At 38.0% G+C, this 120,618-nt stretch overlaps 2 protein-coding genes and 1 non-coding gene across 7 annotated transcripts; 2 read left to right on the forward strand and 1 right to left on the reverse strand.

Annotated features, from left to right (window-relative positions):
• Window positions 1–3,536: 3,536 nt before the first annotated feature.
• LOC121736549 (endothelin-converting enzyme homolog) lies at window positions 3,537–53,776 on the reverse strand. 3 transcript variants are annotated; one of them, XM_042127825.1, is made up of 15 exons: window positions 53,606–53,776; window positions 39,475–39,585; window positions 22,597–22,762; window positions 20,359–20,571; window positions 13,686–13,899; window positions 13,117–13,189; window positions 11,708–12,028; window positions 10,825–10,922; window positions 9,419–9,582; window positions 8,703–8,885; window positions 8,187–8,348; window positions 7,509–7,698; window positions 6,860–6,990; window positions 4,501–4,640; window positions 3,537–3,984 (listed from the first exon to the last, which is right to left on the reverse strand). In XM_042127825.1, the coding sequence occupies exons 1-15, from the start codon at window positions 53,636–53,638 to the stop codon at window positions 3,808–3,810; spliced, it is 2,376 nt and encodes a 791-aa protein (XP_041983759.1). In that variant the 5' UTR covers window positions 53,639–53,776; the 3' UTR covers window positions 3,537–3,807. The 3 variants fall into 3 exon arrangements, with proteins under 3 accessions (XP_041983759.1, XP_041983758.1, XP_041983760.1); XM_042127824.1 differs by lacking the exons at window positions 39,475–39,585; window positions 53,606–53,776 and adding an exon at window positions 31,882–32,331; XM_042127826.1 differs by lacking the exons at window positions 39,475–39,585; window positions 53,606–53,776 and adding an exon at window positions 26,233–26,300 and having other exon boundaries at window positions 3,538–3,984.
• A 350-nt stretch (window positions 53,777–54,126) lies between these two features.
• On the forward strand, window positions 54,127–120,376 carry LOC121736502 (dihydropyrimidinase). Of its 3 annotated transcripts, none has more exons than XM_042127729.1 (14): window positions 54,127–54,384; window positions 90,207–90,301; window positions 107,913–108,097; window positions 108,703–108,779; window positions 109,705–109,902; window positions 110,390–110,536; window positions 111,192–111,318; window positions 112,179–112,287; window positions 113,226–113,374; window positions 115,302–115,489; window positions 116,128–116,212; window positions 116,811–116,966; window positions 117,977–118,102; window positions 118,606–120,376. In XM_042127729.1, the coding sequence occupies exons 1-14, from the start codon at window positions 54,343–54,345 to the stop codon at window positions 118,683–118,685; spliced, it is 1,764 nt and encodes a 587-aa protein (XP_041983663.1). In that variant the 5' UTR covers window positions 54,127–54,342; the 3' UTR covers window positions 118,686–120,376. The 3 variants fall into 3 exon arrangements, with proteins under 3 accessions (XP_041983663.1, XP_041983665.1, XP_041983664.1); XM_042127731.1 differs by having other exon boundaries at window positions 116,811–116,954; XM_042127730.1 differs by lacking the exon at window positions 54,127–54,384 and adding an exon at window positions 87,670–87,739.
• On the forward strand, window positions 111,524–111,716 carry LOC121736891. Its single transcript, XR_006037079.1, has one exon. It is a non-coding gene; the product is annotated as a U2 spliceosomal RNA (small nuclear RNA).
• Window positions 120,377–120,618: the final 242 nt, after the last annotated feature.

Here is a 120,618-nt window from a genome sequence, read left to right on the forward strand (position 1 = left end):
GAACCCATTCAGATGAAATTTGACATGAAGACACTTCGAGTCCTGTGAAAGGACTTAGTAAGTATCGTGAGTCGGGACAAAATGTAAAATATGATTTCTAAGCGTTTAACAAATTTTATTATGTTTTTGCCAACATCTAGTAAGAATATAAAAATAAAATAACAACTATATTACAATAATAATTAACTTTGCAACACAAAAATAACCGGGCTACCAGCGCCATGTTAATAATTTTATATAAAAAACATATTTAAATCTTTGTAGGAAGAGCTCTACGACTTTTGGTACTGTTTTATTGGAATTTTCTACATAATGGGTATTTCAAGTTATCTTTCTGAAATGTCCATTCCTTGAAATGGTCCTTCGAGCTCTATAAAAATATATAAATAAATAAGCTAAATATTTATGAAACATTCATTTAAGTAATGATTATTATTTTTAGTAAAAAATGATGGGTATTTAAGCTAGTTGTGACTATTATTTATCACATTTAATAGGTATTTCATGATTTGATATTTTTAATACATCCTTACATAATATATTTTGAATGAGAATGGCAAAGGAGCTATTTTATTTATTAATACATTTTATATTTCTGGTAATAAAATCTGTTATAGGTACACTATTCTCTAATTTTCGTAGGAGCTGCTCGCGTCAGAGTATTGTCTCATATTGCAGTTGACAAAAAAGTTTACAAATGTAGGTCCAATTAAAAAAAAAATCGGTCGCAAAGAAATGTGTTTCGCCATGGCTTATTATCTATATTAAATAATTATCAGTACAGCATGACCAAAGTTTATATTTAAAATGAGTATATTTAGTAATTTAAAAATCCTACAAAATTCGACATAAGTATATGGAAGTGATCAAGTGACTTAGGAAAAATTTCCCATTTTTTATTGTTTCAATCACAGATTTTAGAAGGAAGTCCTTATTTTCTTGTTCTGAGGTTTCAATAAACGCTAATTTGTCCTGAGTCGATTTTGTTAAACTTGAGACGAGCAGTAACTACATATAGGTATAAAAAGGCAAAGCTTATATTTGATATTTCAAATTCCTATGGATACATGAGTGGTACAATACAAGACATGATTTTATCCTCCATCACTCGAGTGTAGTATTACAAATACTTTATGAATATAAATATTGTGTTTTGCGGAGAAAAATTAGGTTTATTGTCCATCTACCACGTGTGACTAAAGCCTAATAAATACAATAATTTTATTTATTACACAAAAATCACTTGTACTTTTTATTATGACTATCGAAATGTACCTGATGTTACAGAGTTTAACTTATAAACTAAGTACCTACCCCCTTACTAATAAAAAGATACGCACTGTGTGTATACAGAGCTTAACAAAACTAATTAGTGATTATACTTTAGGGTGTGTATGTGTCCTTTGTATAGAGTTCAGTTCAGTTTGTGATTTGTAGCGCGCCAGCAGCGTCATGTCTTTTCTATACAAAACCAAAAACAAAAGTTGCTCTTCCAACACTGCTACTTTTACAGCAAACTCTATATATGGGATAAATATACACCCTAAAGTATCATCACTTAGTTTCATTATGCCCTGTATAGACGATACTGTTATAAATTTTTTTTGTCGCTTAACTGACAACGACAAAGTATATAAGTGTGACGTCTCACGTCTGAATAATACAATGTGTGTATTTTTTTACTAGTCAGAAGGCTAATAAATATGATATACTTTTATCAAGGAAGAAGACAGTGATTATGCAATATACATTAATTCTTCAAATCAGAATTTTTGAGAGTTTTAGAACTTAACATACATAGTTTCTGCACAGGACGTGCAAGAATAAAAACAATGATAACATATCTGGACTAATACTGACACAACAACGAAAGCTAACATATACCTTCTTAACTTATTGGTTTTCCCAGGGTACTATACAACCAGCGGGGCTAAAATGGTAACATTTAGCAATTCCTCTCAATCAAATCAGCAAATGAATTGTCAAAACTGTCAAACTGACAAATGTCAAATTAGTACAAATTACTAGACATGAATTGCAAGCAGAATTGCATTTTGCGATTTAAAAAAATTAATCATTCTATGATTTATAATGTGATTCTCCAAAGCGACCATTTTAGCCCCGCAGGTCTACCCTGATGGTTTAAGGAACCGGCCTTCTACTAAAAATCGGGGACAATCCGACAGATTAAAGTCCTTACCTGGGATTGGGGCCCCAAGTTCTCATCCTTGTCCGGAGCCCCGTTAGACTGATGGCAAAGGGAAGCTAACATAATATATCTAACCTATAATCTAACACATGTCGCTGAAATACTAAATATAAATTGTACAAATATATTATCACACATACAACTAGGTTACAAACATTATTCTATTAAGTATTTTACCTACTACACCTAAAAGTGTGGCCCTAAATTAGGAATAAATAATGCCAAATATGATGAACATTTGTACCCCAGTTCCGTTAATTTTTATCCAACATTTATATTAAGATTCCAAACTTGAAGTCCCATGAAGCTACAAAATTGAATTCTCATTTCTCACACAAGTCAAATTAATGATTATTTGGTGCGAAACCCATGCAGGTGATTCACGTTGGCTTAAAATTTTATGAGTATCATTTTTGTAGTTTTTAATTTTTATTTACCGAGACTGCATCATGAAATTACATCAAAGTTGTCAAAAAATCGAGGTATAAGTGATGTTCTATTAATTTGTTTTTCATTCCAAAATATTTACATTATTTATTTCCTTAAATTATTGACCAGACAAATTACAGAGTCAGTTGTGTTAAAACAATGAGTTTGGTCCATAACAATTATTATTTTAGTAACATTTTGATATTACATCATTCGGTATAAGTTTTTACAATATTACAGAATCATTTAAATAAAACTGACTAGTGGTAATTGATAAAATACAAAAAAAGTCCGTCGTCTGGAGATTTTACTTTACCTACCACCACGCAATAAATAAATATTAAAAATTGATTTGATCATTATATTTTTGTCTTACAAACTATTTAATATTTCTCTTAAGTCTAACAAATAAAATATTAAGATACCCGTGTTGACGTCGCCAAGCTGCGGTGAAGCGATGCTCTTACTTTCGTCATAATAATATTTAATTAGGTACTTCACTATACCACATCTTTATAAATTCCATTTTTATTTGATCATTGTGATTTGTCAATTCGTGCATTCTTATTCATTCTTCGCTCTCAACATTGGACCATGATGAACCAATAAGGTTACGAACGTATCAGGCGCGGTCGCAGCCTAACATTTTGGAGGGGGTCAGACAGCAGCGTGGGGGGGGGGGGGGGGGGGTCAAAAATTTTCTATAGAAACCGCGATTGACAATGAAGTGTCAGATGTTCCTAGTGTAAGGGCGATATGGTATTTTGCATACTCGATGTGAACTGAATATGAAGCAATGCTACCGCCTCGTTTCGCCGAGTACAGTTTAGTCACTACACTAAAAAAATATATTTGTCGCTGCTATGGGGTAGCTAGAAATTTCCTTTTATTATTTAGCAAGATTTTGAGATTTATCCATTCGGACCAGATTTTGGGTGGGGTCATGTCCCCCGTGACTCCCCCCTTCGGACCGCGCCTGGAACGTATGGAGTTGTATCTTTGTTTATAAATGGCAATCATCGTTATCCATCACAGTCCTTAGAGAGGGCTCTTATGCCCGCTCATGATTATAGAGTTATAGTCTATAGACCTTAGTTTTCATGGCCTAACGTGGAAAAATGGCCTTTTAAGGCAAGTATTGTTTGGAAAATCAAGGATTTCGGGCTCCCTTACCATACCACACACTTATGTTTGGGATTCATGTTTGAGCCGAGCGGGCAGTTGAACTCCTCGGAGAACTCGGGCAGGTTGGAGATGGGGCCGATGACACGGTACTTGGCGACCGTGTGGTCGTCCTTCTCGATTTGCATCTTCGTGGACTCCTTGGTCATCGCGGAACACCACACCTAGAATATAAAATTTTCAGTTAGTAATATTTGAAAGAGATATTTCAATATTTCAATGAGAGAGGCCTATTTCCAGCAGTGGACGACTATAGGCTGATAATATGATGATGATGATGAATATTTCAAATGTTAGGAAGTGTGAAACAAACTTCAATTTTTTGTTTTTTATACACTCGAACTAAACTTCCGAGTTACGACACTTACCTGGCGACTGGCTCTAACGATTGATTTGACGTTGTAATTACGAAAATGCCTCATAGATGGCGCTATTTATGTGACAACTATATTATGCAAAAGAATACATGAGTAATACTGAAAGCAAAAAGATGTTAAACGGCTATCTCTGGCGTTATACATCATGGCTACGTTAGTTCTAGTTTCGGTCTCGCGCTAGAAAACCTGTGAGTAAGTTGAAGAGGACTGGACTATGAATACCGCATTATAACGTCAAAAAAACTTTGACACTTTTTTATGTCACCTGTCAAAAATACTTTGACATTCATTTTTTTATTTTACCTGGGCAAACGATATGAAGAAGAGCTGACGGTGGTTGTACCGCAGGCCGGGCAGCGTGGTGTTGACGGGCGCGGTCTTGCTGTAGTCGACGTACGCGTGGAAGGACGCCTTCAGCCCGCCGTTGTCAGCTATGTTCTCGCCTGGAATTGGCCTATATTTATAATCGATCCACGGTAACATAGCCCTAGAGTTCAACGTTGCGCTATTTCGCATTTGGCCAGGTTGTGTTGTGCGTTTTAATACACCAAAATAGTAGATAAAGCGACGTTTACATTCAGTGAAATTAAATTCAGAGAATACTTCTGCAGCAGTAACGACGTGAGTGAGCGTTTACACTCAGCCCCGGATTTATAAACAGGCTGATGCCAATTTTTATGCTAGTAGACAGTAGTGTCGCTCAGTAGTCCTACTGAGTAGCAAGAATAATGGAGGACACACTTGTAGCAAACACTTTATAAGAACTCCTGTGTAGCTAGTCTCGTTTCAATAACGTTTATCCTCAACACGAGCTATTCAAATTGGACTCAACTATATTAGAAGTGGGGGCCTACCATTATCTCATATACCTAAGCATCATTGATTTAATATTGTTTTAAATTTCTTACAAACAAACATTATCAGATAATGTTTGTTTGTACGAAATTCAAAACAATAATAAATCAATGACGCCCAAACAAAAACAAGGTTTAGTTTATATAAATAGAGATTCGCTATTTATTTAAGTAAACTAAACTATGTTTTTGTTTGGGCGAAATCTTTTTTTTTTTTTGTTTTTTTTTTATTAAATAAGGGGGCAAACGAGCAAACGGGTCACCTGATGGTAAGCAACTACCGTCGCCCATGGACACTCGCAACATCAGAAGAGCTGCAGGTGCGTTGCCGGCCTTTTAAGAGGGAATACGCTCTTTTCTTGAAGGTTTGCAGGTCGTATCGGTCCGGAAATACTGCTGGTGACAGTTCATTCCAGACTTTTACAGTGCGCGGCAGAAAGTTACGCGAAAAACGCACTGTGGAAGACTGCCACTCATCAAGGTGATGAGGATGGTATGTTTTTCGCGTGGGACGATAGCGAAAAGTTGCAGGTGGTATGATTCCGAACAATTCCTCAGAGCACTCCCCGTGATACAACCGATAGAGGATGCAGAGTGAAGCTACATCTCGGCGTAATTCCAGGGGGTTCAAGCTGTTTGAAACACTATGGCAGTCAACAATTCGAGCAGCCCTTCGTTAGATACGATCCAGAGGGAGCAGTTGGTATTTTGGCGCCCCTGCCCAGAGATGAGAACAATATTCCATATGAGGCCGAACCTGCACCTTGTAGAGTTGTAGGCGTTGGTCCGGGCTGAAGTACTGTCTCGCTCTGTTAAGAACACCAAGCTTCTTCGAGGCTAATTTGGCCTTACCCTCTAGATGATATCGGAACTGGACTTCGCTCGATATGTTGACGCCAAGTATCTCAATGCTAGGGGAGATGGTTAAAGATGTGCCCTCGAAACGAGGATAAACGACCATTGGTGACTTTTTAGTGGTGAAGCCGCAGACTTGTGTCTTGGTGGGGTTGAATTGGACTAAGTTACGTCTACCCCATTCAGAGACCTTCTCCAATGAATTCTCCACCTTAGACACAAGTTCGTTTCGACTCTCAGTGACATTTTGCCGAGAAATATTAGGGGAGCCGGTATATACAGCATCACCTGTACTATCATCCGCATAGCAATGAATGCCGTTGGTTTCTAACATGTCATTGATATGCAGTATAAATAGAGTAGGCGATAGCACACAGCCCTGAGGGACACCAGCATTAACAGACTGAGTTTCCGAGCATTCGCCGTCACCTACGACCTTTATGCTTCTGTCTGCTAAGAAACTAGTGACCCACTTACATAATTTCTCGGGCAGCCCGTATGATGGAAGCTTTGATAGCAGCGCTTTATGCCAAACCCGATCAAAGGCCTTCGCAATGTCCAAACTAACAGCCAATGCCTCTCCCTTCGACTCAATTGCCTGAGCCCAACGATGAGTCAGGTATGCCAAGAGATCACCAGCCGAGCGACCCTTACGGAACCCGTATTGTTTGTCGCTTTGCAATCCCTGGCCGTCCAAGTATCGAAGAAGCTGGCTATTGATAATGGATTCCATTATCTTCGAGAAGAGAGAGGTTATAGCGATTGGTCTGTAGTTGGAAGGATTTGAGCGGTCACCTTTTTTGGGGATCGGGTGCACCAAGGCTGCCTTCCAGGAAGCCTAATCTAAAAGTAATATTGTAATACTGCTATATTAAGACATTGTGGCTGCTAGCCTAACTCTTACTTGTCCAGCTTAACTTGTGCTAAGTACTTTAGGATTCTTTATTTCTCACCTAAAGTCTGTTTGCCGTTGAGGTTCTGTCCCTCCATGGAGTACCCGGCGTACTGCTGCTGGATGCAGTCCGCGCGCTTCTTGAACCGAGCTATGGTCGCGTTGTTCCACCACTGGTTGAGGTTGCCGAATCTGTGAAGAATGGTATTCATCGTCAAAATTAAAGTTTACTGCTACGAATAAAATAGTTTTTATTATATGTAGGTTAGGTGTTGTCTACATACTGAGTTTACTATGAAATGGACAAGAGAGAATGCTTGAATCCTGGAGGCTGGATTATATTAACTTGATATCTAATAATCAATAAGGTCTTAAATTGCACAGATAAAAAAATATTCTATGATTTTTTTAACAAAAATAGTACGCAATGTAGCGGTCTTATATGCGCTTCAGCGATCATCGAAAAGCAGACAAATGGATGGAATTTTGAGCAATCAACAAAAATGATAGAATTTACAAAAATCTTCAACGGAATAACCGGGTCCATTTTTGGAGGTCGCTGGTAAATGATTGGGCACAGATTACTAAATAGTTAAGTTACGTTTGGGTGTCGTCAAATTGACCACATTCCAGGTTTTGACCACATTCCAGAAACATTGCTTATCGTTTAGGTAGCACTGTGAATGGGTTTTCCCTTATCATCAACCTACCTGTCATACTCCCTGCCCTGGTCATCAAAGGCGTGTGTGAGCTCATGTCCCATCACCACCCCCATGGCTCCGTAGTTGACGCTCTTGGGGTTATCCCCGTCGTAGAAGGGCAGCTGAAGGATCCCCGCCGGGAACACGATCTGGTTCTTGGTGGGGGTGTAGTACGCGTTTACGGTACTGGGTGTCATGCCTGGAGAGAGACAGATGGAAGGTTCATTTACTTGTTTTGATGGAAAAAAAAATCCTTGTTTAAAGTTTAAACCATGAGCGTTTTCCATAATCCATAGTGATAGACTTGAGGCTTGTCGCTGACTTGGTGGTTTTTTGTGTAAAAGAGAACTTTCGGCATTTTCCACCACTTGACTGAGCTCTGTATATCAGTCGAATCAGATGTTACGAATTTTAAAACCAGCATTCTGAAGCGGAAGAGCAGGAACACCGTTGGGGTTTTAGTGGATATGCCAAGGCGCGGCCTTCACCGCCCCGGGCAATCCCACATACCCCGGGGGCCATACCCAGAGCGCTGGGGAACATAAACGCATTTCCCAATGAGACTAAAAACTTAGGTCTTTAGCTTTAAGCATAAGCATCCCCTTTGATACGTGATATGTCACTGTAATCGTACTCGTATTAATTGTTACCATTCGCATATCCTTTTCCTTGACTAGTACTACTTACCCCATTTAGTCTTATTGACGGGCTGGTCCAACTTCTTGAGGTCATTCTTGAGGCTATACAGGTTGAAGTTGATGTTGTTCTGGAAGTACTCGTTGGGGGTCACCTCCAGCTCCTCGTACTGCCGATCCAGCTCCTCCTTGTTGAGGATGTAGTCCGGAAAACCTGGGGATTATTGTAGCCAATGCCTAAAATAATTCCCTAAAATCTATAGAAATCTTGCTTCGATTATTGTATTGCGATATAACAAAGCTTGGAAGAAAAGATCAAGAAGATCGTCCAATCTGACTTCTAGCATGTTACAGAAGATTCGCAATGGAAGTACGACAGGAACAAAGGGTAGCGCAATGTGATGAAGAGAGTTCAGTAAAAGTTACGTAGAAGTTAAGGATTGCTAGGCAAAATTGTACGCCTTATTATTAGACTACACATGCAGCTATTTTCCCCTGCAGTTTGACATGCCAATCTTAAAGTTACGCGCGTCCTATTCGAAATTGCTCCGTGCTTCCACGCACTCACCAATCATATCAGTGATGGCATCAGCCTTGGTCTCGGCCGCCTGGCGCGTCTCGGCGTCCATCCAATCCAGGTTCTTGAGGTTCTGCTTGAACGCCGTCCGGATGTTGTCTATCATGATCTCGCCCTGCGTCTTCGCTTCCCCCTGGAATACCTCGCGGACGAACATGGCGCCTACCGCGAAGCCTGAAGGGGGAATTTGGCTACCATGAATTCTAGTTGTACCAAATTATAGTACATTTTACCCTTGAGAAAAGCTAAGAGAGCTGATCGCACATTTGTCATTATACGTACGCGTCGTACGCGTCGCATAGAACACGAAATGCGGCGCGTACGGTGCGAACGAATGTGGGAGGTTTCACATTATTTCATACAACAAATTAAATCGGTACGTGTGTGCTGATAAATGTGCGATTACCTATATCCGCCAAACGAATCTCAAACGACAAAGTTTTTGAGTTTTGGAAAATAAGAACGCGTTAAACGTTGCAGAGTGTTTGTTGTGGCCATCATACTTCAAGTTCCAACTATAGAAATTTACCTATAGCAGCCCCGGATTTATAAATAGGACGCCCCAGATTTTTTCCGCTGCCGCGTCCTAGGTGCGACTATATAGGCTATATAATAGGGGGCAAGACTCGGAAAGGTCGGGGGTACAAAGTACATGGTGTGGCGGAAATAAAATGGCCTACACTCAAAAGTATAGATTCGGCACTCACCTATAGCATTATTAGTGTCCGTAACGCAATATCGCCAGGACTCCTCCGTGCCCTCCGACCCGAACAGCGCCTTGCGCAGGATCTTCGTCGCGTCACGGAACTGCTTGGACAGGTACGTGGACAGGGAGCGGGACACCTGCCACATCATGTAGCTCGTCAGGGTCCTGAAAAATAGCACGTGAGAGCTGATGAAGGATGGAAAGACTAAAGAGACAAGAATAGACTTTAGATAGTACAATTCATAATTCTTAAGTCACCTGCCACATCATGTAGCTGGTAAGCGTCCTGAAAGAGATAGCACATATGCTATGAAGAGCAACAAGAGCTGATGAAGGATGGAGAGAGATAGATAGACTTTATAACTTATAATTCATAGTTATATTTAGGAATTAAGTCAAGGAGACGCCTTCATGGTGCAAAACGCGATTGTCTGATTGGTTAGGACAACTAAATAATTGATTCCAACAGCTGATTTTTCAGGAAGTTAACTATACTCCACTCGGGCTAACTTATCGCTAGCGGTCATTGACTCCCTGTCAAAAACTTGTCATTTTCCATATAAACCGCGATTGACAATGAAGTGTCAGATATTGTCAATCGTGGTTTTATATGGAAAATGACAAGTTTTTGACAGGGAGTCAATGACCGCTAGCGACAAGTTAGCCCGAGTGGAGTATAGCTTTGAGAAGAATCTCTCTGGAAGCAAATACCATTTGAAGAGGCGAGTTGAAGAATACGATAACTAACATTTTGTAACATACTGACCACTGACATTTACTGATTTTTTCCCTTATAATTCGAACAAACCTTGTAACTTAATACTTTATTACCTGGCTAATTGATCTAGCTACACATAAAATGCACAGTTTTTTTTATTAGTTCAAATATTTTTTTCGGCCCTAAAAGCCACCTTTTGTGCAAAAATAACGGCATTTTTTTACTGTTTGTTACTGTGTTCTGCCACTCACGTCTTACTTTATTTCTGTCAAAGACTTCTATTTAAAGTGATGCCTCAGTTTAAATAGAATTCCTTGATTTCTGTATGCAGGTCTAATTGTGAAGGTAACACTCTGGTGGCTCCTCCTTCCTCCTTACTCCAGAAGGTAAGGTTGGGTTGCACCAGAGGCGTGGTTAAAGTTAAAGTTATGGTTATAGTTAATTATGGCGTCCTTTAACTTTAACCGGAGAAATTCACAGATGTCTGTTGCGTTTACTTTTTTATATAACACTGTAAAACATAGTAAAATTTTCAGATATACGCATGAGCGGAGGATATGGCGTCCTTGGACGCCATATTTAACTTTAACCAAAGATTTGACATTTTGCACTGTAGTTATAGTTAAAGTTACAGTTTTAGTTAAAGTTAGTTGGTGCAACCCAACCTAAGTTATCTTTACACAACTTACCTTTGATCGTCTTCAGTTTTGCTATATCTTCTAACGACTTTCGTCAAGTTCTTAAAGTAGTCGGGGGCGTATACGACTATTCGTTCAGTGTCTGATATCTGAAATTATAAAAGAACACTTTTCAACTCAGTTTATTGAAATGTCTAGGATTGTTGTTGTTAAAAGTTTGCCTTACATGGCGCTGTTTTATTAGCCTTTGGAACTGGCAAGTGGCAACCTTGGCAACTGATGTCATTTTCTATAAGCACCTCTAATGAGAAGAGGCACTTTGTAACCATAACACATCTATAACATTTATACTTTGTGTCCACAAAGTATAAATCTATATCTATATCTATCTATGGACGCTTCACACCACGTCAGTCTGGCCCTGTGCTAAGTACCTAAAGGACTTGTGTTACAGGTACCAGACAACGGAAATATATTTAATATTTTTATACTATACATATATTTAAGATTTTTATTATATCATACACATATTTAATACACATCCAGACCCGGGAACATTGAAAACTTTTTGTTCCGTCGGCGGAATTCGAACCCGCGACCCCCGGCTTGAGCTACCAACACGCTCACCACTGAGCCACAGAGGTCGTCAATATATTGAATTAAATGTTATAGATATGTACTAGATTAAGTTGATTCATAGACAGATGGCGGACCTATGCAATTTGGTCGCGTTATTTTAAACCCAGCCGACAGAATCACGAATTACATTGTATTAAATTGACATAATCCGACCAAACGTCGTAGGTCCGTCAACTGCCTATGAATCAATATCTTCGATCGTACAATCTTCTGTCCTTGTCTGTCAAACGACTTTTCTAACATATAGAACAAGGACAAAACACTGTGGTGGTGTTATAATATGGGATACACATACCGTTCTATTCACGAGTTTAAATGCATCATTGAAGAACAGCGTCCAGTTCATAAAAGGCACTTCATTCTGCCACTGTCTAATTGTATACGGATTATACAGTCCCTCTTCATCTCTTCTGTTCTCTGAAGGTATAGTTATGTTCGCTAGCTCTGTCTCAAACTGTATAACTTTACTCATCTGCGCCTTGGCTTCTGTCTTATTGGCACCTAGGAGAACGCATATTCTAGTCATGTATTCTAAGTAGGCGTCCAAAACTTTCTTGTGTGCTGTCTTGTTGAGGTAGTTGTCTCTTGTCGGTAGATTCAGTCCTCCTTGGTCGAGCTGTAAGACAAAATATTTAAAGCTGTAATAATACTCCCCACACCGGTTTCGGTGACGGTGGCCGGTTTCATTGAAACCACACCAGGTACGCAGAAGTAATTTTATAGTGCCCAAGTGTGTGCGCAGTACACAAGAGCACTCTCTATTCCTTTACTCTCATAACCCAGTGGGACGGAAGACCGACACGACTGGCGAGAGATCAGGCGCAGGACCGACTTTTTACATGCCCATCCGACGCATGGATCATCTTACTTGTCAGACAATCAGGTGATCAGCCTGCATTGTCCTAACCAAACTTGGAAATAACATGTTTCCAACGCGGGATTCGAACCCACGACCTCCGGAGTCGAGTGCGACGCTCTAACCACTAGACCACGGAGGCGTTAAAGCTGTAGAGTAGAGTTGTACAAACTACAAGGTAACAAGCTACAGGGCTATAGTTATGCTATGAGCGTGTCGCAGCGGTGGTTCTTTATTGTATAGTGTAGGTACAGTATAGTACAAAATACTATAGCATGATGCGTCGTCTTATATTGACGAATGGAAGGCGGGCAGGGGATGATGATGATGGTAATTAGTGACTGCACTATCAGTTAGCACGGTCTTGTATTGTACTGTCGTACGTCGACGCAACGCTGTTATGGCATACAAATAGGGTTGCCATCCGTCCGGATTTCCCCAGATTTGTCCTAGTTTGAAGGGCGTCCGGGGACCGTCCGGCCGGGTTTTTGAAAAGTGTCCGGGTGAAATCCGGACACTTTTGTTGAGAGAAATCCAACTTTTTAGCCAGGCAGCAATAAACGCAAGATAAAAACTCGCTAAGCATACACACTTTCTTTCTTCTTTGATCAAAATCAAGTAAGATTTCAAGGACTTAAGTTAATCAAATTTTTACCAATTTTTGTTGGAAAAGAAAGATGTTTTAGCAAAAATTGGTAACACGTAATCACAAATACTTTTAATGGGTGTCCGGGGAAATAGCCATATTTCGGCCAAATGTCCGGGATTTTTGTCGTGCTAGACCGGCGACGGCAATAAGGGTGATGGCAACCCTACATATTACAAAGTAAATTTTAATTCTTTCTTACCACTATGACATGCTTAGAGGAGTTCCGATCGTCTTCAGTCACAGCCCAGTTGAAGAGACCGCCTAAGTTGTACCTGAAATTAAAAATTACACTTAAACCTGTTTCTGGTAAAGTTTCTAACTTTAATTAAATTAGATAATATTTGGCTACTAAATCGCAGAAAATCATTTGTCTTCGCGTAAGGCAAAGTTGAAAATTCCTGGCTAGGAAGGATTGGCGCGTTATGCCGTACGCGTCGCCAAAATGAAAAGCACTGCAGTATTTGATGTGGCAACTTTGCTCGGAGAGAACCTGTACAATGTACCATCGAGGAAATTGATTCCTAGGCAGTTGACAGACCAACGTCAATTGGTGGGATCATGTCAATTTGGTAATTGTGATCTGTTTGACGTAATGCGACCAAATTACGTAGATCCCCCATCTGCCTAGGAATCAACTTCTCTGATAGTACATCCTTTACAGACGCAATGGCTTTTATCTATTCGCCGCAGCTTCACTCTGAAGTCTGAACGCACTGTATAATAAGGCTTTGCGTCTGATGAGGCTATAGCTATACAGTGCGTACTCACTCGTTCTGCACATCCTGCAGCAGTCTCTGCAGGTCCCACTTCCTCTGCGAGATGAGTGTGTTGGGGAGGATGTGCCATCCACCGAGCTTCTTGATGATGCTGACTAGCGGTTTCTCGCCCTGCTTCTCTATGGTCTCGTTGGTGTCTATGCAGGCGTCGTAGTAAATACGGGCCTTCGCTTCCGCGCCTGATGGGTCGCTGATGTTCACTTTCTCTGGAAAATATAGATAACTTCCTTATATTTGTCTTATAGTTAACGTGGTGTGGTGACTGTAGCACAGAGTATTCCTGAGTTAATGGTTGCGATTTCGATTCATATGTTGGAAAAAATGTTTCCTTATTTAGGACAAGAAAAACTAATCACCTGCTCATGGGCGTACAAAGGGGGGGAAGGGGGGGGAGCTGCCCCCCCCTGGATCATGTTGACGTCCCTACTAAGTATATTATCTAGTACTTTCATGTATAAAAATAAAAATAATAAAACGATTTTTTGTTATTTGTTTGCAATTCAATATTTTGATAACTAAAAATTATTAATTTTTTATTCTTTATAAGCACCTAGCTTATAAAAAGTCTGATTTGCCCCCCCCCCCCCCCTGGCCCAGAACCTGCGTAATTTGCCCCCCCCTCCTGGCCCAGAACCTGGGTAATTTGCCCCCCCCCCCCCCCCCCCCTCCCCCCCCCCCCCCTGGCCCAGAACCTGGGTACGCCCATGCACCTGCTTATTTGGCAACTAAGTAGATCCATGAGTCAGATGTGCATAAGTCAATCCGGCGCCTGATCCATTCCTAGGACCTGGGGTGTCATTTTGGCCGTTTTACTGGGTTATAAGAGCAGATGCCATCAACCGTGTTTATTATAAAACTCAATACCTTTGTCACCTTTTGTTTTAAACTTTAACCCAAATCTGCAACCCAATTTGGTCTGAACCTAAGTGTCGATGTGCATATTATCTTAGGGTGGGTTGCATCGAAGGTTGCATGCACCAGAGGCGTAGTTATAGATAAGGTTAAAGTTATCGTCAAATATGTGCTATGGCGTCCATTATGGACTTTTACTAGGGATTTGACAGTTCATTTGACATTTTGTTATGGTTAAAGTTAAAGTAAGTACTATTTAGGTTATACTTTAGTTGAAACATTTAAACGATACTTGGGTTTAATTTGTATTTCAAGTTGTAGTGCAAGTGTTTTCACTAGTGCTTTCAAGTTGTACTAAAATACTCTTCTAAATACTAATATAATGTAAAATCGGGTGTCCGTTTTGTCAGTAATAAATATTATTATCACAAAGGATGATGATGAAGAGGATTACGTGAACTGAAAATATTGTATGGGCATGAGGAAATGAAGTCTCATAAAGAGACCGTACACGTCGTGGCAGTGTTATTACCAGTAATAACTATAACTTTTATTCCTATGAACTCTCAATTATTATGATTAGAACTTCCATTGTTGGCTTTATTATATGATGCTAACCATAGGTCTTAATATGAGGAACAGTTTAAGCGATAATGCACTTTATTATTGTTACTGAAGGTGGATATTAGGTTTATAATGTGCGATTCAGATGGATGTTTTTGTTGGTACAAACAATAAGCACCAAATAGCGCCTAAAATGATGATAGAATTGCTTGTATACACAATAACACGCTAAACGATACAGTATACTCTATTTGTCAGAAATCAACTGCCGTGATCTTTGCAAAAGTCATTTAGTGCACAAGTTTGCAAAATATACTTGAACTTGAAGAAAAACGTAGAAAAACAGCCAGTATACGTGGGAGAGCCATGCTTCGGCACGAATGGGCCGGCTCGACCGGAGAAATACCACGTTCTCACAGAAAACCGGCGTGAAACAGCGCTTGCGCTGTGTTTCGCTGTGTGAGTGAGTTTACCGGAGGCCCGATTCCCGTCCCTATCCTCCCCTATTCCCTTCCCTTCCAATCCCTACCCTCCCCTATTACCCTATTCCCTCTAAAAGGCCGGCAACGCACCTGCAGCTCTTCTGATGCTGCGAGTGTCCATAGGCGACGGAAGTTGCTTTCCATCAGGTGACCCGTTTGCTCGTTTGCCCCCTTATTTCATAAAAAAAAAAAGTAGAGTACGAAAAATCTTTGGAGTATCTTTCCAGGGGGGTGAGCCAAAATCTTTTCGTTTTCGCTTCGTTATAGAATCGCCGATGAAAATGTATGGAATTGACATAAGCGTTCGTTAATATGACGTTGACGTTCAAATCGTCTTATGTCAATTCCATACATTTTGATCGGCGATTCTTTTACGAAGCCAAAACGAAAAAGTTTCGGCTAAATGGCCTGTAGTCTATTTAATATCATCAAAATCGATTTAGCAGTTTCGATACTTACTATGAAACTGCTAAATCGATGAGAGTGTTAGAAAGAATTAATAAAACTTTCTTCTTTAGAATATTAGTCTTATATTACACAATAGTTCAAATAAAATCTGTATGTGTCTTCTAAGGGCCCCGATCTTCGCTGCGACGGCCTGCAATCGAAGTGACGTTCAAAGTTCGAGAATCGGGCCCTTATTACACTTGTTCAGTATGTAGCACAAATGTATACTATTTAATATTGGCCATCTGCGTCGATTTAGGTTAGAAGTGCCTCATGCCATGCTAAAATAGATCAAGAATAATTCGCGAACGATAAGCAGAGTTCATTTGTAAACTATTTGAATAACAAAACCTATGTTCAGGTACTATAGTACCTGAACATAGGTTTTTATAACATATCATTTATATTATAATATAAATTATACTATACAATTTAGGCAATAGGCAAAACTGAATAAATATATCGAAAGACGAAATATCAATCATAATTACAATCACATAAGTAATATTTTTCCGTCCCAAGTTCCAACTGTTCATAGACCCATCAAAAACGTAAAATACATTAAGTTTAATTTGGTCAGATATCTTAATTAACTACAACATAATTTTTATACAAATTATACAAATAATATCTTGGAACGAAACACCATAATATATTATTATAATTGACTACAATTAAAATGATTCCTACATTGATGATCTTTGATCATGCCTTAGAGATGAAAAGCAAAGTTCGTTTGTTTAAATAGTATAAAATGAGACCATAAGCAATAGTTATACGTATATGAATATCATTAAATGTATCAGTTAATAAGACACTATGAGTATAACTAATTTGCACAATAATAAAATACGAAGGTACTTTAATGTTACTTTTTTATAGTTGCGATCTTTCGATACCTTGCTAATAGCTTGGCAATATCATTTTCGATGACTATTAGCAGAAAAAAAGTCATAATAATATTATAGTATAAGTTGCTCATTCGCACGCCCAGGCACTGTGGCCAGCCTGCCTAGCATACGCCAACGAGATATCACACTCTCGAGATAATTAAAAACTATTCGTCTCATGGTGGCAAACGGGTCACCTGATGGAAAGCAACTTCCGTCGCCCATGGACACTCGCAGCATCAGAAGAGCTACAGATGCGTTGCCGGCCTTTTAGAGGGAATAGGCTAATATATATAATAGGGGAGGGTAGGGATGGGTAGGAAAGGGAATAGGGTAGGGGATTGGGCCTCCGGTAAACTCACTCACTCGGCGAAACACAGCGCAAGCGCAAATGTCGACATTATCTCGACAAAACTCTATAATAATATGTTATTTCGATGACAGATCTACGCGAGAAAAAATGTTGATTATGCTAGGGTCAATAGAGATGAAGAGACAAACCATCAAACATCGAGAAGACATGTAGAGTGAGATATCTCGTTGGCGTATGCTTGGCAGGCAGGCCATGCATTGTGGTTGTCGTTGCGTCAAAACAACGCGTCCGACGGGCGACGACACAACGCTACAATGTGTCATACAAGTAGCATTATATCATAAATTATGTATGTAAAAATCTCGACGCTTTGACAACGCACCTCAATGCAACAATGGCAACGTGTTACGTGGCCTTGCTCATAGGCGTTACCCGTACCTAAGATGATGATCTAATTATGACGTATTTTATTGTATCTACTTATTTGGTACTTTTGCGTTCCGTGTACGTCATATTATGATATACCACATATATATTCAGAGAGAATTAACTCCTTATTAGGTAAGAGAGGAATATTATAAGACGTAATCTCAATTTACCTATTATTTAGGCTTTGAGAAATAAAAAATAAGATATTTATTGTCTTCACCGCGCATCTTAATGGCCATAATATGTGTATAGCACGTGAATTCGTGAATTTCTGTATGTATTTTGAATGTGAACTCAACTTTGTATTTCCTGAGTAATTTTATTAACCTCTCCATTAAGGCCAATTAAAAATAAACAATTCCAGCAATATAGAATTTAGGGATATGTTATATTATTGTGTCGTCAATTAGGGATTAAGTATGTAATTAATTTGTCGTTCCATTCGCCAATTTAGAGCGAGGACGCATTGCTCCGTTGTGACTGGCGTTAAGACAAGGTTTATCATATTACGTCCATAATGTAAACACACTAAGGATCTGCTTACTAGTGACGCCGGAGATAATATTTTTTAATAATGGTGATTATAAAGCGATATTTTGAAAACTATGTTTTTTTTTTTTCAATTTCGCACGCTATTGTCATAGCAAAACATGCAGCACTGTAACAATAATTGTAACAACCCATGTAACTATGTTTTTGAGCAAATTAATATCATAAATGATAAATGAAGCTTTCTTTCCTTTGTGTCGTCTTTCCATGTCAATTGTTTTAAAATAAGTTTCTTGTGTACAATAAATGTTAAATAAATAAATGATAGACAAAAGATGGACAGGAGATGAAGTATGAGAGTTAAGAGAATACATCAGGGGCTAGGGAAATAGAAAAAATACGTGTAATATCTATAGCTGTCTCCCTTACATCAAGCCTATACCGCAGAACGCGATAGAGACAACTGCAGAAAATCAACGATTCGTTGTCCCCTGATTCCTTCTCCAAAACTTAACCGATTTAAGTATTTTTTTTCATTAATAAAGATTAAAGAAAGGCTTGAGCTGTGTTCCTATGTTTTTTTTGTATAATCTAGCCAAATCTGTTTTCTGGATGTTTGAACACAGCGGAAAATCTGGTCATTTTTTGGGTTTTTGAACGTTCATATCTTATTTAATAATTAAATTATGAAAAAAAAGAAAACATAGGGACATTGTATTAGTGGCCGTAGATATTCAGGAAAAAAATGATAACTCTACTAGCATTATCCAGGGAGGAAACAGGGGACAACGTTTTTATGGAAAAAAGGGCGGTGTGGACTCCTCTTAACGCGCTTTGCTGAAACTGTCAAGTGCGTTGTGTTGTCGCGCGTCGACGCAATGCAAGGGAGCAATGTGGCTTTCTTATGTAGCGTATGACATTTATATATAAAAACTCTATGACGCTTGCAACTCCGTTGTGCTAGAATTCGCTAATATATCGCGCGGGAACCATGCTTTTTTCGGAAAAAAGCATGCAATATCCTTTCTCAGGACTCAAAGTCCCGAGAAAGGACATCTCCATATCTTTCAGCAAAATCGGTTCAGCGGTTTGGGAGTGGAGAGGAGATAGAGACGAAAGACAGACAGACACACTTTCGCATTTATAATATTAAGAAAGTATATGGATACTTATACTCATAATTTATAACATAGTATGCACAGATCGACAAGATATTAGCGACCGACTATGTGTATTGTATATCGTGTAGTGATATTATGTAAACACTCTCAGAGAGCACGGCGTGCTACGTCAAATGTAAATATTGTCTGAAATAGAAAATATCCTTCACTTGACTAGAGTTTGTTCGGTTGGCGGTTGCTATCACGATTGGCTGGAATTTGCCACTACAAGTAGCTCAGGGCTACTGGCTCAGGACTGATACAAAATGTGTATATCTGTGATCTATTAGTGGATGGCTAGGATATGTTGATTCTCGTGTAGTGTAAAAAATAAATGCGATTTTACAGTTTGCCTAAGACAAGGCTGCAGTCGCTGCAGATCAGTGATAAGGTCTAGGTGGCTCCTCGGATAAGGAGGATGGTCGGTTTATCCGTCCCACTGCTTTATGAAGGATTTGGTAATAAGAAGCATTAATGGGCATTGTCCAAAAAAAATCACATGTACTTTTTAATTTTTTTTTTCGTTAAAATAGGGTATTTTAAGAATATAAATTAAATAGTTTTGAAATTCATTGGCTAGTTTTTTCTCAATAAATTTTTAAAGTTTCGCTCTGACGTCATCATCGGCGGCCAATAGATCTCTGCAGTGTTTTAAATTTCCTTTCAATCTTATTTTTAATGGCTGGTTCGTCAAATATAAGTTCTCATTATGTAAAAGCTGATACGAGAAGCTTACCAAAAGTTCGAAACGTAATGTTGGTCGAATTTATTGCTAATTTAACGCCATTGAAGGTCAAACTAAGGTTAAACATATTTGTTCAAAAATATACCTAAGTAACTAATGGGTATTTTTTTCGTTTATATACAGAAAAACGATCACTGACCTTATTCCTCGAAATGTTTTTGTAATGAGCAATATTAAAAAAAAATGGACAATCCCCATTGCGAAAATACTCTACTAATATTAAAATTATACTTGCATAGCCAGCTGGTTTCCGTTAACTTTGAATTGAACTCTTTATTCCACACCGAAACTCACCCAAAGCATATCTAATGATGAGCTGGTTCTGCAGCTCAATCTTGCTGAAGATCCCCCAGTTGGACTTCCCCTCTGGTATGGGGTTGTTCTTGATCCAGCCCCCGCAGGCGAACTCGTAGAAGTCGTTGCAGGGGTCCTGGCTCTCGTCCAGCGCTCTGATCACCTCGCTCGCCGTGTAGATACAGGACCCGGTCAGGCAAACGTCGGAATGTTCTAGAACGAACAAGAATGTACGGGTAGAATTATTGTGTGCTTAGGAGCAGACCAGCCATGACTAGAAGACCCCATGGTGTCAAAATAGTAATTACACACTATGCAAATAGTAGCTACACGCCATTGCGCGCCACGCCTGGACATCGTCCGCCATCATACACCATAACCCGTCTACTCAATGGCGATGGTTTGTAGTAGACCAACATGGTCCATTGTAAAGAGGCACCTTTACGATTACGTTGTTGTCTACTCCTTACTTATCTTTGGATCTTCTAACTATCCAACATAGTGAGTAATAGCCTTCAAAGACTGTCCCTAAAGGTAGAAACCTTACTAAAAAAAAAATGAAAGTTTTTTTGGCCTAGGCCCTAGGGCCTAAAAGGGCCTAAACACAAAATCTAGAGTCAGTCGCTGGAATGAAAGTCGTAACCCAAATTTGGTCTAATTCGAGCTGATGTTAAATAGATAATCAGTTCGCCAAACTGAGAATTCGCTGGCGATCATTTTAAATTCATAGACAGAAAGGGAGAGGAATAGTTTTATCATGAGGTTAGCCAATTCGCCACAGACGCCAGGCAGAAATTATCGATTACGAAACGAACAATTTATTTTTATTTGACCGTAAAATGTTGCGGCGCTTAGTTTAACTTCTCTTTATTTTGTATGTGTATAGTAGACGTCTCATGAAATACAACTACAATTTTAAGAGCAAAACTTAGTTGCGCCACAGAATGGATAATAATAGTACAAGTGTAGCGCTTAATCCGCTTAGATTTTTGCATCAACTCATAAATATAGATAAAGCGTGCATTTGTTCTTAATATTGACATTTATTATGGACCATCGATTTGCCGTTGGGCATTAGGAGTTAGGACTAAGAGAATTCACAAATTTTCCACGGTTAATTCGTAGGGCAATTGAAAAACTCTGGAATGAATTTTCACCAGCAGTATATTGGTCGGACAAATACGACCTGCTAACCTTCAAGAAGAGAGCGTATTCCGTTTTAAAACGCCGGCAACGCACCTGCAGCTCTAATCTTACTACTGTCCATGAGCGACGGCAGTTGCTTTTCAACAGATGACCCGTTTGCTCTTTTGCCCCCTTATTTTATTAAAAAAATCCTCAATTTTTCCCAGGTCAACTGTTTACTCCATCAGGGGCACGGCAGTGCCCCCTCCAAGTCGAGCAAAAAAGCGGCACGGCCGTACCATACTTTTCTCGAACCAATTCAGGCTCATTTTGTCCCCCTATAACTTCGTTGTGGATAAACCAACAAGCCTGAATTTTCAGTTGTTAAGCAAGCATTGTATAAACACGGTATATTTAAAATTTTATTCAATTTGAAAGAGTAGTTTAAGAGCTGTAACTTGTTAAAGTTTCTTAATTTTGTCACTGACTGACTGACTGACTGACTGACTGACCGATCACCAAAAGTCTAAGGCACTTCTAGCAGACATAGAACCTTCCAATTTAGAATATAATTAGTGTTTAGGGTCTAAATCAAGGAAAAATTCAAATATTTTAAAATTTCTGTCCAGTTTTCTAGATACACTAACTTCGTAAATAACTTTGTAATCCCATATAAATGTATAGGATTACAAAGTTACATTTGCGGTTTATTAATAATTGTACCTGTACCATCAATATCTCCGGTTTATCGTCGGTAGAGAGATATCTAGCTAGTGTTTAGTGTCTTATTTAGCGCAATATACTAAACAATCTAATAATATAATAATAATGTATAAATTGTAAGATACATTGTGTTTTCAATTTTCATGCGATGTCCAAGTCAATCTATTTATTTAAAATGTAAAAGATTTTTAATATTGATATGATAATAACTTACGTACTAACTTGAGACAGAAGGTCCCCTAGGTAGGGACTGAATAAATTAACCGACTTGGTATTGCATGGATCTCATAAATTTTTACGGTATAAAAACTGAGTTGCGACTTGCGAGACTTGGTTTTTTTACAGAATGTTTTTGATGGGATAACATTAGACCGTTTAAAGCCCATATACCTTTGGGTTCAGGCTGGTAGCACGGTGGCACTGGGATGTAGGGCGGGGCGCGCACGGTGAGCAGCACGGCCACCGTCACGGTGACCGCGACCACCAGGCACGCGGTCGTCACCAGCAGCGCCCGCTCCAGCCGCGTGCGCGAGTGCCAGCCGATGAACGACACGCCCTGGTAATGGCAACATGTACGGTTATCAAATAAAATCAAATAATTTTATTCAGAGGAATTAAAAAAATCCTTTCTCAACGTCGAGACTCGAGACTATGGTGCTTTTAATACATGGGAAATGCTTTACGCATCACCAGCGAATTGGAGTCTATGGTACCTACCACCGGTTCGAGTAGATACTAGCCAGGCAAGAAGAACGAGAGGTTATGTATTTTATGCAGATTCTACCGCCCCTACAACGATGACGATTTAGACGTGGGAGAGCCAAGCTTCGGCACGAGCCGGCCCGCTCGACCGGAGAAATACCACGTTCTCACAGAAAACCGACGTGAAACAGCGCTTGCGCTATGTTTCGTCGAGTGAGTGAGTTTACCGAAGGCCCAATCCCATACCCTCCCCTATTCCCTTCCCTTCCCATCCCTACCCTCCCCTATTACCCTATACTCTAAGGCCGGCAACGCACCTGCAGCTCTTCTGATGCTGCGAGTGTCTATCTTTCCATCAGGTGACCCGTTTGCTCGTTTGCCTCCTTATTTCATTTAAAAAAAAAAAGATGCCGCCTGCGCCCTCTCTAGGACGCTGCCGCCCCTTGGCCACGGCCTATACGGCCTGTACAGTGTATATGAAGTAAATGTAAAGCGCTATTTATCTGTTGAAACAGTTTTCTCTTCTTCGCCTTAAACTTGACCGTGAATTTTATGGCGCCGTAAACATTGAACAGTCAATTGCAGCACCGTCGTCAGACGCGATAAGACGGCTCTTTGCCAAGCGAGTGTAAAAGTGAAACATGTTTTTTTTATTATCATCATTAAAAATGCCATTGCTATTGATGCCAGCTGCCAGCTCCAGCTTCCAGACTTCCACCAGCAGCTCTTCTGATGCTGCGAGTGTCTATGGGCGACGGAAGTTGTTTCCTCATCAGGTGACACGTTTGCTCGTTTGCACGCCCTTATTTTATAAAAAAAAACTTTCTGGTGACAAAAATGTGAAGCTTTATTATAATTTTGGTCCCTGATCTCAAGCTGGATCACGAACAGGCGGTTAGTTACAATTTTAGAGTTCCCATTCAAAACAAACTATATCTTATGATGAGCTCTTACGCTCATAATAACAATATTATTATCATCTTAAGATATACTTATTTTTACTGTTGCTAGCTATAACTTAAAAACAACACTATCTAACCCTATCAATATTATAAATAGAGATATAAAGAGAGATAAAGAGAGATATTTTTTGTTGAAGTATATTTATTAAAACTACAATACCGAATGTACCGAATTTTATCGTAAGACATAGGCATAATATACAACTAAAACTTAACTTTTCGCCGTACTACAAATTACAATATTGTAAATAAGAAATTATTATAATAAGTTGTAAATATAATAAGTTGTTAATATTAGGGAAATGTGAGGTAAAACGATCCCTACGGGTCAAATGATCCCTCCCCTTAAATCAGATTAAACCAGAGGCATCTTTCCAAATGCACGTGAAACGGGTTGTCCATAACCCTGCCAGTTGCCACTTATAGTATCATGGCGATCAGAGCGCTTGGCGAAATTTTATTTAATTTTTTTTAAAGTGTCGCTCTGATCTAAATTAAGCCTGTTTTTAGACTTTCATAACTTTTTACGAATTCGTGTTTATTTAAATGTTAAAATGTTATAGGGTATTATTAGCAGTTACCTAATATTTAAACAATTTAAGATCACCCCACGTGGTATTTGATGGTTGTGTTTTGATCGATTTCTTGGAATTTGGTATATGGGGTGAAATGATCCCTATTTGTGTGTATAAAATGATCCCTGGATATAAAGTAGAAATTGGCGAATATTTTTCTTTTGATGAAATTGTTATTTTATTTTAATTTTATTATTAAAGAACAAATATATTATCAAATATATCGATTTCAGAAGTCACAACTATCGTGTTTTGCCTTGAGACGGACCGATAAACCGACAGACAGCAAGATCTTAATAAATTTGCTCCCCTTTTTATCCTTTGGCTACCGAAGCCTAAAAAACTTGCTAATAAACTAAAAGATGCGCGTTTCTAACTTATATGCTTAAATTGGTTATCAATAATAAATATTATCTCTGGGATTATTTTACCCCAACTCAAGGGATCATTTTATACATAGGGGTGTATAAAATGATCCTTTAGTTAAACTTTTACAAAAACCTCTAGTACAAAAAAAGTACGTACATATGATAAAAAATAAGTATGCTATCACGAAGTTTGATAAATTCACTACATCCAGCCATATAAATATTGCAATTTTTCCTTCAACTATAGCCATACTTAAGATTTTTCCCTTAAGGGGATCATTTTACCTCACCTTCCCCTATACTTATTGTAGCAGTCTATAAACAAAGCGGTTGCAAATGCTGCACCATGTTACATATAATATAGTTAACGCGATACAGATGTCTGTTTGTAATTGTATGTCCCAGATGGCCTGATGACGACAGTACAACTCTTTGTTTAGCCTTATCAAAACGTAGGATGGGAACGGAACTAGTACGTTATCTTCCCATGTAGAGGCATATCGCTGCCAAGAAAAAAACTTATTTTATTAATATTAAGTTTTGAAAGTATAAATAACTAGATGACGCCTGCAACTCCGTTGCACCAAAATTCGTCTATCGCCTAAACCCGCTAAACCGTACACTTTTCCGGGATAAAAAGAGGGACTCAAAGAGTCTCTATACCAAACTTCAGCATAATCGATTCAGCGGTTTGGGCGTGAAGACCGACAGACAGATTGATATTTGACTATATTTTAAACAAAATCACGTATATTTTTAGCTCTTACAACCAGCCCGACTAGCACGGCCACCAGTAGAAATTCGAAAGTATAGACAAGCTGTGGAGATAGGTTCCGATCTTTTTTCGTTCGGAAAGATTCAATTAAAATGCCACTTTATGACAAACTATAGTCCTAAAAATTCAAATAATATCCTACTCTATGACATATATTATAGTCTGTTATAAATTGGCATTTTAATTGCATTTTTGTCGGTCGCGATTAGCCGCGGTAAAGATCGGAACGGCACCTTAAGTTTATGTCCACATGGTGGCCGTACTAGCCCGGCAGATGTTGCTCGCAATTTCCAGGCATTGAAATTCGCTTTTTGCACAGTAACCGCAACTTTTTGCCGCAACAGAAACTTTTTTATGGCCCTTCTTGAGACTAAGGACTCCTACGCACTAATCGGTTAACCGGCCTCTTAGTAATTCACACAAAATTTGACGAAAATCCATGCAGTGCTTTTTGGTTTAGCCCGGCCATACATACAGACAAACAAACAAAAATTCTAAAAACTGTAATTTTGGCTTTGATATCGATTGTAGATCCAAGTGTTATTTTAAAAAAAATATTAAACAATTAGTTTTGACTTTCCTACGATTTTATTATGTACGGTACTGATAATAATATGACTTATAATAATAATAATAGCACTCACGAGGACCATCGCCGATTTTAGCTGACGGCTGGCTGCGGATGGGTTCGATCACAGAATACCACTTATCCCATTGTCAACCAATGACCACATTAATATGGAACGGATCACTACCATAACTATCCCACAGACCAAATACATCAGTAAGTTAACTAAAAAAAAAAGACAAAAAAAAAATACTTAGTTGTAGCATTTGTAGATGTAAACAAAGGCACCACTAAAATGTGAAATTAAAAAACATTGTAGCTGTATGAACTTGTAACTCAAAACATCAAAATAATAAGCGTACCGCGTAAGGACAGGACTCACACAGGCCTAATAGCGAAAACATTATAATAAATAGCATATTTTTATGTTTTCTCACATAATAAAGTATCAGGAAGTAAATAATTATCCTTAATAATATTATAAGTGCGAAAATGTGCCTGTCTGTCTGATGGAGCCGAATTTTTTGAAATTTGTTATGGAAATACTTTGAGTCCCCGGAAACGATATAGGATACTTTTTTCCCAGATAAAATATGTACGGTTCCCACGCGATAAACAAATTTTGGCGCAACGAATACGTCATCTAGATTCTAATTTGATAACATTTGGAAGTTGAGCGTAGCAACATTTTATACATCTAGCCAAAAAAACGTATATTCATATTATTCATATAGTCACCATGATTAGTCAATAGGAGTTGCTCAAATTATAAGCTATCGAACAATTACAGTCCCAATGTTGGAAATAGCAAAAAATTGAACAAAAACTACCATACTGTTTTTCTTGCTCTATGTCCGATAGCTAAAGGTTTGAATGGTCAATCATATTTATTTTATAGTCACTTTGAATAGTTCTATTATAATATTATGTCCTGACTCCTGACTGCTCAGTCATAGTTAGTTACGTTTTAATCTACTGATTCGCGTCAAGCAGTGAATCATGTGTGAAAAATTGTATTATTTAATTGTTGCAAGTAAAATATTTATTTTTTACCGACTTCTAAAAAGGTCGAAGGTTATGTACGTTATAAAAAAGAAGACAATCTTTTAAAGAATTGTGCATATGGAGGAATGTGAAATTCAGCACAGTTAGAGTTAATGTATGGAAGCGCTGAAATAAGCTACTTATCTCAGAAAAGAACACTTATAATGTTCAGAAGTTGAAAATTATCCTTACTAATAAAATATGCGAAGGTTTTGTTTTGCGAATGCGAAATACCTGTTTATCAGTCTGTTAATTCTCTATACCACTAGACGCCTCCGTGGTCTAGTGGTATAGAGCGCGGCTCTTGACTACCATACTGTTTTTCGTCGTGGTCGTGGGTTCGATTCCCGCGTTGGAAAAATGTTATTTCCAAGTTTGGTTAGGACAATGCAGGCTGATCACCTGATTGTCTGACAAGTGAGATGATCCATGCGTCGGATGGGCATGTAAAAAGTCGGTCCTGCGCCTGACCTCTCGCCAGTCGTGTCGGTCTTCCATCCCACTGGGTTATGAGATTTAAAGGAATAGAGAGTGCTCTTGTGTACTGCGCACACACTTGGGCACTATAAAATTACTCCTGCCTGGTTTCAATTGAAACCGGCCACCGTCACCGAAACCGGTGTGGAAGCTATCATTAATTCTTCGCGCTTAAACGGCTGAACTGATGTAGAGGGATTTTGGTGTCATAGACATAATTTGGAAGACGGGAGAGGACAGGCGATACTTTTCATCACCACCGTCATCGGAAAATCCCACGCGATAAATGAATTTTGGCGCAACGGAGTTTTGGATGTCATCTAAATATACAGGGTGTAACAAAAATAAGTGATAATACTTTAGGGTGTGTACGTGTTCCTTGTAGAGAGTTCACTGTGAAAGTACCAGCTCTGAAAGACGATTTTTTTTCACTTTTGTATGGGCAGGGGCCACGAGTTTCCCCATACAAAAGTGAAAAAAATTTGGTCTTTTAGCGCTGCTACTTTCACAGTGAACTCTCTAGAAGGAACACGTACACACCCTAATGTATTATCACTTTTAGTTTTCTGTACCCAAAGGGTAAAAACGGGAGCCTATTACTGAGACTTCGATATCTGTCCGTCTGTCTGTCTGTCTGCAGGCTGTAAAGAACCGCTATAGCTAGACTTCTGAAATAAGTTCCATAATGGCAACATATAGACACTTAAAATTTTCACAAAATATTCAATATTGTGTACTTTAATATTAAATAATAAAATTAGAATAAAATTAATAATTAAGGGGGGGCTGCCATACAAGAAACACATTTTTTTCTTATTTTCGCTCTATAACGGTACGGAACCCTTCGTGCGCGAGTCCGACTCGCACTTGGCCGATTTTATAATTATTTTTGTTACAACCTGTATATATAACTCAAAAGTGACTGACTGACTGACATAGTGATCTATCAACGCACATCCCAAACCAGTGGACGGATCGGGCTGGGAATGCAGGTAGATGTAAAGACGTAGGCATCTGCTTAGAAAGGATTTTGATCAATTCTATCCCGAAGGGGACAAAATAGGGGATGAAATGTTCGTATGAAACTTTGTCAATTTTAAACCGATCGGGGTGAGACTTTTGATACCTAATTGATAATAATACTTCTTAACGTGTGCGAAGCCGCGGGCAAATCTGGTATGAAAATACGTGTCACAAGACCATTCCTTACTGCCCTAGTAGACAAGTGGCAAGCGATTATCGTAAACGCTCAAAATGTATGCGATTTGACATATTAAGTCATCGCTTCCCTAGCGAATACAGAATACTAATGTCAGAGTAGACAGAATGATAGAGTATGCCGACTTAGAACTGATGTTGAAAATTTTAAATTTGACGTATTATGACGAAAATCGTCGCTAGGGTTGTTAACTTGTTACCTACGAATTTAAAAAAATGACATATTCGATGGACGTGTTCCTCTTTGGTCGTATTGTTGTTTGTGTTTTGATACATGCGATTAAAATTGTCAAAATCCAATTTTGAAATCTTTATTTTAAATATTTAAAAATAAATTATATCAGCCAGCGCGAGGCATATTCCGTTCATAATCCTAGTGAAACCCGACGAATTTGACAGATATTGAAACCTGTCCGTTTCTTTGCAGTCGAACTACTGGTAGTTATGTCTATTGTGCATTTTGTGGCGTTGGCGTTTACGATAATCGCTTGCCGCTTGTCTAGGCCCTCTGTCTAGTACAAAAACTAAAAACTGACTCGGTTACTATAATAACAACACGCAATTATCAATAATGGCCGTTAAAATTATTTCTAGCTTGTAATATTAATATTTTATGGACACTAAAACGTTATTGGTTCATAAAATCGCTATTATTTATTGTCGTTCAGTTGCCAGCAAATATGCCGTCTATGTCGTATACTATATTACTAAGTATATAATCTATATTAATATGTTACTTACTATTTTTAATATTGATGTGAAAATATTTGTCGCCTATACAAGGTGAAACAAATCAGAACTAGATCTTTAATTAAACATAATACTTGGTTTTTAAATTTTATGTTACTTGAATATCGTACTTTTCTGTACTAAAATGTACATTAAATATTATGCGGTCCACAGCCCAAACTACAGCTGCCAACTCATACCAAAGCTAAGTGAGTAAAAATGCGTTAAGTAGTTTTTGTATGAATAAGTAACAAACTGACAGACTGAATATCATGAAGAAATCGAACATAATATTCCTATTATCCTTGGGAATCGGAGTTAAAAACTAAAGTTTTCGTTCTACGAGAATTTTGTAGGCTTTCGTAGCGCGTAGCCACCCCGTAGCCACCCCGTAGGCGTCTACGGGGTGGCGTAGACCGTAGACCACGTGGTATCCGTATACAACTGAAGACTCTTACGTATTTTAGTTACGACTTTAGTTTGGTTTTTTTTTAATGAAGTAAAGGGGCAAACGAGCAAACGGGTCACCTGATGGTAAGCAACTTCCGTCGCCCATGGACACTCGCAGCATCAGAAGAGCTGCAAGTGCGTTGCCGGCCTTTTAAGAGGGAATAGGGAAATAGGGGAGGGTAGGGAAGGGAAGGGAATAGGGGAAGGTAGGGAAGGGAATAGGGTAGGGGATTGGGCCTCCGGTAAACTCACTCACTCAGCGAAACACAGCGCAAGCGCTGTTTCACGCCGGCTTTCTGCGAGCCCGTGGTATTTCACCGGTCGAGCCGGCCTATTCGTGCCGAAGCATGGCTCTACCACGTATTACCTCTATCTACCACATTGGTATTCTGGTATTATATTATAACAACTATAATATAGGTTCAGTTTCAAGGTTGCAGTATTTTTATTTAGAATTTTTGATTTGAATTATTACTATAAAAAAATTATAACTTTTAAACAAACGTAAATCTGTTAGAACGATTTAGCTAATATTTGATTTTATACAATGACAAATTTTAGAAACATTGAGGAAAAAACACTACTTCAATTTAAATGTGGTACAGTCTTAACGCGCAAACCATTGAACGGATTATTACGAAAGTGCAGACATAGTTTTATTTCTGGACAAATTCATTAGATTGTTCTCATGCTATAAAAGTGTACGGTTCCCGTAGCGAACGAAGCAGTGGGAAGCGTCTAGTTCAGAATAAGATTTTGAGATAGAGTAAAAACACCTCTGAACTTTATAGTAACAACTAGTTTGTGACAATTATAATAAATAACAATATTATAATCAGTTCACTACATGATTATAATAACACCTAACAACAGTCACAAACATGTAGGTATACAGTAAATAGTAATCATTTTATTATTGGTTTGAGTTAGAAAAACAAACGTCTACAAATATATTATAATCAAATGTAATGTTTAAATCATTAAGTTAATATACCTAGCGGAATAGAGCAACAATCTCGAGCTGTTAAACGAAACCGAAATTGGTTTCATCTCTGTGTAAAAATATGTGTACGTATACACTTACACAAGCATGATTGAATTTAAATAGTCAACAAGCCGATAAGTGCCAACTGGACGTCAAAAAAAGAGTGCTGCTGTCATGTATCACACGTCTCTTTTTACCACGCAGTGTTACTGATAGTGACATCTCCCTTGCTCAGGCTTTTGTTTCTCTATTCCGCTAGGTATATTAACTTTATGGTTTAAATACCCTAGTTTGCCACCTAATGTTTTAATACATCAACAATAGAACTACTTGAGAAACCATTAAACGCGCTCACCACTGAGCCACTGAGGTCGTCAAAAAAGTCATGCATTGTATTAAGCCTCAGACGACCTCTGTGGCTCAGTGGTGAGCGCGTTGGTAGTTCTAGCCGGGGGTAGCGGGTTCGAATCCCGCCGACGGAACAAAAAGTTTGAATGTTCCCGGGTCTGGATGTGTATTAAATATGTGTATAATATAATAAAAATCTTAAATATATGTATAGTATAAAAGTATTAAATATATGTCCGTTGTCTGGTACCTGTAACACAAGTCCTTTAGGTACTTAGCACGGGGCCAGACTGTCGTGGTGTGAAGCGTCCATAAACCACAAAAAATTGTTGACTTATGAATCCAGTCTTGTTCTAAATGATCTAAAGAACATATGAACTGCATTCATAAATCATAACTCAATGCGTTATTTTGCACAAATGCTTATCAGAGTCCAATTATATTCCATAAATTTTCTATATAAAGCCCATTTACCTTAGAAAAGCCCGCTGTTTCGGGTTTCGGTGATGTCTCGAAAAGATTCAATCTGGAATTCGCCTGAAAGAAGTCCGCGCTCGAATTCTCCCGCGAAAACAATTCCGAAGTTGAACTCTCTCTGGTCAAAGATGGCCGCGCTTTCACGAAGGGGTTATTTCTGGAATTCCTCGCGTTCTGCGCGTGCTTCATCCAGTTGAATTTGTTCACTGGCTCCGACGAAGGAGATGGAGTATCCGAAGATGGAGTATCGGGCGACGAAGACATTTTGAATTCCGAACACTTTTGAATTTCGAACACTTTATTTTTTTAAATTCGATTTACGCTTAGGCAAAGATTATTTGCTATACATCCTCCACACTGACACTTGAAAATCCACAGCCGAACATAAAACCTATTTGGAAGTCGGATTTAATATGGCGGACGATCAGCTGGCACGCACGCTTTCGGGTGCCGCTCTTAACTAACTGCGATATATTACAGGCGCGTGCGCAGCTGAAGTTGTATTTCATATGCGTGAAATTAAGGGTCAGGTCACACTGAAACGAGGCGCGGCGATTGTAGTAACACGTAGGTAATTGAAATGTCAAAAGCGTAGCGGCGGTTGACGTTTCAATTTTTTTTTGACGCATGAAAGACATTTTAAAATGGAATCATGAAAAATAATTGATATTTAAGTGACATACTTATGGGTCTACCAGGATCTGAGGGCAAAAAGTGAGAACAGAAATTGACTCTAGCAATACCGGGGTGATTGGAATAAAATATTTTGATTCTTTCTTTTCCTTATAACGGCTGATTCTGTGTGTGAAACATGCAAAGATATTTTTTGATATTCTATTTTCTCCTTTGTAGACCTTTACATTACAAGATGGCGATGTTAGTTCTTGTAGGGATTGTACTTTGCACTACGGATGTAACTATGTACCTACATAATAATTATATTATTTATTTATCGGGATAAATAAGCGTGTAAGTTATAATTACTATAAATAATTAGATGTTATAATTAATAGAAATGTTAATTTATACCTTATTATTTATTAATCATAATTATTCACAATTAATGAATATTTCTCATACTTTATACAGTAAGTATATTTATGTCCAACTACATAGTTGCTACCAACGCGCCAAAATCATATTTTATCTCGCGTGAACCGTACATTTTTTCAGGATAAAATTATCCTATGTCCTTTCCTATATTATATCCTATATACTCATAGAGCAAAATAGCTTGACACATTTTCGCATTAATAATATTGGTATGGATATTAAGTCTACAGACTAGAGTCATCTTAAAGCGTAAATGACAAAATTGATTGAAGCATCAGCGGCGTTCACTGCATTCACTGATTGAGTCTGGCCACATACATACGTTTTCCGTTTGTGACTTCTGAATTCGTTTTCCGTATTCGGAAATACATTCGTTTTTCTCCGTACGGAACGAATACCGCACGTACGTTTTAAGTGCAAGCCGCGTCCGCGCGTAAAAAAACGAAAGTTTGCCTTAGTCTCACGGAATTCCGAATACGGAAAACGAATTCAAAAATCGAATACTGAAAACGTCGTGCGGCCAGTCATAAGTAACTATTTTGACATCACGAATGTATCATTGACATTATTTTAAGGTGCTCCCTCACCGGGAGCATTCGCTTGTAATGTAACGTTACAGAGTCAAGCATTACATCAGGGAGGGAGGAGAACCGAGCATTACAATGCGCACCCTGTAATCATACAATGTGTAATATGTTGATAGTTGATACAACTTGTAACATCAATGCTACGTGACAGTAAAGTCAACTTGCTATGTAATGCTCAAGCATTACATTATACATTGCAACTGTAGCATTATAGATTCGACTTTGAAGTCGAATCTATAATGCTACATTACAGCGAATGCTCCTGATGAGGAAGCATCTTTAATGCTTATTTACAACATTTTATTGACATGCTGACACTCCGAGATATTATCTTGTTTTCAATTAAAATTATAATTAAAAAACAAGATAAAAATGATGTTACAACTTTATGAGCTGATAACGTTTTTACGCGAATAGCACTCGTGGTCTCGACACAAGGTCATGGTTTTGAATCATCGTAGCACTTGGCTCATATTATATTATAGTGATTAATGGCATATGTTTTAGAGATAATCCCATCCGATCCATACTAATATTGTAATACGAAAGTGTGTCTGTCTGTTAGTCTGTCTACCTGTCTGTATGTTACGATTAAGCCGCTGAACCGATTTCGATAAAAGTAATGCTACTTTGAGTACCGGAAAAGGACAAAGGTTAGTTCTTATCCCGGAAAAATGTACGGTTCTTACGCGGTACACGACATTCAGCGCAACTGAGCAGGCTTCAACTATAAGGTAGTTTTAAAGTTAATTTACACAGCTAATAAATATATACAATGGGGTTTGGCATGGCGAAAACATGGCAGACAAAAACAGAGGACATTGGATACGATGCGACAAATGTCTTTATTAGCCTTGCTCATAAATTAGTATATTTACGGCCATAAAAGCTTTTAAATATCTTTCCTAGAACTTAAAGTAACTTTAAGTCCCTACAAAAAACATCAAGGTTCGCGGAGTATGGACAGAGTATGGACTTACAACGCGGAACGAACTACATAATATAGTCAATGGTCAGAAAGAAAGCTGATCATGTTTTTGATATGGCAAGACTGTGGTGCTAGTTGTACCGCCAAAGACAACAGAACAAGTCACAAGTAACATCTCAAGTTAAGTGCATATTCGCATTTTATAATACTTATAGTTATGTCAAAGATATAGCTAGGATTCGCTTAACCTAAAGGCGCCTCTTCACAAATCACAATTGGACCATGCTGGCCCACTACAAGCTAATGCATCATCATCAGCATCGGTGTATGATGGCGGACGGAGGTCATGTCAGTATCGTGTATCTACGACACAGGTGACACCGGACGGGGAAAGCCGCGAAGCGCGAACGCGAAGGCGCGAAACCCTCCACACACGCGGTTCGCGGCCTTCGCGGGCTTTTGCACCGCAAATGTGGAGCCCGCTATACAATATGATTTAAATATAGTTTTATTTTATTTTTTATTTCCATAGCGATAAAAATACATTGTTGCATGTTGTTCGTCCCTTGGGCTGTTGTAAATGATTCAAATACGGAAATGACGCAGATATAGCGATATAGTGGACATATTAAATTATTATCTACTCTACTACAGGCCTACTTTAGCATACTATTATAATGCTAACGTGTGTATTTGCATAATATATTACTGTCTTAGCACGAGCAACTGACATTGTATTCCTAAACGTCATAGAATTGACAATAAAATAGGCGTTGTTGCTGACATACTTTTCTTCTTATGGCAAAATCACGTTTTCCGTTTTCGATTTCCGAATTTTCGTATTCTGAATTCCGTGAGACTAACCAAACGTTAAGGCTGGCCTCACACAGCCGGAATTTCATAATCGGACATTCATATTATTAATTCAGAAAGACTGGAATACCATACAATGTCAGTACGCTCCACACACATTCTGATTTTTTCAGATTATGAATTTCATAGATCGATCTGTAAGAATATGAATTTACGATTATGAAATTCCGGCTGTGTGAGGCCAGCCTAAAACGTATGTGCGGAATTTGTTCCGTACGTAGAAAAACGAACGTGTCCGGTAGTTATTGTATATTGTACTGATTCCATGCATTCGGATTTCCGCATCCGAAATCGCATACGGAAAACGTGTGTGAAACGTGTGTATGCGGTCGGCCTAATTCTCATTCAATAATAATTTTACTACAGTGTTGACTATCATATCTAATATCATCTTTAGGTCTACCCGCACTAGTCTGAATTAAAGTAGTTCTTAATTCTTATGCCTTTTTCATAAGCGCGAGAGAAACAACGAAATAAACCTAATGTTAACTTTTACTTACAAGTTTGGGTTAAAATTAACCCTGGTAACCCTAGTCATAGCTCAAGGTTTAACCTATATATATATATATGTATATATATATATATATATATATATATATATATATATATATATATATATATATATATATATATATATATATATATATATATATATATATATATATATATATTAGTCCCACACGCCTACCATTTATGACATGACCATCTTAAAAATCACTTGCAAAATAAAAGGACAATGTAATGAAGGCAAATCATGAAAATATGCTTTCAGTGCGAAATTTTCACGAGGGCCAAGGTCTCTGGGGGAAGTGGTGAGGGAGGAGGGGGGTGGAGGGGGGATAAATCGATAGCGGCCGGCGACACTGTCGCCACGTGCCTCGGATTGTCTATACAGTAGAGTAACTTAGCTGTGATGTTAAGAAACTTGTTCAACAAAGAAATTACTACTATGTAACGTTAGTTACTTATCTATCGAAGGTCTCCTGTGATGACAGATTTAAGTTGTATTTAAAAAATAAACAAAAAAATAAAGAAACGTACAATAAAAGTTTGAAACACGTGAACTCTACAGTTTACACTAATAAAAGAGCGGGCTATTTCTCGCGTAGTGTAGATTTTACACGCGTGACGTTGAACTGCATTGTTCGGCCATCTAAAGATGGCACTTTGGCAATGGATCGATTCAAGTAGTCACAAAAAATCAGATATGAACCAGGTTCCTGTGGCAGTTTCTTATATATTTTCCTTTCTAAGAAACCAGTTCATATCAGATGTAATGGCCTGAAAATGGCTTAATTGCAATGGATTTGTTTATATCATGGGACAGAGTCAGGCTTACAAGTGTCTGCGTGTGATTTGGGTTTTGTATAAAGATGGCTTACTGTATATTATTCATAATGTGTCTGTTTTCTGATTTGTTATTATGTTATAAAGATTATATAACTTAATTTAGCCGACCTTGTTTTTTGTATATTTACGAAAGAGGAGCCACGATGTTTTGCCAAATAATGGAAGCTTAAGAAAGATAGAGGTAAGGGGATCCATCTCTTACGAGGGTGTAAAGTGCAAACTGTCCAGCAAACTTAATTAAATAATAATTCAAGAACCGACCGCCGCCAAGAAGTGGCGCTACAGTAGGGAGAGAGTTTGATAATGAAGATAAGCAGTCAGCAACATAAGACGGAGTTAAGTTAGTTGATAAAAGATTTCTACTGATCACGTCTTTGCTTTCTTTAACACCACTACTACAGCCTACGAGTATCACTCTTAATGAGGAACAAATGACGCTATGGAGCCGTAGGGTCTATCGCAGCCATTTCCAAAGAGGGCGAGCTGAAGATCTAAAGGGGGCGGTGTGGGACCCAGAAAAAAATGGGAGTGTTGTGTAGAGGCTTGGGGGGCGATTTGTAATTTCATTTCATCTGGACGCATTTTAAATTGAAACAATGGGGAGCGCTAAAAATGATTTGTTGTCAAAGTGGGCAGTAGACATAGTAAGTGGCAAATGTATAATATCGACAACCCTCATTGATGATCTTTATTGGCCACTTTTCTGTCCTCGAGATGGAATTATCTCTTCACTCTATAGTCTATACCCAGGCTGGCTAGTGGGCCTCAAAACTCGATGGCGCTAATATGTTTGCGGATTAATATAGTATGTTTGTCGTGAGCGGTGCGGAACACGCTCGCCTCGTTAGCGCCAGCTGTTTGTCCGAACGTTTAGTACCATTGTTCTTTAGTATATTTCCACGGTGACGTCATACTACCTTATATATTTCAGTCCTAGGATCAGACCAGGGAGACCATGTAGCAACGTGACGAGGCAATTATGCAATGCGATGCATTTTTATATGAGCCAATCAGAACTGAACTTTATTTACCTACTACATTTAGGCCGGTATAAATAGTCAGTACTTAAGATGCGACCCGGTCTCAAGACGCGGTTCGGCTCTGTGATTGGTCCAAATTTTGACAGCCAACCAATCACAGAGCCTGAACCGTGTCTTGAGACCGAGATGCATCTTGAGTACCTACTGACTATTTATACAGGCCTAAGTGTCTAAACACACTAGGCCGAAGTTACGCGGCGTAAATTCCGCATGATTACGCCCGCAATGTATTTTTAATTTTAGATTACCGATGACACACTATTCCGTCGCGTTCCGTCCGTATTTTGTATGCGGACATTGCGAACGTAATCATGCGGAATTTACGCCGCGTAACTTCGGCCTAGTGTGCTTAGACACTTAGATGCATCTCGACGGCTCTCGATCGTGTTGACCATTCTAATCGCATCTTGCAGTCGGTGTTGACGGTTGCGGCACGGTGACCTGCAGTTTCCACCGCGTGCGGTCGAACAACAAAGGTATTAGGTAATGTCGAAAGGTCGACTGCATGATGCGGTCGTGTTGGTGTTGCAGTCGTGTGCGACTTCAACGCGACGGCTCTAGAGCAACAGTCGGTCCCCACTGCAACTTGCGGTAAGTCTATGGCTAGTCAATCCAGAGTCTAGATACTATGGTCAGTCTATCCAAAGTTTAAAGAATACTGAATATCTTTTTTTGCTTTGGTATTTGTATCCCATAACGGGATAATATTTATTCATCTTCGTTCTTTACAAAATCTTCAAATCAGCAAAATCATTAACAAACTAACCATTGCTAGTAGCTTTATGCAAGGCGTATATTATTTTAGCGCAAAGTTGGAGGAATCAGGATTCATAGCTTTCTTTTTTTAAATCAAAACTAGCTGTCCCGGCAACGTTGTTTTGCCATATAAAGTATTTCGCCCATATTATTTTATTAAAGTGATGAAATAAGTATAATATTATGGCACCATGGCAACCGTTGCACAAACATTAATGGTATTTTTTTTTATGAAATAAGGGGGCAAACGAGCAAACGGGTCACCTGATGGAAAGGGACTTCCGTCGCCCATGGACACTCGCAGCATCAGAAGAGCTGCAAGTGCGTTGCCGGCCTTTTAAGAGGGAATAGGGGAGGATAGGGGAAGGGAGGGAAGGGAATAGGGTAGGGTAGGGAAGGGAATAGGGTAGGGGATTGGGCCTCCGGTAAACCCACTCACTCGGCGAAACACAGCGCAAGCGCTGTTTCACGCCGGTTTTCTGTGAGTGGTATTTCTCCGGTCGAGCCGGCCCATTCGTGCCGAAGCATAGCTCCCCCACGTATAAAATTTACTATTATTTATTCAACAAATGCGCTTATCAATATAAAAAGTACCCAGTAGCCGATTCTCAGACCTAGTGAATATGCATAAAATTTGGTAAAAATTAGTCAAGCCGTTTAGGAGGTGTACGGTAAGTGGTAACTAACATTGTGACACGAGAATTTTATACATATACATAAGATATTATGCAGCAATAGTAATTCACTCACTACTTCATAATTAAATAAAGAAAAGATAAAATGTTTAAATATTACTGTGTTATTTTTACCTGTACCTGGTTTGGTAGGTTAAACAAACACATCACACATTACACTTAAATCTTTTGTACAAATCCGCATCCGCGCCTGCGGATGTGAGCCTCTTAAAATCAGCATCCGTATCCGAATTAATTTGAAAAAAAAACGCATTCGCAACTTCCCTGACACCAATATAATATAATAATATATAATCTAATCCGCTCACCATGTGGTACCGTATGTGCGTGCCCCCGGAGCGCACCCCCTCGTTCAGCTGTATGGAGCTGATGCTGCCGGCGTCCTCGTCCATGAACCCCGTCTTCTTGTAGCGGGCCATCTGCAACAGAATAGTAGCTTGTGGAAGTAAGGTGCATGAATACAGATTGACGCAAAGTCGTAGGTAAGTATACAGGTTGATAAAAAATTTCTACTGATCACGGTTTTTACACTTTACCCTTATTGCCCTTAAGATATGAATTGTTGTCCTTGAATAGATAATTCAAATGGTACAAATATTCATCATCATTAGACAATAGGGAATATTACGCAAAGGTTGGAGCAGAGGGCGTTACTAGCACACACACTAAATAATCGGATCAAAATGTTGCAAACGTCATATCAGAATACTGAAAGAAACGTTGTCAAACGTCGAACAAATTTTGGTTACAAGTAAAAGTTTTAAAACTTGATTGACTGTAAAAGTGAGCTAGCTGATATTACACGACATTCAAGTTGAGTTTCTCTCGCAAGATACAAAATCAATCTGCCGTCCTCTCAGTGAAATCCACCCGAATTTAAAGAAATACTTTAGGGAAAATTTTAGCGAGTCACGTAATATTTTTTCCAGCAAGTTTCCTTGTCTTTAATGTGATAAAATTAGATTGTTATTATAAGATTGGGAAATGCTAGTGATGTGCTAACTCGGAAAAAACAAAACTCGATTTAACCTAAGTTAAAATTCACGTAACTCGGGTTGAACTCGAGTTAAGGATGAATGCTTTTTTGAATTTTTACCAGTTTATTCCCTCAGATTCGCAATTTTTAATTATAATCTCGCAATAGTTAAAAAAATGGAACTGACAAATGTTTTTTTTATCTGTTTCAATTCTTTAATTTTTTTATGTTATTTATTTACAATAATGTAAGTAAAAAAGAAAATTATTGTTTGAAATAGAATCATTTATTTATGTATTTTTGGCGGTTTACGAACTCGAGTCAGAGAGAATACAACTCGAGTGGGTTCGAGTTACGCCCAACTCGAGTTAACTCGAGTTAGGTACTCGAGTTGATAATCACTAGGAAATCCCCTTGCGACTTGCGAGTGTTAACGTATTGACGTGTGACTTTTCTAACATGCCAGATGAAGACAAGCAGAACTTGCATCGTATGACTAGGGTTGCCATCATCCAAATTCCCTTCGCCGGTCAGGCACGACAAAATTCCCGGACATTTGGCCAAAATGTGGTTATTTCCCCGGACACCTCTTAAACAGTATTTACGATAACTTCTTGCCAATTTTTGCTTTTCTAACAAGAATTTGTAAAAATGTGACTAACTCAAGTCTTTTACTGCATGACTTAAAAGTTAAATTTCTCTCATCAAAAGTGTTTGGATTTCACCTGGACGCTTTTCAAAAAACCGACCGGACGCACCCCGGACGCCCTTCAAACTAAGACAAATCCGGGGAAATCCGGACGGATGGCAACCCTTGAATCGTATCATATACATAAAAATATATTACTGGTAAGGTGATATATTTTTTTAATATAAAATAAGGGTGCAAACAAGCAAACGGGTCACCTGATGGAAAGCAACTACCACCGCCCATGGACACTTGCAACATCAGAAGAGCTGCAGGGAATGCCCAATGCAAAAATAGTTCAAGTGTTTACCATGACAAACAATTCTTTATCAACACGCAAACCCTAAAATAGAACTCAATTTAAATATATTTTTAACCACGCAAAGCTTGCGTGAAAGGGTAAACAACATGTAAAGTTTTACTAGAGACCGACTGAAGTTTCGGTATCGGCTAGTTTCTGACAGAATTTTCGGTTTTAGATTTAAGTCTTTTTTGGCTGTGCCGAACCACAGATTTAAAAATTACTGCATAAACTTAAGTATTTACACAAGATGACAATTCCGGGATAAAAAGTATACTTTGTCCTTTCCCAGGACTCAAAGTATCTCCATGCCTTTCAGCAAAATCGGTTCAGCGGTTTGGGCGTAAAGAGGTAACAGACAGACAGACAGACACACTTTCGCATTAAGAATATTATAGTAAGGATTTAGATACTGTATTAAACTCTGCATGCCTAGCATGGCCACTATAGAAAGGATTAATTATTCCTACGGTACAAACTTCGAAAAAGGAAATGTTAGTGTTTCTATTGTTCGCATTTCTACTGCGGCTACAAACGAATTTCACACTATAATATAGTTAATAGTTTATTGTGCAGGTTCGGTTTCGGTGTTTTTCAGGCCGAATTTTCCATTTCGGTTTCGACTAGAAAACCAGTAAACAGCCTTATTTTTTTTAACACGTTTACCCACGCTTCCAGCTGCGATGATATTCAAATGTAAACATCATCTTGAAGCTAAAAATATGCTGAGTTCATGAAAGATCAGTTGTTCGATTCTGCAAAATCATAGGCATCCTATAGCTTTGTCCACACGGTGCCTTTTTTTGTTCATCAAGGGAATGCGTTATAGCGCAGTCAACAGCGAACGTGAGGCATGCCCGTGACGCATGCTCTCTGACCGTATCTAAAACTTCAAAAATGACAATATTGTCGTTGCGTGCCTTGACACATTCAATTATTATTGAATGCGCCAATATGAAAGTTGATGACGAAAATTGAAGATGAAAGTGCACAGTGTGGATATAGCTATTAAACGATCATACAAGCGACAGTCAATTCCGTCAATCATGAATTATGTTTGACTGATGGTGGCTGGTGGACTGATGAATGGTATTAGACGGTCACTCAATTCTCTTCAGTTTTATGTCAGTCAAAGCCAAAATTTTCAAAGGAATTATTTTTCCTATTTTGTCAGATGTGACAACACTTACTCTAAAAACGTGTCTGATGGTTGCATGAAGCAGAAATCAAGATATCCATATTTTCGTCAATCAACTTCATGCAACCATCAGTCACTGCATTACACGACAGGATCAGTCACAGTCATGACTGTGGTAAAACTGACAGCAAAACCTACCGTGTAATGTTTGCCTTATAATAATACATATAAGATACGGTCACAGAATACATATTACAAGATACAGTCTCGAATCTCGATATTACAAAACTACTGGGTGCTAAGAGAAATAATGCAATGCGAATATCTGTCTGTCTATCTGTTACCTCTGCACGCTTAAACCGTTGAACCGATTTAATTTCAGTAAATTAAATGAGGATTTTTCCAAAAACCCCATACATGATCTGTCACTTTGATCTGTCTAACTCTTCATTAAATTTAAGCTTAATTATCATTAAATGTCGCTGAGTGCGGCCGTTAAACACATTCCATCTTACTACAAAAGATTTAAACACCCGTTGAACAGTTGATTGGAAAAAAATCAGTACTTAATGGTCTCAAAACAACTGTTCAATAGACGTTTAAATCTTTTGTGGTAATCACCGTTTGATTCTAACTTGACTTGTATAGTAAAGCTTTTGTTATTAGAATAGGTATTGCACTAGGGGCTAGGTCGTTGTAAACAGGTTACTAGGTGACGCTTTGATAGGCTCTTAAGTTGACATACAATAATCTTATATCTTAATATATATATTTCTTGTGTGCGTGTGTATGTGACTGAACTCCTCCTAAACGACTGGACCAATTTTGATGAAATTTTTTGTGTGTGTTCGTGGAGATTCGAGAATGGTTTAGATTTACAGTTTGGTCTACTGGAAAATGTTTTTTCAATTAATTTCTTATTTATAAGGAGTTGTTGATTTTGGAATGTTTTACATTAGATCCGGCGGACGGCGCTATCATCGCATTCAATATTATTCTATTTCAATTTAGAATAATATTGAATGCGATTTACTCCGCCGTTTGTGAACCGATTTTCAAAATTTTTCTTTTGGTATATGTGGTATCATCCCAATTTGGTATTATATTCACAAAAGTGGTGATCTGATGAAGGATGCATAAGTAATCGAGGGAACTTCTCAAAATTTATATGGAAACATGTGGTGACTTCGGTTTCGTGAGAAGTTTATACGTGGGAGAGCCATGCTTCGGCACGAATGGGCCGGCTCGACCGGATAAATACCACGTTCTCACAGAAAACCGGCGTGAAACAGCGCTTGCGCTGTGTTTCGCCGAGTGAGTGAGTTTACCGGAGGCCCAATCCCCTAACCCCTACCCTATTCCCCTCCCTACCCTCAACTATTCCCTTCCCTTCTCTTCCCTACCCTCCCCTATTACCCTATTCCCTCTTAAAAGGCCGGCAACGCACTTGCAGCTCTTCTGATGCTGCGAGTGTCCATGGGCGACGGAAGTTGCTTTCCATCAGGTGACCCGTTTGCTCGTTTGCCCCCTTATTTCATAAAAAAAAAAAAAAAAAAAAAAAAAAAAAAAAAAAAAAGTATTCTAAGCATGATTTTGCAGCGAGGTATACCTGGTATACCGTGGTTCGGAAGGTGCTGAGAGAACTCCTGATTCTTTATAGATACAAGTTTGGGAAATTCGGCGTTGTTTTAAGAACGGAAAGCATATACTACTACGCAAATTACATTCATCATCATCATCATCATCACTACCATTTTATACCATACATCGTCCCATGGTTATGACTTATGAGCCTATAATGACCCTGTTATTGGTACTTTGCATAGTCTTTTAGATCGAGACTCGAGTTTGTCAAGCGATAATTTAAAAAAATCGATACTTAATATTGCTTGAGAGTATATTTGCTTGAACTGAGAGTATGTAAGATAGTTAATTTATCGAATAAGGCTATAGGCTATTTATTATCACGCTAAAACTAATACGACCGAAGAAACTCAGGAAAATGTGGGAAAAACGGGGGAAATATTAGAAATTACGAACTACTGGAGCAATTTTTATGGCAATATTTTGCACAGATATAGAGTAAACCAAGTGAAGGGAGTAGGGACATAAGAGCTATTTTTATGGGAAAAATATCCGGTTTCCGTAAAATTCCTCATTTACGCGGGCGAAGCCGCGCGGGACATCTAGTATTATATAAAATTCTCGTGTCACAATATTCGTTCCCGTACTCCTCCGAAACGGCTTGACCGATTCTCATGAAATTTTGTGAGCATATTGAGTAGGTCTGAGAATCGGCCAACATCTATTTTTCATACCCCTAGGCCCTAAGTAATAAGGGTTGTTCAGTGTTCACCCTTAATAATTTATATGGCAAAACAACGTTTGCCGGGTCAGCTAGTATTATTATAATATTGTAGGCGGCAACTTTTACAAGGTAACCCATCCTTATTTCATTCCACACATTCTCAAGAATCATTTAAAATTATTAATTTCATCAAAAAACAGACACCTGCAGCAACAGGACCAAGCAGTAAGATCCAGGACCTTTAGCCAAGACGTTTTCTTTAAAGCTTTCTTATTAAAATCACCGATGAAAATGTATGGAACTGATATTATGTCAGTCAGACAGTCAGCTTTCAATAAAATAATTTCGACATTCGACTCATTTTGATCGGTCAATTCTATACATTTTGATCAGCGATTCCATAAAGAAGCGATAAAGAAAACGTATTGGCTATAAGGGGCTCTGTAGTCTGTACTACATAGTAGGTTCACCACCATCCTACTGAATACTGTAGACAATTCCCTAGTGCCTAGACCACATATTTCTAGTAATAATAATAATAATAATAATAATAGCTCCCACACCGGTTTCGGTGACGGTGGCCGGTTTCATTGAAACCAGGCCAGCTACGCAGGAGTAATTTTATAGTGCCCAAGTATGCGCGCAGTACACAAGAGCACTCTCTATTCCTTTACTCTCATAACCCAGTGGGACGGACGAACGACACGACTGGCGAGAGAATAGGCGCAGGACCGACTTTTTACATGCCCATCCGGCGCATGGATCATCTTAGATGTCAGACAATCAGGTGATCAGCCTGCATTGTCCTAACCAAACTTGGAAATAACATGTTTCCAATGCGGGAATCGAACCCACGACCTCCGAGTCAAGAGCCGCGCTCTATACCACTAGACTAGACCACGGAGGCGTCCAGTATTTCTAGTAGCAAACGTAAAACAACAATGTAAAAGCTATTAGGAATTTAATAACGTGCAGTTCCGTTGCCTCCACTGACGGATATGAACTTCCATGTTGGTCTACTACGTATAACCTAAGTTATTACCTGGATGATAGGGCCTAAATCTGTGACCTAGTTTAGCTAGGCTGCCGACTTGGTCATATAATCATATTTGAATCCCGCGTTGGAAGTAGAATAATATCTACAATGACAAAATACTCAAAGCAGATATGTCACTACCGCGCGCGTTGTGAAGATTCAAATACGGCCCAATTGGGCCGTCTGTTGTTTAGTCTGCATCGAGCGCAGTCACGAACGTGCCGCGTCTTGTCTTACCTAAATAAATTGAAAGTGACGTCGTGCGCGTTTCGAAAATGTACCAATTATGACTCAAAAAAAACAAAACACATGGAATCTCTTACCACATGTCTTGATTGCAATAAATACCTCGATTATTTACATTTTCAATATTTTTTTCGAACAATCTGGAAAAAAATTAATTTTCGTCACAGCTCAGGCGAATAAAGAGACAGCGATACGATTCGACGTTTAAAAATAGAACTCTCTCTTTTATGTAAATGGTTTTTCGTATCTTTTGTTTCACTTATCTGTCAAATTTGTCAATGTTTGCAATTTTGAATTTGAAAATTGTTCGGAAGAGATTTAAGTCGGAAAATAGTATGGACGTAACAGATCTGCGGGGCTCAAATGGACGCTTTGAAGAATCATGATATGAATCATAACATGATTCATTTTTCTAAAATCGCAAAATGCAACTCTGCTTGCAATTCATTTCTGTATTATTTTACTGATTTGACATTTGTCATTTTGACAGTTTTGACAATTCATTTGCTGAATTGATTGAGAGGAATTGCTAAATATGACCATTTTAGCCCCGCTGTATAAGTAGAATATCATTGAATATCTATATATTAATACGTTAGCTTAATTTTGCCGGTTATAGTTTATATGGTGAAGGAGTGCATCGAGCTAATATTATTTTGAAATTATGCTTTTATCATACATTTATTTAAAAATTAAAACATTACACACACTGCAACACACACACTGGGAAAATGACAGATTTTTTAAAGTGACAAGCCTGTACATACGAATTAGGAATACTCTTTTATTTCTGGTTGAAGTCTGTTGACAACAAGGTGACAAATTGAAAATGGTTTTTTTTCTTATTGAATCTTAGATACTATTAGACAATGCTTACACGGCCAGTCTGAGATCAGCTGAGTCCCAGAGACAAGAGTTGAAAAAATATGATAAGTCAATTTTTTTACAAAATATAGGTAGTAGTCCTAATGCCGTAGAAACAAAGGTCGAATTTCGACCATTGGGCGATCTCTAGTAAATAGAAAAGGGCATAAAATTGTAAATGCGAAAGTGTCTCTGTTGACTGTTACCACTTGACGCCCAAACCACTGAACCGATTTTGCTGATATGATGGTATGGAGTTACTGTGAGTCCCGACTCCCGGGAAAGGAGATAGGATACTTTTATCCTGGAAAAATGTACGGCTTACGCGGTACGGTATTACCACTTAGTTATATACTAATATATAACTAAGTGGTAATACCTAAAGTATTGTCACGTTTTGTTACATTAATAATAACCAGCTATTTGACCGAGCTTTGCTCGGTATTCGATAAAACACGAATAAAATATCATTTTCTAAAAATTATTCCGAGCTAGATCGATTTATCGCCCCCGAAACCCCCTATATACTAAATTTCATGAAAATCGTTGGAGCCGATTCCGAGATTCCAATTATATATACAAGAATTGCTCGTTTAAAGATACTAGCTATTTGACCGAGCTTTGCTCGGTATTCGATAAAACACGAATAAAATGACATTTTCTAAAAATGATTCCTAGCTAGATCGATTTATCGCCCCCGAAACCCCCTATATACTAAATTTCATTCAACTCCCACACCGGTTTCGGTGACGGTGGCCGGTTTCATTGAATCCAGGTCTGTTACGCAGGAGTAATTTTATAGTGCCCAAGTGTGTGCGCAATACACAAGAGCACTCTCTATTCCTTTTGCTCTCATAAGTCATAACCCAGTGGAACGGAAGACCGACACGACTGGCGAGAGATCAGGCGCAGGACCGACTTTTTACATGCCCATCCGACGCATGGATCATCTTACTTGTCAGACAATCAGGTGATCAGCCTGCATTGTCCTAACCAAACTTGGAAATAACATGTTTCCAACGCGGGAATCGAACCCACGACCTCCGAGTGAAGACTCAAGAGCCATGCTCTGAACCACTGGACCACGGACGTTGCATTACACCCTGTATAAAACGGTTTTTTAACTCAATCAAATAACCAAAAATTATGATAATATTGAGTAGACGCAATCTAGATAATATAAATTCTTATCATTGTCAGGGGAATACCAAGAGCCAATAAAATTGAAAATATGATAAAGATCAAAAATTAATTACTATCACATAACTCATGAGTCATAACATAATATCACATAAGTAATATGGATTTAACTGAATTTCAGATAGATATCTTGATAGATAGATCCTTCCAAATAAAATTAAGTTTAGGTCTACCAGAATCAAGCAAAATCAAGCAAGCAATATCAAGTCTAGCAATACCGGGGTAATTGGAATAAAACATTTTTATCCTTTTTTTCTTATAGCGGCTTATTCTGTGTGTGAAACATGCAAATATAAAAATGTATCCAATGATCAAAATCTCTGTCTTCAAAATTTGCCATCAGATCCTGGTAGACCTATAGTTCAAGTTCCTCAAAACTATCTTATGTCCTTTCCCAGGACTCAAAGTTTTTCCACATTGAATTACATTACAATGGGTTCTATTATTTAAGAGTAACAGACAGACAAACTTTTTATATGCCACAGTCGGTGCCTGCAACACTGTTGCGCGAAAATTCGATAATCCTGCGGGAGCCGTATATTCTTCCGGTATGAAAAGTATCTAATGTCCTTTCCCAAGAATCGTACCTCCTCATAAAACATTACAATCGGTTCAAGCGTACACGGTTACAGACAGACAGGCAAAGTTTCGCATGTAATAATATTATAACGCCATTAAGTTTTTCTTTCGGCAACAATATTATGCGTAGCCCAGCAGGGCACAACAACAAAATTAAGCCCAGACCTTGTCCGAAAGTCGGATAATACTCGAGATTAAGGGATAAGCGAGCCCTTGTTTATTGAGAATTTGGACGGTAAATATTGAAATACTTTTACCTTAGAAAATCTGAAAATATCAGCGAAGAAGTAAGCTTTTACCTAGTTAGTGCGCTATTAAAATTGGATAAACAAGATCTGTTAGGGCTTCCGGCTAGCGGCAACTTAAGAGTTCAGACACGGCAGTATATTGCTGTACAAAACAGATGAAAATACATACAAAAAAATATTTTGTATTGCCAATTGCCAATAGCCTGTCTTGACTCGATCGTCGTGTCTCGAGTCTCGACTCTCGACACTCGAGTAATGTGCGCCCTTAGAGGCTGCTTTGCATATTCCTCCGATGGGCACTTATTTTGACCCGATTACACAAATTAAAGAAAGTTATTAAAATATACCTACAGGTTGTTAGGGCGAACACCGCTATCCTTAAAACCATCAAATGAGCCCGTCAAAATGAACAATTTTTTTAACCGACTTCCAAAAAACGAGGAGGTTATATATTCGGCTGTGGATATATTTTGTATGAGAACAATGCTGGGAACTCAAAAAAAAAGCCGTCTTCATACCCATACGAATTGCCGATCCGGGTTGCCTTTAAGGATAACGGTGTTCACCCGAACAACATGTATAACGCTATTCTCTGTTTCGTTAAAACTTCAACTAATCACAAAACATCAACTCAGTCCATCTTAGTTTTGGCGCGAAATCATTAACAAATACTATTCGTCACTCCGAATTTTTACATAAAATACGCTTTTATAGGCATCATTTTCATACACTGGACGCAAATATAGCCTATCTAACAATATTGTCCATACAAACAATGATAAGGGTGGTAGGTACTCGATCTATCTTCCGTGGTGACGGGGCTGAGTGGAAATCAATACTGACAGATTTATACTATGTAAATAGGTAACTCATACCTGGTTTATGGATATTGGCAGGGAATATAAGGCGTGGTACAATCAACTGGATATTGGCAGATGATCTACTGCTTATGTGTAGACTGTAGTTGAGGAAAGAAATAACTGTCACGCTCAAAGTAAAAATTCATTTCTATTCTCATGTAGTGATGAGCAAAATTGGTTTTGGTCTTGACCAAGACTAAGGCTCCAACTTCTAAGACCATTTTGTTCATCAGTCATCAGTCTTGGAAGCAAATGCCCATATTTCTTGCATGAATAGTCATGCACCGACCGTCATAGACCGACAGATAGACAATAGGTCTTCTGCCTATGCTGAGGAAGCGATTAACATTAACATTATAAATTCGAAAAAATCTATTGTCTATCTGTCGGTCTTCACGCTTCAACCGCTAAACCGATTTCGATGACACCCTCTATAGAGATACTTTTTTCCCGGAAAAATGTACCTACGGTTCTCGCACGAAAAGCGAGTTTTTTTTTTATGAAATAAGGGGGCAAACGGTCCCCTGATGGAAAGCAACTTCCGTCGCCCATGGACACTCGCAGCATCAGAAGAGCTGCAAGTGCGTTGCCGGCCTTTTAAGAGGGAATAGGGTAATAGGGGAGGGTAGGGAAGGGAATAGGGTAGGGGTTAGGGGATTGGGCCTCCGGTAAACTCACTCACTCGGCGAAACACAGCGCAAGCGCTGTTTCACGCTGTGTGAAAACGTGGTATTTATCCGGTCGAGCCGGCCCATTCGTGCCGAAGTATGGCTCTCCCACGTATAACCGAGTTCGCGAGTTTGCGAGTTTTGGAGCAACAGAGTTGCGTAGTGCGTCATCAGTTTTATTTTTTACTGTCATGCTTTTAATCTGATAGGTACAAAAGGAAGTTCGAAGGTCGTCGTATAATCGAACTGGATATACCTATAAGGTCACAGACGAGTAAGGCATTGGAAGTTAATTTTCAATGTCTGAGTAATGCGATAAGTTATTATTGTATTTTTACCCTTTCCAAAGAGTATAGGCTATATTAGCTATAGCCTATATTATTGGATACTCTTTAGTTTATACGTTCTTTAATTATTTATAACTAGATGACGCCCGCAACTCCGTTGCGCCAAAATTAGTTTATCGCGTAGGAACCGTACATTTTTCCGGGACAGAAAGTATCCTATGTCCTTTCCCGGATCTCAAAGTACGGATCTCCATGCCAAATTGCAGCAAAATTGGTTCAGCGGTTTGGGCGTGAAGAGGTAACAGATAGACAGACAGACAGACACACTTTCGCGTATATAATATTAGTATGGATGGATTAATATTAAGGCTACTCCTTCCCTGCTATAACCTGGCGACATTCGAAGTGTGAGAATCGGGCCTCTGGAGATATAAAATTAAATTAAGAAATTTAAAAAAACCCCCGCCAAAACAACTTTAAAAAGTAATGAAATAATATTTACTGCCTTTAAGTTCAAATAATTCCTAACTTGTGTATGGGGGGGGGTTTAAAAAATGCGGGCGAAAGTAAGTGAGTAGCTATGTTGTATGTTATTATGTATGTAGCACCTAATCAATATATTTTTGTAGTATGCGGGCTTTATTTATTGAGTGGCACAATTTGGCGAGAGTATGTGTGATCCAAAGTGCTCCTTACCTCCAGCGCCGGCCTTAAGAGGATACACCAAGGGCGAGAGAAATTGAAAATAGGTATTTGAAAATGTATTGCTGTCTCACCAATCTCAAGTCTCCCACCGCAGAGCGTGATAGAAACAACACGACAAAAGTTCTAATAAAAGAACAAAAAATCTTCGATTCGTTGTCCGCTGATTCCTTCTCCAAAACTTAACCGATTTAAGTGCTTTTTTCATTAAGAATTAAAGCAAGGCTTGAGCTGTGTTCCTATGTTTTAATTTTTTTTGTATATTTTAGCCATTTTGTTTTCTGGGTGTTTGAACACAGAGGAAAATCTGGCCATTTTTTTGGGTTTTTGGACGTTCTTATCTTTTTTAATAGTAAAATTATGAAAAAAAGAAAACATAGGGGCATGCTAATAGTGGCCATAGAAATTTAGGAAAAAAATCATAACTCTACCGGCATTATCCAGGGAGGAAACAGGGGACAACGTTTGTATGGAAAAACGGCGGTGTGGACTCCTCTTAAGTCAGGTCAAAATCCTGAGTCCTGACTCGAGTTAAAAAAAATTCTACCCATCCTATAAATGTGTACAACATATTTCTTACCTAGTATACACTACTAAATCTAACTTAGTAGCTACGTTTTCTATTCGGCGAGTATAACATAGTACTTACATACTATGAAGTATAATAGTTTCCACCTCCATAAATTTGCCAACTAGATAAGAATCTTTCATATTTCGAGGTGAAACCACTAACATACAATGTATATTTTATGTTTGACCAGTGACAGCATATTCGCATAGTAAGTAGGTACATAGTACATACCTACGCTGATAGTGTTATCAGATACATATTTGCAGTGTACGCTGACCTTATGAGAGGCCACAAAATATCTTAATTTCTTCTTCATTGGGATACCCAGTTTTAAAGATAAAACAGGAATTAGAGGAACGTTCATGAGTTATCAGATAACACACGATTATCAGTTATCACTTACATTAGCAGAGAGCTGTTTTGTGGAAGTTTTGACTTTTTATTTATATTATGATAAATTCCTAGTAAAATATCCTAATCCCAATTCCTAGAACAAGTAGTTCTCAAACTTTTTTGGTGGGGAGTGTTTCGCGCAGTCCCAGGGCTCCGCGGAGCCCCAGAGCTTACCTTGAGAACATTGGCTGCCCCAGAAGAACTTGCTTACCATTTATAAAAATGGCGTGCACAACAGCTATAATAATGTAAAAATATACAGCACAAGAGATGTGTGGACTCCTAACGATTGTCGATACCTATGGAAATGGTCATAAGATGTATCGTGCTAGAATTTTGGAATAAGTAATTATTTTAATTGTAAGTACTGTTGTGTGAATCCAGTCCAACAGGGGGCAATACAAAAATGTTTGAAAAGCCCTGCCGTTATGAAAGAAAACTATTGACACTTCACAAAGCTTTTGCCATTATCTTTGCAACTTTCCTTTCTCAGGCCGGTAGTCAGTACCTACTCAAGATGCATCTCGGTCTCAAGACGCGGTTCGGCTCTATGATTGGTCCAATGAGACCGAGATGCATCTTGATATCTGACTATTTATTTATACCGGCCTAAGAACTGTGTTGCCGGTAAAATAACAAGTCTCCAAGAAGGCATAGCAATGTTATTAAGTGGCGATAGAATATGCTATCATAATCATCATCTTAGTGACAATTTTGATAGTAATAACCTACTCCTTTTTGGGAGTCGGTTAAAAATACATTGTCAGTTACATGATAGATCTCAACTTATTCTCAACGCTTAAGCCGTTGTTAAACGATTTTAGAAAGGTATGGACACTTTAAGTCTCGAGAAAGTACATAGCAGATATAGTTTTATCCAATGATATTCCATGTTACTAAGTATTTTTTTTTTTTTATTGTTAACTCATTGGTTTTATCAAAGAAAATGTACGGAAAACCCAATTAAATGCGCGAGAAATAATATTGCGTGTAAAATCAGTAAGTATTCTTTTTAATTTTAATAAGGTGTAGGGTAGCTTAACAAATTTTATACTTAAAAACCTTAGAATTATTAAAAAATATTCCCATATAATATTAGCAAAATTCTCACGGAAAAGACAAAAGACAGACATGAATATTTAATTTTTTATTGGACATGGTAAGGTTTGAAGCATCCAGATTCCAGTCGTGATAATTTTTAATTTCTCTAATCAAGTTTGACTGTTTTGTTTTATTATGTAAAATGAATTGTTTATTCCTACTGACAAACCCGTAAATAGGGCACTTTCTATCATAGTATCACTTACGAGAATCCTACTCTATTTTCGGAACAATACCCAAATATATTTGAAATAATATTTAACAAGATTTTACCGTCAATCCTGGCTTGAGGTGTAATGTGGGCATCGGTGTAACACAACACAATCACCGCACTTTACATTTACGTGTAAAAACTATGTCGATTTACAAAATTATGTCTAGAATCGAGCGCGAAAAATCCGTAGCACCCGTATAGCCGTACTCATGTTTCGAGCGAATGTTTTGGTTCGGGAGTTCGGGACGATCACCGGCTCAAGAATATCGACTATCCGCTAAAGTCTTAAAAGCGCCATCTAGCGTAAGGTCATAAACATGGAGCTAAATAAAACCCGTGGGAAGCTTCTCTGAGCTAACTTGTTCTTGGCAATTACTTATTATTATTTGTATCTTATTTAAAAAATATTTAACTGTATTTTGTACTAAAATAGATGTTTAATGTGTAACTTTATTTTTTAAAGCGTATAAATAAAATTTTTGAACTTCATGTGCTTAAAGCGCCATCTATGAAAAGTGTGAGTCACTACGTCCTCCAATAGCTAGCTACTTTACAAATTTATTGAACAGTTTGTAGCCAATGAAAGTGGTTGTGAATTACGCACGCGTACTCAATGGAAACGCCTTGAATCGCGCGAGTGATAAAACAACAAAAATCAAACAGTCGGTTTGTGCGCGTGTGTCGTAGTGGTTGTATGTGTGGCTGTCAAAATTTGACGTTAACGGATTTTTTCCTCCCACACGTTAATATAAAAATACATTTTGTGAATAGTGATCTGTGATATCGTATAGAAAAAATGACCAACGCTCCAGTGAAAAAAGTGCCTATCCATCTGCAGGTACGTAAAATCTAAAACCACCTGTTTTTTGCACAGCCAAAGAAAGTATCGTTATATTCATAAATATGCTGAGCCTTCATTAATCTCTTCTTTTAATGACCGCCAAACATCATTATCTTTCTTAATTTTACGGGTGTCATCGCCTTGTAAAGTGTGACCTAATTTTATAATAGATTTAGGTGTTCCGCTTTGCCGGTCGGTTTTTGGCAGTCACCGAAAGGTTTAACCGTTCGCGTTACTATCACTGTTTTATAACTAGAATAAAGATAAATTCTTGTTAAATATGTTTATTTCTTATTTTAACAACAGAATAATCTTATCATAACTTTAGACCGTGTGGCGTGTAGTGTGTACAGTCTTTTGACTTCGCCGCGTGTTGCAAAAATCATAGCTTCCCAACTCCCGAGTCCCGACCTTTTTTTGTGGTGCTATCCGTGATGTCTATAATATGAATTATTTATAGCATTCATGTTTTCGCCATTAATATTGAAATATTCAAATAGCTTATCGTTATCAAGTCGTATCGAAAGTCGTAAAGCGCGTTTTCACTGCCAAGTTCAAGGTAAATTGCAATCGTGTTGATATTTTGTTAAACAATAATGTTATTACTTAAATACATAATATTGTGTAGACTGTAGATTAAGTAACTGCAACACTCAGACGAATATAAATTAGTTTTACTGTAATTATTATATGAAGATTTTGACATAATATTATAAGCCCCATAAATTATCTTTCAATTTACTCTTCATTAAATTGAAGCATTCTCTGAATGCGGCCGTTAGACTTGTCATTTTCGATGATTATTTACACGTGTAAATATAATCAAAGGTTATTTTTATTACAATAGCATACAATTTTATTTACACCGTTCGCGTTCATCGAAATATTTTAAGTAGTTTCAATGTTTTTCCTCTAGCAAAAACTGTAGTTTTTTTGTTTGATTTGCAACCATTTGCTGATGACTGGGCCTACTAATGTGTATCCAGGAACCAGGAGTCGTAAGCGAGGAGTGAATGACCTGGTACTGCCTTCTGCCAAGGTCCGGAGCATGCGCGGAACAAATAGATCGACATTTCAAGTGGAAGGCCGGCAAGCCAAAATCGGATTAACCTCTAATAAAAACAGATTATCTCTTAGTTAACCAGAAAATGCAGTATCTATAACAGAGAACGGCTACACCGATTTTGCTTATTCTAGTCTTAAAATATTCGTAGAAGTCCAGGGAAGTTTTGTATTATAGTTTACTTTAGATGATGGACTGTCTAAGTGAAAGCACTGTATTTTATTAAAAAGTTACGGTTGGTTGATCTCAAAATACTAGTACTGTAACTGTCTACTCGCATGAGTAAGCGCTCCCGTGCCGGTTAGGGCAGTGTTTTTCAACCTGTGAGTCGCGACCATCTGTAGGGGGGTCGCCAGAGGTCCAGAACTATTTCAGTAAAAAAACAATAACGATTAGAAATATGTAAGTTTATAATCATATTGAGTAGGCGGATTTTTACAAAAGGATAAATTATATGTACCTATAATATTCCTATTTTTGCATGTTAAAAAATCAAAAACATTTATTCATGCCCGGTAGGTCGCATCTTAGAAAAGGTTGAGAAACACTGTGCTGGGGGATATGAAGGTCGATAGGGCTACTGGCTACAAATTACCTGTGTGTGTGTCCTAGTATTTTGACCCCATTTTGAACGACTGACAAGTTTCTGCGGTATTTTGACAGGAGCAACACTTAAAAATGAGAGTGTTGGCGTGTGTTGGTGATTTTCTTAGGGTTCCGTACCCACAGGGTTAACCCATCAAGCCCCAAGCGACCACCGGTTGCCGCGTAATATTATATCTGTTGTGACTTGTGTCAGATGTTACTGGACTTACAAGAAACGTGATTTTTTACATTTTTTGCTCCGTATCCATGATGACAACAGGTAGCCACCTGAAATGTTTACGAAATACTCAGTTTTATTTAAATATATATTATATGTACTTTAATCATTAATAATAAAATTTAAACAAAATAATTAATCTAAGCGCGCGGAGACAAATCGGGGGGCTCCCATACAAAAAACATAAAAAAAATCCTACTTTTGCTCTATAGTGATAACTGGTACGGAATAACGGAACTCTTCTTTCGCGAGTCCCACTCTCACACAAAGCCGATTTTTATAAAATTAGGGGACAAACGAGCAAACGGGTCACCTGTTGGAAAGCCCTGGGGCCTGGACAGTGGACACTCGCAGCATCAGAAGAGTTAAGAGTGCGCTGCCAATAGAGGCCAAGAGAAGAGATGATTGGTGTATGGATTGGAAGTAAGGCCGAAAGCGCTAGTGAATAGTAGTGTAGTTTATCTTCCCTACTTTCTGACGTCTAAAGTAGTGAAAAGGAGTAGGAAAATCGCATTCATTTCAAAGAAGTTTCATATTGGCGACCACCTGCGACTGCGAGCGACAAGAGAATACAATGGCCACTTTATTGTCTTTTGTTCGGCCTGTAAGGCCCACTCGCGCCAGTCTGTGTTCAAGTTGCAGATTAATTATCATGTTGTCTCTCTCATCCCCTGTATATGTGAAAGAGAAAGCAATTTTAACAAACGATTAGCAATAAGTTCAATAACTCAGACTGTGTACCTAAGAGAAATTTAGTACATGATACTATAGCAGACTATTTGAATGTGGTGAAATTTGATCCATGATCCATCTTAATAACCTTCCCTGGACTTCCATGTTCGAGAGTCGAGACTAAAGTTTAACCCAAATCGGTTCACCCTTCTCAAGCTTTAGCGAGATTAACAAAATTTGAGATTATTTTTTATTCAAATGTCTTATTTATAAAACAAAACAGAGACATAATATTATTATTCATTAGGCAATTCTCAACATCACATAAAAAAGGTATGTATATGTAATTTAAATCTTGCAATAATAAAAACACTGACGTTTTCTCTTCCGGTGAACTTTTTAAATTGTAAAATGGCGACCAGCTTGAACAGTTTAAAACCGCAAACTATTCTCGGTTAAAAGGGTCTCTCCCCTCACAAAGGGTCGTAAAAGATGATTTATGAAAGTGTTAAACCTAAGATACTCAGTACTTTCAGTATTTTAAGACTGGCACACAGGTACGCATACATTATAACTTATAAGGCCGCATTTATCTATACATCTATTATATGTATATGTTACGCTCAAAGACCGAAAACGCTCAGTGAGCGAAAAAATGGCTCACAACGCGTTGTGGTAATGGTAAAAATGGTGGCCATGACGCGAAATTCGCGTCGTGGCCCTTGTGAAAACGGCCACGATGCGTTCTGAAACCAGGTTAGTTACTCAGGAGTAATTTTATAGCGCCCAAGTGTGTGCGCAATACATAAGAGCACTCTGGTTTCAATGAAACTAGGCCAGTTACGCAGGGGTAATTTTATAGTGCCCAAGTGTGTGTGCAATACACAAGAGCACGTTACGCAGGAGTAGTTTTATAGTGCCCAAGTGTGTGCGCAATCCACAAGAGCACTCTGGTTTCAATGAAACCAGGCCAGTTACGCAGGAGTAATTTTATAGTGCCCAAGTGTGTGCATACGTATATACATACATATACATACTACATACATATAAATAAAATTGGAGTGTCTGTTTGTAATATTGAAAGAACCGTTTTTTAACTGCATTCATATGAATGTATATAGGGTACATACACCAAAACAACGTTTTTAAAAATTTTTGTCTGTATGTCTGTCTGTCTGTTTGTTCCGGCTAATCTCTGAAATGGCTGGAGCGATTTCGATTGGACTTTTTTTGGTACATAGCTGATGTAGTAAAGAATAACTTAGGCTACTTTTTAACCGACTTCCGAAAAGGAGGACGATATATATTTAAATTTGTGGACCGATTTTCAAAATTCTTTTGTTGTTGTATGAGATGTAGCCCGAATTTGGTAACATGATCACAAAAATGGTGATCTGATGATGCAATCCATGAGGAATCGACGGGACTCCTTAAAAATTTATATGAAAACATATATGTGTGATTTTACGTTTTTCTAAAGGATTTCAGGCTTGAACTGCGCAAAAATAAGAATTTGCGCCGAAGTATACCCTGGTTCCGAAGGTGCTGTACAGAACTCTTGAATCCTTATAATAGATACGGCGTGCATGTTCGGCAATATAGCTAATACGGTTCTTGAGATACAGCCTGGATGCGGACAGATAGACAGGCTTCAAAGTATTTGTAATAAGTATTCATTTTTAATATTTGGGGGGATCTTTCTCCTCTTTTTATTAACAGCTAGTCATGCAATATTTATGACAAAGTGCGCGATAGATGCGTTTTGGGCACGGCGCGGCGCGGCGGGTCTATGGGTTAAAAATTAAAATACTAGATGACCCGGTAAACCTCGTGTCACTTTCCTTCTAAATTCTAATACGAAACTTCCCTGGACTTCCACATATATTAATTTAAGACTTAAATGAGCCAAATCAGTTCAGCTGCTCCCGAGTTTTTGCGAGATTAACAAAATTTTAAATTAATTTTTAATTTTTACTTATTTAAGTATTTCAGATGTATGGAAAATGCAGCTCGCCGCGCTGCGCCTCGTTATAATGTGCGGGTACTTTAAGAATTTCGCGATATTTATTGCTTTTGAAACACATGGTAGTAGCCAAGTTGTACATGTAATATCCTCCTGCAATAAACTAATCCCATGATTAGAAATTTTGTAATTATTGGAATTTGTAATAAGATAATATTTTAATAAGTAATAACATAATTATGCGAAAGTATCTTTTTTTTCACTTTTGTATTTGCTAAATGCTAGCGCCCCGGCGCGGCGTCACGATTTTTCCCATGAAAAAAAAAATTGCTCTTTCAGCGTTGCTACTTTTACAGTGACAGTGAACTCTCTATAAGGAACACGTACACACCCTAAAGTATTATCACTTAGTTTTGTTACGCCCTGTATAAGAAGTCATTGCTACCCAAGCATGAACGTGTTTGACGTAAAACTAAAAGAGCAAAAAAATGCGACCCCAAAAAGGTCTAAAATAATTTCGCTCCAGTTTCAGAGAATACGCGTATAAAGACCGTGAGAATTGTTTAAATCTTGTTATGTAATTCACAAGCAAGAAATAATGAACATTGAACATGGTTCCACTTAATTTTAACACAACACCGAGATATTTTATTAATTAATTTTGTAAAATTAACAGTAGGCACGTTTGTTTTAAGTAATAGTTTAGATTTAATGAAATTTCTGCCGTAATAAATAATTAATTAATTACAGAACTATGTAATAAATATTTATGAAATGGTTCGTTGGTCAAATTATATTAATAAAAATTCTAAGTTATATTAATTAACTTTCCAAAGGTAGACGACATCTGATTCTGGCGAAAAATGTTGCCGCCGGCATTGTCTGTCAAACACAAAGCAGAACAGAACAGATGATAAAACTTGAGAGGTGTCAAGGGACACCCGAATGGAACGAAGTTGAAACACTCAAAAAAATATTTAAAAAATATGTCATCTATTGATGCCCAGGAATACTAACAACGCGTCACTGTTTGTTCTCAAAAAACGCCATCTAGTTGACGCACAGGAATAATATTAACGCCCACTCCCCTACCATGCAGGGACTAATAAAAAGTGTCTATGTCAAATATCGTTCTGCCTAGCCTCATTTATGAATTACGCCGAACGCGCGATGAGGAACTTCATTCCAAATCCAATACATTCATTCCGTATTTTATGCGAGAGTGTGTCTGTCTGTCTCTCTGTTACATCTAGTTTCACGCTCAAACGATTGGGTACGGGAGATCCTTTGATTTCAGAAAATGACGTACCATAAGTTTTTATTCCAAAAATGTACGCTAAAGACCATTATTATAAAATTGATTCTGACTCAGCTTATAGATAAACCGTAAATCTTTCTGAAAGTCCAAAATGGAGAGGGATCGTAAATGTATCAGCGTCGTCTAAATATACTCTACTAGCTGTGCCCCGCGGTGTTACCCGCGGTTTAAGTGATATATCATAAAAGACTATGAAAAGTATCAATAATAGGATCAAAACGGGACGACACATGGTTCTATAATGGTTTATGGTAGTGACGATGATTAAGATGAAGATAATTTGCATAGTAGCATATGCTTTCCGCTCTTAAAACAACGTCGAATCTCCCAAACTTATATCTATAAAGAATCAGGAGTTCTCTCAGCACCTTCCGAACCATGGTATACCTTGGTGCAAAATCTTACTTGTTGGTAGCATAATATGCTTAGAATACTGCTTCCGAAACCGAAGTCACCACATATTTACATATACATTTAGAGGAGTTCCCTGGATTACTTTGGATATCTTCATCAGGTCACCACTTTTATGAATATGGTATCAAATTGGAATGATAACCTATACAGTATACACTAAAAGAAAAATTTTGAAAATTGTTTCACAAACGGCAGAGTAATCGTTGAAGAAAAAAAAACGAACATAACACCTAGGGAATGCAGTCTCGTTCTCGCGAGTTCTCGGCCTTTTTTAGCGAGATTAATCTCGGACGAAAAAAAGGCGAGTTCTCGCGAGTTTGACGAGATTGCACTTGAGCATAAGAACGTCTTATTTTAAGCGCCGACTGACACGGACGGAGTTGCGATCAAGGAGTCAAAACAAAGAGGAGCTGGTCTAAGCAACTGTGCACTGTGATTCTCAACTAGGTCCTGAATTTTGACTTCTCGTTGTTTTGTTAGTTATAAAAGAACTATTTTATTACTAAAAGATTTGTATTTGATAGTGCGCTTTTATAATTCTGGACGTCACGTTATCGTGGACGCCGGCTTCCACGATAAAACGTTGTTGATAGATAGTAGATACGTATGTCAAAGTTTACTTCTTAAAATTATAGATAGATACATCAAACAATGTTTGATGCATAAAATTGTATTGAAAAAAATCGTGAAAATGAATGTTAATCTTATAAAACTTATAATTTTTATTACTTTTTTTTCGTAATTTATTCAAATATTGTGATTATTTGCAAAAAAACCCACCAAACTGCTAATCTCGCGAGATCTCGAAATTGGCGAGATCTCGCGGTATTGTATTCATAAACTCGCGGGATCTCGCTTGAGCCCCAATCTCGCGAGATTTGCATTCCCTAATAACACCTCCTCCATTTCGAAAGTCGGTTAAAATTGTTGCCTATGTGTTATTCTGATTTATAAGCTATATTACTGTAAAGTTTCATTAAAATCCGTTCAGTAGTTTTTACGTGAAAGAGTAACAAACATCCATACATCCACACATCCATATATCCAAACAAACTTTCGCCTTTATAATATTAGTGGGGTGTATAAAGCATGGGGTGGTGTAGGCCATAGCAATGAAACGCCATAATCGCCGTAAGATGTGTTAAATCACGCAATCTTGTTTAGGGTTATATTTTTTATTACAAGTATAATGTATTTGTGTCTTATTGTTTATTAATTACGCGATAAGTAATATTAATTGTTTTTATCATCTAAATAAGAAAATGTATGACATTCTACATTTTGCCATGATAAAAACTCGCGGGTCGCAAAATGTTTTTAACGGGGGTCGCATCATAAAAAGGTTGAAACACTGGTAATTAATATACTAGAATTTACACCCCATAGGTTGCTATAATAAAGTCTGATGAAGATATCGATTGAACTCTCGATTAACAGACATCCGGATAAGCACGTCAGCAGATAATTTAATATGTTACACCAGATAATCTGATAAGTGGCGTCCGTTCCCATGATGGTGAAACAGGAGCTGTTTACTAAACACCTACCAAAAATACTGATAAAACTTAACTTAATATGGTGTATTGATACACCATATTAAGTTAAGTTGGAAGAAGATAAATATATCTGCGATTAAAAACCGCATTCAAATCGGATCAGCAGTTTTCGTGTGATGCTGGAACAAACATACAGACAGACAGACATACAGACAGACAGACAAATAACTAACCACAGTTTTGGCTTCTAAAGCGATGTAATGACAGTCACTGCTTATTTTTTGAACAATTGTCATTTCTACAGTTTTATTATATTGTATAGATATGAAAGTTAGTCGGCCTGTCTGTTACCTCTTCACGCCTAAACCGCTGAACCGATTTTGCTAGGTATGGATATATTTGAGTCTCGGTCCCCGGATAAGAACATAGGATACTTGTTATCCCGGAAAAATGTACGGTTCCCGCGCAGTAAATGAATTTCCGCGCAAGTTTCAACGGAGTTACGTGGTCTTCTTTGTATTAACAAGAAGTTCAAATACGGTAATATTTTAACAAAACGTTAATCAAGTATTATTTAACGAAAGTCAAGGTTACGAGTTATTTAGTAATTTGTTATCGCAATGACCTTGATTTCACACTGAATGCTCAGTGAATATTAATATAATACACATGGCACATCGCCATGTGTGGAACATAATCCTATGTCTATGTTAGGTAGGTTTTTGTTATGTTAGTCATCATATTAAAATTAGGAGAATTGAAGCGATGAAAATGGTAACAGAATACTGTAATAGCACACGAAAAAGCTTGTAAAAATTCAAAAACAGTTTTTGAGAGACAGACAGACAGATCAAATACATCATTTAATACTAGATGGTGGCCGCAACTCTTTCGTTTATCACGCGGGAAACGTACATCTTTCCTGGATAATAAATATCCTATGTCCTTTCCCTCTAAAGTATCTCCATACCAAATCAGCAAATCGATTTGCGGTTTAGGCGTGAGGAGGTGACAGACAGACAGACACACGTTCGCATTTATAATTATCTTATATCTTTAAACGAGCAATTCTTGTATTTGTTTTCATGAAATTTAGTATATAGGGGGTTTCGGGGGCGATAAATCGATCTAGCTAGGAATCATTTCTAGAAAATGTCTATTTCATCGGATACCGAGCAAAGCTCGGTCAAACAGCTAGTATTGTTGAAACTTACTAAATCTTCTAAAAATTGTAAAAAGAGATTGTTTGGAGCCTTCCAAAACTTAAAGAATATTAATAGGCTACCTACTCATTCGAATATCTATATAATATTAGCAAATGCCGTCCTTATGTTGACTCTGACATTTGTGTTTATAACATACTATGACTAATCCTATTTAAATATAGGAATTCTAAATAGGACATGCAGATTGTTTACCTGATGTTTCTATGTATACTTTTTCTTTTTTTACCCGACGCCAAAGGTAGGGTAATGATTTTTGTATACCTAAGTTATAGTTTATAACATGTTTCACTTCACTGTTGCCTAAACTACTGATTTGATAAGTTAACAGTCAATGTATACTTGTATTGATAGGAAATATTGCTCAAAAATCGGAGCAGAGGGCGCTGCTAGCATATACAGTAAATAATCCGACCAAATTACGACATGTTACACAGTACACACGTCATATCAGAATATTGACAGAAATTTTGTTAGTCGAACAAAACTTTTTGTTTACTGTGCTGCCTAGCACTTACTGTTAACTGTACTTACTGAAAACACTGCAGTAATAACTTAGCCTAGGTTTCATCACTTTCTGATAAAGTACCGAATAAACTATTCACAACTTTTTTGACAGATTCTCCATACTTGGTCTGTCAAGTTAATTGTTGGATAGCCTATTGGTCACTTATCAGGAAGTGGTGAAACAGGCCCTTAGCCTAATATCTTATTAGAAAGAAAGAGAGAAAGAAATATCATTATTGATTATTCTGTCATCTAACTGACTGAAATATTGATCTGATGGCAAACAGTGACCCATTTCTCACCCGGTACTCGGTAGATATAGACCACTTGAACTCGAAAATAACTGAATACTATTTATACTCTGTCCTCGTAGTTCAGTTTAACCGATTGATCTAGATATTTGGTTAACGTACAATGTTATCACTCAGTTACTGCTGAGAGTCCGTTATAGTACACTCAACTTACTGCTGGGTGTTGCCAGTAACTTCGTTTTTTAAATAATAAATAAATAAATATCTTTTTATTCAAAATGGGTATCATGATACACTTTTTGAAAGTCGAACGAAGAAACTACGTTGCCTACCACCAGTCCGGGAACTACCCCGCCGAGAAGAACCGGCGTAAGAAACTCGCACGGGGCCATCTTTTACTAAAAAAATGGAAAATTACAATGTTATGGCTTACAGCTATGTAACAAAATTAAAAGAAAAGTAACCTGCATGGAGCCACCCTATTCCCAAGGTGTGCTGTCCTCGAAGAAATCATTGACTTTATAATACGCTTTAGCACACAAACGTTCTTTAACTGCTTTTTTAAATTTGTTTAAAGGTAGATTTTGAACATTTTCTGGGATTTTATTGTATAGGCGTATACATTGGCCTTTAAAGGGTTTGCTTATTTTGGCTAGTCTGAACATTGGTATTGCTAACTTGTTGTTATTTCTAGTATTTACATTATGATTATCACTTTTCTTTTTGAAAATATTTATGTTCTTTCTAACATATAAGTTTTAATAAGTTAAGGTTTATCGCGTGATAACTGAGAAATATACATTTTTCTATGCTTACACAAGACTTATTATAATATAATATCTACGTAGTAATCACAATGATAATATCAGATACTTAAGTGTCACCGCAGACTTACAATTTAAAGTTGGCCGACTATCATACAAACCACAGAAATAGATCAAGATAGAAGCGCCATGTCGCTCCAATTTGTATGAAAACGAGCGTATGGCGCTTCTATCTTGATATATTTCTGCGGTTTGTACGATAGTCGGCCAACTTTAAATTGTAAGTCTGCGGGGACCCTTAGTCGAACATAGCTTCTGTGTAATGGAATTATGAATATGTATGTCTAGTGTCTTCGTGTATCCTTAGTCCTTACCATAGATAAGACGATAGAAAGATGATTCCTCTGAGAATATTTTCTATCGCAATTCTCAATGCATCGTGCTGTTATCATCACGGTACGGTCTTTGGAAATTGGAACAAAATATCATGATATTTAACTCCTAAAGGGTCCCACACATTAACAGTCCGTCTGCGGGCTCTGGCCGGCAGGCTGCTTGATAGTTATTGACCGTCGATACAAAATATACAAAATCGTCAGGGGAACTGTGAGTCTGTGGTCTTTTCCGATAGGCGACGCGACATGACGCGACGGCCTGCCGGCGAACTGTTAAGGTGCCATGATAATTTGGCTGCAGCGATATTTTTATCAACAATGACTAAAGCTAAGAAATTAAAGTTCATTGTCAGTATTCATCATGTCTTTACCTTTGAATTACCCGTAGCATAACATGATTGGTCAACTTTTATAACACAATAATAATTAATCAAAAAGACCTCTATAAAATCAGGGATTCTAATTTTGCCAACAGAGGAGAATGATTTAAGCTTCCAAAATTTGTACATAGATTAGTTCAAGCATACACTATAATTTGCCCATAGCTTATATGTAATATATATTTATGGTTTTTAAATTACGCGACAAAAACCATTTTGTCGCTTACGCCCTTTCCATTTCTTGCTGTTCCATTTCTTGCTTTCTATGAGAGGCTGGCCCGGCCTCTCATAAAAAACAAGAGGTCTAAAACATATCCAAAACGATTTATTACTTTAACGCGGCATCACCTTAATGTGTGGCCCTTTAGTTATGAAAAGATCTACACTGGCCACGGTACAAGATGCTAAAGTTAAAAAATGACAAGAACGGTCTGGAATTCTATAAGGCTCGATTTATATGACGTGTCCTCCTAAACGCGCGGTTTGGCCGCGTCACCGCGAGATCACAATCGCTATATTTTATACTAGCTGTTCCGCACGGCTTCGCCCGCGTAATTTAGGAATTTCACGCAACCCTTGTCCCTTCACGTGGTCTATTCTTCATGTTTGCCAAGTAACATAAAAATTGATCCATATATAATTTACCCCGTTTTTTCCACATTTTCCTCTATTTCTTCGCTCCTATTAGTTTCAGCGTGATAAAATATAGTCTACAGCTTTCCTCGATAAATAGGCTATCTATCACTGAAAGAATTTTTCAAATCGCATCAGTAGTTTCTGAGATTAGCGCGTTCAAATAAGCCCTTTCAAATAATTTTACCCCGTTTTTTCCACATTTTCCTCTATTTCTTAGCTATTATTAGTCTTAGCGTGATAAAATATAGCCTATAGCCTTCCTCGATAAATGGGCTATCTAACACTGAAAGAATTTTTCAAATCGGATCAGTGGTTTCTGAGATTAGCGCGTCCAAACAAACAAACTAACAAACTCTTCCGCTTTATAATATTAGTATAGATTTTGCCTGTAATCTCGCGGTACTAGCGCGTTCTAGCGGACGCATAATATAGTATTTATATGTCCAGCCTAAACTGTTAATTTACTAGTAAGTGGATAGGCATTTCTGCAATTCTGTTTTACCATAGTGTAGTTTACTTTTAAACAGGGGGATTTTGCGAAATTTGTGGTCGTGTCCAGGGTTTTAGGCGCCATAATGGTTCCCAATTCCCGCCTAATGTCATTTACTCACGCAATAAAAAGGGGTTCGGGACCCTCCCAGACATACGTCTAGACAACGTTCACAAATATTTTAACAAACTTTCCGCAAATAATTTAAAAGAGTTAAGAACTGAAGAATTTTGTTGATTGGACGTAGCTTAAGAGTTAAGAGTTTACTTTTCAATAGGTTCAATAGAATATAGATACCTGTACAGGGAAATAAAGCAAAGTTATAACACGTTAGATGCATAAATCTTACGTGGGAGAGCCATGCTTCGGCACGAATGGGACGGCTCGACCAGATACCCTATTACCCTATTCCCTCTTAAATGGCCGGCAACGCACCTGCAGCTCTTCTGATGCTGCGAGTGTCCATGGGCGACGGAAGTTGCTTTCCATCAGGTGACCCGTTTGCTCGTTTGTCCCCTTATTTCATAAAAAAAATTTAGGTAATCCTCTGTTTAGAGATCGCTGTGCAATTAGCACCTGAGCTGAAAGAGTTTTTTTTTTACTTTTATTTGTGCAAAAAACTTACGTTACATTTCTCAACTCTCAAAATCAAACACTCAAAAGTCAAAACTATGGTTAGGTTCTGGTTAGGTTATAGGAACTGAAACCGGGATGTTTAAGTAACTGCTGTATTATCAAAAATGTTTTAGTTCTAAATGTAGAGCCCCAAATTTAAGGATCTGTAGCACACTGTTCCAATGAACAGTGTGCTAAAATACGAAATAAAATGTAATCAATGTAGTACTTATATTGTTAAGATGTTATTGTCAATGACCTTCGGCTTAAATGATTTGGCATTGATGACTTAATGCTTATTCACTTACATGTCCTTTCTTGTGAATCAATGTACAGTATAGTATCAGGAATTGGTTCATAGCAGATCTATATGAATTGCTCAGGCTATATTATAAAGCTTAACCTGCAGATCAGTTTTTTTTTTTATTAAATAAGGGGGCAAACGAGCAAACGGGTCACCTGATGGAAAGCAACTTATGTCGCCCATGGACACTCGCAGCATCAGAAGAGCGTTGCCGGCCTTTTAAGAGGGAATGGGTAATAAAGGGGGGGGGGGGGGTAGGGATGGGAAGGGAAGGGAATAGGGTAGGGGATTGGGCCTCCGGTAAACTCACTCACTCGGCGAAACACAGCGCAAGCCCTGTTTCACGCCAGTTTTCTGTGAGAACGTGGTATTTCTCCGGTCGAGCCCGCCGATTCGTGCCGAAGCATGGCTCTCCCCCGTCTAACCTGCCAAATACGATTTAGTAACTGCTCAGTCATACTTTCACGCTGGTCTACGTAAAGATGAGAACACTCAGGGATACGCTTTCGTATATTTAATAATATTTTGTCATAATAATATAATAAGGAAAAAAGATGGAAGTAGTACCCTGTATTACAATGTTTTTACCTTGTCTTAATATGCTAACACCTTACACCTGCTTTTCATCATAAAAAGTTAGACAGCTGTTAGATTCCTAACGCTGTAACTGCTAACAGGTGCAAATCTAACGTTCCTTTAGGCTTAAATAGTAACTAACATAATGTTTGTAATATTATTCAAAAATCGATACAAAACTTACCAACAGATTTTAGGAACAAATAACTAAATTAAGTAAACTTTCTCTATTTTCTTACTTATTTCACTTTCTCTATATTTTGCCCCGAGAAAAAAATCTAATTTTCATTGTGGTCATCTTGCAAAAGCTAAACTATATTTATACGTATTTATTGTGTCTTGTGAGTGACAGTATACTAATTATAGATATCCACGAATACACGAAATCAGATCTACCATTTACTGAGCAAACATGATGAGAAAGACAGTTCCTTTCACTTCGATAAACAATGTACGACAGGATTCAAGGCGTAGACGTAAAGGGGGTGACAGACGTGCGAGTAAGTACGCGGACTTATGGCTCGACGATCTAGATTCTTAGATCGCCGGTGTGTCAGCAAAGAGCCGCGAGATGCGGGCCGCGAGCCGCGGGCCTGGGGGCATGGTAATCCAGTGTGAGCGATTCTCGTGTGTCACCGACGCGAGCCGAGTAAGTTCGCGAACTTAAAACCCGCGTACTTTAAGTTCGTACGTTTATCAGGCACTTATGACATAAACCACATAGTATTTAAATACGTACAAAAAAAGAGGCCCTTTATGTATCCCATAAGTCATATAACATCCTACTAATATTATAAAGGCGAAAGTTTGTTTGGATGTATGGATGTATGGATGTATGGATGTGTGGATGTGTGGATATATGGATGTTTGTTACTCTTTCACGCAAAAACTACTGAACGGATTTTAATGAAACTTTACAATAATATAGCTTATACATCAGAATAACACATAGGCTACAATGTTAACCGACTTTCAAAATGGGGGAGGTGTTATGTTCGTTTTCTTATATTCAACGATTACTCCGCCGTTTGTTAACCGATTTTCAAAATTTTTCTTTTGGTATATAGGGTATCATCCCAATTTGGTATTATATTCACAAAAGTGGTGATCTGATGAAGGATCCATAAGTAATCGAGGGAACTCCTCAAAACTTATAGGGAAACCTGTGGTGACTTCGGATTCGTGAGAAGTATTCTAAGCATATGCTACCAACAAGTAAGATTTTGCACCGAGATATACCTGGTATACCGTGGTTCGGAAGGTGCTGAGAAAACTCCTGATTCCTTATAGATACAAGTTTGGGAGTTTCGGCGTTGTTTTAAGAACAGAAAGCATATGCTACTATGCAAATGACATTCATCATCATCATCATCATCATCACTACCATATTATAATTATACTTATACTGATATAAATATCAGGAACTACAGGTCCGATTTAAAAACTTGTCTCAGTGTTAGATAGATCATTTATCGAGTAAGACTATAGGCTATATTATATTATCACGCTAAGACTAATACGACCGAAGAAACTCAGGAAAATGTGGGAAAATCGGGGGAAATATTTTTTTATGTGAAAATGTACGGTTTTTGTAAAATTCCTAATTTACGCGGGCGAAGCCGCGCGGGTCATCTAGTATTATAAAAGTCATAAGTCATAACTCATAACGACAATCATATTTTCAACAACGCTTATGATTCCACTTAGTCCTTAATTCCATAGGCTCCAAGGACAAGGACGAGGTTGCATTAAGACGCTGACAACTGCCAATGACCTTGAGGATTCGCATTTCTAAGCCACGCCCCCTAATTGTCCGATAAGACAGCGCCAGCTTTGCTAGCGGCTGAACCGGGAACTTCTAAAAGATAGGTTTGATTAATATTGAGCTGTCGCATAGAGATTTCAATAGATGGCGCGTAATAAATAAATACTATGTACTATACTTCCGTGAGCGAACTATAAGAGTGCGGAAGATTAGTGCAGAATGCAGATAGAACGGAGCACAGCGGAGAGGTAATATTAACGCACTTGAAAATAAACTTTATAATCATTAAACTAAAGTGCATAAATGCTTGAACCTTACAAAAAATGCACGTTTGTCCTCGAGGATACGCGGGAATCTTTAAAAGTTTGAAGTCGATATTATACTGATTCGTTATTTCTATTGTGGTAGTAATGTAAGCCATACACGTTACGCAGGTAGACCGGAATGTGTGAGGGAATATACCTGTGCAGTTTTTTGGACCTGCGCAGGCGACCAGGTTCCACACACATACCGGTATACCTGCGCAGGCATACGTGCGTGCTGTACAGGTGGATCTCTCCCGTCCCCGGTAGACCGTAGCGTGTAAGGCTTACTTATGGTAAATAAAACACATTTATTCTTTTATAATATACCTATTATATTATAAAATAATGACAAAACCCAACTGCGTAAAAACATTAAATTTTTTTCATAAACATTTTTTCTGTTACATTACAATTTACATTAAAATTACAATTACATAAGTACAGCAAGAAATAAAACAAAATTCAGGAATCGTTTTTTACTGTCCCGGCAAACGTTGCTTAGCCATAATATTATATTTACGATAGTATTATTATTTTAATTAAGTGACTAACGGCCGTTCCCAATACCTATATGATCTATCTCTGGTTTTGCCCTACTAGAGATATGAATAGCTCACATTAGACATTAGAGACATATATTTTGTCAATTGTGAGCTATTCCTATCTCTAGTAGGGCAAAACCAGAGATAGATCAAATATTGGGAACGGCCGTAAATAGGTAAGTATGTCACTATGGCAACGTTGATCGCTATCCCGTCGCACAAACTTAATGGTCGTCGTCAGTCTCAGGTTATAATAATTTACTATTATTTATTCAACAAATGCACTTATCAATATATAAAGTACCCAGTAGCCGATTCTCAAACCTATTGAATATGCATAATATAATTGATTATCGGTGCCCAGCTATATATATATATATATATATATACATAGCTGGGCACCGTTAATCAAATAGTTAACTTCGTTAATCGTTAATCCGTTAAAAAAAAGTAACGTTAAACGTTAAAGCGTTACACTGCGGACGAATTAGCGCAAGTTAACGTTAATCGTTAATCCGTTAATATGTGTAATATGGCCTTGTTGTAACTTATATCATTGCGTTAGTGTACATACAAAACCTGTTGGTTTAAGGTTTTGGAAGTTAACAGGTTAGGGACAAAACAAAATACTTCTATTATTATTGTATTCTAGGTAGAAATAACAATACAATAATTATTATAGATATAGTTTATTGTTATAATAAATCATTTGCATGTTGATAAAGAAGAGTGCAGTATAATTTAGTTAGGTAACTAAATTATACTGCACTCTTCTTTATCAACATAATGAAATGATAAAACGAAACAAATATCTTCTCACTCGCATGCGCCTGAAAATGTATATCTAGTATTATTTTTGTTTCGTCTGAACCTGTTTTCGCGCGGCGCCGCGGTGCCGTGCGGTAAATAGTAGGCATTGGATTAACGATTAACGGACTTCTGCATATTAACGGAAGTTAACCAGTCCGTTAATATTTTTAAAAGTTAACTTAAAAGTTAATCCGTTAATCAAAATGTTGACTTCGTTAATTAACGATTAACGGATTAACGAGTTAATGCCCAGCTATGTATATATATATATATATATATATATATATATATATATATATATATATATATATATATATATATATATATATATATATATATATATATATATATATATATATATATATATATATATATATATATATATATACAGTGTGTAACAAAAACAAGTGATAATACTTTAGGGTGTGTACGTGTTCCTTGTAGAGAGTTCACTGTGAAAGTAGCAGCTCTGAAAGACACGTACAAACCCTGTGTCGAGAAAATTGAATGCCGAAATCACCTACTTCGGAACTTCTGTAATATGCTAAAAATTTACAAACTGATACGAAATATCCCATCAAAGACACAAATTTGACCCAAAGCGTGATCATGATGAAGTTATTAGAAAATTATTAGAAAACTTTGGCCGGGTGATAAAAAGAAGACCCAACACTGCAAGTGCTAACCTACTAAAAGACATTTTATATTAAAAAAAAATAAGCTTCGTTTCTTCTATCAAACATGGCCAAGAAAATTAAAAACAAGCAATAAGAGATTTAGAATTACAAGATTGAATTAAAGTAAAGCCTTGCGGGCTATTTATAAATACAGACTTGCCATTTTTAGGAGCAACGCCCGATGGAATTTGCGATGAAAAAACTATTTTAGAAATTAAACGTCCCATCACAGCATATAACATTGGAGTAGACGCTGCTATAACACAACAAAAAGTTACATTTTGGAAAATAGATAAACAGGGCAAATTAAATATAGACAAAAATCACTCCTGGTTTTATAAGGTGCAAGGGCAGCTCCATATTTCAGGTTACGAATATTGCCTTATTATTATTGATAGGCATGTAATGGTCGTCATTTGAGTCACTATCAATTATCAATATTAGATTGCAAAGTATGCATAGAAATGTGAATTTTGAATTGAGGCCATCTTGCTTTTCACCTACTAGTTCTATGTCAGTTAAAGCACATCCAAGAGGACCATGATGAGAAATTTCTTGCAACCTCTTATAAAAATATGACACACTTATAATTCTTCTTCCGACATCAGGTTTCTTCTGAGGAAGTACAGTTTCAACAATAAGCTTTTCAGCATCACATTCAGCCTCCAAACTACATAGTCCAGTGTCATGGGTACTTTTTTCTTCCAGCCTGTAAGTAAGTTTATACTTTGAGACATCGACATTTAACAACAGTTTAAAAACTGGATCACCACAAAATTTCATAAATTAAAATGATTAACTTTTCGATTATTGGGAAATAGGAATTAGGATAAAATTATACAGAACTCAATATTTAAAAAAACCTGTTGCCGTTATTGAGATAGAGCAAAAAATCACGTTTATTCTATACAATAAACGTGACCCGCGCGGAAAATTGTGATATGACGTCACAAGCGGTCGCGGGACTGTTAGCGGGAATCGATATTTTTCGAAACTTTGAATGCCTATAAAATCAAAACTACAAGGTATTTTTGACTGCAACAAAAACTAGTGTATTTGTATACATACAGGCTTTACTGTGACAAAATTTCAAGCAATTTGGCATACCTAGTAACATTCTCAATTAAACCTTCCTGCCCAATTATTCCAGCGGGGCTAAAATGGTCGCTTTGTTGAATCATGAGACGAATCAAAATATGATTCATTTCTCTAATATCGCAAAATGCAACTCTGCTTGCAATTCATTTTTGTATTTTTGCACTGATTTGACATTTGTCAGTTTTGACAATTCATTTGCTGAATTGATTGAGAGGAATTGCTAAATATTACCATTTTAGCCCCGCAGGGCTTAGGCATCATTAGGAGAGCCCATTTAACCAAAAAAGTGGGTGTTATTTTTTTTTAAATGACAATATTTTATCCCATTTAAAATCGTTGCAGAAAGGTCACTCGCGGCGCGGGGGAATGCCGGGATGAGGCGCGCGCGCGGGCCTATAGCCTATAGCCTTTTTTTCAAATCGGAACAGTAGTTCCTGAGATTAGCGCGTTCAAACAAACAAACAAACTCTTCCCAATTATAATATTAGTATTGATATAAACTAATTAATATTTTTCCTAGGTAATCTGCGCGGAACTAGTTGGCCGCGCCGCCGGTATGCTCACATACCGGCGGCGCGGCCAACTAGTTCCGCGCGGACTATAGCAAACTCGCTGTCGCTCGCTAGGTCGACCGGTGCAGTGGGCGGCGGGCGCTAGCTGCGACTCCAAACGAAACAACGCGACGATCGCTCGACGGTACTTCATACCACCCAATGCAATAAAAACGTTACAAAAATCACTACTCTACTATATAAATACGACTCGAAACTAGTTATTCGGTTACTGTATGTAGCTAGTTATTGTAACTATAGTGACGTGAAATAACGCTCACCCCTACTCCGCAGTGAAGCCGCACCCTATTAGGGCCGGGACACAAAAACACGGTCCGGCGCCGTACGACGTCGCGTCGTCGTGCCGTGATTTTGTGTCCCGGCCCTTACGGAGCATGTCCTTGAATAGAGCTGAAAGAATCGCGCAATCGCATCGCGCTCAAATAGTAATAAACTTATTATATCTATATTTACCTAGCCTATCGTAATTGTAAAAATATACTTGCCTTTTTAAAATACTACCCGTCGCTATATTGCGATCGGCATTTGCTATATTTTCCACTGTGTTATTATCTAATTCCATCGTTTTCGGTCGACTGGAAAAAAATTAAATCATAATAATATCATAAAAAGGCTAAAATAGCTTGTAATAGATAAACTGGATCATAAAAAATACAATGAATGAGCCATGCTTTGGCACGAATGGGCCGACTCGACTAGAAAAATACCACGGACTCACAGGAAAACCGGCGTGAAACAGCCCTTGCGCTGTGTTTCGTAGTCGTGAAGGACGTTTGGTTACAACTTATAATAAGTAGATAGGTAAATAAACTTATATTACCTTTCCAACATACTACCTGCCGCTGGATCTGAATTGGCATTTGGTGATTCGTTTGGGTTATCAATAATTGCACTATCCATGGTTTTCCGCCGCCTGAAATAAAAATTTAAATAATAAAGGCCTAAATAAAACTTCAGATTCAAAGCAAAATGAACTTATAGTACCTACCTAATTATAGTACTTGTACTATTATTTATTCTGTGCTAATAGTGATAAAAAAAAACCATAAAAAGTATTACGAAAATTCTCTGAAACTCGATCCATAGACCGATTGAATATTGATTTATCAGAACGATCCCCGACGCGCGACGCTAAAACTTATTTAGGCTAACGAAATAATCAACTTTATGAGTGGTGATTTTTTAACTTTTTGAACATTTATTTTGAAGTGCAAAACTCCAACATAAATGTTCAGATACAAAGCAAAATTATTATCAGTGATAAAATAAAACATAAAAAATTGTATTACGATTTACGAAAATCCTCTAAGATTCGAACCATAGGCCGATTGGAAATTGATATAATTTTATCACAACGATTGTGATAACATTATTATGTCAATTTCCAAGGTCTATGGTTCGAATCTTAGAGGATTTTCGTAAATCGTAATCAATCGTAATACAGTTTTTTTATGTTTTATTTGACACAACGATCCTGGCTATCCTAAAACACATTGGGATTGATTAAATATTTTGATTCGGGGTCGTAATTGTTCATTTTTTTTTTAATAAAGACGTACGCAACTAGAAAGTAGATAAAATTGAACTTACTTTTACTTCCATCATGTATTTGTGGCTTTCACGAAGCTGTCGCTTTTTTGCTGGACGTCTTTTCTTTTTCTTGTCACCCATTTTTACAGACGCGCAATATAATTTCAAATATTTACAGAATAAACTTAATATACTATAAAACAATGAGAAATACCTATATACAAATTTTAAGAACTAAACGCTTCAATTACACTAAAATCACAATATCGGCAGAGCGAAATCCGTCACACGTCCACATAGCACCGCGCCTCAGCGAACACTGTCGGTTTTCATGCGAGAGAGAGAGATGTGAAATGTTCACTCAGAAGCGTGGATATATTTTTCGTTTGTTAGAGGAAAAATAAATATTGTGGGAAATCTAGATGTCAGAGCCGAAAATTAAATCGGGCAATCTTTGGATTTTTGTAAAAGGTATCAAATAAACAAATTTTTAAAGCATATATTGTATTATTACTTTAGTTAGAACTGTTTAAAGTTCCCGAAAGATGTGACTTTGGTATTTTTTTTCATCCAGTAGGAGTACATTACTTTATTATTTAAATCGGACAAGCTTTTCCAAATATAATCAAAAATAACATATATTTTTTTTGTGCCAATCAATGAAATACATACGTCTAGAAAACTGCACAAAGATGTCAAATTGGCAGCTGTCTGCGCCTTAACATTGAGCTGGTTTTATTTGTCACCAACAAAACGTTAGATCGTGGTGGGTGAAAACGGACATTATGCTGCGTTTCCATGTTTGCCAAGACTTGACCAGCGTCCACAAGCACAAGCGTGTAAAGAGAGTATCTAGCTTGGCTTGCGTGAGCTTGTGGACGCTTATATCCGATCCGGTGTAGTGTCGGTTTTTAGACACAGATCAAAAGGCGCTTGCTTGGATGTAATCATGTACGTACACTGACGCATTCACAAGCGTGTAAACGACTTCCAAAATCCAAATGCCAAGTGAGATTTGTGGACGCTTGTGCCTTGTGGATGCTTGCCAAGCCTTGGCAAGCATGGAAACGCAGCAGACTTTCAGATGATTTTCATTGAATTATTAAGGAAAGGTCTCGATGTAATAAACTGAACGGTTGAATTTTCATCCTCACTAGGCCGCAGACACAAATAACATGCTCAAAAACCATAAATAATGTCCCTAATATTCAGCTAGGTTCATGAGTTCATTTTTAAAGGCTCGGCAAAATACAGTTTAATTTAGGACAAGCTAATGGTGTACAATTTGATTAGTGGTAACTGGTAGGGTTGCCACTAGCCTGTGGCGACACCAAAAAACCGGACAAAGCAGTCAGTCAGTCAGGCATTAGTACAAAAAAGCCGGAAACCCTGCTATCGAGTACTTATAATCTAAACTTTTAAGGCCTGTTACACCACTTCCTGATAAGTGACGAATAGGCTATCCACCAATTAACTTGACTGATCAAGTATGGAGAATCTGTCAAAAAAGTAGTGAACAGCTTATTCGGAACTTTATCAGGAAGTGGTGAAACAGGCCCTTAGTATAACAAACAATACTTAAATTTGAAGGATTTGATATAAAGTTCTAAATTCAGAGCTCTACAAAAGCCGGACTCTTTTATTTTAGCCGGACACGCAATGAAAAAGCCTGACTGTGTCCGGCTTTTCTGGCAACCCTATTTGTGTTGTGTAGGCGACTCACCTGAATGATGTCACCATGATAATTACTCTCTCTATACTTCTATAGTCTACTGCCTTATTTGGAATGATTTATTACGAACGATCTATAAAGTTCTAAATTCAGAGCTCTACAAAAGCCGGACTCTCTTTTATTTTAGCCGGACACGCAATGAAAAAGCCTGACTGTGTCCGGCTTTTCTGGCAACCCTATTTGTGTTGTGTAGGCGACTCACCTCAATGATGTCACCATGATAATTACTCTTAAACTACTCGTAAACTTCTATAGTCTACTGCCTTATTTGGAATGATTTATTACGAACGATCTATCACTATTATTCAAAACGACGTACGTAAGGTTGGTTGCAAATAATAAGTAAAATAGTATACAGTATAATCATAGTAAAATCCTTTTACTATGGTATAATAGTCTATCGGAATTTGAAAGTTAGTCTCTACTTTTCCAAATTCCACTCCCAAGTCCCAAAGGGGTTAAAAAGAGGATCAAATACTACTTATTTTCTACGACTTGTTTGCCTCTTTTGTGAATTATGATATTCATCTTTACTTCCAATTATTATCCTCTTTATCTACTTCTTTATTTCTTTAATGTATCTTATTTGTCACGATTAGGAAAGCGAAGCGTAAGAACCCCAGTATTTCGATTGACCGATGAAGGAGGTGGCAGGCAGTAGATGGATGAGAACTTCCCAAGATCGAGATGGTTGGGGCTCGTGATGGGCTCCGTTTAGCAATAGACAGTACGATGATGATGAAAACTGGAGATTCGGCAACACGTGCGTCTGAAATCTGAATAACAATTCTCGCGAATTCTTTCTGCATCACTACACTTATTCATTTGATAGAACTGAATAATCAAAAGATACGAACTTAAATATTCAGCTATAAGTACTTTTTAGTTTTTAGGGATCCCAAACTCCAAAGGGTAAAAATGGGACCATATTACTGCGACTTCGATGTCCGTCTGTCTGTGCGACTGTCTGTCTGTCTCCAGACTGTTCCTCAAGAGTCGCTATAGCCTCTGATATATAGTCTGAAATTTTCGCAGATTGTGTATATCTGTTGCCGCTATAACAACAAATACTAAAAACAAAATATAATTAATATTTAAGAGGGGCTCCCATACAACAAACGTGTTTTTTTGGCTTTTTTGCTCGTAATTCATAATAGAAACAGGTAGGCATTTGAAATATTCACAAAATCTTTAATTATATTCGTACATTAATATTTAATAAAAAAATTAAAATAAATTAAATAAATCGGGGGGGCTCCTATACAAAAAACACTATTTTTTCGAATTATAATGGTACGGAAACCTTCGTGCGCGAGTCCGACTCGCACTTAGCCGATTATTTACGTTTTCATATCTACTTTCACTCTCCTTAAGTATCCATTAAGTGATAAAAGCGATTATCAAAAAACTCTTCTATTGTTTTCCTATTAGAAAAGATACTTAATTATAGATTGAACTCCTATTGTACTTGATCAATAGCAGTCATAGGTTATATTGGCTTTCTCTACCTTTGAAGATCCGACTTTAGTTTGCGTCTTTTGCGCAGATGTGCGTAATTCAACTTAGCGTTAATGATCTTATCTCTTTTATAAACACTAAGTAAGAGCGAGATGAGTGATAAAATATTATTATCTATAACGACATATTATGTATGTTTAATCCATGGTTACTTTTGTTAAAAATATGAAGTCCTATACCTACCTAAAATCCTAAAAATGAAGGGGCAGATGCCCCGTTCAACGGGGCAATCTTTATTTTTTAATGAATTAAATCAATTGACACACAATACACGATCAATTCCAATTAGATTCCAATGTACCAAAGTCTAAGAAACTTCAAAATATTTAAACACCAAGTAACTAACAATTTTAGACGGCTAAAATAGGTATTTTTTACGTTTTCTCACAAAAGATTTGTCATCAAAGCACCATTATGTTTATATTTATATGCAAATAGCTGATGTATTTAAATCTTAGCCTAGCCTTGACTGGAAGCGTAGGTGATGCTAAATATACGATGATCTAGATTCTAGATTTAAGACTTAGAGCGCTATATTTGCCAGGTGAAAAATTATGCGTATTATGTATACTATATCAATGGCGATCCCTTATTGTCCTTTAGATATTCACTAGATGACGTCCGCAAGTCCCTTGCGCCAAAACTTGTTTATCGCGCGGGAACCGTACATTTTCCTGGGATAAAAAGTATCCTCTATCCTTACTCCTTTCCCGGGACTCAAAGTGTCTCCCGCTCAAATTTCAGCAAAATCGGTTTAGCGGTTTCGGCGTGAAGAGGTAAAGACAGACAGACGGACAGACAGACACACTTTCGCACTTATAATACTTATAAAAGTATGGAAGTATGGACTGATAATTGTTCTCCTTGAATACATAATTGAAATGATAAGGAAATTCTGCATAATCATAAGAATTCAGAGAGTTCGATAACAGGAGGCAGATGAAACAAAAAGTTATGTGTCTAGAAAAGTTGATAGTTTCATCCAAATCTGTAGAGCAGTGTTTTCGTTGTTAAAGTTGTTAAAATTCTCCTACTTTATAGTTTTTTGACTGAAATAGTTCTATCGACATCTGGCGACCTCCTTGCAGTTGTATTGCTACCCCCCAGTGGGTCGCGACCCACAGGTTGAAAATCCCTGCTGTAGAGTATTAGAGGTCTTAAGAGGAGTCCACACCGCCGTTTTTTCATACAACCGCTGTCCCCTGTTTTCTCCCTGGATAATGCCGGTAGAGTTATGATTTTTTTCCTAAATATCTATGGCCACTACTAGCATGTCCCTATGTTTTCTTTTTTTCATAATTTAATTATTAAAAAAGATAAGAACGTCCAAAAACCCAAAAAAATGGCAAGATTTTCCTCTGTGTTCAAACACCCAGAAAAACCAACTGGCTAAAATATACAAAAAAAATAAAACATAGGAACACAGCTCAAGCCTTGCTTTAATTCCTAATGAAAAAAGTACTTAAATCGGTTAAGTTTTGGAGAAGGAATCAGCGGACAACAAATCGAAGATTTTCTGTTCTTTTATTAGAAATTTTGTCGTGTTGTCTCTATCGCACTCTGCGGTGGGAGACTAGAGATTGGTGAGACAGCAATACATTTTCAAATACCTATTTTCAATTTCTCTCGCCCCTGGTGTATCCTCTTAAGTTCTATCAAAATTGAGTATGCTTCTTATGATAATATTTTTGTTCTCTCCAAATAACCATGCCCTTTAAAAACATGTAGAAACTTAACTACATAATTACAACATGTTACGGTAAACTTTTAAATAGATAACAATCTATAATATTACGAGTTTAACGTAACTTCCATATTATATCTTATCCACAAAACCTAAAATAACCATCTATAAATAAATCTCTAACTAAAACTTAGAGGTTTTTATTGTAATGATAATGAAGATAAAAGCCCAATAAGCAATGATAATAAAAAAAGATTTACAGTGTAGTTTAATGATCACCAAGGGTTATACGGACGCGACGGATCGACCACTTTTATGAACAAAAATCAATTAAAAATTAATGACGTCCTCAAATAGTTAGTTGTCAGATGTGAAATTTCTTTAAGCGTAAACTACGTGCTCCTTAGTGTACGCCAGCAGTTCTTAAACTGTTTTGCGGAGCCTCAGGGCTCTGCGGAGCAAAATTTGAGAATGGCTGGCGTAGACTATGTGCTCCAATGTCATCATAATCTACGCAAAAGTATCAAATGTACCTATGAGGCTATGGCAGTCTAGTTCACTCTGTCCGTTCTGTTTTCGTCGAGGGTAAAAAAATGTTTCTTTTTCTCGTTTCGAGATTTTCTTTTGAGCTAAAATACATAGTTTGTATGTGTGAACGGTGAATTGGTAACATGTCTTTTCTTTTTAACATATTATGGTCTTTTCCAGTCTGATTAGCAACAGTCACGGTCGGCGTAGTCTTTCCATTGTATCTATGGTTTTGAACCCCACTCTTAACACACCTGATTGTATCTTTAGATTTCCCATAGTCTTAATCGTCCAACGTTTTATTGTGGTATGTGATTATGGCGTTTTTGACTTTTGTTTACTTTGTCTGATCCCGGTTACTGAGGTTTTTAAACTGCAGTTTTCTATTCACTAGCGCTTAGAGACGTCACGCCCAATTCGCGTATATTCGCCCGTTTGTTTGAATCGAGGTAAACTCCTTAGTTCTGTCTACTATGATATATATACTAAAGTCAAGACTGGAAACTATACGACACTACGCTGCAGAGAAGCGCCGCGACATTTTATTCTCCATAGCATTGTACTTGAGTACCTAAAACCTTGAACGCCTCCGTGGTCTAGTTGTATAGAGCGCGGCTCTTGACTCGGAGGTCGTGGGTTCGATTCCCGCGTTGGAAACATGTTATTTCCAAGTTTGTTTATTGATCACCTGATTGTCTGACAAGTAAGATGAGCCATGCGTCGGATGGGCATGTAAAAAGTCGGTCCTGCGCCTGATCTTTCGCCGGTCCTGTTCCGTCCCACTGGGTTATGAGAGTATGAGAGTAAAGTAAAAATAGAGGATGCTCTTGTGTACTGCGCACACACTTAGGCACTATAAAATAACTCCTGCGTAGCTGGCCCGGTTTCTATGAAACCGGCCACCGAAACCAGTGTAGGAGCTATTATTATTATTGAGTACCTAATCCACCGATTTCAATTAAATCTAATGATCTACTAACACGTACTAGGCTAAATGCTCTGACGCATGTTCGTAGTGATCATCCAATAAACGAGTACTTAGTATGCCTGTCCTAGTGTCACAAAATTGGTCTGTGAAGTCCGCCATCCGTTGCACATGTTAATTTTATGATGCCTATTTTATTCCTGACATACATTAGAGAATCTATGAGCTAAATACTCAGAAATGTAATTATTTATACGGACAAAGTCTTGGAATGTAGGCGTTGTCGTCAAAAAATGCGTAGCTTTTCGCACGTAAATTCAATCATAATAATATGTTGAGGTCTAGAAACTTACCATTGCACTGAGAGAGATTTAATGATAACTTAACTTTTATTTAAAGGAGACATTGAAATACTCCTGAAAGCTAAACACGTCTGTCGAAATATAGTGCGTAAAGCTACTTACAACATAAAATATTTAACCATTAATCGCGTGTGGATTTTTGGCAAAACGCATTTCCTCGATTTTATTTTAATATTCAAACATGTTTTAAAAACAATAACGTGAAACTTATTCGAAATTTAAATTTTAAAATTTAGATAAGAATAAGTTTTACTAAGTTATTGTTTACATAGTCCATTTATAAGCTTCAACATTCCCAATCCATTACATTGCCCATCACTCTTCGTCCTAACAAAATTAACCATCGCTTCACGCGTCAATATTTTTACAGGAATAAATTGGGATATTGGGGAGTGGACTGACTTATGTATCCAAAATTGGACTAATATTGGTGTGGAGAAAAGCATTATTTCCGCATACTGAGATTTGTTGACTTTTAGGTCAAAATAATAATAACGAATGAAAAGGCTAAGTAACTGTTAATAGGACAATATAATATATCCTATTAGCAGTTTACAGCCTTTTTATCTATATGGACTATGGACTATCCTAATATGGTAATGCAAATTATTTACCTGGCGTTTCTAAATCTGGCGTATCTCTTTCCTTTTTCACCATACGCCAAAAAGTAGGGTAACAAATTTGATAATCGTAGTGCCTAAACAACTGATTATAATACAATCTTTTTAAATAAAAATTATAAAACATGTGAGACAGAAGAAGCTAGGGTTTTCTGTTGTTTAATTCTTATTGCATCTAAAATATTTTTTAAACTAACTAAATATTTTTTAATATAACATTGAAATTCACTAGCTAAAAATTTTACGCTATCATAATATCAGAAGCTATTGCTGATGTTAGCGCAAAATTTATTCGTTCCGACGTTGGAAGTTCATGTACAGCGGTAGTTGAATAGTAATGTAGAAACCGATCGAAAGTAAAAACTGAATTAAAACCATATTGAGCGTGAAAGTGTAAGTTTTCACTTGGTCCAGTTTTTCTTGATTGGCGACCGTTTTTGTAGATTATTAAATCATAAATGGTTGGTAAATATTGACATGTTTGACATTCCACAGGCCTTCGACGGAATAAACAAGATACAACTTGGGTCTCAGAATGCACCCTTGTGGAACGCCGATCTAGAATAAATCCTATGTTGTTTTGCGAGAGTTGATTAGTGCAAATAATTTAATTATTTATTTGTTACTTGACTAAATGTTAAGAGGAGTCCACACCGCCCTTTTTTCCATACAAACGTTGTCCCCTGTTTCCTCCCTGGATAATGCTAGTAGAGTTATAATTTTTTTCCTGAATATCTACGGCCACTAATACAATGTCCCTATGTTTTCTTTTTTTTCATAATTTAATTATTAAATAAGATATGAACGTTCAAAAACCCAAAAAAATGGCCAGATTTTCCGCTGTGTTCAAACGTCCAGAAAACAGATTTGGCTAGATTATACAAAAAAAAGCAAAACATAGGAACACAGCTTAATCCTTTTTTTAATCTTTAATGAAAAAACTACTTAAATCGGTTAAGTTTTGGAGAAGGAATCAGGGGACAACGAATCGTTGATTTTCTGGATTTTCTGCAGTTGTCTCTATCGCGTTCTGCGGTATGGGCTTGAGGTAAGGGAGACAGCTATAGATATTACACGTACTTTTTTTTCATTTCTCTAGCCCCTGGTGTATCCTCTTAAATCATTAAACTTTTTTAGTGTTCACACTTTACAGACGTAATGTTATGCTTATACAATGTTTTGTCTCTGTCTCATACGTCAGAGAAATCGCTTGCTAAAAAAGTCCAAACGTCTGTATTAGTCTGTATTAGAATTTACTATGAATCAACTTGTATTAAGACATAGAATATAAATCGCACCATTATAAACTTTGCGCATTAGCACAGAATATATATTTGGCATTAGCTTTCAAAATTCATAACTCATAAGCTTATGAATTTTACAGCGGGACCTACTTAAGTTTTAGGTCATTTACTATTAACATTGTAAGAACATTACCTATTGCAAGCTAGCAAGCTATTGGTTGGTTTATAGTTGGTTAGAGCCATATTGTTTATAGCTTGTTAGAAGTTAGAACCACGTTAGAACATTTAATGGTTCTCTGAAGAGTGGGTGGTAAACTTTCGAGTTCGGAGAAACTCGTGAAATCTTCTATAAATATTTATGCAACTGATCTAAGTGATTGGTCATTGTTTAGGCAAATAAACCACCAGGCTACCGAAGATAAGCTATAAGTTTATTTAAAACTATAGCTTCTACATTTCGGTGGCCGGTTTAATATTATGGTTTCTGACCTGAGTTTCTGACATATCTTTTTGCTAGCGTTTGTAAAGTATTTTCATAAACAAAACACACGCAATAGTAGGTTAAAAAGCATAATATTGCCTATTATTTAGCGATATAAAACACCTCAAAATTTAAGGTACAGTAGTAGTTAGATTTAATTAAGTTTAACCTGCTCCCGTTAATTAAACTTCGGTTATCTTGATGGTAAAAGGTTGCTGACCCCGCGGTGTCTCATGCATGCAGTTTTCTCACGACCTTTTGATTGTATTTATTGCTCTATTGATGGATTTTTGAAATTGCTTTGTTTTTTTTCATTTGTAGTACCTAACTACAAAAAAGTTATCATCTATTAGATAGTTGATACAGTTAGGAAATAGTTTAGTATGTAATATTTAACATACCTCTGTTATATACAAATCTTTGCAATGTTCCTACTAGGCAGAGACTATCATGATTCATGAATAATGATTTATGATTCGACTAGAGCGAATCAGACTACCAAAATCAAAATGGCGTCGCGTTGGTAGTATCTATGTCGCAGCCGACTGGTTTTAAATAGCCGTTCAATCAAACAGCTAGCCCTTTGACTGAACAACGCCATTCAATCACACGTCTACCTTTTATATTGAATATTTTAGTCGCTCAAAACGTTCAACACTACAGCTGATTCAAAAGCCGCCGTCTAATTGAAGTAGTTCAGCGCGCACCGCTGCGGCGCTAGGTGCGTTTTATTTACAATTTGGCGTCAACTAGCAGGTGTTTGTTGGTGTTTGTGGTTGTTTTTCGGAAAGAAAGTAGTTAATAAAAGTTACAAGTGTTATTAAAGAGACAAAAATTGTGGAGGCACATACGAGTGAATTAAAATTTCAACAAATATTTGAGGAGAAATTACGGGATTATGAAATGGATGGACGCAGCCTTCCCCGAAAGGGGGGTTCGGGGGGCACAGCCCTCCGTCAAAACAAAAACAAACACAATCCAGAAAGTCCAAAAGTTGGTTAGGTTAGGTAAGAACTTAGACCACAACACAGAGGGAGCCGAGCGAGCGCAGCGAGCGTGCTGCGGCAGCAGCCGGCGACCGCCGTCAAATAAAAGGCGGGCTCGGGGGGCACAGCCCCCCGCCAAAACAAAAACAAACCAGTTGGCTAAGCGTAGTCTAGCTGTAGTGTTGAACGTTGTAGTCAAAAAGTCGGCTAAACGACGTATAGCCGTGTGATTGAATGGCGTTGTTCAGTCAAAGGGCTAGCTGTTTGATTGAACGGCTATTTAAACCAGTCGGCTGCGATATATATATATATATATATATATATATATATATATATATATATATATATATATATATATATATATATATATATATATATATATATATATATATTAATACGTGAGAGAAAACCTTTGTAACCCTTTTTACGAAAAATGGGGAAACGTAGGTGCATGAAATTTCGCACAGTTATAGTTTATATGGTGAAGGAGTGCATCGAGCTAATATTATTTTAAAATTATGCTTTTATCATAATTATATATTTTTAACAAATAAAACGTTACATACACTACGACTAGGGAATGCAATCTCGTTCTCGCGAGATCTCGGCCTTTTTTAGCGAGATTGATCTCGGACGAAAAAAAGGCGAGATCTCGCGAGGTTGACGAGATTTGAGCATAAAAACGTCTTATTCGAAGCACGGACTGACACGGACGGAGTTGCGATCACGAAGTAAAAACAAAGAGGAGCTGGCCTAAGCAACTGTGCACTGTGATTTTCAACTAGGTCCTGAATTTTGACTTCTCGTTGTTTTTTTAGTTACAAAAGAACTGTTTTATTACTAAAAGATTTGTGTTCGATAATGTGCGCTTTTATAATTCTGGACGTCACGTTATCGTGGACGCCGTCTGTCACGATAAAACGTTGGGTACGTTCAATGCCCTTTTGATTTTACGCACCGCGGACGTTTTGTGCGGTTCAGAAGTGTATATTATGTCGTGATGTCCTCTAACGTTTAAAAGTTATCGTCGACGGAAATTTAAAAACGTCTTCATAATATATTTCCATACATTGTACTTCCCTATGTTACCGTTTTGCCGCGGACGTCCACGATATTACCGCCACGTCCAAAATTATAAAAGCGCACATTAGAAGAGAAGACTGGTTGTTTCTGACATTTGTTATTTGATCGATATTAGATATGTACTTATGTCAAAGTTTACTACTTAAAAATTATTTAAAACAAATCGTTAAAATGAATGATAATCTTATAATACTTATAATATTTATTACTTTTTTTCGTAATTTATTCAAATATTGTGATTATTTGCAAAAAACCCACCAAACTGCTAATCTCGCGAGATCTCGAAATTGGCGAGATCTCGCGGTATTGTATTCATAAACTCGCGGGATCTCGCTTGAGCCCCAATCTCGCGAGATTTGCATTCCCTAACTACGACACTACTACTAGCAAAAATGACAGATTTTTGACTGACAAGCCTATACATACGAAATTTACTCTTTTATTTATAATAATAATATCTATGGACGCTTCACACCACGTCAGTCCTGAGTCCCATCTTGCTGCATCAGCTTAGTCCCAGAGACAAGAATTGAAAAAAAATATGATGAAGTCAATATTTTTTACAAAATATAGGTAGTAGTCCTAATGTCGTTGCAAGTAAGGTCGAATTTCGACCATTGGGCGATCTCTAGTAGTAATAAAATTGCCAACTTCTATAATTGTTTACGTTGTCAGCTCATTTCCTTTTCAAATTCAATTATTATGCTTGGTTAAAAAAAATAACATTGTAAAGAATATGAACAGACCGTACATGTAACAGAACTTACATTATTCTTAGCAATATTTATAAAATGACGAATGGTTTTTTTTCACTCCATTTTCTTCTTTTTTTATGTCACGTTTGGACGTATTTCCCAAGTACATTATCGTTGCACGCGAGGGGTGCCGCCTTCTATTTTAGGCGGCGGATTTCAGTTTCAGTTCGCTTTCCGTACGCGGCGCTCGAAACGCGAGTAAAATGCCGGATACTCAGCAATCTGTGTCTGGAATTAATATCAAAGTGAGTAATATATAATATTCATGTGAGTAATAATGTATTCGAGTGGGTAATATTCGATATTCGGGTAGTATTCAAGTGATATTGGTGATTAGGATTTGAACGAGCAATGTCAAGTATGTGTGTCTAATTCTGGTTTCGCGAAACAAAAGTGTGATTTCTATTGTTCCGTTTTTGGAAGGTTTTGTCTTTTGATTTACGTATTACGATGTTAGTATGCCGAAATAATTTCATACTTATTGAAATAAATTGTAGATGTAGGTAATAAAACCAAAACAGAAGACACAAAAATCTTTTCGTAGAAAGTAACAAATAACGTTTGGACTTATCGTTTTTTTTAAAGTGACAAATACATTTTGGTAATACTAGATTTTTATACAGTATAGGATGAAAATACGAATTACGACGCACTGCGTTTAAATTAAGGTTTAAACGCAGTGCTACAAACTAACGTAGTACTCAGTACTCAATGTACAGTAGGTACTGCAAGTACATAAAATACATAAACTCACTCAGCCCACATAAAACTACACTGAAACCAATTCTATTAAATCCGCTAAATCAATACTACGAGAGACGGTGCCACTGATATAACTGTAACGATCAAACGGATCGAGTTATGTCTTACCTCAGTTATTACAACATATAGTTCATACTACCACTTCAATAAAACCAATACAGTTATTGAGTTACGGAATTATTCAGGGTAAGCAGCAATCTACACTAATATTATAAAGCTGAATAGTTTGTTTGTTTGAACGCGATAATCTCAGGATCTACTGGACCGATTTCAAAACTTCTTTCACCAATGTATAGCTAAGATGTCCACGTATGTACCACGGGCGGATCTCTAGTCTTTAAATAAAAGAGGAAGTTTTATTCTGTCTTTAAAATACGAGTCTGCATTTCTAAAACACTGAATAAAGACGCAAGTGCTTTCAGGTAGAGAGACATTATTAGATATAGGTACTATGTTATTACTTATTGCCATTTATTACTTAGTTGTTTAAAACAATTAGTGGTGAATTTAACTCGCTATCACCGCGATCCAGACCAAAAGGTACTTGGGGTTTTAAATCTGCAAGTTTTTTGAATGACCAATTTAAAAAAGTTGAAGATCTTAAATTAATTAACAAGTTTTTAGTTCGTGTTTCCTTAATCTTAAAACTTAAGCCCAGTATTCCGGTCACTGAAATACCTGGTGCCGATTCTCATACTTCGAAAGTCCTTTCGATCGCAGGTCTCATTGTGTGCACTTCAAAATTCAGAGGTGGGCTCAGAAATATCCTATGTCTACAAATGCTTAGATCCCCGCCGCAGTTTTCGATCTATAAAGATTTACGTTCACTCGACTACAGATTGTTAAACTAATAATATGTATTCTGTGCTAGAGATGGAAGCGAGATTCGTGTTCAGAGAATCGGGCCCCATGATATAAAAGTTGTCTGTCAGGGCTTTGCTCCCGTCTGGATCAATGCGCCGGCCATGTTTGCTGTCTCTTCTAATCCTAAATATCTTGTTTTATTAGTACGGATATACTAAACTTGGCTTGATACGCGAATAATTTGGTTTGATTTACAAGCTTCAATATATGAGAGTGTTCTGAATGCATGTAGTTTGAGAAATATATTCCTTCCCATATTATATCCTTTTAATTCATTTCGATTTAATTGTAAACATAAAATTTAAAAGCCACTAAGGTTGCACCAGAGGCATAGTTAAAGTTAAAGTTATGGTTATAGTTAAATATGGCGTCCTTCTCCTTTAGCTTTAACTTTAACCTTAACTTTAACCGGAGAAATTCACAGATGTCTGTTGTGTTAATTTTTTAACATAACACTGTAAAACATAGTCAATTTTCAGATATACGTATGAGCGGAGGTTAAATATGGCGTCCAATTTGACATTTTGCACTGTAGTTATAGTTAAAGTTAGTTGGTGCAACCCAACCTTAATAAATGGTCGGTGTTAAGCATTTGTGTATTGAGGTGATGATGTTTGGTCCAGAAGAAAAATGTCTTATCTTTTATTGCAGTTTCCTTATCTTATCTGAGTGTTTTTGACAGTTCTATGCAATCTTATCAAACTGAGCTGTAAAGTTTAATACTGTGTCATAATCATCCATATTATAATGGCGCCATACATAACATTTACAAAGGTATCTTTTTTGAGGGTAATTGGATCTACAGTAGCATTCAACCACAAAAACCCTAAGATTCAGCCATTAAAAGTTTATTACAGAAGAATAAGAACCCTAAGATGTGACTACATCCTGAGATCTCAGGAAGCCCGGTGGACAAGCTAAAACCTTCACAGTCGGTAAAATGTGAATTAACCTAGCCTTGGGAAAGAGCCTCAATACTCAATAAGTTCATTAGGTACTATTAGAATAAGAACTTATTCCAGCGACCTGCGACTAGAATAAGCCAATTTTGGTGAAACTTAACTAAATTATAATTTCCTTTCACAGAGCTCCCAGAACCGGCTGCTCATCAAGAATGGACGCGTCGTTAACGAGGATGGCATGGAGGACGCTGATGTCTACATCGAAGACGGCATCATCAAGTGAGTACTACAGAAATTGCCAACTTCTATACCAAAATCCTTTGACTCTCATGAATGAATTCTTTGCTGTGGAATCGTGGTTGCGACTTGCTGGCCATGCCTATTTGATACCTATATTATGACATTCCATGCCAAAATACTCTGCTCTCATGACTCATGAGGTCTTTGCTGTGGAATCGTGGTTGCGTCTTGCGAAGTTGCTATAGCCATGTCCATTTGATAATTACTTAACTATGTTTCAACAGAGATAACAAAAGATTATTTATGCAGCCTACCTTACTTATTTAGCATTTACCTCCACCTTACCTTGCCTATTTATCTTACCTATTTAGTATTTACCTCCACCTTACCTTGCCTATTTACCTTACCTGTTTAATATTTACCTCCACCTTACCTTGCCTATTTACCTTACCTATTTAGTATTTACCTCCACCTTACCTTGCCTATTTACCTTACCTATTTAGTATTTACCTCCACCTTACCTTGCCTATTAACCTTACCTATTTAGTATTTACCTCCACCTTACCTTGCCTATTTACCTTACCTATTTAGTATTTACCTCCACCTTACCTTGCCTATTTACCTTACCTATTTAGTATTTACCTCCACCTTACCTTGCCTATTTACCTTACCTATTTACCTATACCTATAAGACCTGAAGTTTTGTGTTACAGAAATTAGATTAGAAGTGTAGACCCAAGGTTTACAGCTTGGCTTTCTTAAGAGTAAAGGCCCCCAAATACGAGGAGGTCGATCGTATCCGGTCGAACTGATCGCAGATCGACCTGAATGGACTCGTTTTTTTAAACCGTATGTGCCCGAGTCTGGTCAGGTCGGCATCTTCCTGACCGGAAAGTATTGAAAGCTTTCGTGTCTAAACACACTAGGCCGAAGTTACGCGGCGGAAATTCCGCATGATTCCGCCCGCAATGTATTTTAAATTACCGATGACACACTATTCCGTCGCGTTCCGTCCGTATATTGTATGACATTGCGGGCGTAATCGTGCGGAATTTCCGCCGCGTAACTTCGGCCTAGTGTGTTTAGACACTTAACGCATACACTTTTCTAAGAATTTTACTGAGTGGCAGAAATACTTTGTATTGATCACACCTACCCAGAGAGACAGTGCTCTCGGCCGAACACTCGCCATGTTTTGTATTGATGTGCTGGGCCGAGGGCACTGTCTTGTCACTCTACTCGGTAAGCGTAATCAAGGCATAAGTTTTAGTGCGCAATCGTTGCATTGCCTAAAATTACGTGATTCCTTTCTTCTGCCGCCTTACGAAAGATGTACCAGACTTGACCTAGTGCTCACAAGTGGGTGAGACTCGGTCAAGTGCTGGTTCACTCGCACGGTTCATTTGATTACTGTGTTAATTAGGGTTATTATTAATAGTTTTCTTTGTTTATTATATATATATATATATATATATATATATATATATATATACAGGATGTAACAAAAACAAGTGATAATAATTTAGGGTGTGTACGTGTTCCCTGTAGAGATTTCTCTGTGAAAGTAGCAACGCTGAAAGACCAAAAAATTTTTTCACTTTTGTATGGGGAAACTCGTGACGCTGGGGCCCTTGCCCATACAAAAGTGAAAAAAAAAATTGGTCTTTCAGCGCTGCTACTTTCACAGTGAAATCTCTACAGGGAACACGTACACACCCTAAAGTATTATCACTTGTTTTTGTTACACCCTGTATATATATATATATATATATATATATATATATATATATATATATATATTTATTCAAGAAAATATATATTATACTTAATATTTTTACATTTTAAATAATATGGACAGTTTTAGCGAAATAACTATTTTTATTCTTTACTAGATGAACCCAAATAGTAAATACAAAGTTCACCAGCTTTGTATTATGTACTTTAACTTCCCCCCTAAACCTGGACTTTCTGGAATATTTCAAGACTAATAATAATTAATTTAAGCTAAATCAGTTCGGCGGATCTCGATTGTTTTAGCGAGACAAAATTGAAAATTTGTTTTTATTTAAATATACAGGGTGTAACAAAAACAAGTGATAATACTTTAGGGTGTTTTTTGGTCTTTCAGCGCTGCTACTTTCTCAGTGAAATCTCTGCAGGGAACACGTACACACCCTAAAGTATTATCACTTGTTTTTGTTACAGCCTGTAGATTTTTTTGTCCCTAATTTACTCTAACCCGAACTGATGAAAGTCGACCTAAGCCTTAAGGCCCTACGTGGGAGAGCCATACTTCGGCACGAATGGGCCGGCTCGACCGGAGAAATACCACGTTCTCACAGAAAACCGGCGTGAAACAGCGCTAGCGCTGTGTTTCGCCGAGTGAGTGTGTTTACCGGAGGCCTAATCCCCTACCCTATTCACTTCCCTACCCTCCCCTATTACCCTATTCCCTCTCAAAAGGCCGGCAACGCACCTGCAGCTCTTCTGATTCTGCGAGTGTCCATGGGCGACGGAAGTTGCTTTCCATCAGGTGACCCGTTTGCTCGTTCGCCCCCTTATTTCATAAAAAAAAAAAGAATTATTAGATTCGTTTTAGCTAGGTCCAAGAAGGTTCAGTCTAATTACTACAAGTTACAACATTATGAAGATTAAAAAAAAACGTAGATTCGTTTTATCTAGATCTACGAATAGTTTAGTCTAAAATCTACGAAGATTTTTTAAAGTCAAAAACCACACTACAAAAATATATAATACCAGCCTATGTGCAAAATCTGTTCATTTCAGGTTAATCAACTCATTCGAAAGTCGATTAATTTTAATGACTCGATAAGTAGGTGCTAAGGTGTTAGGTTTCTTTCGTGTATTTTTTATAAATATTATATAGTTTTTATCGATTTATTTCCTGTATCTAGTTTCGACTTAAGTATATCGATTCTGTTGTTCTCAAAGTTTTATTATATTTTACAGTTAATAATTTATTATCTATCGCTCTTGCCATACCACAGCAAAATCGGTCCATTGGTTTGGGCGTGAACAGATAAAAGACAGACAAACACACTTTCTCATTTATATTAGTATGTATATCCAGAGATCCTAGGTATATTGTATATACAGAGTGTTTGTTATTGTAAGTACATAAAACAGATGCGTGTGCAAGTCCTGTTTGTCTAGTTGTAATTTAATAGCTAGTTGCACAAAACCTTGCACGAAGCAAGAACAACTACAGTTTTGTTATATGTATATTATGACATATTGTTATGTATTGCACATTGTAATTTGTGTCATATTATTATCATACATTCGATATTCAAAATTACAAGTTTTTCCGGACTTTTTCTAGGGGTGTGTTCCTAAACTCGTAACAGTACACTGGCTACTGGCTAGAGCCATCTAAAGTCCGTGGTAGCTAATTAAATCTCGTCAAATAAAAACATTAAAAACATGTTTACGCTCATTTATCTGATAACTGGTTACTTTGCTTAAAAGTTTGGAAAAGTGACTTGAGAGACAAAGACAACAATTTATGGGGTTGACATGTCTTATTGACAAAACCCGCCCAAACATAGATAAAAAAAAAAACTTGCATTTTTATTAAAAATAAGTTTCGGAAACGCGGCACGCCTAAAATTAATTATTGTAACAGACATTGAAACTAAGTACCAAGACGTGCTTTTAAAAATGAGGAAAAGGACATAAATATAAAAAGAGAAAGCACACACGTAATATTAATAAAAGTTTACAATCCGTAACAGTTTGAGAGTTAGCGTGTATTTAAATCACAATCGGGTAAAAAGTAGTTCTGTTACATTACATCGCGTGCTTACGTCAACGAAAGTGCACTATCGTGGGGTCTGGGATCTTCGATTTCAGTACGGTTGTTGAACTGTTCTGTTTACTATGTTGTAGTTGCAGTAAATAGTAATGGAACAAGGGACCGATACTTAGTTGTGTTGTGTAGAAATTAGGACCTTGGTCCTTGCATTTTTCCGGGACTAATGCCTGTTTTCACTAACGGTCTCCTCTCCTAACGCTAAGTGTTCCCTAGCGATCTTTGCGGGTCAAATATCTCTTAAAACAAACACATTTAAAAAAAGTAATGTTTTGCAAAAGTTCTTACGCCCCAAGGACGAACGTGACACACATAAATTCGTGAAATCTTGAAGGATATGTACCCTTAATGGCCGCTAGGGGACCACTTAGCGTTAGGAGGCGGTTGGTGAAAACAGGCATAAGTATCTTCATACCCGTTAGAATCGGCTCAGCGATTTTAGCGTAACAGAGTTTGCCTGCATTGTCCTAAGTCCTGGAAAACAACATCTAAAATAATAATTGATTCTATGACCTGGGCCCGTACCACGAAGCCGTTTTGAGACTCAAACAATCGGACGAGAATACCGCGTCTTGCTTTATCCCATTTGTAGCCAAACCAAAACGGCAAGGTAAAATTTAGAAACTTCTTAATTTTATATATATATATATATATATATATATATATATATATATATATATATTATAGGGGTGTACCCAAATTGGCACAATGGCCACTTATGGGGGGGTCGGCGTAGATGTGTTTGTTTGAGTGAAGCATTCATACTCAATGCAAATTATTTTTCGTTTAAGCTCGAAGAACAGACGATCGCTGGAGTAAACTTACTCTGGAATGGAGACCAAGGCTGGGAAATCGGGGTGTAGGTCGACTAGGTGGGACGACAATCTCCGCTTAGTTGCAGGCCCATGTTGGATGCGAGTAGCAGGAGATCGGTCATCTTGGCGTTCATTGAGAGAGGCCTATGTCCAGCAGTGGACGACTATAGGCTGATATGATAAGCTCTTGGACTTTTATTATGACGGATAACCAACATTCACGCTTTGAAAGTCATTTTGAAACGAAATTTTTCAATTTTGGATGCTAGTGGGCGAGTGGGTTTCGTAGTAGGTCTACTGAGTCGTAACCCTAGCTCTAAACTCAGCTTTTATTATTCGTAGCTCCAAAGTCTATAGGTATCACTCTAGGTTTTTGTAAACATTGTTTAGTATATATATAATTGTTTGTCTGACTGTATGCAATAATTTTCGCGTACATTCAATACCGTGTCTCTAGACAGTAGGTAGTATACTACATAACTGTACCTACTATACAAAGTAACGTCAACTTCCCGACAACTGAACAGAAACGCAATAATTTGCATATGAGTGTGTAACTCCCTTTAGAAGATGTCGTTGAACTCTCTAGTAGTCTATGGTGAAGATGATTCGAATTTCAAATTTGAATGTTGTTCTTTCATTAACCTAATTTTCCGAGGTTTTCTGTAGTCGTTGTTAATTGATAAATATTTTGACGTTCAGAAAAGCTATTCTCAAATTGCTGAATTCTGTCCTTATCGGTCATTGACCCCCTGTCAAAAACCTTGTCATATTTCATCGTTTTCTATACAAATCGCGATTGACAATATAATTAGTGTCAAGTGACAGATGTTTCTAGTCTAAGGGCGATATCGTATTATTAACCGACTTCCAAAAAGGAGGAGGTTATGTTATGTTCGTCTGTTTATGCGTAGTATTTTGCATAGGTACTCGATGTGAACTGAGTATGAAGTAGATAATAATATTATGTCATATAATATTATTATATCACGTCAGAGTTCAAACTCAGTAACTCACTCTAAATAGTTTGAGATTATCATTCTAAGGGCGAAGCCAAACGAGCGTAATTTGTGAGATGTGTCATGTGAGTCGCAGAATTTCGGTCCGGCAGAATTCTGCTGCATTCAGTTTCATACCAAAGTCCTGTTTCATTCACACAAGCGTAATTTTGTGAGTTATGATTTGTATGTGTGGTATGAAAAGATATTATTTACGCGGCAGAAATTCTGCGACTCACAAGTCACAACTCACAAATTACGCTCGTTTGGATTCACCCTAATTTGGTCGGCACCGACCAAATTAGGGTGAATCTATATCAAGGCTATAAGGCTATATTTTATCACGCTAATACTAATAGGAGCGAAGAAATAGTGTGGAAAAAAGAGAGGAAATTATTTGAAGGCGCTTATTTGAACTCGCTAATCTCAGGAACTATTGGTCCGATTTGAAAAATTCTTTCAATGTTAGATAGGCTATTTATCGCGGAAGGCTATAGGCTATATTTTATTGCGCGAAGACTAATGAGAGCGAAGAAATAGAGAAAAATGTGGAAAAATTTGGTGAAATTATTTGAGAGGGCTTATTTGAACGCGCTAATCTCAGGAACTACTGGTCCAATTTGAAAAATTCTTTCAGTGTATAATGTTCTTACCTGTGTAAATTAAAATAGTATTCCAGAGTGGAAGACGCTGGGAGCTGTGTCACAGTTTTTAACTAGTACAGCTCCCAACGGTAACTACTGAATTTGTACTGTAAGCTGTAACTAACTTGAAAAGTGTCTTAATTATAAGCTTTTGAATGTTACTATGATTTGAAAGAAATAAATTATAATTATTATATTATATTATCGATTGATATTATTTTCCTTCTCCCGCGAGAGGAAATACGATTTTTATTGCAAAATTATGGTTTTTGCGTAATAAATGAATTTATGCACCAAAGGAATACTGTAATTAAATACACTAGTAATTATATATGTATATAAAAACAAGAGTCTATACTCCACTCGGGCTAACTTGTCGCTAGCGGTCATTGACTCCCTGTCAAAAACTTGACATTTTCCATATCAAACCACGATTGACAATATCTGACACTTCATCGTCAATCGCGGTTTATGATTATTTTATGATAGAACTGAAAATAAAGTAAAACGACCAAACGGCCAACGCGCCGCCGCGCGCCGCACAGAACGTATGTAAATATCAGAAAGGACAAAATATGTAAAAGGCGTATGTAAGAAAGATGTGACGTCCGATACTAATAATTATACATATTATATCTTTATGATATTGCTAGATGACCGATGATGACCAGGGTGAACTTCGTATCACTTCCCTAATCCCTCCGAATAATATTATCCTTCCTTGAACTTCTACGAATATTTCAAGACTAATTAGCCAAATTGATTCAGCCGTTCTCGAGTTTTTGCGAGACTTAGAAAGATGTAACTTACATTACATTCCCATATCATTAGGTATTATATTTTTAAATTATGATGTAAAAAAGCTTTTAACTTGGAACTGAAAATAATGTAATTTAACGACCAAAAGACCACCGCACAGAAAGCATAAAATCTGAAAGGCGTATCTAAGAAAGACGTTACATTCCTATACTAATATAATTTGCCACTTTTTGCCATGCCGGTAACATCAGTCAAGTTGAACGGGCAATTTATATGGCCGTTTGTTCATCGCCGCCGTCAACGGGACGTCAACGACAAAAATTCAAAATGCCACTTTATGGCCTAGGGCCTAGGCTTTAGGTTTCAATCTGCTCTAAGCTACGCCGCGATGGCATGGATAGCTACTCGCTAGTAGGGTTGCCAACTTGCCAACTATGCTGTTTAAAACAGTATTATTGGTATTATTAAGTATACTGTTTTTTACAAAATCATACTTTTTAGCTTTAACTGTTTTCAGCATCAAAATATTATGAACACTTTATTATGACCTATTAAACTTAGACGCTCAGACGTATATTTTTTAAATTTTTAGTAAGTTTTGGGAGAAGCTCAAATAATGAAGATTGTAGGTATGATTAAAAAAATAATGAAAATACAGTTTATTATTCTAAAATATTGTTTAAAATACTTTAGAATAATCAGACATTCAGGAATCTGAATGTTTGTCCACAGCCGCCGCGCCGTCCGCGTCATCGGGACGTCGCCGACAAAAATATAAATAAAATGCCACGTTATGACCTACGGCCTACTATATTTTCTGGGGAAAAAATTGGCAACCCTAGACGCTAGACCAATGTCGGCAGAAAATAAAACCTATAGCGTAGGCCGTAGGTCATAAAGTGGCATTTTATTATAATTTTTGTCGGTGACGTGACATGATAGGTGGTGACGGCGCGGCGGCAGTGGACAAACGGTCTATCTGCCCCATTATTGAGTGCACCTGTAACTCGGAATTACTTACGGCTTTTAACTTAAGGCGAGACTGATGAGATTTGATATGGCGTAAAGTCTATCAACATATGGGCGATAATATAATCATAATATATTTTATGGGAAATAAACTTATGGTAAGATTACATTAACGTACACAACATAGACTTGGAAAATGACAGAGTACTCTACTGTTAAGTGAATACTGGCGAAAGTGTAAGAAAGTCAATATTACGATTTACGCACATGTCGGAGCAGAGGGCGCTACTAGTAAACAATCCGACCAAAATCCGACATGTTTTTTTTTTTTTAATGAAATAAGGGGGCAAACGAGCAAACGGGTCACCTGATAGAAAGCAACTTCCGTCGCCTATGGACACTCGAAGCATCAGAAGAGCTGCAGGTGCGTTGCCGGCATTTTAAGAGGAAACAGTGTAATAGGGGAGGGTAGGGAAGGGAATAGGGTAGAGGATTGGGCCTCCGGTAAACTCATTCACTGGGCGTGAAACAGCGCAAGCGCTGTTTCACGCCGGTTTTCTGTGAGAGCGTGGTATTTCTCCGATCGAGCCGGCCCATTCGTGCCGAAGCATGGCTCTCCCACGTATATGTTGCACTTCAAACAAACGTACGTTACGTGTTTGCTGTCTATGCTGGTGCGGCCTCTAGTGTGAAAACATTGTAGTAATATATTATCCTCCTTATGTTTGCTCTGTCCAATCTCAAGGGAATGGTTAAAACTTAAAATTATGAGAGATAGGGCTCGGGATTCCGATATTCTCAACTCTTTCAAGTTAGGGTAGAATTATTCGTGTCGAAGTTTACTTATATTTAGTATCGAATAGCGTCATGCGTAGACCTTGGATTTCCTACCCCATTCAACCATTCAAATGTCACTCTAGAAAGGTCATAGAAAGCGGTAAGTAATTGCCTTTTTTCCAACCGAATAAAAAATATAAACTGTCAACATTTTCCCGCGCCCAGTGACAGCTGTCACAATGACAGGTCAAGCACCTACGCTCCAATTAGAGATGTGATTCCATTCCATTGTTACGGTCATAATAATACCCATTTTATTATTTATTACTTCATTGAAATAGTTATTTCTCAGAGATGTTAGATCATTCTAGCTATTATAGCTCTTTTTCCAAGTACCTACATAAAATATACGTATACGCACTACGCGCACATACTCATATTATAAATGCGAAAGTATGTATGTCTGTTTGTTACCTCTTCACGCCCAAATCGATAGGTATGGAGATACTTTGAGTCCCGGGAAAGGACATAGTATACTTTTTATCCCTGAAAATAAACGGTTCCCGAATCCCGCATGATAAAAGAATCTTGGCGCAACGGAGTTACAGGTAATTTAGTGTAACTAACGTGACTATAATATCCTGCTTTGGCGGGACAGTCCCGCTTTCAGGCAGTCTGGCATATTTTCATAATTACTTAATAATGAAATGAAAATAAAATTAATTGGGGGTGGGGGATCCGTAATGTCCCGCTCTGGCAAAAAAAAAAATGGTCACGTTAAGTATAACATACTTTTTTGTTACTGAATCTCAAGTCATCAAGGTCATAAAAATGCGGCCCTCTCCGCTGCGCCCTGTCGTAATGTGTACATACCAATAATAGTATTATTTCAAAAATAGCTATTGTTTGCTAAGAAACTTTATCGAAGTAAGTAATTATGTATAGGCTGGGTCACGTAGAAACTGGGTCAAACGCTTTTGTACCAAACAATTCGAATCGGCCTAAGAAATTGATTGAAATACATAAGTAATAAAGATATACATAAATAGATTAATAAACAAGTCAATTTTCTGAGATTTTTTGACAGGAGTTTATCTGTTCAACAGTTCTGTTTGGTCAATGGTTTAATGTTTTATGTCAGTCAATTCAAATCTCCGAGGAATACAATATAAACTTCAGTCAAAAAACCTCAAACTGGGCATAAATGTTAAAATGTTACTGCGATTTACGCAGTAACATTGTTTTTTAAGTATCCTGCGGGAACCGTACATTTTTATACAAAGTTGCTTATTATCTTCTCAGCTTAGGGCTGCCATCACCCAAATTGCCTTCGCCGGTCGACCCAGCTGTATATTGTTCCTGCAGGCTGTTATGCTCAGTTATGCTAATAACATTAGAAACGAGATATAATGGACATACTGACGGATTTTAGTGATAAAATAGCGGAGTTCCTGTTTCACTTTGTCTATTCTTCCGTAGAAATAAACTGTTTCTTTGGTGACCATGCCAAGCCAGCAGTTGAGCTGCTGGGCACAAGGCAGATGTATGATCCCAACTGTCGTGGTCTAAACACACCATGCCGAAGTCCCGCGGCGGAAGTTCGTTTTGATTCCGCCTCACTGACCTCCATAATACACTGGACAGGCTATGCCGTACAAAATGACAGCTATTTCTTATGCCGATTTGAAGCGCCGCGGTGAGCGTACTGTGAACTAATTTATATAGAAAATGACAACCGCCATTTGCAAAATAGTAGTTCCAAGTACACTCACTACTGCTTTCACATAGCAATCAGCGCCAATATGGCGACTTTCAAATAGGCATATTTTATTGATAGCGATCACCTGTCCAGTGTATTAAGCTTAGGCCAAACCTACGCGATCAAAGCGACTGCGAAGCGGTAGCGTCTACCGCGCGGCGGACGCTGCCCATGTAATCTTATGGCGCCGCGCCGTGCACACTTACAGCCGTTCCCAATATTTGATATTTCTCTGGTTTTGCCCTACTAGAGATAGGAATAGCTCACATTAGACATTAGAGACATATATTTTATGTCAATTGTGAGCTATTTCTATCTCTAGTAGGGCAAAACCAGAGATAGATCAAATATTGGGAACGGCCGTTACGCGACCGCGACGCGAAATGTTCGCGTCGGCAAAGCGAAACATGCGCGTCAAGTTGTCAGACGCGTGTTTTGAAGTGTACATAACTAGACTTCTTTTTTAAAACCTTTTTTATATTATTTTGTACAACTCTTTCGTTTATGATTTTTTGATTTGTTTACGTTTTGATAGATTGTGTCATGATATTAAAGCACCTACCACATGTGCATGCTTGAACACAGTTTTGCTAGCGCATGCTTCTCGCATGAAAAGATGTAAGACTGATTTATCTACCACATGCATGCGCAAGCCACATTCTTGCCGAGATCATCGGCGTATAAACAATGTTTCTCAATGAAGAACTATATTTTCTTCTGCTTTAATTTTTCCAGTGTTTGCTAGTGACAAAATTGATAATGCATAAATAAAATATATTTTTTCATATGCGTATTTTTTTTATTCCTGTCAGAATAATCTTTCGATTTGATCTTCCACAGAGCGAGCAGAGATTTTTATAATTCAATGAATTCAGTTGCAAACTGACGTTTATAATATGTACGTAAATCTGCCATTTTATAGCAGCGTGCGCGCATTTTAACACCATATTTTGACTGACAAAGAGCGGCTTGAACACTGAACTTCCAACCACACGCGCAGACAAGCAAGTTTAAAAAACAACAAGACAAACTTTGGGGCTTGCGCGTACTACAGTTTTACCAACTATACGCACAATGTTCAGTGTTCAAGCCGGCGTGCGCAAGCAAATCTGTAGTCAAGCATGCACGTGTGGTAGGCGCCTAAATTAATTCAACTTGACCATTGTGGACGTGTTTTATTCCTCTGCACCTTCCAAATCAAAAGCAAGCTTAGCATCTCGCAACCCTCATGTCCGTCCGTCCGACGCATCGGACTCTGATATTAAGTATGAGGATGTCATTACCACAACAGTTAGCATACACCAGATAAAGTCGCGCGTCTTTAGTGACTGTTCATTAACAAATGAAGTTTGACGGTTCGCGCCGTAGTCACGCAGGTGTGCACGGCCAGTTTCGCGTTGCAGACGATCCCGTCTCGCGTACCGCGTCCCTTGTCACTGACGCGTAGGTTTGTTCTAAGCTTTATAGAGGTCAGTGTATTTTAAATTACCGATGACACTATGCCGAAATTCCGTCGCGTTTGACGTTGCTCACGTAATTTCATGCCGAACTTCCGCCGCGGAACTTCGGCATGGTTTGTTAGACACTATATCCCAATATTAAAGCCAATCTGTACCATATTATTGAATATCATAATTTGATCGCGAAAGGCCATTAAATGTACGGTTTAATACTCGTAGAGGCTGTACAGTATGGCTTCCACATAACCCAATTAAAGCGTCTGTCTACGTTATTATGTTGCATTTATTTTTAAATATCACTTGACGGGCTTTATAATATTTTAATATTAATAGTGGCTATCTCACTGGAACCAAAATTACTGAATAATGTAAGGCGGGGCGCAGGTCATGTGCATGCCTATGAAAAACAGGAAATATTTTCACTGTACTATAATTTTCGTGAAAATGTCACTATTTCCTTTGTCATGAATACGAGGAATGAGAGAAATACTGTACTGTCCACTAGTACGCCCTGTGCAGTGACGGATTAGCCCTTAATCAAATTAAGCAATTGCCTAGGGCATCACCTCTGAGGGCCCCACCAGAAGAGTAAAGGTTCAAAGACCGATTCTAGTTGAGATACGGATAGGGGGGCCCACAGGCATGGATTGCTTAGGGCATCAAGTAGTCTTAATCCGTCACTGGCCCTCGAAGCGAAGTAGTACTTTCCTTGCCAAGTTATCCGATTTCGGTATAGCCAATTCTGACGCCGCCTGCAGTGTTCGTTTTCCTTTGAACTTGCAAAAATCTATAGAACTCGGGAGTACCGGAGAAGAAAAGAAAATCTTCGCGCTCTCTAAAGATATACGAGGGGCGATCAAAAAGTAATGATAATGAGTATAATAAAACAACGATTCTAGTTTAAATTTAGTTTATTTTTCAACGTAGTCTCCTAACAAGTCGATACATTTAGTCAAATGTTTCTCTAAACCTAAAATACCCATTGAAAAAACATCTTTATCAGAGCTCTCCCAAAATGCCTCTACAGCAGCCATCACCTCGCTATCATCCCCAAATTTTTTGCCCCTGAGATGTTCCTTGAGCCGAGGAAACAAATAAAAGTCACTGGGGGCTAAATCTGGAGAATAGGGCGGGTCAGTTCGAAGCCTGCTTCTCGAATGGCAGCCATCGCAACTTGATTTCTTGAATTTTGATCGTATATTTTGATCGTAGGTACTAGTACTTCCTCTGCTAACACGCCGCGCGGCGGTCTAATCCTCTGTTTTAAGAATTTAGTCATGAAAATTGTCATGGTAACAGTACCGATTATCGTTATTCGTTACGTAACCGTAGTACCATTCCAAACTTTTATACATTTGCTACGGAAACGGAGGCTTTTATTGGAAAATCGTTTGGATCACGCATTTCCTTGGCGTTTGTTATTTTATGATGCCGTATGAGCGTGATAGCGAATTGTTTTTACATTCGTGGTAGGCTTTGAATACAGTTTTATTATAATTTAAATTGAATACAAACGGACGGCTTCCATCCAAACGAACGTATGTACAATATTATACAGTGTGTTAGTGTAAAAACCGTTATCCTTGAAACCATCAAATGAGCCCGTCAAAATGGGACTTTTTTCTATGAGAACAATGCTGATTGCTGGGAACTCAAAAAAAATGCCGTCTTCATACCCATACGGATGCCCGGATCGGCAATTTGTATGGGTAATGGGTATGAAGACGGATTTTTTTGAGTTCCCAGCAGTGTTCTCATAGAAAAAGTTGTTCATTTTGACGGGCTCATTTGATGGTTTCACGGATAACGGTGTTTTCACTAACATCTCGTATAAGTAAAGTGTAACTTCTGTGACAGTGATGAAGATCAAATTTTTTTGTGATTTATATGGGCATTGGACAAGCGCCATGAATTTGCTCATACAAAAGTTTAAAAAAAGTTATTTTTTCGGGGCTGCTACTTGCACGGTGAACTCTATACATATACCGTATAGTTTTATCACTTAGTTTTGTTAAAACTTACACCATGTAGATTTTAGTGTGTTGATCAGCCATTTGGTTGAATGGATATTGACATAGATTAATTACGTACGTGTCTCATAATTTAATAATATTCCTTAAACTTTAACGATGCTCTTTATCCATGTAACTATGTCTGTCTATGTTTTAGTTATTTAGTATCATTTTCATACTGATCAGAAATCTTTGACTTTACCGGCCATTATTTTACAATTCAAAATATAGGTTGTCTTTTGGTCTTATACAAATAACGGTGGAAAGGAAAATGTGTGACCGATAATGCCCGCTTCACTTAGGCACAGTTTACACTCGACACTGTTATCTCCAGTGTTTTCGTAAACACCATGTTTCAAAACTTGATAACAAAGAAAACTTAACTAAAATAAGAGTTTAGCGCAACATTTATTAGAACAAAGGTATAGTTACAATAAATAAAATGTCTGTCGAACTTCTGAACTTAAGTTTTTGGAATTTGAGTCTCCGGACTCCGGCGCGGGCGAGATCGGTCTGCCTAGCATACGCCAACGAGATATCTCGAGATAATTAAAAACTACTCGTCTCATAATCGACGAATAAGTCGACAAAACTCTATAAAAATATATTATTTCGATGATAGATCTACGCGAGAAAAAATATTTATCATGCTAGGGTCAATAGAGATGAAGAGACAAACCATCAAACATCGAGAAATCATGTAGAGTGAGAAATCTCGTTGGCGTATGCTAGGCAGGCAGAGGACACAGGAAATAGTTTTTATCCGAAAATAAACTCTCGATCTTGTCAGAACACAGAAAAAAATGTTTACTCGTTTGGATCTACGCTACGATGCTACGCACTGACACACAGACAAACCAACAAATCAAACTTGTAACACCCCTCTTTTTCGTCGAGGGTTAAAAAGACTCATAGATGCTCATAGTGATACTAGTAGGTACTGTTTTTTTTTATGAAATAAGGGGGGCAAACGAGCCAACGGGTCACCTGATGGAAAGCAACTTCCGTCGCCCATGGACACTCGCAGCATCATAAGAGCACCTGCAGCTCTTCTGATGCTGCGAGCGTTGCCGGCCTTTTAAGAGGGAATAGGGTAATAGGGGAGGGTAGGGATGGGAAGGGAAGGGAAGGGAATAGGGGAGGGTAGGGAAGGGAATAGGGTAGGGGATTGGGCCTCCGGTAAACTCACTCACTCGGCGAAACACAACGCAAGCGCTGTTTCACGCCGGTTTTCTGTGAACTGTCCCTACTAATTTGTTAATGTAAATAGTTGAAGTAGGAAGCGAATATTCGGTACATGCGGCACGCCGGATGCGGCTAATGTGGCGATATCCGCACCGCCATAAGTGACATAACGGCACATGTCACTGAACTCAACGGGCTGACGAAACACCTGATACCAGGTGATAACTGACACAATACACTAATGTCAAACAGTTTGAGTACAGTCTTGACAGATATAATGAAATATCACTGATTGAAAGAACAATCTGATACAGGTTAACTCTTAACTGCTTGTCTGATTAAATATAAAAATAATAAAAAATCACTATAAAAAAGTTGCTAGTCGAAGTATCAAAAAGCTATGTCGTATTGACTAGAAGATACCTTGACTTTATCATAAAACTTCTTGACTTACACAAGTCTGAAATCCAGAATAAGTTAACTGATTTAAAACAAAAAAAGCCAGGAAAGAACACAATAATCAAAAATTATTTTTTCTGAACAAAGGGAATTAACAACAAATAAAACATTTTTTTAAGAAATGGGTTAAATTATAATATATTGTGCTAAAAGCCTTGGCAAGCCTTAGTGATTTAACCCTTACTTCTACTGTGGGCCTCTGTTGCCCACTGGTAAACTTTGGATTTCAATATTCAATGCAATAAACACACTTGTAATTTGATAAAAGAAGAATAATAATACATTTTATTTAATATTAAAAAGCGTGAAGTATGCTATTAATAACTCTCTATTATTTAACAATGTAACAAATTAATAATGATAAATCACCAAAACCCGCATCTCGTAGACAATTACTCCCAAAATAGTTAAATTAACTTTAACTATTTTCTAAATTGGTTCAACTAGATTGTTTAGAAGTTAACGTTAACGCCACTGACTCAGCATGATTTAGTTTTAGAAATAACAAAAGATTTTTTGTGTATTCGCGGTAAAAATGTTACACAGAAAATTAATTTACTTTTTTTTGCGATTCATGAAATACCGTGAAGTCACGGTGTTGTACGGCTTAGAGATTCTAGAAACTTGACAAAAATATAATATAGTTTAAAATAGCATTTTGTGATAGTGGAATGAAAATAAAACTAAAATATACTCTGAGTCAAATAGTTTATAGTACGTGTATAATTTAAACGTGGGAGAGACATTCTTCGGCACGAATAGGCCGGCTCGACCGGAGAAATACCACGCTCTCACAGAAAACCGGCGTGAAACAGCGCTTGCGCTGTGTTTCGCCGAGTGAGTGAGTTTACCGGAGCCCGGAGGCCCAATCCTCTACCCTATTCCCTTCCCATCCCTACCCTCCCCTATTACCCTATTCCCTCTTAAAATGCCGGCAACGCACTTGCGGCTCTTCTGATGCTGCGAGTGTCCATGGGCGACGGAAGTTGGTTTCCATCAGGTGACTCGTTTGCTCGTTTGCCCTTATTTCAAAAAAAAAGTAAAAGTAATTTTGAAGAACAAAATGATACATTCATGTTTAGTTACTAAGTATTTACAAACAATACAACAAACTGAAATCATAGAGCCCTGTACTTTTTGTATCTGGATAAAAAAGACCCGCGCTTTGAGGAGGTTAGTTTTCGCACATTGAAACTAGATGTCGCTGTCAGTTCGCTACATCGCGCTAGCGCTAGCATGGCTTATTTTAGTCATATAGAAATGAATGCGGTTGATGCTCTACGTTCGTTTTTGACGATTGAAACGAGATTTATCTTGAAAGGGTTGCGATCAGCAAATAGTCTGATCACAGCCTACCTAAACCAATAAAGCAAGCGATGAGCAACAGAAAAGATGAAAAATCATCTTCAGTGATAGTTCACGACTCCACGTCCACGCCTTACTCTAGTAAGAGCCAGCAATGAGCAACAGTTTACAGTTGGATTTTCATTATTTTCTCAAAACAACTTAAGTTGTTACGATTTTAATACTTTTTAAAGCTGAGTGCTGGCTACTTACTTTATAGAGAGACGAGAGTGTTCTCACTTCTCAGCCATAATAATTATTCATCATCAGCAGCTTGTTTAGAGCTGGAAAATTTTGGTTTATCTATTTCATAAAAGGTCACGAGCAAATTGCAGTGCTTTGATTGGTTCAATATTTTGCATCCTGCGAGCCTAAAATTCCTCTCAATCAATTCAGCAAATGAATTGTCAAAACTGTCAAAGTGACAAAATTAATGTCAATTGTAAAGTACGAATTACTAGACATGAATTGCAAGCAGATTTGCATTTTGCGATTTAAAAAAAATGAATCTTATTATGATTCATAATATGATTCTCCAAAGCGACCATTTTAGCCGCGCTGTTCTTGGCAAAATCCATCATCAGTTTTGTCACTGCTGGTAAATATAGAAATTATAATTCTACTTTTTACCTTCCAGGCAAGTGGGTCGGAACCTCATCATCCCTGGTGGCACTCGCACCATCGACGCGACGGGCAAGCTGGTGATGCCAGGCGGCATAGATCCCCACACCCACTTCGAGTTGGAGATGATGGGGGCGAAGACGGCTGATGACTTCTACAAGGGGACCCGGGCTGCCGTCGCCGGGGGCACAACTACTGTCAGTAAGTATAGTGCTAGGCCACACTAGGCCGAAGTTACGCGGCGTAAATTCCGCATGATTACGTCCGCAATGTCCGCATACAAAATACGGACGGAACGCGACGGAATAGTGTGTCATCGGCCATTTAAAATACATTGCAGGCGGAATCATGCGGAATTTACGCCGCGTAACTTCTGCCTAGTGTGTTTAGACGTCTTTAAACACTTTTATGTATTTGCTGACCCGGCTATACTATTACTGTTAGTGAGTATGCTGTATGGCTTGTATTCTTAACTGACCCGATAAGTGTTGTTATGCCATAAGTATATTATATTAATAAAATAATTATATTATATATATGTACTATGATACTATACAAGATGTAGCAAAAATAATTGATAATGCTTTGGGTGTATAAGGGTCCCCTATATGAAGTTCGCTGTGAAAGTAGCAGCGCTGAAAAAGTAACCTTTTTTAAACCGATTTAGATGGGTATGGAGATAATTTGAAAGGAAAGGAGGAAGGACATCGGATAGTTTTTGTTACTCTCTGTACATTTCCCACGCAAAAAATTACTCGGAGAAACATATTTTTATAGTATCAAATCAACAATGCTTATTTTTTCAGTTGACTTCGTGCTGCCTCAGAAAGGACAATCCCTAATTGAAGCTTACAACAACTGGAGACAAAAGGCTGATAGCAAGGTAAATATTTTGCTATTAAAACTCGTACTATGTCACAAAACTGAGAAGTTTTTGGATTATTCAGCTAATTTACTGAATACTGTTATCCCTGTTAAAACGCTATATACAACGCCATCTAGTTTTAAAGATAAGAACTATTTAAATAATAATCTGCAGTACATGCAGTAAAATGTTGCCTTTTGTAATAAATAATAATATTTAAAATCGATTGAGTCATTAGTCATTCTCATTAGATTGTAAAAAAATTGTAATTGAACAATTTTCTACTTTTTTGTTAAAAGGCCCCTTTTACTGGATTTGTTTCCTTAGCTAAGGCTGGATTTATATGCGTCAGCCCGAACGCGCGGTTTGGCGTATATGTCGCAGTCGACGCACTTTGAATCAGCTGTAGTGTTGAACGTTTTGAGCGACTAAAATATTCAATTAAAAAGCTAGAATTGTGATTGAATGGCGTTGTTCAGTCAAAGGGCTAGCTGTTTGATTGAACGGCTATTTAAACCAGTTGGCTGCGACATGTACACCGCGAGATTACAAGCTAATGTTAATGACAGCGCGACCGCGCCGCTATTTTTAAAATAAATTGTAATTTGTAACATATTAAATTATTATGTTCGCCAGTGATCTCGCGGTATAGCTGCAGTATAGGCTATAGCGGTCAAACTGCGCGTTCGCGCCGCTACATATAAATCCAGCCTAAGGGTCTAAACACATTAGGCTGAATGACGCCGGCGTAAATTCCGCCGCGCTTACGCCGCGTTTAAATTGCATACAAAATACGGGCCGAATACGAGGGGTGACACACTATTACGTCGCGTTTTGTATGCGTTTGACATTTGCGGCGGAAATTACGCCGGCGTAATTCAGCCTAGTGTGTTTAGACACTTACAGTGAACATTCGTCTCAATTTTTTTTTGTACTTCCCCAGGTGTGCTGCGACTACGGCCTCCACGTGGGTGTGACGTGGTGGTCGCCGGCCGTCCGCCGCGAGATGGCGCAGCTGGTGGCTGAACACGGCATCAACTCCTTCAAGATGTTCATGGCTTACAAAGATGCGTGGATGCTGGATGACTACGAGCTGTGTCACGCGATGGAGACGTGCGCGGAGTTGAGGGCGCTGCCACAGGTAAACTATTTCCAATCAGCAGTATGGAGTTATAGCTATAATATGGGGTAGGCGCGCTTTGCCACACTCACTACGTATACAATCAAACATGGTGTAAAGTTTACCGCTGCCTGTTCATAAGTAACTTAGGACGATGCGCAGCCGCGGAGAGGAGATAACGCGCTTAAAAATTAATTTTAAAATTAAACCTTGACCGACGACGCTAAAATTACGCTGACCCTAAGGATTTCTTTTTATGTGGAACTATAGTGTCAATAGAATAAAATAAATAACTGTCAACGTCATTTCTCTTAAATCTGCTTATTTCCATTCTTTCGCATTACTATTGTAATCAAGTTAAGCCTGCTCACTGTGTAATGCGTCTAACTCTGATATTATGATAGGTAATTTACACTGACACAGGATTATTTCCTCAGTAATAAACATAGAGCCTATGCCTTGAAAGCTGACTTTCAACCAGCCCATCCTCATTATTATTGTGTTACAGGTGCACGCGGAAAACGGTAACATCATAGCCCATAACACGGAGAAGCTGCTCGCTGCCGGCATCACCGGGCCTGAGGGCCACCAGCTGAGCCGGAATGAGGAGGTGGAGGCCGAGGCCGTTAACAGGGCCTGCGTTATTGCCAACCAGGTGGGTAACCACTAGGCGATTGTTAACAATAGATGATTGTCTGAAACTAGGTAATTTCCCGGTTACTGTCAGATTGACGGTCCTAGTTTGGACAGTCTTTTAGTGCCTAAGGGACTGTCCGCACTGCGAATTTCAAACGCGCGGATTTTCTTTCTTACTTCTGTAACACATTGAATCTGTGAGTATCCGCACTTGCCATGAAAATTTCGCGATAAATTTAAGTAAGTATATGAATAAATTCGCGCGAATGAAATCCGCGCGTTTACAATTCGCAGTGCGGACAGTCACTTAGGCAATAAGGGACTGACCAAAGTAGGCAACTGCTAGCCGCTAGGTAACAAGCGTCATAGCATCTAGAACTGCCCTGGAACAAAGCAGCTGATTATTACGGGAAAATCAGTACTAAATACTAAGTATAAAATTGACAATTATTATATTTAAAAACCAATATTTAAAATCTCTTTGACTAGAGGCATCGGTTAACGTAAATCTGTTTTAAAAAAAATCTAAAGAAAGTTTTGGAAAGTATTTCTATTCACGCACAAAACGACTTCTTTTGTATATTATGTCAGGATCAAGACTTCATTTAGTAATGCATTATATATTAGTCTTTTTTTGTAATTTAATACTTATTTACCAACCACTACGATTTCAGGTGAACGCGCCCCTGTACATAGTGCACATGATGTCGAAGAGCGCCGTGGAGGCGCTGCGCCTAGCGAGACGCCGTCAGCGGCAGCCGATCTTCGGAGAGACCTTGGCAGCCACCGTTGGAACCGACGGTACGAACTATTACGATACAAGAAAAATATGCTTCAATATCTTATGCGGTGAGATAGATGGCGCTATGCGATGTACTAAGCTCTAACTCATAATAGTTCGCAACTTGGCCGCTAGATGTCACTCTCAGATTTAGCCCGTTTTCTACATCGCGCTATCGAAAACGCGGCGTGCAGAATGACGTCTCTCGCGTTGTATCAGTTCGGTATCGCTTCTCGGCCTTTTGGCTAAGATCAAAGTGTAGTATCTGTTCTTTTCAGCTTAATATCTCAAAGTTCCCGCACTGCGGGACCAGCATATTAAACTGATTTTTGTACCACGACGGGATGTTCGGGGCTCGCTCCACTCCCGTCACGGGTTGGCCCGGCATTGCAGTGCCGCCGGGATCGGCCCACATAAACTCATGTATTAAACTAATCTACTAGTATTTGACTTAGTACTAGTAGAGTGTTCAATCCAATTATTTCTCATTTCGTGCCTATGCATTATACATTCGGATTTCGGTAACAGATTTCTGGATGCACTTCAGTTACGAGTAGGGCCAAATAATGTGCCATTCTTTGGGCCTTGACGCGGACGTCGATTAGTCTGCACACTTCCACGGTATATTCATAATTAAGCTTTGGAATACGCGCGTGAGATTATTGCAATTTGCAGTCACATCCTGTCTCGTAAGTCGTATGACGTTCAGTGCCGAATTTATATTTTTTGAGAGTAGGCCACTTTATTTCCGCCGCCTCATATAATCTGTAGTTCCTCTATGGTCTATGGACCGCCCCTAGGCCGTGGCCTATAACGGCCTATTAAATCTGGCGCTGATGACGTATCCGTATCAAATGTATAACCCACTGTTATCCCGCAGGCACCCACTACCGCAACGCGTGCTTCCGTCACGCGGCGGCGCACGTGCTGTCCCCGCCGCTGCGGCCCGACCCCACCACGCCCGAGGCCATCGTGCAGGCGCTGGCCGAGTGAGTACACGAGACTACCGTCACATCAAAAATGTTACCGTGGGAGAGCCATGCTTCGGCACGAATCGGCCGGCTCGACAGCAGAAAAACCACGGGCTCACAGAAAACCGGCTTGAAACTTGGGCTGTGTTTCGTCGAGTGAGTGAGTTTACCGGAGGCCCAATTACCTACCTTATTCCCTTCCCTACCCTCCCCTAACCTATTATCCTATTCCCTCTAAAAAGGCCGGCAACGCACCTGCATCTCTTCTGATGTTGTGAGTGTCAATGGGCGACGGAAGTTGTTTTCCATCAGGTGACCCGTTTGCTCGTTTGCCCCGTTTATTTTAAGTTCCAGAATTCCAGGGTGGTTCATTTTTCTGTCGATATTGTGCTGCAAGAACAAGCAGAGTAAAAACTCCTGTCTCCATGTTGGGCCATGTTGGATAACAATAATTGCCACCATGATTGTAAAACTGTCTGAAGCTACATACACAGTCGAGATCGATCGTGGATGATTGACGTATATGCCCTATGTACTATCAGAGAAGTTGATTCCTATGCAAATCGGGGACCTAAGTAGTTTGGTCGCGTTGCGTCAAACCCAGCTGACAGATCACAATCAACATTGAATTGACATATTCGACAAAATAACGTTGGTCTGTCAATTGCATAGGAATCAACTTCCTCGATGGATCATTGTTTTTATCACAGATTTTGAGGTTTTTATGGAGCCAACATAAGTAACAGGCCGCATAACTTTTTCTCTATGCTAATTTTAGTTACACGCTGAACGCAGGTTCACCATTCGCCGCTTATGGCATGAATGTATGAAATTCTAGAAAGCGCTTTCGATATCTGCGCTGATATATTATGATACATTTTATATCAGCGTCGACGGTTAAAAAATTAGGCTTACACAATTTTTAAACTTTTGCTAATAATAAAGTATACTTGCAGCGACGACCTGCAACTGATAGGCAGCGACAATTGCACGTTCGCGGAGGGGGACAAGGCGCGGGGGCGGGACAACTTCGCCCACATACCCAATGGCGTCAACGGCGCCGAGGACCGCATGGCCGTGCTGTGGCAGAAGGCTGTTAACACTGGTGAGAATTGCAAGTGTAGGGGATTATTATAAAAAAAATATTTATTATCAGACAAAAAACTCATATTAAGAAAAGTTTTGTTACAATCTTAATATCAGTCTAATTATAATAACAATTATGAAGCAGCTCATCTTGCTACCCTGACATGTAGCTCAGTGAGTCTGCGAAGGAGTGCAGAGTCAATTCTCTCCGTTATCATCTTCAGGACACTATTCCGGCTTTCTCGAACTCTATGCACCACTGACGCTACTTTTTTGCGCATAATGCATAGAAGTCGTCGACTCCTGCATCGGATTTATATAACGGGTGTCTCAAAAGTAAGTTCACATTTGCTTATCTTATTACGCGAAAGCAACTATTCTGAGGGGCGCGGGGGGTATGTCAGTCGGTAGTCTGGCTCTTGGGAATTTAGTCGCTATGGAGCGTTTCTCTGGTGCGGACCGTGCGTTGTGCGTACGTGAGTTTTACAAAAACGGTAATTCGGCGACTGTAGCGCGTAGAAAATTCTGCAGTATTCGACATATTCGTCACATAAATGATGCGCCTAGCACTCGACTCATTGCAAAATGGGTTGAGAAGTTTGAAGAGACTGGGTCAACTCTGGAGAAACCAAAATCTGGGCGGCCAAGAACATCAAGAACAGCCGAAAACGTGGACAGTGTTACTCAGTCTATTCGAGATGATCCAAACCTCTCGATTCGGAAGCGTGCTGTTGCTTTAAATGTGCACAGATCTTCATTATGCCGCATTTTACACAAAGATTTAAAGCTGCACCCGTACAAAATTCAGTTAGTGCAAGAACTGAAGCCTCAAGATGCTGGTCAGAGGCTTGCCTTTGTAAATCAGATGATTGAGCGCTTTCCAACGTTCACCAACATCTTGTTTTCCGATGAAGCCCATTTTCACCTGAATTGTAAACAAGCAAAATTGTCGTTACAGGAGTGCAACCAACCCAAAACAAAAACATCAGAAACCGCTACATTCACCCAAAAGTCACCGTATGGGCAGCGATGTCGGCGCGAGGAATTATCGGCCCTTACTTTTTTAAAGATGGAAGGGGACGCACACTCACAGTGAATTCAGAGCGTTATGTGGAGATGTTAGACGAGTTTTTCGTACCCCAACTGCAAAACTTTCCTGGTTACAACCAAAGAACATGGTTCCAGCAGGATGGAGCAACTTCACACACGTCCAACAGATCTCTGCCTCGAGTTCGAGAAATTTTTCCGAACAAATTAATCTCCAGGCGAGGTGACATAAATTGGCCTCCACGGAGTCCCGATTTAACGCCTATGGATTTTTTCCTGTGGGGTTATGTCAAATCAAAAGTTTACGCTAATAAACCGACTTCCCTGGCACAATTAAAAGAAAATATCCGTCATGAAATGGCAGCCATCACGGAGACTACCTGCCGAGCTGTCATAGGCAATTTTAGTGCCCGACTAAATGAATGCCGAGAGCGCAACGGTTTACATTTGGACGGTGTTATTTTTAAAAAATAAATTCCCAAACAGTGTACTTCAATATAAAATAAACATTTTTTCAATAAAGCTAAGACTTTTCTTTTAAAAAAAGATTTAAATGTGAACTTTCTTTTGAGACACCTTGTATTTATATCGATATTCGTAGGATTATGATGAAGCGAATTGATTTTTTTAAAACATTTCTAGCTGATCCTGCGACTTTTTGAGTACTTGCCTATTTAACTCTTTTGATGTGCGTCGCAAAACGGACAAGCCATCATAATATAATATATTAGATATATAGAGAAGAAGAAAGACAGAATAATATAAAATCACCGTTGTTTTGTTGCACCAAACAGCATTGTTCTCATACAAAAAGTTGTTCATCTTGACGGGCTCATTTGATGGTTTGAAGGATAACGCTGTTTACACTAACATCTTGTATGCTACCTTCAAATTGTCAGGTATGATGGACCCGTGCCGCTTTGTTGCCGTGACCTCGGCCACCGCGGCCCGGGTGTTCAACCTGTGGCCGCGCAAGGGGGTCATAGCGGCCGGCAGCGACGCCGACGTGGTGGTGTGGGACCCCCGCCTGCAGCGCACCATCAGCGCCAGCAATCACCACCACGCTGTCGACTTCAATATCTTCGAGGTGAGGGGTTGTAGGAGCGGGCGGTCAAGTTAGTGAACTAACTAACTAACTAACTCCGCTGGCTCAGCGACCCAAAGTGGATCTTGACCTCCGAAATGAGCTTCCGCCATTGAGCCCTGTCCTGCGCTACCTCCTGCCAGTTACTGACTTGAAGGTCACGCAGGTCAGCCTCAACAGCATCTCTCCAGCGATACCTGGGGCGTCCAACAGGACGAAGGCCTGTTGGACGGCTCTTTTTACCCCGCGATCCTCTCCCATTCTTTCCACGTGGCCCAGTTTCCAAGTTAGTGAGCGGGGGTCTAACTGTTCGTATTGGGTTCTAACTTATAAGCATTAGTAAGGTGTGCATATTTTATGGGATAGGTAAAAAGTTAAACTCGCGTTACAAGTTATAACTCAAGGGTTAGTAAAATCGCGTAAAATACCACAAAAGCAGCTGGTTGCCGTTGCGCCTAAGGAAAGAAAGTAATATGCCCCTCTCTTTCTATCGCGCGGCTAAATCGTTTGCCATTTCTGCTGTTCAATTTTCACTTTTGCCGGCACTTCCAAAGAAGAACTCGATGGTTTTTTATCGATTTTAGATTAAAAAACATTTTGTTTCGTACTTACATATTATATATTTTATTATCTTGTTTCAGGGCCAAAACGTGTCGGGCAGTCCCCAGTACGTGATCGTCAACGGAAGAGTCTGCCTTGACGATGGCAACCTACGTGTTGTGGAAGGTAAACAAGTGCATTTGTGTTGATTTAAATTGGTATACTACAGTAGTAGCTGTTGATGTAGTTGTAATTCGACTTACAGACTACAGTGGTGAAGCAATCTTGTCAATACAAATGATAGACAATTTGTTAAAAACATCATCACAACCATTAAAATATACATCCTCACATTTATTATTTGTACTTTTCATAGTCCTTTAGCTCAAGAGTCAAGACTGATGTTTTTGATCATTACTCTGCGCCGCGCGCCGGCAGCCTACTCGGCAAACATCGTATGACTTCGGCAAACTTCGGAAAACGGCGCCGGTAGCCATTTTGGCAACCGGCGCCGGCAGCTGAGGCACTCCCTAAAAACAACGATACTTGAATTCCGGAAAAAAAACTTTGGTCGTTTCAATCCGTCGCAAATGTATTTATGAGATTATTTTATACTTATAGAATTACTTACTTATAGAATTAATACTTATAGAACTCTTCGTAGCATTGCTGAATGGAAACCAATTTGGTATTACTTAACTTAGTATTTATTGTTACTAGGATTGTAACATACATACCATATAAATTTAAGTTTCTTTCTAATAACACCCTTATCAATCCCCAGGTCTCGGCAAGTTCCTGCCGACTCGGGCAGACAGCCCCGCGGTATACGGCGCCCCGGCCCACGCCCCCGCCGCGCCCCCCGCCCACACCCCGCACTCGCCCCGCTCTGTGACGTCAGCAGAGCACACTAACGGCACGCCCACAGGTGGGTACGAGGGTATGTGAAAGAGTTTTTTTTATTAACTAGACTAGATAAACAGTAAAATAAATTGGCTAAAGAAAATGCAGTCAAGGACTTCACGCAACTAGAATCTAGATAAAACAAAAGACCCAAAACAAAATGTCTACGGACATGAAACATTTGAGCATCATATTATGTTTTACTTTAACATCAGAATCGATGTTTCTGAGCTTATTCAATACTTAAGTTTTTTATATCTAAGTGTGTTTGTTGCTGTGTGTGTTTTTACATTTTACAAAATATAATAATGCTCCCACACCGGTTTCGGTGACGGTGGCCGGTTTCGTTGAAACCAGGCCAGCTACGCAGGAGTACTTTTATAGTGCCCAAGTGTGTGCGCAGTACACAAGAGCACTCTCTATTCCTTTACTCTCATAACCCAGTGGGACGGAAGACCGACACGACCGGCGAGAGATCAGGCGCAGGACCGACTTTTTACATGCCCATCCGACGCATGGATCATCTTACTTGTCAGACAATCAGGTGATCAGCCTGCATTGTCCTAACCAAACTTGGAAATAACATGTTTCCAACGCGGGAATCGAACCCACGACCTCCGAGTCAAAAGCCGCGCTCTATACCACTAGACCACGGAGGCGTACAAAATATATCATATTATATGGCAAATTAGGTATATTTCTTCTGTTCTTCCGTTACCAATATTTTTTACACTTTTTTATCCCTTAGATTAAATTTTAAATCAGAGTAAACGCAGCTTGTAAATTATGACTTGAGAGCTGTCTTTCAAGTGATGTTGTCCTTATTTACAAGCAACCGTTGCTTGTAAATTAGGGCAACATTTGAATGACATTCAGTAGTATTTAATATTTATAGACCAATATGACCTGCAGCAAACCTTAAAAAAGAGCGTATTCCCTCTAAAAGGCCGGCAACGCACTTGTAAGTCTTGGACGTCGGTAGTTGCTTTCCTGGTGGTGACTAGTTTTATCGTTTGCCCCTAATTTTATAAAAAAATTATCTTCCAGAGCTGCACCTGAACAAGCAGCTGGAATCAATGTCGGTGTCGGGTTCCGGCTGCAGCACCCCCACCGGCCGCAAGATGCGCGAGCCCGGACAGCGGGACCTCCAGAACTCCACCTTCTCTATCAGCAGTACGTATACCTGGACATGACTAAATTTATTCCTAAGTCCTAGGAACTAAGACTAGACTTAGTGTCAATGGTTGATTTCTAGTCCTCTGACAAGAAGAACTCAGGCCTTTCTTGGTTCAAATTCGCCCAATATAATTTACAAAAATTTTAAGTTTTGTCTAAAAGTATAGTATGACACATATTGTGACAGATTGATATAATAATCTGAACAGGTTAATACATGATACATCATTTCTGAAACATTTAGCTATCCTGGATACTGGATCATTATTTTACAGTTTTCTATCTCTTTCCAAACTTCATGTTATCTGTTTGCACGAATCGTAGTACTTACCTAATCTGTACCGAAGACTTGAAGTGATTCATCATCATCATCATATCAGCCTATAGTCGTCCACTGCTGGACATAGGCTTCTCTCAATGAACGCCAAGATGACCGATCTCCTGCTACTCGCATCCAACATGGGCCTGAAGTGATTAACTAATAAAATATAAAATTACAGAGGAAATGGAGGGAGCTGATACGAAGACGTCTGTTCGCGTCCGAAACCCCCCTGGCGGCAAGTCGTCCGTGCTGTGGTAGACGTCAAGACAGCAACACAATAGCAACTCAACAGCAAATAAGTAGCATCTCAACAGCAAGCTGCAATTAGTATTTCGCCGTGGTAGACGTCCAGACTGCAATAAAACAGCAAGTGAACAGCTATAGAACAGCAACTTAACAGCAAGCCGCAATTATGATGTCGCATATTTAAAGATTTAATTTGCTTGGAGCAAATGAACCAATAATTTTATTTTGTGCATGTGAAAATGATTGTTTTTATATAATTTTTGATACGGCCAAAAACTTCTGAATCCAACATAACACCACCATTTATATATTTTTTTTTATTTTGTGGCCAATTTTATTTAATACAATGTTTAAACAAATTTCAAATCAATCATAAAATCAGAAACATTTTTATTGACCAACTTTTCAAATAAATTCTAAATGTTACGGACTATCATGTAAGGTCAAATTATCTGACTAAATCATGTTCATTTTTTTGGGAATTAAGTTTGATTACAAATTACAATACATTACTGATACATAACTGTTTCTATAAAGACAAGGACTTTGACAAAAGATCCTCAGATTAATGAGGATACAACTTAATATGCAGTAATAATTTATGTTTGTTCTAGTTTTTTGTATTAAACAGTTATAATAATAGTTTTAGTGCATGGAATTCATAATACATAGACTGATTGTAGACGATTAGAGAGGAATGTTTGTATGTTATCTCCTAAACTAGACCAATGTTCCCGTCTTGTATGGCAACATACATTTTATTATATGTTCTATTATTAGATTGTATATTTTATAATCTCTATATTATATTAATTCGTGTATGTATGTAGCTTAATACTGTTAAATATTCCTGCAGTTAGGAACACATACAGTACAGTCAAAGATATCGAATGATTAACATCCTGTCCTCATGATTTGTTCAACATGGCATACATTTATAATTAGAATATGTACGACTAGTTAAATGTTCAATTTCTTAGACCGTACGACGTTTTCACAAAATACGCCCATCATCTGCTTTCTAACTGTATGAAATAAGACCAAAATCATCTTCAATTGTTTAGTTTAGATTTTTGTATCTAGAAAATCATAGCTTCTAGCAACTCATATTATGTTATTTTTATAACTAAGTAAGTATATCAAATATTTCAATTTCGATTACTATACTGAATAGGTGACATGCCAAAATTTATCATGACATTTAAAAATATCGAGCATTTAATTAACTCTTGCATTTTAATTACAAATTATGTAAAACTGAAAATTATATTATATGCACTGTACTTACAATATAGACATCATCTTATATTACATCTCAAATGATTGATTTACTGTTATCTAATATGATGATTTTCGTTAACAAGACTATGCTAGCTAATATTTCTAATTAACATTATTTTAAGCAAATATAGGTTGTATTGTTATTTCATATTATTGATAATTTATTTAATTACTAGATAATAGAGTTAGATGTTAAACTTTTCTGTTTTCATAGCCTTGCACAGTAAAAAGCGCCATTTATCGATCGACTTACCATGACCTAAATTGTAGATGGCGCTGAATGCCTCGTTTTAAAAAAACCAAAGAATTTTAGGAACAGCATTGCGCATCTGTAACTAGTCTCCAACTAGCATCACACCTACCTTTTATATTTTTCTAAACTCCCCGATCACTTGTATCAAATAAACGATGAATAATAATAATGTGTTTCATTTCGTGCATTTTTCTTTTAAAACATTATTTTATGATTGTAACTAGGCTACGTATCTTACAATCAACTTCATAATTCATGTTTTAAAATTTTCCAACTTCTGAGCTCCTGGTACCAGATTCACGGTTTAAAAATTCCACTAAACTACAAAAAATTATCGTTGTAAACTACCTCCTCATATCTTTTTTCATTTCTGAGCTCCTAGTATTTCTAACAAAAAAAAATATATCTTAA

Source organism: Aricia agestis, chromosome 19, assembly GCF_905147365.1.
Source record: "Aricia agestis chromosome 19, ilAriAges1.1, whole genome shotgun sequence".
Classification (NCBI taxonomy): Eukaryota; Metazoa; Arthropoda; class Insecta; order Lepidoptera; family Lycaenidae; genus Aricia; species Aricia agestis.

What these genes read in the sequence shown, in the direction of transcription:
- LOC121736502 (XM_042127729.1), top strand. Translation starts at nt 54,343, where the DNA reads ATGACCAACGCTCCAGTGAAAAAAGTGCCTATCCATCTGCAG. An exon ending in GACAAAAGGCTGATAGCAAG is followed by an intron (nt 108,780 to 109,704) that starts GTAAATATTTTG and finishes GTACTTCCCCAG; the next exon opens with GTGTGCTGCGACTACGGCCT. An exon ending in CTCCACCTTCTCTATCAGCA is followed by an intron (nt 118,103 to 118,605) that starts GTACGTATACCT and finishes ATAAAATTACAG; the next exon opens with AGGAAATGGAGGGAGCTGAT.
- LOC121736549 (XM_042127824.1), bottom strand. Translation starts at nt 32,148, where the DNA reads ATGTCTTCGTCGCCCGATACTCCATCTTCGGATACTCCATCTCCTTCG. An exon ending in GGACACTAATAATGCTATAG is followed by an intron (nt 8,886 to 9,418) that starts GTGAGTGCCGAA and finishes TTCCCCCTTCAG; the next exon opens with GCTTCGCGGTAGGCGCCATG. An exon ending in CGTCAATAAGACTAAATGGG is followed by an intron (nt 7,699 to 8,186) that starts GTAAGTAGTACT and finishes GTCTCTCTCCAG; the next exon opens with GCATGACACCCAGTACCGTA.